The 121,896-nt window shown below is 39.6% G+C and overlaps 3 protein-coding genes across 7 annotated transcripts; 2 read left to right on the forward strand and 1 right to left on the reverse strand.

Moving 5' to 3' along the window:
- Nucleotides 1–36,171: 36,171 nt before the first annotated feature.
- Nucleotides 36,172–82,155, reverse strand: CDCA2 (cell division cycle associated 2). The gene is made up of 15 exons (XM_079139031.1): nt 81,740–82,155; nt 80,642–80,705; nt 80,373–80,546; nt 78,248–78,402; nt 68,391–68,541; nt 66,422–66,618; nt 64,843–64,927; nt 62,175–62,386; nt 59,653–59,737; nt 58,634–58,878; nt 56,809–56,884; nt 55,596–55,684; nt 54,108–54,245; nt 41,386–41,557; nt 36,172–39,362 (listed from the first exon to the last, which is right to left on the reverse strand). The coding sequence occupies exons 1-15, from the start codon at nt 81,740–81,742 to the stop codon at nt 38,137–38,139; spliced, it is 3,072 nt and encodes a 1,023-aa protein (XP_078995157.1). The 5' UTR covers nt 81,743–82,155; the 3' UTR covers nt 36,172–38,136.
- Nucleotides 82,156–82,395: 240 nt separating this feature from the next.
- On the forward strand, nt 82,396–112,453 carry KCTD9 (potassium channel tetramerization domain containing 9). Of its 5 annotated transcripts, none has more exons than XM_079139040.1 (12): nt 82,396–82,510; nt 92,330–92,451; nt 94,275–94,318; nt 97,825–97,921; nt 98,559–98,617; nt 98,823–98,951; nt 102,265–102,332; nt 102,420–102,515; nt 103,371–103,520; nt 107,566–107,671; nt 108,387–108,520; nt 110,353–112,452. In XM_079139040.1, exons 1-12 carry the CDS (start codon nt 82,463–82,465, stop codon nt 110,467–110,469), a joined length of 1,170 nt encoding a protein of 389 aa, XP_078995166.1. In that variant the 5' UTR covers nt 82,396–82,462; the 3' UTR covers nt 110,470–112,452. The 5 variants fall into 5 exon arrangements, with proteins under 5 accessions (XP_078995166.1, XP_078995169.1, XP_078995168.1 ...); XM_079139039.1 differs by lacking the exon at nt 82,396–82,510 and adding an exon at nt 82,771–82,931 and having other exon boundaries at nt 110,353–112,453; XM_079139043.1 differs by lacking the exons at nt 92,330–92,451; nt 94,275–94,318 and having other exon boundaries at nt 82,458–82,510; nt 110,353–112,447.
- A 4,081-nt stretch (nt 112,454–116,534) lies between these two features.
- Nucleotides 116,535–121,024, forward strand: GNRH1 (gonadotropin releasing hormone 1; the record flags this gene model as incomplete). Its single annotated transcript, XM_079141959.1, has 4 exons — nt 116,535–116,656; nt 117,008–117,157; nt 118,303–118,398; nt 120,947–121,024. Exons 2-4 carry the CDS (start codon nt 117,017–117,019, stop codon nt 121,022–121,024), a joined length of 315 nt encoding a protein of 104 aa, XP_078998085.1. The 5' UTR covers nt 116,535–116,656; nt 117,008–117,016.
- Between the last annotated feature and the right edge of the window lie 872 nt (nt 121,025–121,896).

A 121,896-nucleotide genomic window follows, 5' to 3' on the forward strand; every position in this document is an offset into this window, starting at 1 on the left:
CAACCCACCTGGAAGCCTTTCTTTGACATGGAAGCAGGGAAATCAAGATGCAGCGAGAGGAATTCAGAGGTGTGTGGCATCTCCCTCTCTCTCTTCTTACTGACCCCATCATACTCTTTTTGACGTTTTGAGACCCCTCTCCATTCAGCTCACCGAGCAACATGTTGCAAGTATCAACATTCAGATAGGAACCGTCAGCCCGAGGCCACTCTGGGATCTGAGAGGCATGGGCTCACAGTGGTCTGCCAACTGTGGTTCCGTGAAGGAGCAAAGGAACCTGTCCCAGGAGTTCCTAAGAGCAAGGACTGCCTTAAAAGTCACAGCCTCGGGAGCCTGCAGCAAGGAAGCCAGAGGGACAACTGTCAGAGGCACAAGACACAAAAGGAGGACTCCAACCGCCTTCCAGGACAATCCAACTCTGTGCCGAGTGGGTCCGTCCTTCCTCCTGGAGAGGAGCTTCAGGGTCTTGGGGCCTCCCTGGACCAGTGCCTTCCCACAGAACTCACCGCACCAATGCAAATGCTCAGCATCCGCCATGTCCCCATTGGAGCCCCTAACCATAGGCCACTGAGCACTGGAAAGGTCACTATTGTGCCCGAGGCCCGAGGTTTTTCATGACCTTCTATTTTAATTGTTTAAATTTAAATACCACATGTGGTTGGTGGCTATCACATGGGGCCGTGCAGACAGAGAACATGAGAAATCTTACCAAAGGACACAGGGTCCTAGGCAGGATAGAGTGAATCATGTGAAGCGGAAGGCAAGGGGGTTAAGGGCAATCCAATCCTGAATGACGGAATTTTAAGAAAAATGTGAAAAACAGGAGAAAGGACAGGTCTCATTCTTAGAGTTTCAGGCCTTCCTGATGCGTAGCGCCCTCCACAACCTTGTTGGACAGATGCACGGCCGCTGGTCGTTTTGGTGAGGCTCATTTGACGATACTAAAGAAGGGAGGCCCATTCACAGAAGCCTGATCAAATGAAGGAGGCCTTCCAAGAAGGCTCTTTCTTGTTTAGAGGGTAGGATGTTCTGCTCTCCAAAATCAGGAGCTAAATAGAGCTATAGCTCCCAGTGATGAGGCAGTCTTGGAATAAATTCCAACAATTCCAGACATTAAAAGAAAGTAAAGCTGGGTGCAGTGACACGTGTCTATAATTCCCAGTGGCTCGGGAGGCTGAGGCAGGAGGATTACAAGTTCAAAGCCAACCTCAGCAACAGCAAGGTGCTAAGCGACTCAGTGAGCCCTGTCTATAGATAAAATAAAAAATAGGGCTGGGGATGTGACTCAGTGGTCAAGTGCCCCTGAGTTCAATCCCAGGTACCAAAAGAAAAAGAAGAAGAAAGTAAAAATTCACACAATATCACCTGTAAAAGCTGCATAAGAGGGCTGGGGTTGTGGCTCAGTGGTAGAGCACTCACTAGCATGTGCAAGGCACTGGGTTCGATTCTCAGCACCACATAGAAATAAATAAAAATAAAGGTCCATCAACAGCTAAAAAAATATTTTTTAAAAAAAACTGCATAAGCTCTTTTCTGGGTTTTAGTCCAGAAAAGCAACAATGATAACCAAGAAAGAAAGAGGAATGGCTTTTTTTTTTTTTTTTTTTGGCACTGGGGGTTGAACCCTGGGCCACTCTAGTACTGAGCTGCATCCCCAGTCACCCCCACTTTCTTTTGAGAGGATGACTTTTAAAGGTGTACCAAGGGCAACAAGAAAGAAGTGGTTAGGGCCAAGACTGAATATTGATCATGGAAGTAGAGCTAGTCAGTTTCAGTTTATTTCCCTCCTTTTATCTTATCTTAAGGAGACTGACTGGGCTTCATGCTAGAAAAGATAACACAAATATCCTAAGAGAAAAGCCTAAATTAATTTCCATGACTCTCAGTGAGGTCAAGTCTCCAGGTCTAAACAAATCATCCATGAGGGTCTTGTGAAATGGCAAGAGCTGAAATGCTGTAGATGCTTTCTGAGCAACGAGGGAGGAGAAAGAAATCTCAGTAGGCTGAAGAGGATTAATTAAACATTTCCCAATTTTCAAGAAAGGGTAGAAAAACATTCTATAAACCAAAGATCTGGGCTTAATGATAATCTTTTGACCGATTTCTAAGGGGGCTTTATGGGAAATGTTGGTAGACCTACTTTGAAAGGAAGCCGTCTTCACCAAGAGTTGGAATGGGTTCACTAGGAAGAAAGCATGCCAGTCTAACCTCCGTTCTGATTTTGGCACAGAGAATTATAAGACATGCAATAAACTACATTTCAGCAAGGCATTCGGCAGTCCCACAGTAGATTCTTCTGCACGAGATTTGGAAACGTGAGCTAAGTGGTGGCGTTGTCAGATGGCTAGCAAGCGCTCAGAGGGCTATCCTCAGAGCTGTGATTAATAGGCGACTGTCAACCTGAAGGGAGGGGTTTGTATCGTGCCATGGAACTGTCCATCCTTGGCCCCTTCTGCTAAACATTTGCCGTGACTTAGATGAGGACAAAGATGGCGTGTTTATTAAATCAGCAGATGACAGGAGACTAAGAGGGATAGATAACAGATTTCAGGTCCCAAATCTGCTCATACAGTCGGAGACAAGGGGCCAACTCATAAATTTGCAACATGAGGATCTGCCCCCAGTCCACACGGACAAACTCCCCTCAGCGACTTGAAAGAGCAGATAGGGGAAGCCAGGAGAGCTTTCCCTGGGGGATTAAAGACCCAGCTCCCTCCATTTCCATGATCAGACCACCAGCAAAAAGTTGCTTTCTGCCACTTCTTGACCTGTTCTGTTTTGTGGTCAACATGACATGTACCTCTTATCTTATCCCTTGGCTCCTGTGAGGACTGACCCCCAAGACAACTCCTTGGTCCATTTTCTTCACACCCTGGCAGCGGGGAGTAAATTTCCAAATCTCAAACCACAGTTATAGCCCCTGGTACTTTGTTCCCCTTTCTGGAGAAGAACCTACAGGGCATTTCTTGCAATTTGCCTTGTAATGGGCCCAAAGAGAACTTCCATCTTCAGGGGCCTCTCTTCTTTGCTGTGGGAAAACATGCTGCCCTCTATTGGGCAGGCTCACCTTGATCTCTGATGTCATCTAAAGGTCTTAGCCCCTTAACACAGTGACTAAGATCCCTATGAGAGATGACAAAGCTGGTTGGGTTCAAAAGCCACTAATGCAGACACTGGAAGAACAAGAGCTCAGGTTGAGCTGATCTTGAACCCAAATCTAGCGAGACTGTATGCTCTGCCATCATTAGGGAAGTGAAGCCCTTGCTCCCTGGTGCCAATTAGACCATGTTGGGCACCATGTCACAAGACAGCACTAAGTTGAAACATCCTTGGACAAGAATGGCTAGCAAGTTAAGAGGTCTGGAACCAATGAAATAAAACAGACATTGACAAGTCTGAATTGTTAGCTTTGAAAAGATCATAACAGTTACCCAAAAATTCTAGGTCTAGTATGTGAAGGAGGATTGGAGTTATTCTGAGACAAAGCCAGAACCCATAGGTGAATGCTACAGGAAATCAGACTTCTTAGAATCTCTAGCAATTAGAACTGTCCAACTGGTTAGAACTACTTGGGACATTCTGAATTCCTGTTACTAGAAGTGCTCAGAAAGACACTGTTACCTGCTACCTGTGAGGTCACAGTTGGGATACAGGAGCCAGCATGTTCCTAACCAGAAAATTTTCAAGGCCTTTTAAATCCCAGATTTACTATGCTGGAACCATATATCTGATTCAACTGGAACTATTTGATTCTTAATTCTCCTCATCTACTATTCCGAGAATATATTGCAGAGAAGATATACGGCCTCATTTTAAGTTTGCAAGGTCAGACAGAGGAAAATCGGAGAAAACCAAGATTAATTCTTCTTTGAAGATACAGCTGGTAAGTATCTGCTGGGGTCTCCAAAATTTTCCTCATTATTTGTAACGATCCATGTCCCCACCCTTGCTCCCTTGGGTTCTGTGAAATATGACTTCGATCCTGTCCTGTTATCAGACTCTGGATAACAGATCAGGTTCTCTCCCAGGCCTTCCTCTTTACAGATGGGAGCATCTCCAAGACACTGACCAAGCCTAGTGGAGGGGGCCTTGCTTGCTCAAGCACCAAAGCCCACACCAATGACCTGTTGGCTCCATTTTCTCCTGGGATGGGGAACAGAGGCAGGAGGGGTAATGCGAAGGCTGTGAGGCGGGCGCATCCATTTTCTGGTGTCAGCTGTGGCAATTCTTCTACTGGGCTTCCTTCCATCCCTGGGCCCTTCGCTCTGGTCCAGCAACCTCAAAGTGACTCCCTGACTCTCTCCCACACCTCCGGGTCATTCTTCCCAGATAAACATCTCTGTCCAAAATTACACCTTTCACCTGGAGGAGGAAGATCTGGTTTAATCAATGGCCCTAGACAGAGAAGGTACACGTATTTTATTTACAATCATTATCATCCCTAAATCATTTCTAAAAACCTACTTAGTTTTAATGCTGGGAGGAACTTCCTTTAACAAATAAGAAAACAAGCCAAGATAAAGAATTTGAATATTCAGCTAGTCTCAGCACGTTTTGGAGAGAATCTAAAATACGTGATGGGAGGTAAAACCAGGTGACCTAAGAGATCCTTCCAAGTCTAGGTATTGACTATTTGAATTTTAGCATTTCAAAGTAGGTAATATGGCACAGGCCCCAGGATCTGAGACACAAGGTGAAAGTAGGTGAGGAAGTTCAGAGGAAATAGCTCTAAGCCAGAAAGTCACAATTCTCAGGGACAAGAGAATTTCCTCACTCAGCAGGAGCTGGTACTCAACAGCCACCTCGCCCCGCCTTGGTTGTTCTGGATTCTCAGCCCACAATAGATTGAATCTGAAGAGGAAAAGACATCAGAGAAGAAGACACAGTTTACAGAGATTAGATAATGGTTAAAAGCATAACTAATAAGAGTCAATGGACTGAGGTCATTTAGCACCAGAGCAAATAGCTCTTCCCAGCTCCATAGGTCCCGGGAACCCAGAACAAAGACTAATACACAGGACAAAGATGGCAAGGTATACTTTAAAAGTTAAATAAATGCCAATATTAGCTGTCAAAAGCAGAAAATTATCAAATACTTTTTAGAAATATTCTCAGATGTTTTAAATGTTCTGTTGTTGAGTTTTTCTGTTTAAAGTAGAATGCAGTCCATTGCCTGGAAGATTCACAGATACATTTTCTAATTATGTCTGGGAAGCCAGTGTACCAGACAGCTCCAGGATGCTCCAAGTTTTGCCACTTACGCTGCCACCTCTTGAGGGGAAGGAAATAAATCCCAAGAGGGCCTTATCCCCCTATATCCATTGCTTAGTCTTGTGTGTGTTTCCTCAGTTAAGTAAACCCACGTGGACCCAAGGACCAGAGACCAGCGCAAACCACAGAGACCATCATGTTGACTGATGGATGTGCACCTCTGAGGCAGATTGGGAGGTGAACGCTGCTCATTGAATGTGCTCTAAATGGAAAGGGGGCACCTGATCCAACCAAATCTCTCTGATAACAGAAGTAAATGTTATGAAATAACACAGGGGGGGCTAGTCAAGTTCAACTCCTGTTCCAAAGCCACCATTTCTCTATGTCACACCAGCTCTTTTAAAGGGGACTTCAACACTTAAAGCGATGGAAGTCTTCATCCCCAAGTGATGGTCCTCGAATGAGAGATCATCTTTAACGGGACCAGAAGCAGGCACCTGATCTAAAGTTGGCCAATCTATAGGCTGATCCCCAACCAGTAGGGTGATCTGGCGTGAATCATTCCAGCCACCTTGTAATTAACTAGGTCAGTCTTTCTCTCCCATCAGAATTTGAATAGAAAACTGTGGAGAGATGCTGGGGATCCATCTCAAATAAGAAATGCTCCCTGCCCGTGCAGCCTACAGAGGAGTGGTTTTGCAGGGAAGTAGATGCCATGGTCATGATTGTAAGAAGTCATGTGATAAATGTGAGGAGGTGCCAAAAAACCACAAATCTCGGCTTGAGTTTGGGAAAGGCTTCCAAGGGCCCAGCGTTTAAACTGAAACCTAGAACAGAAATAGAAGGATGAGAAAAGAGAAGATAAGAGAGAAAATCGGGTAGGGAGAAGCCAATGTCAGCGGAGGGCTGGTGAGTTAGACAAGGTAAACGTAGAGCAGAAGAGTGTAGGATGGGCGGGGGAACTGAGAAATGAGGTGAGAGAGACCCAAAAGGTCTTCTCCTCGGGTAGGGAGTCTCTCTATCCTGAGAGAAAAACCATTGAAGAGTTTTAGGTCAAAAGGGATATGATTTTAAATTATTTTTTTAAAGACTACTTAATGTTCAACATCTCTACAATTAGAGAAATGCAAATCAAAACTACACCGAGATTTTATCTCACTCCAGTCAGAATGGCAATTATTAAGAATACAAGTAAAGATAAATGCTGGCAAGGATGTGGGGGAAAAGGTACACTCATACATTGCTGGTGGGACTGCAAATTGGTACAATCACTCTGGAAAGCAGTATGGAGATTCCTCAGAAAACTTGGGATGGAACCACCATTTGACCCAGCTATCCCACTGCTTGGTTTATACCCCACGGACTTAAAATCAGCATATTACAGCGATGAAGCCACATCAATGTTTACAGCAGCTCAATTCACAATAGCTAAGCTATGTAACCAACCTAGGTGCCCTTCAACAGATGAATGGATAAAGAAAATGTGGTACATATACAATGGAATATTACTCAGCCTTAAGGAAGAATGAAATTATGGCATTTGACAGTAAATGGATGGACTATCATGCTAAGTGAAATAAGTCAGTCCCAAAAAACCAAAGGTAGAATGTTCTCTCTGATATGCGGATACTAATACACAATAGCAGGGAGGGAAGACTAGAAGTTCATTGGATTAGACAGAGGGGCATGAGGGAGGGGAAGGGGCTGGGAGTAGGAAAGACATTAGGATGAATCAGACATAGCTTTCCTATGTTCATACATGAATACACGACCAGAGTAAACTCACATCATGTTCAACCACAAGAATGGGATCCTAATTAGAATAAGTTAAACTCCCTATGCATATAATATGCCAAAATACACTCTACCATCATATATCTAGAAGGAACAAATAAAAAATGAATTATAGGGGCTGGGGTTGTGGCTCAGTGGCAGAGCGCTCGCCTAGCACGTGAGAGGCACTGGGTTTGATTCTCAGCACTGCATATAATAAACAAAATAAAGGTTCATTGCCAACTAAATATATATTTTTTAAAAAATTATAAAGAAAGAGACTAAGTTGCAGAACGAAGAAAAGATAGGAGAGAGGCAAACACACAGGATGCACAGCTGGAAAACCTGTGCAGCGAGGTGGAAGAGATGGCATGGTGTGGATTTGGTGGCAGGGGGCGTGGGGGAAAAGGAAGATGAGATGGCCTGAATTAGGAGCTGGATTCCAAAGGAGTTCATGTTTGGCTGGACTTTGGAATCAGCGAGGAGGAGGTTTCCAGATTTGGTAATTAGGTAGATCGTGAGCTATTCAATGAGATAAAGAGCAAGGTGGAGCAGGCTCAGATGGGCCTGGTTGATGGAAGGCCTGTGGGACACCCATGAGGAGCTGTCCAATGACCAAAGTCATCTGGTCTCAGACTGAGCAGGGAGTCTGAGCTGTGGCTGGAGAGATGCCCCTCTCCCTCACTCTCACTGATGTTCTGCAGTGACCTTCTAAGTATCGTCACAGCCTCCTGGCCAGCCTCCACAGTCCATTCTCCACCTAACAAATGTCAATCAAATTACATCACTCTGCTGCTTAGAACTTTTCTATAACTCCGTAAGTTTAAAGGAGAATCCACACATCTTTCTCTGGTCTTCAGGTTCTGGCCTCTACCTGTCCCTAGCCTGATCTCAGGCATCTTCTACACCCTGGTAGGTCATTGCTCAGATCCTAGGCCACTCCAAGCTCCTTCCCCCAGCACCCACACAGCCTGCTCCCTCTGCCAACAGGGCTCTTCCCACTTGTGACCCCATGGCTGGCTCCTTCTGCCATTCAGGTCTCAGACCCAGCACTGTACGGAATCATAGAGGAGCCTGAGGCAAAAGGAAAAACATGCCCCCCACATGCATTTGGGTGTTTCTTTGACATGGCTGATATTTTTCTAGAACATTCACATAGATGAAAAAATATTGAAAAATTGAAAAGTATTTTTAAAACTTACATAATTATTTTAGGTTTAAATATTTTATCTATTACCAAAACCAGAATTTATATTGTTATCTTGCTTTCCTGGCTTCAAAAGAAACAAACTCATCAATAATTTTTCATAATCGTCTTCTTTGCTTATCTCATTTTCAATTAGATGAATATTTGACAACATCTCCTAAGAGATGATCTTAAATTATTTTTAGTTAGCTTTACCTTACCTTTTTATTCAACCTTTTTAATGTTTTGGGCATTGATTTAAAAAAAAAAATCACATTGAAAGAGTATTTGATTACTGAGATTTTGGTGCCTCCTCAAGTTCTGCACTGGTGAAATTCACCTAGTCTCAACGCTGCTCACCTTGAAGGCCACATCCTCCAAGAGATTTTCTCTGACCCTCGTACCCAAAGTAGGCTTCTGGGCTGGGGTGTAGCTCAGTGGTACCACACTTGCCTAGCATGTGTGAAGCCCTGGGTTCAATCTTCAGTACTATTAAAAACAGCAACAAAAGTAGCCTTCTACACACCTGCCCAGTTACCTTCTCTTCCACTGAGTGAGTGTTGATGGCACTCCACTCTATTATTCTGAAGGATCTTAGCTTTTGAATTCTCTCTTCACTTCTGCCTTCACACCCCGACAGAAGCCCCAAGGCTGTGTCCACCTGATCCATTGCTGTAACCACAGCACCTAAAACAGTAGCTGGCACAGGTGCGATGGTGTGTAATCGACTTAGAGATGTTCTTGAACCCACCAGCTTCAAAGAATGTGTGGTATGAAAAGAGATGTAGATGAGGGAGAAATGACCACATTTCGGGACTAAAAAGAGAAATGTGAAGAGGTAGAGAAAGCACAGAGAAGCGGAGGTTGACGGGAAAGGTGGTTTCTATGGAAATCCAGAGGCTGACCCAGAGGGAGGACAAGGCCAGCATCCCTCCTGCTGCCAAGAGTTCACCCCAGAACTGAGGAATGCCCCTGAAGTTCACCAGGGACCACTCTGTACATTGGCACAGGCGGTTTTGGCTAAGAATCATGGGTGGAGGCCAGACGGCCATGGACTGAGCACGGGGTGGGTCCTACGCGGTGGAGATGGTGGGCATGACTCAAGACCTTGGCTGTGAGGCAGGAGCAGAGCAGAGGCTCTCAGAGGGGACGAGGGTCAAGAGAATGTTGTTGTTTTTAAGTTGGAGAGACTGGAACAAGTTTAAACACTGATGGGGGAACGCCAAGAAAAGAGAGAGATAAGGAATGATCATATAAAATGAGGATGATTTATATTTGATTATCTTGAACAAGTAGGTGTGGCAGAACCCAGCACCATGGGAGAGGAATTCACTTGGAGGCGGACAGAAAGTTCTTATTCTACTATGAAAGGGAAGAAGGAGAGAGAATAGTGAAAAGATGTAATGACAAAAAAATGAATGGCGTTCTTTCTGATGACTTCTGTGAATGAGAGACTGGAAATGAGATAATGCTGAGGATGAGGAGGGAGTTGACTGGGTAGGAAGTTCTGTTCATTCAAAAAACATTTATTGAGCAACTGCTACGTACCAGACTCTGATTTGATTAATGGTCAAAGCACACAAAGACCCCTGCTGCTGTGGAGTTCATATTCCAGTACAACCAGACAGATAATGTACAATGACTTTAACAAATAAGTTATAGAATAGTCTAACAAATTATATAGTATGACAAGCACATGAAAAAAGAGATCAGAGTAAGGGAGATGAAGAGTGGTGGGTAGGGAGGAGATAGAAGGCAGGCTGCCATTTCAAATAAAGAGGCCTCATATATGAGCAGCATTGGAGTTCTGTGAGGGAGTTAGCCAGTGGGTATCCAGGGAAAGAGAACTTAAAGAGGAAGCTGAGGCTAGTGCAAAATTCTAAGGCAGGAGCATGTGGGACATTTTAAATGTTTCCTATTGCTCCCATAACAAGTTATTATAAACTCTGTGCTTTAAAACAACACTATAGTTTATACTAAGTTCACAGGGTTAAAGTAAAAAACAAAAACATCTCAGATTCCGTCATCTAAAGCATCTAGATCTAGTAGAGATCAAGTGAGATTGTGAACATGATCAATCCTGGGACAAAATTCCTCTTCACAATGGACTATGAAACTAGGAAACAAGTCATCTGCTGTCCAAATACAAAGACTGGGAAGGCACAAGAGGCCAGCTGCAGACATTCCCATCCAAAAAGGGACATAAGAATCACTGGACCTGAACAATCATGAACTCCAGTAAGGCAACCTCCAGGAGTTCCAAAGCCTGAGTGATTTATGGCTGGGACCTCTCTGGAACCACAGTCTGCCTTCTGGTCATCATTCCTTTTTCACGAGGATAGTGTTTTAGTCCGATTTTTGCTGATGTGGCTTAAAGACCCAACCAGAACAATTGTAGAGGAGGAAAAATTTATTTGGGAACTCACAGTTTCAGAGGTTTCAGTCCTTGGACAGCAGGCTCCATTCCTTGGGGCTGGAGGTGAGGCAGGACATCATGGCCGAAGCGTGTGGCAGAGGGAAGCAGCTCACATGATGATCAGAAAGCAGAGAGAGAGAGAGAGAGACTCCACTCACCCGATACAAAATATAGACCCCGTAGCCACGCCCTCAATGAGCCACTTCCTCCAAACACACCCCACCTGCCTCCAGTTACCACTCAGTTAACCCCATCAGGGATTAATTCACTGATTATGTTAAGGCTGTAGCCCACTCATTTTCTCCTCCAAACCTTCTAGCATTGTCTCACACATGAGCTTCTGGGGACACCTCATACCCAAACCATAACAGGTAGTATGTGTTTGTGGCCAAGTAGTTTTACCAGCCTGTGTTTTGCTTGTAGAATTTTAGGAGTCCTGTGGCTTTCTTTCCTTTTTGTCCTCTCCTTCAATGTTCTCAGTTCAAGCTGGCAGTGTTTCTGCTGGCATAACAGTCTCAAAAACCTTGTGCATCTCCTATATGTGTCATGGAAATCCACTCCATTGAACCACAAATCTTTCCTGTAAAATTTTATCTCGATCTCTAGCTTTTACTGAGATGGCTAAGGGGATCTATGAGGAACTGGATGATGGGCTCATGAAGGCTGGCTAGGCAAATCCAAAATCAATAGGGCGGACCATCAGAAGGACAACTGAAACTACCAAGAATGAACAGACATTACGGTGCACAGGTAAGTTCTGAAGGCCTTTCAACTGATTGAATCAGGGCTCTAAGATTATCTACAATAATCTTTCTTACTTAAAGTCAGATGGTTATGGGATGTACTTACATCTACAGAATGCCTTCACAGCAATACCTAGATCAGTGTTTGGTTGAAAACTGGGACTATAGTTTATCATGTTGTCAAACTGATTCATCAAGGAGACCTGTGTGGCTGCACAGGTGTGAGAAAAATGGGAGCAGAAGGAAGTGAGGCCAGAGCAATACTGGAGGCCTGAAGTAGAGACCACCGAGAAGGAGGAGAGATCTGGATATCTTAACTCAGAACAGGAAGGCCCAGCTAAGATGGACAATTATGAATTTAGAGTCTACCAGTTGATGATAATGCTATTTTCCTTAGCAATACAGGAGTCCATGTTTAGGCAAAATGAAGACACTTAGTCCAGTCCAAGTGATTTAGGGTGGACATAACAAAAAAAAGAAAATGAGAGTAAGGAATTTAATTGGAGAGAAGAGAAATATGGAAACAATGAACCAAGAAGTCTAAGCTGAACTGGAAGGGGACAAGCTGAGTGAGCCTCAAGGGACTAAAGGACGGTAACAACAGCAGACCACATGGTTAAAGATCGTGCAAACTAGAGTGATTGCACGAGACAACTGAAGAATTAAGAGGTCGAGCAGATGGTGGGTTGTCTATGCTGTCCCAGGGCTGGATCGGTTATGGGTTATGATATGGCCCAGGTGGCTCTCTGGTGTCAGAGCCAATGAGGAGCAGAAATGAGCCGGTCTCGAGGTGAAAAGCAGGAGTAGAAGCCCAAGCAGGTGACTTCAGTGAACGAAGGACATTTGTTAGGATGGAGAGTGATTGTAACAGGAGGGAGAGACCGTCGCAAAAACTGGAATTGAGCAGAGGTTTTCTTCCCACCTTCAGGCATGTGTGGAGTTAGAAAATGAGGATTAACCATTTGCAACAACTACCAGAGGAAGCGGTGTCCTCAGGAGACAGCCTGGTTTGGGCAAAAGTATGGAAATGGAAACTTTAGTGAAAAGTTTGAGAATGCAGGAAATTTGTGTCCTACAGGACCAGTCGAAGGCCTGGGGAAAGATCTGTGAGGAGGTAGGTGAAGGCAGAGCAATTAGAGAGCTATATGAGAGAAGTTGAGGGATCTCGGATGGTGGCCAAGGGTAGAGGAGGCATGGTGGATCACTGATGATGAGTCTTCTAGAAGAGTAAGTCACACAGGTCTCAGACACTCAGGTCTTGGGATCCAGGGCCTGGATGGATTTCACTTGCAAAAGCCTAGTCTGCTGCATGAGTGGATACTGACCTCACCAGAAGAAGACACCAGTCAACACTGTGGACATGGGCTCTGGGACAGCACAATGCTGACTTGCAGTGGTGGAACTTAAGATGTGGAACCCATGTATATGACTGACTACTTGAAAATCATATTGTGAGAACCTCCAGGCAGAAGATCAATGGAAAGAAAGATCCATCAGATAATTAAACTTTGGGACAAAGAACCATAACTGTAAGTACAAATGCATATGTTTAGATCGCTCCTTGGGTGCTATTAATATTAGTGTAAAGATGAAGTTGAAGCTATGTCATGAAAATCAAAGGGAGATCAGTAGAGCAAGGGAACCAACTATAATGCACCAATAAAAATATTGGGGGGAAAAAGGAAGTTGAAACTATGAATGCAGAGGAAGAAAAGTGCTATCCATGGATACCATGTAGAAAATGATAACTGCAAACATTTATTGAGCCTTTCTTCCATGCTAGCCACTGCTGTGGCACTTGACATGCCATTAACTCAGTTAATCTAAACAATTCTGTGGACCAGGCATGGCGGTGCACAGCTGTAATCTCAGCGCTCAGGAGGCTGAGGCAGGAGGATCACAAATTCAAGGCCAGTCTCAGCAATATAGAGAGGCTCTAAGCAACTTAATGAGACCCTGTCTCAAAATGAAATTTTTTTAAAAAGATAAAATGGGCTGGAGATGCAGCTCAGTTGGCTGAGCATCCCTGGGTTCAGTCCCCAGTAATGCAAAATAGACAACCCATTCTATGAATAGGTACTCATATTTTTCCCATTCTGCAGATGGTATTGCAAAACTTATAGAAGATGGTGCTAGGATTCAAACCCAGAGCCCACTCCCTTAATCCCAATCTTAAACTACAAAAAAAAAAAAAAAAAAAAAAAAAAAAGAAAGAAAAAGAAGGAGAGAGAGCAAGAAGGGAAATGAAGGAATAGTCAATAATAATCAATAATAAAGAGTACACTGCAGATAAAATATAGAAAGTGTCTATGTTGGATATATAAAATCATCCTAAATATTTTAGCATACGTTACTCATTGCCTCTTGCTTTCCCACCTTTGAGTAGTTTATTTCTAAAAGCAAATGTGGGGGGAAAAAAGAGTTCCATGTAGTTGTGTTTCAATTAATGAAAGTTCTGTGGTATCTACTTAGTGGGTTAATAAAAGCAAGTCGAGCTCTGGGAAAATTTCCTCTGGTCTTTCTGCATTCCCACAAGAAATGTTTTATTTAAAAAATAATAATCACCATAATGATAATAGTTCTTCTTATTTTCTGCGGTGGAGTCCTCGGCCTGCACGGGCTGGAGCAATTGCAGAGGAAGGATCCGGGCTTGGCCTCAGTTCTCCTGGGTCCCGAACATGGATGAGGGACTTCAGAAAAACCTTCATCCAATCTTTTTCCAAATTAAATCAAGAGCATTGATAATTAGTTTCTATCAAAGACATCTAGAGGGAAATGAAAGAGACTGGAAAGCCATAAGCTGCTTTTACTTCTTCATTAATATTTGTTCCCAAATGCAGGTCAAATAAACCACACTTACGGTTTTAAATGAGTTGCTTTAAAGCTGATGAATTATTTTTCTCTTTGGATTTCTACCACCCGTGGTGGCTAATTATTCCCATGATGCTTCCATCTTTTACTTGAGGTTTTAGTGGAACAAAGAAAACAAAGTGTGGCTCCCTAGAAATTAAACTCCATTTTGCTTCAAAATGCTCGCCACATGTGCAGCCCCCCTGGGATACTCAGACAGGTGTCTTCCCCGCCAGAGCTCCTCCTGGCTCTGTGAGGCTTTGTGAGGGCACTGAGATTAAGGCTCTCGACCCCTGCAGGCCACAGCCTGCAGGAGCAGCAAGTGCAGGTACCAACGTGACCCTGGCCACGATGGTCTTCCTCAGCTGGTCACTCTGGTAGTCTGCCCTACCGGGCCTGCAAGCAGGTAAGAACACTGCGCAGAGACAGAGCTGGCCTCCAGCCATGCCTCCCCTCCCCTCCCTCGGGGTTCTGGGTGGGAAGTCACCATGCAGCCCAGAACTAGTGTCCTCACCTGCATCAGGTCTAGAGGAGCTGGCCGACTGGTTTCCAGCAACACAAAGGGAGAAGCATTGAGGCCCAGGTCCTGAGAGGGTGGGCGTGCGCTCCCCGGAGGCTATATGCGGTGACAGGAGGGAGACTTGTCCTCACGCATGAAACAACCAAAGCACCAGGCAGGGGAGAGGAAGCAAGTTTCTCAAGACACAGGACACCGGAAAGAAGGGGTGGTGGGCCACCTCTGGGTGAAGAGAAGCAAAGGGACAAGCCTGGAGAGAGGTCAGGCTTAGGGCCCAGACGAGGTCTCTGATCTGCAGCACAAGTGGACCAGGGAACCAGGAGGAGCCCTGCCATCCCCATTGTTGAGTCTAGGGAAGCCAAACAGCTGGGGTTCACGGGGAGAATTCCAGAGAGCAGAGGGCTGCACACACACAGAGCTCTGGGGACCCACAGAGTCCCCCGGAAGTGCTCAGTGGAATGCTGTAAGTAAGTGACTTGAGCCTGAAGAGAACCACACCAAAGGATTAGCAGGAAGGACGGACGCCCAGCACACCCAGGGCCATAAGTGGTGGCTGCTCCGAACGACGGAAGAGTCACAAGGTACCAGCGTGCTGAAGAGGCCCGGCCCCACTGCTGGAGGAAGGTTACTCTTAGAATAAACTGCGCTTGTCTCATCTACACAGGCTGAAAAGCAAGACCCGAAGGATCGAACGACTTTGAGCATCTGAACTGTGTCCCAGAATAGAGCTCAGCGCTATTTGCTGGAATACAAAAATATCTAGCACCGCAAAACATGAAATTCACCATGTCTGACGTTCAGTCAAAAATGACCAGGCGTGACATACACAATGCAGGTTGCAGGAAAAAAAGAAACAACAACAACAATTCAAACGGACCCGTAAAAGACACAGATGATAGCATCAGTGGAGAAGCAAATTAAGTTCTTATATCTGAGTTTCATACACGCAAGCGGCTAGAGGAAAGACAAGGTGAGCGAAATGGAGAGGCGGAAGCTATTTTTTAAACACCCATTGTGAAATACCCACAGAATGGATACAACAGAGCTAGTAGAACTGGCTAAGTTTCAGAATGAAAAATTAATACACAAAACTCAATTGTAGTTTCATTAGCAGCAATGAACACTAGGGACAAAATTAAAAAGCAACACAAAATATGAAATACTTGGGGATAATCCTGACAAAAGATGTTCAAGACTTGTCCCAAACAACTCTCAGAACACACTCTTGGACCAGCTCAGTCATCAGAAAGCATCTCTGCTGGACAAACTCACACGCTCTCTCTCTGTGTCTCCCTCTTTCAATGCCTCCAATACCCCCTAATCTAATTAGGCCTTTGCTCTCTGCCTAGCCTCCCTGCTGGCCCCAGTCTGAAGCCTGTCCCAAGGTCTCATTTCTTTTCAAGATCATCTCTGGCATTGACATCAGAAGGAGGTCCTCTCTGTGCCTGACCCGAGCCTCTACAGCATAATCACACCTTCAGTGCACTGCGAGGATCTGCCTCCTGCCTGTCTAGTGCATTGTGAGGACCTGCCTCCTGCCTCTCTAGGGCACTGTGAGGACCTGCCTCCCACCTGTCCAGGGCACTGTGAGGACCTGCCTCCCACCTGTCCAGGGCACTGTGAGGACCTGCCTCCTGCCTCTCTAGTATACTGTGAGAATCTGCCTCCGGCCTCTCTAGGGTACTGTGAGGCTACCTCCTGCCAATCTACTTATGTTGATCCGTGTGTCCATTTCTAGCTCAAGGCACAGGACCAATGTCTCCTCCCATTCCTTAGATTCAAGGCCTCCAGGAAGAGGGTGGATGAGAAGAGGAGGGAAACTCATCTTACCACAGCACAACGTTATGGTTTGGATATGAGGTGTCCCCCAAAAGCTCATGTGTGAGACAATGAAAGAAAGTTGAAAGGTGAAGCAAGCGGGTTGAGAGAGTTTTAACCTGACCAGTGCATTCATCCCCAGATAGGTATTAACTGGGTGGTACCTGTAGGCAGGTAGGGTGTGGCTGGGGGCAGTAGGCCACCGGGAGCATGCCGTTGGGGGTTATGTTTTGTTCTTGGTGAGCAGAGCTTTCTCTCTCTGCTTCCTGGCACCATGTCCTGAGGAGCTTTTCTGTGCCACAGCCTTCTGCTGGGATGTGCTGCCCCATCTTGGGCCCAGAGCAATGGAGCCACCATCTATGGACTGAGACCTCTGAGACCATGAGCCCCAAATAAACGTCTCCTCCTCTAAAATTATTCTTGTCAGATCTTTTGGTCACGGTAACGAAAAACCTGATTAAAACACATAATCATCTAAAATGCATGGGTAGTTGAATAATCCTCCTTAACACGTAGAAAGTACTTTAAGAATCAATTAAAATAAGAACATACCTTCATTCAGGGAAATAACTCCGCTCGTCATTGGATGCTGTGTACAGGCAGCATTCCGACCTTGATCTTCCAAAGCAGCACTTTCTATATTACTCCCCTTATTAAGAAGTTCTTCCTACTGCCCACGGGCATTTGAGAGAGTCCATTATCTGGACAGTCTCACTCCATTACTCCCCAAAATAACTCTTATCTGATGAGACTGATTCCCTTGCAGATCCTCCAGACATACCAGGTACTATGTCCTGTCCCTCAGTGGCTCCTGGGCTGGAAGCTTGATCCCCAGTGGGATAGTATTGAAACGGCAAAGCCTTTTAAGGAAGACAAGTAGGTCATGGAGCACCACCCTCAGAAGGGATAAATGTAGTTATCATAGGATGGGCTCATTCCCAAGAAAGCAGGTTATTGTAAAAGAATGAACCTGGTCCCTCCTGCTTCCCCTCTCATGGTATGACCTCTCCTGTGTGTGGTCCTACCGTATGAGGCCATCTACCATGTTATGACAGGGCCAGAAGGCCCTAACAAATTTCTAATCTTTGGGATTTTTGATCTCCAAAACCATGAACCAAAATAAACCTCTTACCAAAAAGAACCCAACCTCAGGTATTTTGTTATAGCAACAGAAAACAGACTAAAACACCAGGCCAATTCCCAATTCCCAACTGTCTATATTTAACTCACTTAACTCTATTGTCTGAAAATTTTATCCTCTCTCTCTCTCTCTCTGCTCAAATTCCCTAGATTTTTAAAAACCTTGGCTTGTCCACCTTCTCTCTCAATCTACCCTATCATTAACTGTTGGTACCACACATTCTACTGTTTATTCAAGAGATCCCACTTTATCATTATCTTATTGGGGAGGAAGACCACAATCTTTTGTGAATCAGAAGGACTGATTTTCATAACCCCAGTGCTTATCAAAATGCCTGGCATACAGTAGTTCTTAAAAAGATGCTAGTCAAATGAATGATTATCTAAACTTTTAAAAGGAAAATGTCTGGGGGAAAATATAGTGTGGAAGGAACAACTTGGGATCTAAACAGTTCTGTTGCAACCGCCAACAAATTATATGATTTCCCAAAGCTCAGTTGCCTCCCGGATAGAACAGGCATACGAACTGACTACTGCCTTTACTATGAATGACAACCCCAAAGCAACTCTATATTTTTGTGCAATAGAAGGTGAACTTGGGCTAGTAAGGTACACAGGGAAATAGCAGTGGAGGAAAGGAACAGAGTCCAAAAGGAGGACCGCATCTGGGGGAAAGGTTTCAACAGGCAGTTCTACATCAGGGAGTCTGCCTGTCAGTTCCATGGTGCAGGAAGCAGATGCCCAGGGAAAACTAGGAGCATCTGAGATGTATTCTAGCATTCCTGCTTCCAGGGAAATGCATGTCCTTAGTACCCCATCTCCTGAGCACCCCAATACCACTCACATCTTCTCTTACACTCTTAGATATGTGCCCTGCTGATTGATTGACAGTAAGGATTTTCACTCTCGGGGAAAATGCAGCCTCCTGGCTACGAGGTGTCTTAGCCTGAATCCCTCCTGCCACCTGCTCACTGGTGAGGTCTGGATTCTTCAACTTGGCCTAACCTCCCTGTGCTGTTCAGCTCTTCATTGCTATGACCAAAATACCTGACAAGAACAGCTGAGAGGAGGGAAGATTTATTTTGGCTCATGCTTTCAGAGCTTCAATCCACAGTCTCTGCAGGCTCTGAGGTAGAAGCATCCTGGGGAAAGGCAAGGTGGAGGAAAACCGCAGGAGGGCCTGGGAGATGATAAAAGATGGACCTTTCCAGGCATGCTCCCAGGGGCCCCACCCTCCACTAGGCCCACCGCCCCATAGTCCATCTGGCCTCCGGGGCATTCTGCCCATCCAATGGATTAATCCACGGGGAGGTCAATGTCCTGGTGATCCAAACATTTCCTAAAGGCCCCACGTGTGAACCTTGCTGAATTTGGGACCATGCTGTCAACACACGAGGTTTTGGGGGACATTCCAGATCCTAACCACAACAACTTCACAGGCTGAGTCTGGAGGGCCCAGTCTGATCGGACCCCACCCTCTCTCCACCAGCATTGTGGGAGGCGGGCTCCTCGTGGTCAACTGAGCAATGGCTTTAGCAAGAACCAGCAATCGGTTTTGGTGAAAGAACTGTTTAAATTCATATGTAGGAAAAAAAATATTAACTAAAAGAGAAAATCATCTGGGGAGATAACTTTGCCTACAAAGAGGACCACCTTTGCATTATTCTAAAGAACAGCTTGTCTACCGAGAGTCTCTGGTTTATTTGAAATAATTCTTTTCCAAAAACAGGATCCTTAAGTCTGTAAAATCAAGATTTCAGTGAGCAGATGTTTCCACAACCAAGAAATATTTGTCCTAAGATTCCTTCAAACCCCCATCTTTTAAATGAAAATTTCCCCAAATTCTGTAAGCCCCCAGGATCAAGTCTTGGTCAGAGCGTGAGTTTTCGCTCTTGGTGTTTGTCCTTTCTGGGCCAGCACCGCAGAAGACACGCAAGAGGGAAATATTCCTAACTCAGCAGCCTAAGATGGGAAGCTGACCACCCACAGCAAACCCCAGGGATCACAGCCTGTATCACATTATGTACATGACACACACGCACACATAGTGCAATATGACCTATATATATTATGGGTAATATATACTGTAGCACAGTACATATTTTGTTCCCTAACTTACAAATGGCCTCAATATTAACAGCCCAGTCCTTCACATGCACTCCATGTCTTCCTCTTCCCCTAAGACCACCCCCAGCTCCTCATGTGAGACAAGGGTCCCTCTAGCCAAGATTCATACTAGAAGAATTCATACTAGCAGATAAAATAGGACTCGAACAGGTATAGGAACAAGTGAACCTATACTGTTGAATTATCTATAAGTATATTAATACTAGAGGCATGAAATAATTGTCTGCATCCCACACTGCTAAATAGTTTCCAGGAAAATTCATTTTGTGTTCTAAATAAATAACTTTGAATGTGACCTTGAGTTCCTTTATATATGCTTATAATATACAATATTCTGCAACATTTAAAAAAATGTGTTTTCTCTCTATGCTTTTGAATGGCATAAATAGGAAACAGATTGCTAGCTCCATTTTGCAGGTGAAAATGTGGGGGTAGAAAGCAAGAGAACTAAATGAATTGTCCCGAGACCCAGAGAAGGTTTTCCTTCCACTAAGCAATACTGCCTCATCAGCATGAGCTCATCTCTCAGATAAATGAGCAAGGAAGTGTGTGTGTGTGTGTGTGTGTGTGTGTGTGTGTGTGTGTGTGTGTGTGGTGTGTGTGTGTGTGTGGAGAGAGAGAGAGAGAGAGAGAGAGAGAGAGAGAGAGAACAACAGCAAGAACAAGAGAAAGAGGAGGATGAAGAGGAGGAGAAGAGAAGAGAAGGAGGAAGAGGAGGAGGAGGAGAAGCGAAGGAGGGAGAAAAGGAAGGAGGAGGAGCAGGAGGAGGAGGAAGAGCAAACCTTGCCCCAAAGCAGGCATTCCACTGCCCCGTGCATCCCAGAAAGCCTAGGAGTCCTAACTTCCAGACCACCTCTGCTTTAGCCATTGTGACACTCACTTGTGTTGCAACACAGGAGTGAAAGAAACCCAAGTCCAAAGGGATGCTGGATCATGCAATGTGTCTGCCAATCTGCCAGGAACCTCCTAGCTGGAGAAGCATCCAAACCTCGATGTTCCTTCCTGGCTCCCACCCTGGCAGTCCTCTCTGGGTGTGCCCTCCAGCATCCCCTCACCGGCTGCCTTTAGGTAGAGCTCTAAAAGGAAGTGTTCCTCTCTCCCTGTTTCCCGCCCTGCTCTTCATACTGCAACCCAGGCACTGCGTTTCAGGCTAACATACGTGGCTGTGAGGGTTACTTCCAGGCCCAGCTATTACCAGCGAATGCGGTGACATTAATATGAGTAAATGCAGGAAGAGGGATGAAATAAAACATATCCTATTGAAGGAAATGAGAGCTTCTCAAGAAAGGCAAACACGCATAGGAAAGGACGTGGGCATATCAGGATACAAATGGGTCCCTGGGGCCCGGGATTCCACAGGCATGATGCTATTGAAGTATTTGATACTAGAGTAAGCACCTGCAGATATGAATTACATCCTTGTTCAGACCGCGAACGTCGGAGTACTGACATCTCAGGAAGCGCTCATGTTAGATTTCAAATCCCCCTGCCTGCTGCGTAAATATCCAATAAATCCATCAGCCATAAAGGACACCAGCTAAAAGGCTTAGAATGCTGAACGAGCCACCGCTCCCTCCTCAGAGGCTGCCACCCCTAATTTATTGGGGGTTTCCCTAGTCACTCACACCTCTGGCCATGGGACACAGGGAAGGGGAGGTGGGCTATTAACACCTTCAGTGCTGGACTGGGGAGCAGACAGCTGGGCTTTTGGAGATGTTTCCCCAACTCTGCTTTCATATTGAGACATAGTATTTGTACATTTTTATGGGGTGCATTTTGATAATTTGGTACATGTATACCATGTGTGATAATCAAGTCAGGGCACTAGGCACTTCCACCCTTTGGAATTCCTGGAAGTTGCTCAGACCCACCCTCCTCACACCCGACACCCTGAACTCAGTTGTCCCAGTTACAAAATGGAAGAGAGAGACGGAGTTGTGGGCCATGTTCACTTTTACTGTGTTGTAATAACGGGGTCTTTTAGGTATCAAGGCAGGCTTTCTAGCCATTGTTTTATAAGTGGCCAATCAGAGGCACAGTGAAAATCTTCTTGACTGTCCCAATAAGAAAGGAGACAACATGGAACTTCTGATCAAATAGAATGAGTGATTCAAAAACTGTGCTACATCAAAAAAGAAAAGAAAGAATAGGAGGAAATTGCCAAAATTTGAATAATGGTTATCTTTGGATGGCAGAATTTGTTTTGTCTTCTTTCCGTGTGTCCCAAATATTCTATAGCCCTAGTGCGATGGTAAATGTATATCCAACCTGAGTAGGTCATGTGTCAAGAAGTTTGGTGAAACATTATTCTGGGTGTGTCTGTGAGGGTGTTTTTGGTGAGACTGACATAGAAATAGATTGAAGGTAGAATAAATAGATGGAGTAAAGCAAATTGATGTCCCCACTGTGGCTGGGTCTCATCCAATCAGTTAAAAGTATGCTAGGATAAACGTCCTATGTAAGGGAATTTCTCTACCTGATCATCTTTGAGCTGGAACACTGGACTTCTTCTGCCTTTGACCTCATACTGAACGTGTGTCATTGATTCTTCTGGGTCTCTGGCTTGCTGAATGCAGATGTTGGAACTGCTTGGTTTCCATCAATTGCATAAACCTTGTAATAAATCTCTTCACATATGTGCGCGCGTGTGCGCGTGCACACACACACACACACACACACACACACACACACACCTCAATTCTGTTTCCCTGGAAGTCCCTGGTTAATCCAACTAGTTTTCCACATTCCCTATCTTCTCTGCTATTGTGTCTATAACTAGAATGCAATTTTTAAAAATTATCTATGCAAAGTTAAGAAGATCCATGTAAAGGAAAACTAGCAGAATGAATCTCACAGGAGCATCAGTATCTCGTCTCAGGTTTAATTTTGATATTTATTCTTTCCGCATAAATCCTATGGCACCTAGAGAGTATAAGCATCAATATTGTTTACATAGCACGGCTCCAAGCCTTTCCTAGTTCTGAAAACATGTGTTCCATGTTGAACTTTTATGCACTGGAAATGAAATCGGATTTGATTCTATCCCTACCCTCCTCTTCTTCAGTGATTTTTAAATCAACAAAAGCAAAAATCTTAGTTTTGTTCTGAAAGCAGATGGGTTTCAACAAAAGCTTGTTGGGTACTGCATGGTGCTGTCCCTGGGCAAAGCCCTGGTCGTGGTGAAATAATGCGTGTCTGTTTGAACCTCTTCCCTGCCGTATTCTTACATCTTGAGCATCCTCATAACCACCCCCCGTTCTGGGTGCCTCAGCCCACGTTTATGGTGGAGGAACTCAGCTGGCTGGGGATGGGGACCCTGACAGCCCTGAGGACCAGCAGGTAGCAGAGCCGGGACCCTCCTTCCAAGTGTCCAGCTCTTTCCTACCAAGTGAGACACTGGTCGCTTGAGGAGGGGCTGTCAAGCCCAGATGGATGCCCAGGAAGCCGACCCAAGAGCCTACGACGAAGCGTTAACTCTGAGTGGTATGTTCAACGACTTCCATCAGTTACAGCAAGTCTCATCCGACTTGTTCCATTTTAAAAACCGAAGTTCAAAGTTGGGAAATAATTCACCCACATAGTCAGTGGCAGCTCCAGAAAAGAGTCCTGGAGTGATGGCTTGTGTTCCTGATGAGGCATAAACAGGCGGAGCTGTGGCCTGAGAAGCCGGGCTTCCTGGAGGCCCAAGCGAAGGCGGGCCCCCTCCGCCCAGATGTTCAGGAACAAGCCGGTGTAATGATTCGGGGGGAGCAGCTTTGGTCTGATTGCTGACTTTTATTAAGCCTTTACGAAATCAGGGATTCTCTTGGGGGTCCGGAACGCCATTGATTTCTTGTAGTTCCAGTGAGTGCCAAGAACCGAATGTTCTTTCTTAGTGCTCATCCAGAGCAGGACCCAGGGAGCGAGGAGGGTGTGGGAAGGAAAAGGAAGAGAACAGAAAGGGCGGAGGGGGCGGAGAAGAGAGGGAAGAGCAGACGGGGAAATCAATTTGGCCTCATTCAGGTTTCTTGTTATAATTATCCACCTCTTTATGAGAATTCTCTAAGGACTAGGGTCTTTGCTTCCATGACTTGAGTCTCACAAAGACACAAACAAACTTGAAAGTAGAATTTGCTATCATTTTGGATAATGAATTTGGGATTGTCTTGCTTGGGGTCACACAGCTAAGGGGTGTAGCTGGGGTCCAAATCCAGGCAAGTCGAACCCCAGATCCTGAGGTCTGAGCTTCTATACAGAACAGTTTCCCTGTGTCCAAGCTCCACAGGCAAGGACCACAAAGTTCCCAGATGTTCTTTCTCAACTTGGCCAATCGATGGCCATGGGAGGTTCCCAAGCTACTCGGAATTCTTCTTTAAAATGCAAGGCCTGTGAATTATCAAGATGCTTTTCCCGTTGAATTTTAATGCAACTGATAGGACTGCTGATGTAAGCACAGGATTTTCTGCAAGCAGAATTAATACTAGTTCCAAAGGGTCCTGCCAGATTCCTCAGGACTAAAACTCCCTGCAGGACATATCGTCCCAATGAATTATGTTGCTTTAGTTGTTCTCGAAGTTTAAATGTAAGAGGATAGGGCCAGACCAGTCAGCTACACTTAGCTGGGAAACAAGAGGACAGATTGACAGCTCTCGTTGCTAGACTCTCTGAGCAGAGCCAGAGGCATGCCAAGGGATGATATCTCCAGGTCCTAAAGTGAAGCCTAACCACCCAAAATGCTAGCAATAGCGTCAGCATTCCCTGGGAAAATAAACCTTCATTTCAAAAAAATAAACTAGACTAAAGGTATTCGAAGATAAAAAGGTTGGTTTTTCAGCCAGCAACAAAACTGTGCAAAAGGATTTTAATTATTTTGAAATAAAGTTCTGGAGAGCTCATCAGCATGAGAACTGCGATAACAAAAGCCCTGCCACTGAGTCCCCAGAAGCTTGTGGCAGTGGCCTGGAGAAGGCCCACGCTAGCCAGGGGCCCCGGGAGTTGCTGCTCATTTTCTTTAAATAATCTTACTTTTATAATAGAACGTGATTGTCCTATTATTGGGCAACAGAGAGCAATGTCTGGAAGTGGAGCTCAGGGGCAGGCGCTTGCCCAGCATGCACGAGGCCCTGGGTTCCATCCCCAGCACCACAGAAAACAAACACAAAAGAGTACCATTTGCACTACAGTGTTGCTTTGAAAGAATACAGGAATTCAAGCCCTAAGAATTGGGGGTTCGAATCCCAGTGCTACCACTTAACTAAGGTCCTTTTGGCTTAGTACTTTCACGAGTCTTAATAACTATGATCTGAAAACGAGGCTAATAAATCTGCCTCACAATGCTGCTCAGAGAATTCAATGAGATATCTTTTCACAGCATCTCACATTATGCCTGGCACACACTATGTGCTCACTGAAAGCTCAATGGATCATGATCTAATTAGAGGAGCAAGTATTTAGGGTACTTCCACTATTCCCATTAAATAAGTTATTGCCTTAATAAGTCATCTCATATTTTTAGAAAATAAATATTCAAGTATTTTAGAGATAAAGAGGCATCCTGTCTGAAATTAAAGTGATTAAACACAGAGAGAGAGAGAGAGAGAGAGAGAGAGAGAGAGAGAGAGAGAGAGAGAGAGAGGAAACCTTGAGAAAGAAAGAAAGCAAAGTAAAACCCTAAAGTCAGGGAATCTTAGTGAAGATTATTTGTACTAACCCTGTAACTTTTAAGTATAAAAATGTCAAAATAAAAAGTAACTTGTCTTATCAAGTCCCTATCACTTGCCAAACACTAAACAAGGAACTTTACATACATTATCACTGCATAACTCAACCCTCACAGTAATTGTAAGAGAAAAATACTGTGACTGTTCATGGTGGAAACACTTTGGCAATACTGGAATGATTTAGAGACTCTGTACCCAGTGGCCCCACCCCCATGTTTGTCCCAAGGCTGCAAAGTGCACTTGGATTGCATGCTATGGAAACAAAGTGACAGCTCAGCTCCCTCTGCAGGTACATCTGCAGGGCGGTGGCAGCGTAGAACTTCACCCTCTCAACCAGCATTTATCACTGCGTCCTCTGTGCCCAGCAGGGAGCTGGTTGCTGGGCTGCTTCTGTTTCCAGTCAATAAAGTCAGGTGGGTGACAGCGTGTCATGGGTGGCACAAAAGCGTCATGGGGGGGTGGGCAATGCTCGGTGACCAGGAGACCTTAGAAGCTGTGTGACTGTTGGCAAGTTACCCCAACTCTCTGGACATCAGTTTGCACTGTATGAAGAGAAAAGTCTTGCAAAAAGATCCCCGAGTTTTTTCTTTTTCATCTTAATTACTCTGGTTGTATACACTTGTCAGGTATGTTGCGAGTTTTCCAGACTACAAGCACAAAATAATATATCCTAAAACTTCAAAACTGACATTGTATGTGGCAAGGTGCAGTGGCGCACGCCTGTAATCCCAGTGGCTCAGGAGGCTGAGGCAGGAGGATGGAGAGTTCAAAGCCAGCCTCAGCAACAGCAAGGTGCTAACCGACTCAGTGAGACCCTGTCTTTAAATAAAATACAAAATAGGGCTGGGGATGTGGCTCAGTGGCTGAGTGCCCCTGAGTTCAATCCTTGGTACCAAAAAAAAAAAAAAAAAAAAAAAAAAAAAAAAAATTGACATTGTTCTGTGACCCTGTCTGAGCAGAGAGAGATGTAGAGATGTTGTGGGGAAATGGGGTGATATTAAAGTGCAAGGTAGATTTTTAAAAGGATGAATTCCTAAATCCTAAATGCCCTTTGGAGAATCTGTTGGATGAAAGAGGGTAGTTTTCCCCAAATTTGCAGACTAATTCCCTTAGGAAGGAAGTCCCATTTTCTCCCCAAACTTCTTGGTAGGAGCTAGCAAAAGAGCTGGAGGGACCCCTTCACTTTAATAAGCCTCTCAGCCTAAGGCAGGCATGCCAACTAAAATGATGTTCCACTCACTGCCTGGCAATTAATTATCACTTAACAAACATTTATTTTGGCACTTGCTGTCCTAAGCCCTCAAACAGAACCTGCGCCAGCTTCCAGCCCAGTTCTGTGCCAGTTTCACCCCCTGGATCTCCCAACGGAAACGGGGGTACACAGCAGCATAAGGGGTGGCTATTCAACTCAAATTATCCCCACCACACACACTATCCTGAGGACAGGGCCAAAGCCCCTGGTGGAAACTGCCTTTGCCAAACTCTAGCAAGAACCTCCTGGCAATCTTCCTCTGCCCTTGGCTGACACGGCACATCTGACCCTCCTGCTAAACCGCAGGTGGACGGACACATTTTGGGTGGTGAAAAGATTCATGTATTTGATTTCCGTGGCTAGGAATAGAACAGAGCTCTTTTTCTAAGACAGGACAGAGTTTTGACTAGATGGTATAAAAGTCTAGCCAAAGCTGGTGTATTTCAAACAAGATTACACAATGAACTGGTTACATGTAACCTCCCCACCTTTTGATAAAGAAAACTCTCAGCAAGGTCCGAGGAGCGCAGTAGGCCGTGCAGCAGTCTGCTCACAGGACTGACTTCCTTTGGAGGAATGCAGGAAGAGCTGAGACTATGGACAGAGACTGGAAGCAGGGAGCACTGGCCACTGCATCGCGCGCAGCTCGTGGGGAAGAGGGCATTTCTGACTATGTTAGTGAGTCTGGCCCAGAGGAAAATCTCATTCCTTCTGCTTCTTTCACCATCCCCCAATTTTTGCCTCTCCCATTAGGGCATTTGCATCAAAGGAGAATGGGTCGGGCAGACCTAATTCCAGCCCTCCACTGCTCCACTGACCAGGGGTGAGTTACACCAGCTCTTTGACTCTCAGCTTCCTGATCTGTACCATGGGCCCAATAACGTGATCACATAAAACGAGAGCACATAGGAACACAGTTATAACCGGGGCACAGTGGATAACGAATTTCAGTGACCCTCTGTCCAAGGGGATGGTCACAAGATATAGATGAAGTAACAGATGAACAGACTTTGTTTCAAGTACTTTACTTTTTAACACTTTTTATTTTGTGAAATAATTATAAACATTCACAGGAAGTTGCAAAAATAGACGCTCCATGTGCCCCTCACCATTTCCACCATGGCTGTACCTTTCCTGACCGAGCTCCTACAGGGGCTTTGGCCAGTTCCTCAGGTGAATACCTCAGAGGCTCAGTCAGGCTTTCACTGGGATAAAGGAATGTACTGCGGTGCCCTGGGAGGCTCTGCTAATCTTCTGATTAGAGATTTACGAGACAATAATTGAGATTTGATGACATGCTCAGGAAAAGTAACTGGCTCTGTCCAACCCGTTTTCAGCAACCTTGCCAAGTCACTTCCTGGTCCTACGATCTGTTAACTAGGTTCTGGATGTGACATGCTTCCAGTGACCAGCTGGGCACAGGGCGATGAAAGGCTCTGGTCATTACCAGTCCCTTGGGTTCATCAGCCCTCCTGTCCACTCCACATCCAAGTCACCACTATCTGGGGCCAGTAGAGGTGCGTGGCCAATGCTCCCCTATCCTTTCTCCACTCCAACTTGTGAACTTGGACGGGAAGACAGCTCCCACATTTCTTGCTGCACTATTTGTTGGACAGGAGTTATTTCATCCATCAGTAACATCCTGCTCTGAGAACCGGTTCCCAAGAAGGAGGAAAGCTGATCCTCCTCTCGCTCGGTACCGCTCGCCAGTCACTCTCCATGTGACCACGGCACTGCCTCCTCCTCTGTTGGGCACGATGACCCAGGGGCCGAACACTCGCTGAGAAAGTCAGACCCATCAAGATCCACCTCCAGCCAGCCGCCCCCTTACCGTGCCAAGGCTCCTGGCGGGCAGGACTCCCTGGAATCTCACCTGTGGCAGGGTCTGGTGTGCTCTGCCCGTGGAGTCGAGGGAGTGTCGGCAGGGCAGACAGAGTACCTATACTCCTTACAAAAATGTCCCCACCCCCACTGAAACAAAAACTTTTACAGAAAAGAAGGTCCCTGCTCAGCTGCAATGAGGTGAAAGGTTAAATGTGGACAGAGGAGTAATATATAAGCAGTTCTCAAGTTTTCTGGGGGGAATACTTAACAACCTAAGTATGTTTTCCCAGGAGGTGATCTATTATATTTTGTCCAATTTCTTCCTCCAAGAACTGAATCAATTCATGATGTAATGCCCAGGGGAGAGCAATCTTTTGGAAACAGAGTATCTTTCTGGGGACAAGGTTGAAGAAAACATCTTAATATTGTTACAGCTTTTGGCCGAGTAGTAACAGCTCTCTGCTAGTGGATGGCAAAGCAGGAGGGAAGGCAGGAAAATGACCAAAGGACACTGACCGCCAGTGTTTGGGAGCTGCCTAGGACTGTTTTCTTTCCTGGGAGAAATACAGAATATAAATCCACTGGGGAATTTAAAGGCCAGCTGCGGGACACTGGGTACAGGTTCCAGGGACAAATCAAGAATGCTGTATTCAAGGTGCTGGCACCTGAAAGCAGCAGCCTGAGTCCTGGCTCAGAAGCAGAACTCTTTCTGGATTCTTCTCTGCTCCAGTTCCCTACAAGTATATTGGAAAAGAAATGGTGAATCAGAACTCAGTATTAATTTTAAGAAAACAGAAGCCACCTTTGATTACTTTTGAGAAATTCTGGACGACTCTGCTATTGATTTCAACGGCTCCTCCAACTAAACTTTTATGGCAATAGCGAGAAGTGCCCCCGTGGCCTGACTTCCTTAAGCACCAGGTGCTAGATGTTGGTGCAGCCGAGCAGAGGCCTCCCCCCTCCCCCCTGTGGCTCGTTGCCCCTTGCCGTGGACTTCCAGAGGAAGACAACCCCAGCACCTTAGAAGGGTATTGTGCACGTTTTACTCTAGTGCAGATTGCAAGAAAATTAAAAGCTAAAAAAGGAAGGACAAAGCCTCGATCAAGGGCTATAAGTGGGTGAACCTAGGTTATTTATTTAAAGGGAAGATGCATTATTTCTCCAAGGGGAAAGGAAACCACAGTGGGAATTGTCTAGGAGGTTCCAATTTGATTGGAGGTCAATTATTTTTAAATCCAAAAACAAGTTTACTTAGGTTTAAAGGGAACCCTTTGATTCTCAGAGGGTTTAAAAAATGAATTTGGATAAACCAGTGTTTAATATTCCTGTTACTCAAATGCAAAGGTTAATCTGTGTATCCACCACATTCAAGTTTGAATACCAACAACTTAAAAGTGACTTTGTAAAACAAAAAATTTGCTTTTTTTTTCTCCCCCAAGAAATTTCTAATGCCCTGTGCCCCTTCTTTTAAATCACATTTATGTTGGCCTCTTGACAGCCCAGGCACTGCGTGGGCCTCCACAATACCCACTTACCCACTCAGGGCAAATTGCAAAACCTAAACACTCACTCCTTAAAATGCCACTTAAGCTAGTTTACAGGATTATGTTGGGCTTTAAGCACCTGGGAAGGAGAAATCTTTCCATGTAAAGGCAATGCTTCTGACTGAAATACAAGACCAGGCCAGCGTTTCACCTGCAGTGTTGGTAAATGCTAAGTTAACAGCCACTGGAATTCTAGGACTATTTCCATTCTCACAGATGTCTGATATTATTCAGCAAAACATCTGATTGAAGAACTTTATATTTCAAAGGCGGGACCTGAAAAACAGGTTGAAGTCTTTGCTACCCTATGAGACTCAGATTACCTGACTTATAAATTTGTTGCCACTGTATCTTAAGACACAAACCACAAGAGCCTGTTGGTGGCAGGTAATCATAAATTCCAAGTTGTTATTGTGATTAATATATTTTGTGAGGGTCAGAAAGCACAATGTCCAAGACGGATTATCTTGATTGCACAGATTACTTTCTCCCCACAGAACCAAAGGGGGAATACTAACAACTGAAGCGGGGTTGGCAGGAGTCGGTGAACAATGCTGAAGGCTGCGCGACAAAGGGGCCATTGATGCTTCTTAGAATGGGTTCTTTTGGGGGCAGAGAAAGCTACTATCAAGGGGTTTCATGCATATTTGCTGGATCTGATATTCCTAAAATTCTTAGTGGTCTCTAAATGTTTAAACACTTAAATTCAAGCATTTATCACTCTTTGGGGACTTCTGTAGAACTTATTTACATTTGGAGTTACTATTATCAGAGCTCATTTTTTAAATATTAGCAAAAAAAGTAGTCTATTTAAAAGTATTACCACAAATGCAATTCCTTAAGACAAATCTCCAACTTTTAAGGAAAAAATGCCACCTGCAAGCTGTAAATATGTACATTAATTTTTCCCCATGGTATTTGCTTTGGCTGTGTCCTACCCTAATATTCAGTTGAACAAGGGCTAAAAATTGTCAAACTAAATTCTTGTTTGAGAGCTGAACTCTATTGCCAGTTTGAGAGAAACACACATCCAGGTTTAGGGAATATGTTTTGTTTGTCTTGGCTATGACACAGGGCAGAACAGTTTCCATCCCATTCGAATGCATTCAAGAGAGTCTGAAATATTGCACAATAAAAGTCATTCATTATATCTGTCTCCTTTCCCTTCCAAAAACAAAAATGGCTGCCCGGTTCCAAATCTACACAGGGGGCAGGAAGAAGGGAGGCAGAGGGTCACTGGAAATCACCCAAGACTAACACCAGGTTTTTCAGGTTTGAGTTAGGGAATATTTAAAAATCTTCATTCCCAATTTATACTTAAAACAAGAAAAGACAAAGATTGCTTGCTTTGGCTTATTGCTGTTATGAACAATTAAAAAGCAGACTCATCGTATTTGTTCAAATGTTAGGCATAAAATCTTACACTTTACATTCAAGTCCCTGGCATCTAGCCCATAAATGTAACTGAACCAAAATCCTCTTTTGCCCATTTTCTCTATAAACTTTCAACTGCCTGACATCAATTTTATACTGAAAATTATTCCACTGTTAAAAGCAGACATTTGGAAGAATCTATTTTTGCAAACACCTGATGCTATTTTGTGGTTATTTGATGTGCTTAAAACAGAGAAAAAAATTGACATTTATTTCCTTTTTTACCAACAGGCACCCAGAATAGCAGAACACTTGAAGTGCAGTTTGTTTTCAAATGGCAAAAACATAAATACCACTACCAAATCACTATATTTAAGATTGTGAAACATTACTAAAGTGGAACAATTTTTTTAAAGTAAAATTTAAGTGGGTGAATAAAGGTCATGAAAATAAAATTAGCTGTAGTAAATACATCTGGTAGTTACCTTTAAAATTTCAGAGCTTAAAAATTCGCATACATACACAAGGATTTGGAACTTGTTAAAGTTTATATAATTTAAATTTTCTTCGATCACATTCAAACCCAAGTGCCAGTTGTTTGCACCCCTGTGGACCAACTTTTAGCACACGATGTAAACAAATAATTTAGCCAATTTGTACACTTTGGATAAATGAGAAAAAAGCCTTAGACATTAGCCCTCCTACCAGCTGTTGGAAATTTTGTGATAAAATCTCAACCACTCCTTACAAAATGCAAGTTTGCATTTTTCCTTAACATGCCTGCTCATTTATTTTTCCCTGTTTGTACGTGATGGAATACTTAACAAAATATAAAAGCAGTTTCAGAAAATGTTTGAATCCTGACTTTACCCGAATCTCCAAAACCCCTTTTAATAAATCTTTAAGGTCATAACCAGGCTAAGTATGATCTTGGTTGAAGGTGCAAAACAAAATTATGTATGGGTTTCATGGCAGTGATTACTCATCTCATTTAAAGTCACTTTGCTATTTGTAGTCTGTATCCCAGTTTCCTAGAACTCAGGAAAGCACTGAACGATGTACAAAAATAAACACCAGAACATCAGACAGTTTGAAACTGTCAGGACATGGCCTGTTAACAATTGGTACATTGTAGGGCCAAATCAAGGCTATGTAGTGATTCCCAAATTTATGACCAAACCCTTGTTGGGTTTTTCTTTTTTTTTGTATGTACTATTATTTGTTAATTGAATTTAATCCCACTTCCACAGCTCAATCTAGGATTTCAAACCTAGAGGCAAATCCTTCACATGCACTACAGACAGACTTGGCCGAACAGAGAGATGCGTAAGCATGTGAGATTGCCTTAAAATTTCGTTATGTACAATTTGCTGCCTGCAGTCTAATTTCAAATGCATGCTTCATCCAGATGTATTGACAGTAAGAATATAAAGGAAGCAAAGAAGACTTAAGAACTCACATGAGATGAAGCCAGCCTGTAATTATAGCCCAGCCTCAGTGAGTGATAACTAAGGGGCTTTTGGAACATAAGTGCCTTTTGGCTCTTCCACTCGTGGCTCTGAGACGCCTCACCAGTGGACTGACTGGTTCAAGCACCACTTCTTCCAGAAACAAACTTGCCTGATCTGAGGCTGGTGCCACCTGAAGGGCTGACAGGTCTGGGACACTTCTTTATAACCATGCCCTATCCTGTTGTTCTGCTTCCTTGAGGAAAACTGAGCATCAGAAGACAATGATCATATTTAGAAATCTATGTCTGGCACAGAGTTGTCAAAAATATGCCTGACACAGGTATTAATAAATCTATAATCTGTTCACCTGAAATGACTTGGTATGGGAAATTTTTTCCACGTGACAAAATAATTCTCAAATGCTAAATTCACTTGTAGTGTGGAGAGTGACAGTTTTTATACTAAACCAAACTATACCAAAAACCAACTTATGAACATAAATGAACATTTTTATAATTTAACTTTTTGAAATATTTTAATTAACCTTTACTTTCTTCTATCCAAAGTTCAGTATCCAAAATGAGAATTGCTTCTGGACAACTGACTTACAGTGATTCTGGGTCACAACTTTAAATCATGAACTGTAGTAAATTAGCTTACAGAAGACTACTAGGCTGAATGCAGACATGCCAGGGAAACTTTCCTTACTTTACTGCTGAGAGCTTTTTATTACTTACTGACTTGGCTTCTTGTCCCCCAAAGGTAGTATATGCAGGTCTGGGTATGGTGAAGGTCCCAGAAACAACTGGTTAACCTTTTGCTTCTACTGCCCCCCCCCCCCAACGAACTTTAAACATAAACTATGCTAAAAATTCATAGTAAAGGAGAAAAACAACCCAAAACATGAAGGCTTCAAGACGGTCTAACACTGGTGCAAGAACAGACATATAGATGAGTGGAGTAAAGTCCAGAAACAGACCACACATATAAGGCCAAATGATTTCAACAAAAGACCCAACATAATTCAATGAGGAATGGATAAGCTTTGCAACAAATGGCTCTGGATGACTTCCATTAAAAACACACACAAAACACTCCACCCTTGCCTTACACAATGTAACAAAATTAACTCAAAGGAGATCTAAGGCTTAAGTGAGAAATAAAACTATAACATTTCTAGAAGAAAACAAAATCTTTGTGCCTTCATTAGGCAGAGATTTCTCAGGATACAAAAAGCAACCATTAAAAATTTTTTTTGATAAATTAAGCTTCAATAAAATAAAAACCTGTTGCTCAAAACACTACTATGAAAATAAAAGATAAGCCACAGACTGGGGGAAAATATTTTTAAGAAAAATAGGCAAGGTGGAGAATGATCAGGACTGATACCAAATTATATTGCTATGCTGGGTGCCTGTACTAATATGTAACAACAAATTCCACCATTATTCACAACTGTAATGTACCACAATAAAAAAATTTGGACAAAAAAAAAAAAAAAAAAAGGAAAAAAATACCCAGTAAAAGCACTTGTACCCAAATACACAGAACTCTTTCAACTCGGTAACTGACAATAACAGGTAACATGGGCAAGAGGTTTTGAATGGACAACAAAGAAGATTTAAGGATCACAAAGAGGCAAAGGGAAAGACGTTCAACATGAGCAGTCACCAGAAAACGTAATTAAAAAGCAACAGTGAGACACTGCAGGCCCACCAGGAGGGCTAACATGAGAACAACCGACAATGCCACCACCAGCTGAGGTGGGGCAAAATGGTCCAGCCATCGAGGAAAAGGGCACCAGTTTCTTAGGAAGGTGGACTCCTTCAATCATCTGACCCAGGAGCCCCATCTCTTAGGTATTTATCTATGATAAATGAAACTAGGTCTATAAAAAAGAACCATACGTACACATTTATAGCAGCTTTATTCATAATAGCCAAAAACCACAATCCAACTTTCCAGGGTGGTGGTACATCTATAAACTGGAATACTACTCAGCAACAAACAGGTATCGACTACATGCAGCATAAATGAACCTCAAAAGCACTATGTTGTTAAAAAAGCAGACATCAAAAGGTATATACAGTATGATCCCACTTTTACGACATTCTGGAAAAAGAGAACTCTAAGGACGGGAATCAGCAGGGAAGGCCTGGGTTCGGGGGAGGGGATGGACCGGGGTGGCGAAATGTTCTATCACTGACTACTGCACTGGCCAGACTAAATTTGCCAAAATTCAAACCATGCTCAAAAAGAGTAACTTTAAATTATTTGACCTCAATAGACTAGACTTTAAAAAATAGCTCTTTCATTCTACAGCATGAACCAGGCATGGTCAATGGCCGCCTTCTCAATTCTGGCACCCCTTTGAAAGCGGGGCAGTGAGAGAAAAGAGTGGCGTCAAGCGGCAGGAGAAAAAGAGAAAGAAGGCGAGGCTGTGAAAGTGGAACGGGTTGCCAGTCCAGAGCCACGATGAGAACTTCATAACCGTTTTAACTTTAATTTTGAGGAATTCCTTTTCTATTTCCACACAAGTCCAGTGTGCCACAATTTTCAGTGGCAAAAGTTGGAGACAACCCTCCTCCATTACTAAGGAGATGCCTATCAGAATGACAAAAATACGCACTCCTAGGACAGGCTTGATCGAAAGGACTGCCACCAGCTAGACTGCAGGACTCTCACGGAATTTGCTTGAGCAAAAAAGTCAGGTTGCAGAATGGCACATCACGATCCTGTTAGTAAACAAAATTGCACTCCCATGCAGAGAAGAAAGGTCTAGAAGACCACACAGAAAGGTGTGGCAGGGAAGGTGAAGCTACACTGCTGTCTGGGTGGCGGGAAGACAGTTGTCAATACTTCTACTTCAAAATTTTGTACAGTTCTCTCCCTTTTTCAATATACACCTATTATTTTTGTGATTAAAAATAATTAGCAAAAATAAGGGGAAGTACGGGCAACAGCAGGCAGGAGTTGCCCTGACTTGTAAGGTTCAGAGAGAGAGGTGAAAACTTCAGATATCATGCTGCCATCTCCTGGAACATACAGGAATCTGCAGGAACAGAGGCAGATGATCCCAAGGAAACAGTTGGTCCAAACATCAAGGGTTAGTTCCTGCCAGCAAAAAAAGGGCAAGGCAGGAAAAAACTATTTTGAAGCCAATTTTTGATTTAACCACCAATGAAAAGAAACAGTTAAAAAAAATAAAGGATGCAAGATCTAATTCAGAAATCATTAATTTTTTACAAATCTGACACAGAGGAGACTTTAGGTAAACTACTCTGAGTTCAGAACTGTTCTTTTAAGGAAAACTGCCTATTTGCTATTCATAAATATCAGCAAAATATTTATAAATGAAACATTTTGAAACCAATAGAACTTGTAAAAATGTGTTTATATTTTTAACTGTAGGTGCTAGAAAGTGAGAACAGCTTACATTAGAAAAACTCAAGCCGAAATCACAGATCAAACACTTTCCCATCCTCACTGGTACTTTCTGAGAAATTCAAAATCAAAATGTAAAATTTTAAAAATTCAAATATGGTTGAGTTGATATAATAAAGTAGAACCAGGGGCAAGTAATGATCAATAGCTTTTAACCTTCATATTAAACAAGAGGAAATACAAAAGTTATTTTTAAAACCCAAAGTCCTCTAACACTTAGGTGTCTGAAAGGATTATTTTCTTTCTTTCTTTTCTTTTTTTTTAATTACCAAAATCAAAAAGCTTCACATGAAGTTAATTAGTTTTTGTTGTTCTTCCTTCTTTGGTTGTTTTCAGAGGAACTGATTTGGTAAGGATACCAAACCATAAATGGGAAGGGAAAAGTCCATAAATAATTTACATGTAAAGATAAAAGAAATTTTTAAACAATCCACCCTTGAGCAGAAGAAATTGGGGATCACTTGAGCGTTAATGTAAAATACATTCGCCTTTAGCAGCAGGAGTTCCAGACCTGCCGGTGCCATGGAGGTAACAAATAGTCTCCATCTACTAGGGGGAAATGGGCCGCTCAGCGGGAGCTTTCTTCCCTGTTGTGTTATTTATAGGGAGCCCTATTTGTTAACATGTCTGTGCTATTATGGCAAGGGAGAGTTTAATGATTTAAAGGATTTCAGAGACAATTGTTTAATGATACAATGATTTATGTACATTCACAAATTCCAGATATACAGCAATTTAGATTTTCAAACTGCTGTCACCAAAACAGCTACAGGAAATATTGTAAAAGGTTACCTAAAGAAACTGAGACAAGTGGTAGTATCGGAAATTATGAAATAAAAGAACTGCTGGAAAATGCTATGTCAAAAGAAATCAGTGACCTACCACCATGTTTTATGTTAGTAAACTAATTTTCTACAGCCCCTTCATTAATTTTGTGCTTTTCAAAAACATTTTTACGGCAAACCATGAATTAAATGCCAAATTACCTGTGACTCATTCAAATCATCTGGGAGTTCAGTCTTTAAAAGAGCAATCTTGTTTGAAGAAAAGAATGTTTTTATATTGAAGTTATTTTTAAATTATGTACTCATTTATAAAGATGGATTTATAAAATTCTGGCTATCGAACGAATTGTCTACAAATTCACATTTAGGATTTGATTTTAATTTAACTATTAAAGTAAAAATTTCATTTGAGACAGATAAAGCAAGTCTTCAAAGCTTCTCTTAAATTGAACCCAAAGTGAAAACAAGTTTCAAAATTTCCATTTTCCTAATTGTTAAAATATTGACGTACTTTTGCCATATCATAAAACACTTATCACCTCACTTTAAGTTTTCATTACCTTCATCTTCATAAAGTTCCACATGTCTATACATTTGCCTTGCAGAAAACAAACGGTGATACAGGAGCCAATCCTAAAGGATGCTTCTGACAACAGAGTCTACATCTTCAATGGTAAATAAGTACTCACAGAAAATTAAAATCCAGAGACGTACTGTTGGGTCTAAAAACAACCCTTTTAGCAAAATACTAATGACAGCATTTACCATTTAGGGGGAGAATATATTCAACAATTTTTTTGAGTAATGAAGAAATTCACTTATTTCTACTTAAAAGTCAGTTCGATTCAAGTGATTTTATTGATTTGAAACTTGTGAGGCACTGAAGTTGAACAAAGAATGGAACTGGAAGGGAAGGCGCTCCTGAGCAGGGCAGCCACCTCCTCTCCTGCCAGATGCTGCTGGGGAAGCGCTGGGTCCTGCTTTACTTTGCCTCTGTGTCCACCGGTAGGGAGGTTGCTGTGAGGCTTTCTCCCCTCTTGGGAAAGGCTCTTTTCCTGCAGCGGTTGGGCTCAGTGGCACTGTGCGTGCTGGTGGCTGTGGGTGCACAGAAGCTCCTTCTCCTCCTCTGCCCGGGTAACCGTGAACACTCAGCAGCCAGGCCCTGGCTGCTCTCTTCACCTGAGACAGAGGCTACCACGCCAGGGTTTTGTCTGGAGGACAGAGCTTCTTTTACAGGGGATAAATTTTCCAATCCTCTGCGGTCAAATGTACATATTGTTCTCCTTCTGGATTTTTGGGAAGTGGAAAGACATGGAAGTGACATCCACACAAGCCCTTCATTTTCTGAATCTTTTTGGAGCCTTGTGCTACGTCGCACTTTGGTTTTACCATTTGCTTTCTGAAAGGTTTGTTCTATGGCGTCAGATAAATCTTTACACAGTTCAGAATTTTCTAAACTAATTTCTACAGAGCTTCCCACACTGTAGGAAGGTTCGTGATTCCCGTTTTGTTCCAAATGTAAACTCTGACCATCAGAATAATACATAGAGCGTCTTCTATGTTTCTTTTCTCTGCAACTCATTAGGCTGCTTATTTCTGCAGCTTTTCTTCCCACGTTATCACTGTGGCACTCAGCTTCCTTTGCCTTTCCAATCAGGACATCTTCTAAACAATTAAATTCTTTGTGTGACTCCTGCATGAAAGGGCGGCACTGAGGTTTCCCCCTTGCAGCAACTACTAAGTCTTCTTGTTTCTCACACCTAACATCTTCGGAAATTTTCAAGACTTGACAGAGCTTTCCTGCATTATGACCAGCAGCAGCAGATTCCTGGCACTGCAGGACAAAACCGGGTTTCAGGTGGTCTAATACAATGTGTTCTCCAGTCACAGACGCACAAGAAGGGTGACTGTTCTCGGTCTCAGTCCCACTTTTTGATTCATTTTCACTTTCCCACTTATTTTCTGCTCTTGGAATGTTTCCACGGTCTTCAGTGTCCACAGTATTTGTACTGAGCTCTTCATCAGGAGTAGCACAGCTGGGCCCTGTGGAGGATTTTACGTAAGAGTGGCCGAGTTCACACACGACAGGTTCACCAAGGCCTTGCTGCTGGTGCAGATCTTCTGGGTTCTGAGGCCCAAGACTGTTTCTTTTAACTCGAATTTCACGAGGCCTCACTTCTTCCAGTTTACCATTTGAGCTGCAACCATCTAGGGGCACATAAATATGTTTAAGGCGAATTAAAAAGTAACTGGAAATAGCCAACCTCGTTTATTAAATAGGCTCTCTATAGTATGACTGTGTCAAAAGTTTTCAAAAATTACAAGACCTACCAATGCCACACTATACTTGTTCCCATCTGTCGTTCTCCTCCTTTCTTAGTTGTCCCCCAGTCCTCAGGTTAAGAAAACTGGTATTTGACACATGAATTAACAAAGCTCACGACCTCCAACCACAAAAACGAGCGGTCCTTAAATTGCTTCCTCTATTCTAACACGCTCCCCACACTACAAGGTCCATTGGCAGGAAGCAACCACATTTCCCATTTTCCCGAAAATGAATTACTAAAAATGGGCAACATTATGTTTCTAAAACTTTTCTGTTTCCTGAAACACAGGAGAGAAAATTTGGAATTCTGGGGAATTTGAGGACTTAATAACTAAAAAGACAAATAGCTCTATATCCTTTGCTAAAAAAGTTGTTCAAAGTGCCCAGGACTCTCAGAACCAGGTGTGCTCTACTTTCTAAACATCCACCCTTCGTTCCTCTACCTTCTCCTCAACTTCTCCCTGCAGAGGGTGGCCTTCTCGGGCTTCAGGCACTTCACAGGTGAAGAAAGTCCTGGTAAAGGTTTTCAAGACTGGAAAGTAACATAGCCTGAATAAACTCAGGCTAAGCTCAGTTCTGAATCTCAGCACTATTTGTAGTGTTATCTCAGAAAACAGTGTTTTCAACTGGCTAGTCAAATGAGTATAAAAAAAATTTAAACAAAATAAAAATTGAAAATATATAAAACTAAAAAACAATGTTTCAATCTGAAAATATATCCATGAGTAGGGTATTTAAAACCCTGTTATGTAAAATTAGAGATTAACACAGGTCAGGGTCCACTCAATGCCAATCAGTGAATGTCAGTTGGGCTCTTTTTTTTTTTTTATAGCTTTAAAAATTGATATTTATTAGGCCACATTAGGAAGAGGCGGGTGACCGGCCTCCACATGAAAAGGCAGGGGCAGAAGTGACTGGGTTTGTTAGTTTAAAATCTTGCTCTATTCTCAGGCTGAGAAGTACATAGAAACCAAGAGTCTATGGTGGCACACACTTCATTCATCCTCAAATCACAGGAATTATAAATCCTATAATTAGGATTTATTTATTTAGGAATTATAAATCCTATAGTATACCACAAATAGGTATACTATAGTATAGTATGATTGGCAAAGGCAGCTATTTTAAAAATGATTGTTAAAGACAATCATTTTTAGTATACCTATACTGTAGGTATACTATAGTACTATTCTACACTATAGTATGATTGGCAAAGGCAGCTATTTTAAAAATGATTCTATTAAAAAAAAATCACATCAAATGGACACACATCATATTCAGCATGATTTAGCTGATTTAAAACTCAAACATTAAAAATCAGAAGTAACTTCAATCTATTTTTTAATCTAACCAGGATATTAAATGATTTGATCTTCACTTACAAACAAAAGTCTTTAAGGTACTCAAGCTCTGTTTATAAAAGGTATTTCTAGAAGATACTTAATAGTGCCAATTCTAATGAAACTTCATGGGGCAAGATTTTTTGTTGTTTTCGAAGTTTTTATTTCAACTCATATACAATATATCTCTTACTGAGTCATCAGCTTAAGTGATAGGCCACAAAACCAAAGGAATTCATTTTAACAAAATGCTTTAATAAGCAAAATGTTGAATAGCAATTATTTCACCTGAAATTATATGCACAATATTGTCAGAATTTTCTACAGATAGAACACAGAGCTCCCATCAGATTCTGAGACTAGCCTAAGCCACCTCAAACTACAAACTTCCTACAAACCACAGCTTCCTTTACTTAAAATTCTCGTAGTAATGAGGAAATACTACTTTTATTTAGGTGCTCTTTACATATTGAATGGGAAATAGGGAAGAAAGGGTGAAATAGCAACAAAAAGGGTAAAGAGAAGAGATGGAATATAAAGAACTGAAAGGATAAAGCAGGGATACCTGAGTACATTCTCCGGTCGCTTGGAAACAAAGGTGTCATCTCGCAGAACTCAGGCAGCTCGGGAATAGGACTTAGGAGGGGCTTCTTAGATGCCATGTCTCTCTCCCCATATAAAGACTTTGGAACACTTTTCTTTCCTTTCCCTTTTTTCTTTCTGCAACTTTTTGAAACCTAAAAAGAAATTTTAAAAATACTATAATTCAGAAAGATGTAACATAATGTACAATTTTGATCTTCTAAAACATGTCTAATTATCATTCATACAGTGACTCTTTTTCCCCCCAGTGCTGGGGATTGAATCCAGGGCCGCATGCATGCTAAGCAAGGGCTCTACAATTGAAGTATACACCCACCGTCCTACAATGATTTTTCCCCCCAGGAAACAGGTTTTATTTAAATAAGGGTATAAAACATAACATTAAAACCTAAAGGGAAAAGGAAAACCAAAAACCAGTGTGTCACTTCATGTGGCACTAAGCAGCTGTTCTAGTAGGCTGTATTTGACCCTTTGTCAAAAGTTTAACTGCTATTAGGCCGGCATCACATTCCATTGTTTTGGACATCCCTTAGCTAGAATATATCTAGCTAAAAAGACCTTGGTGGCAAGCCTGATGTCCTATCGCCTCACTGGAGGGAAGGTGGCCTCTGAGTTCTGCCCACTTGGCAGGCTTGGGACCCCAGGGGCTCTTTTTACTACCAAAGGCTCCCTCTAGTGGTAAAGCTGCCATTGCTGCTTACCCCATCCCTCCGGATTCACCAGGGTTGTTCAGGTCATGACATTCTCTTAGAGCAAGGACTCTATTAAGGGAGAACAGAGGAGTGTCTGGCTATCTGATCTTGGACCGCTGGGCTTTGCAGAAACATCACATTATTGTTTTGTTTCAGGCTGGACACTGCCAGGTACCTACTGCTTGACCTGTTTAAATGACGAACTTCAAGAGCAGACAGACAGCGTGGTTCTTTTCAGTTTATTGCGTGAAGAAGTTACACAAGTCCAAGTTAAAAGTGGACCCCAAATGGTTACATTACACAAGCTGTTAAGATTTTAAACTTGTGACAAGGGACAGAAGGTAATTCTACTCATTTCAAGAAAATCCTCACTCAAGTTTCTGTGAGCCACAGCACTTAAGTCCATGAATCTTCAGCTGATCATCCTTGGTCGCACAGTCTCTACCAGGAACTGGCACATGTTCTGTGCTGGTCACCCTGCAGCTGAATTATGTCTCCACATTCTGGGTGCTCGACTGCAGTACCACTGCAGGCAAGTTTATTCTTAAACGCCTTCACTAGTTTCCTTTTATCATAATCAACAATCCCCTGGGCAGCAGTAAGGGTCTTCCCGCCATTTCTCGGGTCAACTCCTATGCATATCCTCAGGGCCAGCAGGAAGCAGGTCATCACCCTTGCATCAGCAAAGGGGTCCAAAGAATGGAGATTCTGGATTGTAGACAGGTTACAATTCATTTTCCTCAGTGGTATGGCCTGTGGAAGGCAGCTGCAGGAGGAGCAGGTGAGGGGGCTCAAAGGGGAGGCTGCCGAGTTCTTGCTGGTGGCTCAGTGACTGGGGCCTACAGTGATTTTTTTTAAAGATAATTTTTACAGAAAAACTTATGATCAGTTATTCCATTTAAAATTTTAGGAGTAAGTCATGGGTAGGCAGAAAGGTAACTTAAGCAAAGTCAGATGTAATATGATGTAGCACTCAACATACAAACTGTACTGTAACTTCCTCTATTTCTACAAAGCATTTGCCAAAATAAGTGCTGAATAAGTGAGAAAACAGACTAGATGATACAGAGTTGGACAGACCTAAGACATGAGATATTTATAACTAGGATGTAGTCATGATGACAACCCATTTTGTTCCATTGTCCCAGAAGCAGAACACATATAAAAACTTAAATATATAATTATATAACACACTTATATTGTAAGAACTGTAACAATTATACTTCGCTAATACTATAACTACATAATATATATTTTATTTAGTATTATATTTTATTGCCAACCTATTTTAATGCATCTGTGTCAATTTCAATGTAATAGTAACAGATTTGAAAACTCGGGACTTAGATGGGGAAAAAGATTAGGCAAGAAGTGATTTTTTTTAAACATTGAGTTTCATAAAAATTAAAAACCACTTTAATAATTTATGGACTACAGAATTACATCCAATTCTGAATGTCCTCTCAGCAACTGAGAAACGGCATAAAGAGGGACTCAAAGTGAGGTGGCAGAGCAGACCTGGGGCTGCACCTAGCAGTACGTGGTCAGGGCATCTGCACAGGAGGAGCAGAAGTCAACACAGCAAAGGGTCCTCGCATGCAACGAATCAAACCAAATCAAGGAGGGCTTCCTGCACAGTGCTTTGGGTTATCAAGAAAAATCATTTGGGTGACAGTATAGATGATTTAGGTGACATTAATGGTATGAACAAGTGGGTGAGACTCAAGAGTACCAAAATAGCACAGAATTGTGTTCCTTGAGACACCTATAGATATCTTATGCTGGCTTAGTGGGTGTGGAAGCCTCAAGAAAAATCTCAAGGTGAGGGTCACCAAGGAGCTACCTGAGACAACTGGCCTCTGGTGCAAGATACACTGGGTTCATATCCTGATTCTGTCACTTAACTGCTTTATAATCTCAGGCAAGAAAACTCAACTCTGCAACTGCCTCCTCCTGTGCAGAATGGGAATCACAACAGCACACACCACACTACGCTGTAGCAAGTGTTCCGTGGGTGAACAGGTGAAATGGTTAACATGAGCTTGGTCCGTACCGAGGGCTGTTAGCTATTCTTGTTCTCAATTCTTTCCCGTTACTTTGAAAACTGGTAAGGGGAAAAATACTTTAAAACATATTTTGACTGCCAGGCCCAGGAGTAGCATGCCTGCAATCTCAGTGGCCCAGGAGGCTGAGGCAAGAGGACCACAAGTTCAAAGCCAGCCTCAGTAACTTAGGGAGGCCCTGAGCAACTTAGTGAGACCCTGCTTCAACATAAAAAATAAAAAAGGGATGTGGCTCAGTGGTTGAATGCACCTGGCTTCAATCCCCAGTACCAAAAACACATTTTTTATAGACAAATTATACATATTTATGATGTACATAGTGTACATGTGGAATGGTTAAATCAAGCTAATCATCTTATCTACTACCTCACACACTTTCTAGTATCCAAGTATGCTATTAGTATATTGCAGGGCATAGGCCCTACATAGGTCAGTTAATACACTATAGTCAATGTCACCATGTTATAAACGCTAGAAGAACTTCTGATTTATAGAATCCAGTCTGGAGATGTGGCTCAGTGGTAGAGAATTTGTCTAGCATGTGCAAGGACCTAGGTGAAATACCCAGCACTGCAGGGGAAAAAAAATCCCCTTTTAGCATAATTTTAGAGGAATCTTTGTTTATGTTAGATTGATTATACACTACAACAGTGTCTTGCACCTCAGGTCTGTCTGTCCTGAAAATATTTCCAGCACTGCTGATCTTACCCATGAATAGACTTCATCATTCATTAGCAAAGGTTAGAAGCTGATCAAAAGTGAATTTACTCTGTTTTACTCATAATGTGATCAACAAAAGAAGCCACACCAGATTGGAACTCTCTGGAAGTCACGCGATCCAGAAACAGGATGGTTATTGGGTGCAGACAAAGGACCACTGAAGGTATTGCCCACAAAGCAGTTCCATTTTCCCCCAGATCAGATTCTTCTCATATAGCAAAGGAGGTCATGAAGCAGAAGTATGTTTATTGCTTTATTTGCATAATTAAGACAAAATAATTTTCAAAATTATGCTTTATTTGTATAAATAGGACTTAAAATAATTTAAAAACTATTAAAATTTTAAAATCCTAGGCATGGCTGTAATCCCAGCACTTGGGAAGTTAAGAGGGTTACTTGAGCCCTGGAGATGGAGGTTAGCATGGGTAACAGCAAGATACTACCTCAAAAAATTTTTTAAAAATATTTCAGGTACACAGTAACCAATCAAATTGTACAGAAAAGCTTAGAGACACAAAGTACACACTTTCCTACCTGTGGTGTTCACTATTCACTGGTTCCATTTTTAGTTTTTGTGGCAAGCCTCCTCTCAACAAATAAGGAGCTCACGCTATATTTATCACTCTTTAAAATACAAAATCTCAAACACCCCAAATGTAGTAAAGAGAATAGTATACTGAATCCTATGTACTCATCAACTAATTTCAACCATTACTAATACAAAAATCACCGTTCATTTATAGTCTCCTTCATCCAGAGTATTTTAAAGCAAATCATTTCTTGAAATAACAAAATTACAGAAATGAAGATGAGATTGGTTACTGGGGTTGGGGCAGAGTTATGGGGGCAGGGGGAGGATATAGCTACAAAAAAAGCAAGACAGATCTTTACAGTGATAGAAATGTCCTGTATCTTGACATGTTAATGTCCTGGATGTGATATTTTACTATGGTTTTGTAGGACGTCACCATTATGAGAAACTGGGTAAAGGATCCTTGCAATCTCTGCATTTTTCTAAAATGATATCAAAATAAAAAAATTAATTATAACACAAAAACCGTAGGGAAAGCAGTTTTCCCTAACATCTCCTCAATTTTCCCTAACATCTCTGACTGTCCCACAAATGCCTTCTTATAATTAAACAACTCAGGATCCCAGTAAGGTCTCTACACATTTCTATTTGGTTGAATAGCTCTTAAGTCTCTTACTCTAATTCCTTTTCTCCTTGTTGTTTATTTGGTAAGTAAACTGAGGCATCAGTACTACAGAATTAGCTATGCTGTGGATTTGCCTGACTGTAATCATGGTGTATCATTATGCTCCTTTATCCCGCCTGTACTATAAACTGGGAATTTGATCTAGATGCTTGATTAGATTCAGTTTTGACAAATCAAAGTATAACTTGTATAACTGACAAAAATCACATGCACACATTTTACAAACATCAGATCATGCTATTAACACATCATTCATTTCATATGTGTATATGTGTGGGGGAGTGAGAATATTTAGGTTGTAATCTCTTAGCAATTTTCAGGAAAACACTATTTACTATAGTCACCACATTGTTCAATCCCCGCAACCCACCAGCCCCTTGACAGCCGCCATTCTACTCTCTGCTTAAGTGAGTATGACTTTTCTAGATCCCACATGCAATTGAGATAATGCAGTTGCTTTTTGTGTCAAACTAATTTCACTTAGCATAATGCCCTCCAGGTCCATCTATGACATTGCAAATGACAGGATTTCACCTTTTTAATAACTGATTAGCATTCCACTATGTACTGCATTTTCTTCATCCATTTACCCTTCAATGGACATGTAGTTCCACAGCTTGGCCATTGTGAAAAACACTTCAGTGAACATGGGAATACACATCTCTCTTTGACATACATTTCCTTTCCTTTGGCTCTAGCCCGAGGTGGGACTGCTGGATCATATGGTAGTTCCTTTGTTTTTTAGAGACCTCCAGTTTATGTAATGGTCGTACTAATCTTAGATTCTCACCAGCAGTGCACAAGGGTTCCTTTCTCTACATCCTCACCAGCACTTGTTACCTTTTTTATAATTACTATTTCCAATAAGTCTAAAGAGATATCTCGTTCTGGTTTTGATTTTCCATCTTCCTGATGATTAGTGATGCTAAACTTTTTTTCATCTATCTGTTGACTATTTTTAATTTTTTGAGAAATGTCCTTTCAGGTCCTTTATCTGTTGTTTATCTGGCTTTTCTTACTATTGAGCTGAGCTCTTTATCATAGGTTACCTCTGTACTTTGTTGAATGTTTCCTCTGCTGCCTCATCAATCTTTTACCAAATGATTTCAGCAGTTGGGATGAACATTTCTTTTTTATTAGCTGAAAATTCTCTACGAAGAACGTTTCCCTTATCAACTACACACCCCCCAAAAAACCTCAAGCTCTATTTTCATTTTCAGAAAAAAAGTGAGCTGGTATCCCAGCAAGCTTCGAAGGTGGACATTTATCTTTTAAAATATTATTGTGAACTTAATTTTGTCATGTTTGTATTTCAATAAGTTGTAACCACTGATCACTGGAAGCACCTTCAAAATGTTTTTGTGTCCTTTAATGTGACCCCAGTGGTTTTTAAGCTTCCTTCCTTCCACTCTGGTACATACCAGGTTTACTTTCTTCATTTGTTGTTGTAAATCTGAAAGTCATCCTTTCACCTGTAGGCCTTACTATCTTTTAACTAGTATTTAGCAAAGACAATACAGTGACCAGGGATGCCCATTCATTCCAAGTCTTACCAGTGGGACAGAGCTCAGAAATTCTTTTAAATAGAAAAAGATACAATGAATTCATACTGGTATTTCCATTTCAAATTTAGTCTTACATTTAGTTTGAATTCTAACTTTTGTCTCAGAGTATAGTCTAGGTCAAAAGGCAAATAAATATAAGTTTGGGCAGATGCCACCAAATTTCCCTCTGTAGAGGTTTGTTACCAGAAATGTCCAAGTATGCCTATTTGTCTAGTCTCACCAGCAGAATATGTGGTCGACATCTAAATTATTCTAATCTAAAAGGTGAGAAATGGCATCTCAAATGCATGTTAGAATTGAGGTTCTGTTATAATGAGCAAATATGAATGTTTTTTATGTTTAAGGCTCATTTTCATTTCAATTTTGTGATTTGTTTTTGTATCTAAGATTTTTCTGTAAGTTGTCAGTGAACAGATTCTCAATAACTTAGAAGATCTTTAGATATTAACAAAATTAATCCTTTGTCCTTCAACTTTTCTTGTAAAGGTTTTCTTCTCCCCATTCAGGTTCCATGTTATTTGGTTCAAAAGAAGTCCCACTTACCAATCTTTACTCTCAATATATCTGATTTCTAAGTCATATTTTGGAAAATTCTCCATTTCTAGGTTGTAAAGGAATTCACTCTTTGATTCTAAGGCTACTTCTAATTTAATGATTTTAGGTACCTGTTGACTTCCTGTATTGAAAGATAAGGATTTTTTCCTATGTTAGTTAGTTTTGGTTCTTCTATTGGTTAAATTTGAACAACTGTCTTTCACTATTTTTAACATATTATCCTGAATTTGTAAGATGATAATTCTAATACCCACAGTGCTTACCATGGCCTCACATTCTGGCACACACCTTGTTGACATTGACAAGCTTCTAAGAATGTGCATTCACCACCACCACTTTACAAACCCGAGTCAAGAATCTTGCCTCACAGTCCATTGGTAGGTGTGGTGAAGCCAGGCCTAAGAACCAGGGCTCCAGCTGCAGAGCCTGCCCTATCACTCACTGGACTGTCAGTGCTAAAATCTCTGCTTCGATCTTCCTCCTCATCATAATCTGATTAAAGTTTATATTGTACTGTGCAACAACCAAGTTGTTCAAGCTTTATCCTGAGTAGAAAGGACTCACCTACACAGTTACAGACTATAAGCACTTGCCACTGCTCTGCCCATGTTCTTTTTTCCTGGACCCTTGTGAGATGGTTCCTGGCACTATACAATTTACCTTTCCTTATTCTCCATTATTGCTTGAAATCTCACTAACTACTTAGCTTCACATCTGCTCCAAATTTTTGTCACAGACTTTTATTTGAAATGGCATATAATTATCATTTCTTCATTGGGCAACATTCCTTTCATTTCTCAACCACAGGTTCTTTTGTTTTTCCATTCAGAGACCTTTCCCTGGAGTAACTCTTTATTCCTGCTCACATTTGGTCTGGCTGCTCTTCTGGGCTGGCTGAACAATCAGTGATTTCCTTTGAGCTGCTCTCCTGTCTTGCTCCAGTCACGGTGTCCTGATTTCTCAAGCTTGCTTCCTCAATTTGCTAGAGTATCTCCTCCAGTAATATCCAAAAGAAGGAGAATAATTTTCAGAGTCCTTGAATGTCTCAATGTCTTTTTCTTTCACGCTTCATTGAAAGTCAGCCTGGCAACAGAACACTGAGCTGAAATGAAGTTTCCTCCAAGCTTTAAATGTTCTGTCGAGTGACCTTCCAGCACTCTGGCTTCTGCTAAACTTGATGCCATTCAAATTTTCATTTCTCTGTAGGAAAACTTCACTTTTCTCATTAGTCTTTATTATTAAGATTTACTGGGCTCTTTGTTTAATTGGACCTGGCATTCAGTGAGCTCTTTCAGTTTGAAAACTCCTTTTCCAGTTCTGTTAGATCTTTTATTTTGGCTGATTTCTTCCACTCTATTTTCTCCCGTCTGTTTGAGATCCTTTGAAGTCTCCTAGATTCCTTTTCCTTGTCTCTTATGATTATCTAGGCTGTCTTTTGCTCTTCCTTCTGGGAGACTTAACTTTTTCTCTAGCTGCCTATTAAATTTTATATCTGAATCATTCAATGCTTTTATTTTTATTCAGTTATCAGGCAAACAGTAGAATTAACACAATATCAAGTAACTTCAAACTGAATTCTGAAATGAAGAGTGATCAATTTAACAGAAATAGGTGCAAGAATTCCTGACAGCCTGTCACCCAGTGTTGCTACCTTTCTAGATGGCCTGGCCTCACCAGCAAAGTCATTCTCCCTGTTGCTTTTTCTAGAATTGCTCTTTAAAGAAGGCAGAGCAGAAAGCACCATGATGGGGTTTATCTGAGACACAGCCTCTGGTCATGTTGGTGGGAACACCACTACAAACATGTCTTACAAGATGCCACTGGGCAATTCTGGTCTCAGGATCACAAAGGCAGAGGTAATGAATCCTTGTCTCTTTTTCAAATCTCTCAAAGGTTACCTGTTACCTTGCTATATTCCTTTTGATCTGGTCTTTTTACCCAGATATTTTCTTCTTTATTTTCTAGGTTGCTATTCTTTTTTTTTTTTTTTTTAAGTTGCAGATGAACACAATACCTTTATATTTTTAGTTTTGTGGTGCTGGTGGAACCTTTATATTTTTAGTTTTGTGGTATCTTGCATATGCTCTGCCACTGAGCTACAACCCCAGCCCTTAGGTTGCTATTTTTACATTAGCAATATGATGACCCTAATAGTACCAAATATCCCCCATGTGGAATTCAAATGTGGAACGTGACTATCTAAAATTAGAAAGTTCAGACAGCAGGAAAAGTTACTCTAAAGTACTATCTGATAGCGCTGTCTCATATCTGCAAACAGGAGACTGAAAGGAGAAATGTGCACATATCACTGAACTTGAGGATACCACATGGGGCTTCTGGACTATTTAAATCTCTGGGTTTCTCCTGCTTCCTGGACAATTGCTCTAACATGCTGTCACCCTGGTAACATTTGCTGGCCACTGGGGACCCCAGCTCCAACTTTTCTACAAAAAGCAGCTACCGTGAATTCACCATGGTGGTCTCTAGATCAATTGCTGTCCTGCTGTGAACCTGTCAGGTACAGCAGTAGAACCCTGTGCAATTAGTGGGCACAGAGCCCACATAACCTGAGAGGACAATGTTGACCATGAGGAAATGGTGGTAGTCTCTGCATTTCAGATCCTTCCTGCTGGGAGCATTTAGATCTGTCGGGACCAAGTAGAGTTTACCTGAATCAACACCCTCACACACAGTGCTGCTGGCTCTGCTCTTAAACTGGGTGGATGTCAGCCATTTGCCAGCTCATCCATCTCTGCCTCAGCACAGGTGACCTACAGGAGATGCTGTGACCACTTCTGCAGGTGCAAGGGCCTAGACCCTTATTGAGGGCCACTGGCTCAGAGGGGCTGAGTGGGATATTCAGCAGTGGAGCCACTGGACAGATGCAGGCTGGCAGCACTGTCTTAGAGCCATCCTCAACCTCCAAAATTTTCTATTTTTACAATTATTTTTTCTCTGTTCCTTTTTCATAGAATCCTTTTCTTAGTTTTACACAGATTTTTCTTTCCTTTGAAATCCGTATAACAGAATATATATGTTTTAGTCAGATCTTTACTGCTGTGACCATAATACCTGTCAAGAACAACTTAGAGAGGAAAAGTTTATTTGGGGCTCGTGGTTTCAGAGATTTAGTCCACAGATGGCTGACTCCATTGCTCTGGGCTCAAGGTTAAGCAGTACATCATAGAAGAGCCCAGCAGAGGAAACTATTCAGTTCATGGTAGGTTCAGAAAGCAGAGAGAGGGAGAGCGGAAAGGGGCTGCAGGGAATATGCGCCTTACCAGGGCACGCCCCCAATAACACACTTCCTCCAGCCATGCCCTGCCTGCCTGCAGGTATCACCCAGGCAGTCCATTCAAACTAGGATGGATCAATTAGGTTACGGCTCTCTCGTGAGCTAATTATTTTACCTCTGAAAATTCCTACGTTAACAATAACCTTGGGGGTACACCCCACATCCAGGCTGGCAGCACTATCTTGGAGCTATCCCCAACCTCCAAAATTTTCTATTTTCACAATTACTTTTCTGTTCCTTTTAAAAAGCATCCCTATCTTAGTTTTATACAGATTTTTTTCTCTGAAATCCAAGTATAAAATAATCTATTTGTTGATTCATCTGTATTTCTTTCATTCCCTCAATAACCTGTATCTCTGGGGTCAGAGAAGCTCCCTAGTATGGATCTTGTCTCTTTCATGTTATTGGTTCCACTCAATAATCTGATTCTTATTTAAGAAAAGAATGGGTAAATGAGTGTGGGTTTCCACACTTTCTAGCTTAGTCCCTTTCCTACATGGAAACTACCTAGGAACTCTGTGTGGGCTAAGGGGCAAGGCAGTATAGGGGTATCAATTATCAGGCTTTGCTTTAGGGTAAGAGCTGGCTGTCAAGATTGTAGGACTTTTCAAATGCCATAACCTAGACGACAACATCTGTTCTGAGCATCAGGGTGGAAGCGGGGTGGCATACCAACTGGTGCAAACTATTCCACAGATAGGACTTCAACTAATCTTTTTTTTTTTTTTTTTTTTTTTTTTTTTTTTTAATAATACCACTTCTCATTCTCACCATCCATTATACCTGCCAATTCTGGGCCCAGAGTCTCTTGGGATTCCCATAAGCGGGCTGGTTCCCACATCTCTCTAGTTCTCTCCTAGCACATTCTGAGCTGCAAATATTTCCACCTCTTCTATCTGTCAACATGTTCCCATCTGCTTTGTCTTCTAGAAATTCATTGAAGGCTGTCATCTGTTGCTTAATACCCTTTCTCATGCCTTTCCTCTTCTCATTACTATTCTAAGTGTATTATTTTTATTACATAGATTAATTCAACAGGGTCTTGAAAAGGGTTGGTGCAACCTCATGCACAATCCTTGAACCTCCTGGCCATTGATTTGATATGAGGAAATGCACAGATTTTGAAACTGTTAAAGTGTAGATATGAAGAAAATCAATTTCTAATGCAGTAAGTTATATGCATGTTTTTTGATTTCTGTGTATTTTTTTCAGCAAAAGGATCTTTAAACAGTTTATTAAAAGCTTGACCTAAAAAAGGAAACAAACCTGGAAAACTTACAATTTCTACTGGATTCTATGATTCACAAGTATCTGTGCCATTCAACTGAGAATGGCGGAGGAGGGAAATTTACGGTTTTGTGTGTGGATGTGTGTGAGTGTGTATGTGTGGGGTGTATGAAACTGATGAGTTTGTTTTTGGAAATGTTGATTATAAATGCTTTTAAGATAGTTTGAGAAGATATGTTTAGAAGGTAATCGAACATGTTTATGGACCAGGCAATTTGGTCTTAAAATGTGATTATTAACCATGCTACATACAGAACCACCCAGCTAGAAAATAAACAATTTATAAGGGCAAAGAGAATTCTAAGGAATATAGTTAAGGATGGATTCGGAAAAAATTTACCTCTAATAGAGTGTCTAATTATATCAAGTGAGAAAAGGACTAAAAAGCATGTATGAATTTTAGTAAATCACTAAATACCTTGGAAAAATAATTAAGTTTAAAAGGTAATTTGCTGCCACTTCACCAATGTGACTGTGCCATTTCAGACAACAGATGAAATCCTGATTTGTAGTAGTACCTGCCCCCAACACCTGTAGTAGTACCTGTTCCATCTCTAGAGGGTATAATTAATCCAGAGCTGAAATTTTGCTAGACTAATAAAGTGAAATGAAAAAGACACAGAATTGAGATGAATGACAAGAACTGTTGAAAACAGTTCAAGAAGTTCAGAAAGGAGAGAGAAATGTGAAATCACGGGTATCTAAAAGCTGGAGAGTAAAGAGGGGTCAGATGATGATTAGTAAAACAGACACATAAGAAAGGGAAAGAGGAGGGCTGGGGCTGGGGCTGGGGCTTAGGGGCAGTGCACTTGCCTAGCACGCACAAGGTACTGGGTTCCATCCTCAGCACCACATACAGAAATAAGCAAATAAAATAAAGGATGCTGTCCATCTACAACAAGGACCAAAAAAGAAAGAAAGGAAGGAAGGAAGGGGAATGGACAGGAGGCTGGCATCAGAGAAGGAGCTATGCAAGTGCGTATTTACAGAAACAGGAACATGTAAGGTAGTAACAAGCTGCAGGTGCGGCAGAGGGAGTGAGTGACTTCAGAGAAGTGCAGTCCAGATCCTCCAAGTGGAGAGGATAAAGGACTGAGATAGAGGAGTTAGAGCAGCCATGCACACAGATAGCGAAGGCATCTGGGATGACTGGAAGTACTAAGGAAGACTGAGACCAAGTGACCCTGTGCCTAGAAAAGAGGTCCAACAAATAGCAGATGGTGCACTCTTCCCTGTCTGAGAAATAAGAAATACAGTCCTCCCTATTATGTCTTTAAAAATTACACTTACCTGATTCTTTTTAGGAAGCACTCTGTTCCTGCACTTCGTTTGTTGAGACTTCCTCCTATTAATTTTCTTTTCCTTACAAGACTGAGGTTCTGCATTATATAAGTTGCAAACATTCTCTTCTGCAAAACTGATCAATTGCTGCAAGAAAAATTTAAAGAAAGGATCCCAAAGAGGACAATCAGTTATATTTTGAACGTAAAGCTCTCACTATTATTCCTTTTCCCATGATGTTCCCACCATTTTACATCCCATTTCTTCTTAATTCACAAATTCCATTAGGGAAATTTTAACTAAAATTCAAATAAGGAAAATGATGATTTATTCATTCAAATATTTATAGAGAACCTACAATTTAGCACCTAAATATTGTTGGGTTACGGGAAATAAAACTGAACTGTAAGGTTATCTATGTTTGAATTATGGGCTTATATTATCAGCTAAAAGTTCTATGACATTAAAGCAAATGTTTATACACTATCATGTGATAGACAAAAATCCAATTTAATGTAATTTAAAATGACAGAAAAAGGCTTGCATTCAATGAGTTATGCTTATAATTTTCAGTTGAAACTAAGTGTCAAATTGAAGTGCAGTTTAAGAAGTGTGGTACTTATGTCATTTTCCAGCTGTTAATTACAGGCTAATCTCCACATTCATCTCAATAAAATTCATAAAATTATACAGATCTTAAAAATTTCAAAGGGATTCCCCTTCACTTTAACAATTTTGAAAGCACGTGTTTTAGTGGATTTTTCTTCTAACAGAATTAATTAAAATAAAGTTAGTAAACATTATTACGCTGGATTACATGCTGGGTAAAATAAGGCTTAATTTTTTTCAGTATAAAAATATTGGTTTTATTTCTATGTACTAGCATTAAGAAGACCAAAAATGAAATTATGAAAACAATTTCATTCGTTATGGCATCAAAAGCATAAAATTGTAAAAATAAATTTAACATGTCATTTAATACCCTGGAAGATATGAAGCATTGCTCAAAGGAAATAAAGAACATTAAACAAATGGAGAAATGTTCCATGTATTGTTAAAATGAAAAAAATTTTCCAAAGTGTATTTTAAGATTTGATACAATCCCTGTCAAAATTCCAGCACAAATATTTACAGTAGCATTATTCATCATAGAAAAAAAGTAAAAGCAGCCTAAATACCTATCAACTGATGAATGGATAAAGAAAATGTAGTCTAGTCATACAATAGGATATTATTCATCCATAAAAACAAATGAAGTACCAATATATGCTACAAGACGGATGAACTGCCAGCCACACCAGACTAAATCTAGACGACTGGATTTACAATAAATATCCAGAACTGGTAAATCCTTCAGGATAGAAAAATGAGTGGCTGTTTAAGGTAGTAACTTAATGGATGCCATTAATTTTTAATGACACAATTAAGCTTTTACCCAATATCATTTGATATGAAAATAGAAAAAACTATATTGTAAGATTTAATATAAACACTTACACTTCTCCTGTCAGAAGTCCGTGTTAGTCTACCAATCCTATGGGAGGATACTTTCTCATGGTTATCTGAAGAACTAAAGGTATCAGTGCCTGATAAGCAAGACACAAACAAAATCAAGTGGCTACCACAAAATAACGTGAACCAAATTTTGGAAAAACTGAAGTCTTTAAGATAACACTCACGTACATAATTTAATAATAATTAAATAATTAAATTAATAATTTAGATGTACATAATTACCAAGAATAATTTTTGAGATCTAAAAATTCAGAATACTTTAAGCTTCTGAATATAACCACTTTCTGTGGTGACTGCTTAACATATGCTAACAGACAAAATTATACCACAATAAATATATATATACATATGATAAATGCATGTTATTTACATAGATATCCATTTATTCCAAACTATATTTCGTAGAAGGAAACTGTAATAGCATTAAGATAACCATGAATATATTTTACTTAATTTATTTTACTTAATTTTAAGAGGGTTAGGAAAACTTTGATATGATTGATTTTATAGTATAAATAAAAAAGTAGTTAATGAATTCAAGAGCACAGACTTGGGAAAGTGATAAGACTACAGCTCAAATTTTAGTGCTAACTTAATAATATATGGCTTGGATTCTGTGCTCATGAGCTGGTTGGTGTCAACAAGAAGTCATTAAAGGATTGCAACCAGGGAAGTAAAGGTTGAGTAAAGGTTCCCATTCCATAGCATTTACTAAGTAAGTCCTGGTTTATGAGAAGAGCTAGGAGCAATCTCTGTCTGCTGCCTTATCATGATTATAAAAGATAAAAGTCCTTGGAAGTACATGTGCCAAAAACACCATGCTAATATTGATGAGTATGGATCTTTAAGAACACTTATCTTACAATTCAAATCATTCCAGTTGCACAAAACATGACAGGAGCTTACTGTTGACACTTAAGAGTGGAGAGTCCAATAGAATTGGAAAATAGGATGTTCAAGACTTTATTTCCACCTCAGAAAGTTAAATATGGGTGATTAGAGGACTTGGAAAGGGATAGATAAGCAACTTTCCATAAACTTTTTTAAACTATAGTGGTAGTTTTTTTTGTTGTTGTTGTTTTGTTTTGTTTAACCAGGCGTACATTGCTGTAACAAATACAAAAATTTTAAAAGAAAACAGAGATTACATTTCACCTATTGAAAACAGTGTGATTATAAGATAAACTAGTCATACCTGGGAGACTCTCAGAAACTGAAGATTTACTAGGACTCAGAACGGCAAATGATACCTGAAATGGTTCTATGTTTTCCTAAACAAAGGAGGGGAAAGGGAAGAACAGAAATTAAATATCTTTAAATTCAGTTAATATATAAATAATGTGCCTAAAAGAAAAAGTGACTTATTTGGGTAAGAGGAATTGCAAAGATGACAAATAAGATTAAAGAGAAGTTGAAGTAAAACAAAAATATCATATTTAAAAATACATGTACTTTATAATACTGAACAATCACCTTTATAATGAACCATGTTCAGTAATTATAATCCACCAAAATAAACCAAAATTTTCATTAAAAAGTGAAAGTTTCCTAATGATTTAATGATGCTACTTTTTGGTTTATTTAAAATCTCACATCATGCTAGGCATAGTGACACCCTCCTGTAATTCCAGCTACTCAGGAGGGTGAGGCAGGAGATCACAAATTTGAGGCCAGTTTGGGAAACTTACAAAGACCCAATCTCAAAAAAAATTTTTAAAAGGGCTGAGGAGGTAGCTTACTGGCAAAGCACTAATCTTGCATGTGTGAGGCCCTGGGTTCAATATCTACTACCATCAAAAAACAAACTCACAAAAACCTTTGTCTCAAGTCTGCAAAGTAAGAAAGAAAATCTATTAATAAATAGAATCTAACATCACAATATTATTCATGGAACTTCAGGATAAAGTGGCAACACGAACATAGCAAATCCTTCCCACATTAATTGCCGTGGTGTTCGGACCATGCACTTCATAGATAAAACTGAAGAAATATCTATCCTTTTGTTATCAGCTTGCTACAATTCTTTTTTTTTTTTCTTCCAGAAATGGATGCTGGATTTTGTCAAATGTTTTTTCCACATCTACTGAGATGATCATAGGTTTTTCTCAGTCTGTTAACAAAATATTTTCTGTTTTAGTCAGCTTTTTCATTGTTGTGACCAAAGACCTGACAAGAACAATTTCAGAGGAGGAAAAAGTTTATTTGGAGTTCAGTTTCAGAGGTCTTAGTCCACAGATGGCAGACTCCATTGTTTTAGGCCTGAGGTGAGGCAGACCATCAAGGAGGAAAGGTGCAGGGGAGGAAAGTAGCTCAGACATGGCAAGAGGAAGTAGGGAGAGCTCTGCTTACCAGGGACAAATACATGCCCCAAAGGCTCGCACCCAGAGCCCTGCCTCCTCCAGCCACAGCCTACTACCAGCCTAGTTTACGGCGCTCATAACCCAATCATTTTACCTCTAAACTTACTTGCATTGTCTCATACCTCATATCCAAACCATAATAATTCCATTATTACCCCTTAATATTTGTCAAGATATAGAGCTGTGTCACTTCTTTCCTTCCTAATATGGACAATTTTTCTTCCTTTTTCCTCATTAGTGTGATAAAGGTTTACTAATTATTTTGCATGTGTTCAATTTTAAAAATTCAGGAATTTTTGCAGTATTTCAATTCTAAGATGGTTTTCTTTCATATTTCAGTCCTACGAAATCTTAGTACATCTTACAATTCATGGTGTTTTTAATTTTCAGCACTTTCTTTTAGTGAGATATAAAGCAATGGTACATCTTACAATCGATTGCAGTGAAGTCCCCATGAGATATGCTATGTACAAGGTATCATGAACGTATTGTTTATAAGAAGGAAAAATAGGGAAAAAACTACATAGAAACTAGATTAATGAGAAACATGACTCCTCGTTCAGTCTACCTCATGACTTCAAAGCATAACTACTGCTCATACAAAACAGGTACGACCTGAAGAAAATACAAACAAGCTCATTCCATGCTTGTCACACTTACAAGATTTTCTCCCTTGTCATCAAAATTTGGTTGAGGCAATTGCTCAGGAACTGGTGACTGCTCAAGTAGCAGGGGACTGCCACTGCTCAAATTCTTTTGTCGGACAGGCGTTCCTCCTTTACGCAGGGGAGTATTTGCTGGCAAAGATTCATCAAACACTTCTGGGCTTAGATCCTCTCCAAAAGTAACTCTCTTCCTCTTCCTCACACTTAGAAAGGCTGGTGTTTTAAAATTTTCTTGATCTTCTACAAATAATAGTAATATGTTAAAAAATTAAGCCATGTTTCTTTTATTGTTTTCATAACAAAAAAGATGGTTCGCAGAGCAAACCCAAAATGGCAAAGAGAATATGGCACAGATTTTAAAGTGTAATTTTGCATAAATACCTTGAAAATTTATAAAATTAAATATAAAGTTTTGGCAGGGCACGGTGGTACGGCCTGTAATCCCAGTGGTTCAGGAAGTTGAGACAGGAGGATTGCGAGTTCAAAGCCAGCCTCAGCAACGGTGAGGTGCTAAGCAACTCGGTGAGACCCTGTCTCTAAATAAAATACAAAATAGGGTTGCAGATGTGGCTCAGTAGTCAAGTGTCCCTGAATTCAATCCCTGGTACCCCCCCCCGATTTTATATATATATATATATATATATATACACACACACACACACACACACACACACACACACATACATACACACATATATAAAGTACTTTATAATTCCACCATTATATAAAATGGATATAGGTGAAATAGACAGATAAAAAAAATTTTCTTTTTTGCAGTGCTGGGGATAGAACCTAGGGCCCCAACCATGCTGGGTCAGCTACCACTGAGCTACACACCCAGCCTCAGACGAATTCTGAAGCTCTCCAAGACATTTGACCCTCCCAAACATCTTTTGTTCCTATGTAATTTTAGGAGCATCAAAGCATTAGTGGATCACAGAAAATCTGATACATTAGATTTTGTTAATAAGAAAATGATGCCCTCAGGCTTAAAAATAAATATGAATTTCTTACCTGCTTTTCGTTCTTTGCAACAGTTTGAAAGATCTGAGATTAAGCTTGGGTGAATCAAATCATCACAGAGGTTGTCATGGTGTTCCTAAACAAAGTGATAACCAATGAGTAATTCTCTATGAAGAAATGTATACAGTTATTAAAAATGGAAATTTTGATATGTGAACGAGTCATTGTAAAATTGACATAAAAACATGAAATAGATGAGAATAAATTTAATTCAACATGGATAAGAACTGTACCCTGAAAATGACATAAAATTGCTAAGGAAATTAATATATATGTTAAAAAAGAAAAGAATGCAATTTTGAAGTTTTTCTGTCAAGGGCAGACAGTATAGTACTGAAAATGATCATGATATCAGGCACAAAGGAAAAATGGGTTCTCTACACATTACTTTGCATACATTATTTTAAGCCAAAATTAAAGAACAGAAATCCCAAAGTGTGGGTTAAATTCAATCATTCCATCTCTAATCTAGCAAACGAAATTAAGGAAAATGTGAATGGCTAGAATTATAGTTATAGCTGGTGTAGAACGAGGCAGACTACACAAGTAGTCTGAAGTATAAGAACTGCATTAAAACAAGAAAAAAAAACGAAACAGATAAATGAGTTAACAGGGTGTTTATCTTTTAAACATGAGAATTGCACCTTAAAGTGCTCAAATTTCCTGTCTTCATCACAGGAAAGAAGCCAGCTTTTGTCCATGTTTATCCAAATGAAAAGAAGAGAGAGGCAAGTTAGAAAGGAGGAAGACTATAAGCCCTGTAGAAAGGCCAAGTGAACACAGGGCTGCTGGAGCTTTCCAAGCCAGACAGGCCTGTGGTCTGGATCAAAGTCCCCTCTGAATCACCACCTACTTGTATAGCCTCAACCCACTCATTTTTCTTGAGTGTTTCCTTTTCTCCATTATACCCATCCCAAGAGCAGCATGTGCTAAAAATAGTTCTGCCCCAGACCAACCTCCTTAACCTGCTGTGTCTCAAGTCAGTTCTCTTTCCCAACCAGGAAAATGTACATACCAAAACTGAAGCAAGTTAACATACACACAAAATTCACTGTTACCTTTGGATTTATTTTTAATTAAAGCAACCATGAAAGTTAGCAAATAACTTGAATTTTGTAAGCCAAGCAACATGGGCCAGCTTAATAAACAGACCGTCAGTTGTATATGCCTTCCTTTCAATCTAGTGGCAGGACCCGATGTTTGTTGTATAATACTTTTAATAACAATTTTACGTATCATTAAGATGTTATCTCTCTGAGAAGTTAAACAAAAGATACAAATAAATAGTGCAGTATTAGAGATCCAAATGAGTTCTTTAACCAAAAAAGCTGATAAAACATTTAAAACAGCAACTGACTATGTAGACAGAAGGTAATTACTTCATTTTGACTTTAGAAATAGGTCTACTGGCATAACTGTATGTTAAAACGCACATGGATTGAAAAAATATTTGTATTTCTGATGTACCAGACACTGGTGCTAATTTCATATTGTCATCCTATTGAATGCTCAAATTACCTGGTAAGGGAGTTACTAATAATGTCCTTCCATAGGTAAGGAAACATGGGCAAGAAAAGGTTAAATAATTTGCTCAGTTATTACATTTTTGAGTCAGAATCTGACAATAGGCACTGACTCCTGAACCTCCTCTATCAACCTAACATCACTCTTACCTGGGTTCACTGAACAACCTCCAAGGCTAACATACACGCCCAATGGGGTTAATCCTGTCCTGGAGCATACTGCTGTACAGATATCAGAACTGTCCAGAGATACTACTCAATGATTACCACCTACTTCCCACCAGCTTCCTCTTTTCTCATATTAGCTAAGCTTAGAGAAACAAGTTTGGCTTTACAATGCCCATCAATCACCCGGGTTTCTTGAGTAGACAAAGGTTCTAATGCTTACTCTTGAGTAGGGCCTGAGAGGCTGCATTTCCACAAGCTCCAAGATGACAATGAAAGGATCTGGTTTCTAGAAATTATCACAAAAATACTATGGGAATGTGTATAGAAACATTCACTGCAATACTATTTGTAATAAATACTGAACCAAAGAAAAAAGGAAAAAGTTTGGTTGTAAGACTTTTTTTGGGGGTGGGGGGCGCAGAGGGTCATTTACCAGGGATTGAACTCAGGGGCAATTAGCCACTGAGCCACATTCCCAGCCCTATTTTCTATTTTATTTAGAGACAGGGTCTCACTGAGTTGCTTAGCACCTCACTTTTGCTGGGGTTGGCTTTGAACACTCGATCCTCCTGTCTCAGCCTCCCGAGTAGCTGGGATTACAGGAGTGTGCCACTGTGCCCAGAGGTTGTAAGACTTATTTTTAAGACCAAATATTTTGGATAGACAGGTAACAGACTGACACACTAATTACGATTAACTGATTGATGAAATGTAAGACACATTTCCTTTTACACTAGTATGACACATGACATTTCAGAGGTATGCTTTGAAGAAAAATTAATTTTTACTCATTTGCTTTAGGAAATATGACTCTCTTCTTACCTGTAAGTTCTCTGCAAACAGCTTGCCAGAAGGTTTCTTCAATACAGAACGAAGTACAAAGGTCTCAGTGGATGGAATGTCCCTTCTGCTCACAGTGGTAGTTGGTGACTTGACCTCGAGGACTGTGTTTGAGCTTGCTTCTGCTGTCAGTGTATCAGGTGAAACAGCATTGTTCGATCCCGTGCCCTCTACCCAGTCAGAAACCTTGCATCCTAAGATGAACACGTGACTGAGATGGGGGAAGATGTCCAAATCTACTTGTTTTAGACCAAAAATATTTGATGTATTGCAAAGACAATAACGTGCTATGAAGAAATTCAACCCTTTATGCATCCTCCTCAGGGAGTAACATCTGGATTTAATTTGGACATATAAAAAGCGTAGACAGAGAAGTGGCATCAGTATTGTAATTCAAAACTGACTACTAAAGGTAAAAAGCAAGTAAGAGGTGTTGGCTACCATAGAAATTCAGTTCAGAGATGGAGAAAGGCACACTGGATGAGCCAAACACTGCTAGCTTACCTTTGCTCATGATACTATCACTGTACTGTAAAACTAACCTGAGCAAACCACTGAGTACTGAGCAATTTTACTGTTGAAAATCAGAGGCACTGCAATATGCAAGGGAGGTGGAAAGGAGAAGCAGGTAAGATTATCAAACCAAACCAAAGTCAATCTGTCACACCTGTGGATTCTGCATTGGTAAATGCAAGAACCCAGTTAAATCTGAATTTTATTCTAGTTATTTATGCATAAGGAATTCCGACTATAAAGGAAAAATTCTGAGACATTTAAATAAAAATTTATTCTTGTTTATGAGAAATAAATTATAAAGTAAAAAAAAAAAAAAAGGCAGCAAGGGAAAGCCTAGGAAGCATGAAGGAACAAAGAAGTAAGAGTGTGAAGTGACCAACAGCAGGGTCAGACGAGCAGTGCCGAGACACACAGGAGGTTACCAGCAGCCCGACTGTTCCACATTCCTGCAGCAGTACAGAGGAGGCAGAGACTGATCGCCTTGGATTTCCAGATAAGTGGTTAAAATGGAGGAAGTCGCGAGGATAAGACAGAGATTGGAGGTATCATGCAGGCCTCCTGTCCAGGTGCCCCCTTAACAAAGGGCTTTCTATCTCATTTTACAAGATTGTTTTACTCTTCTTTGGAGGCACACTGTCTGAAACATGACATCTTGGGAAGAACCAAACAGCCAGAGAGTATAAAACGTGAGTCGGCATTAGCCTCCAGTAACAGGCCCCACTGCCACAGCAGACCGTCTTTTCCTGCCTCACTGCAGAACTTTTGGGTAGCTTAATAGGATGCTCAAATGGAATTTTGACCTTTATTATGATATGACCACTTCAGATAGATGGTAAAGTAAGGTGACTGGTAAAATGACAATTTTTATTAGCTACACTTCAAACTACTTATAGACTATGTCACTCCTAAGCAAAGTCATATGACAGTAAAGCAAACAGAACTGGTAAGGAGGCAAGAGGGGCTTATGTCATCATGGAGACAAGCTCATAAGCTGGCTGTCCTTAGCCACAAGGCAGGCATCCTTTTTAGGATTAAAAATTTAAAAGTCAGAGCAGACACTCACTACAAAAAATGCTAAAGAAGTTCCTTTTCAGGGTAAGGGAAAATTCCAGAGGGAAACTTGATCTTTAGAAAAGGATGAAGAAGAGCAGAAATGGTATCCACTAGGCAGATATAGAAGGCGAGCTCCCCTCTTAAATATTTAAAACAAAAATTTGTAACAGCTACAGGATTACAGTAAAGTAAATATATTATATGACACCTACAGTACAAGAACTAAAAAGTCATGGTGAGGGGTAGGAATGGAGCTATAAAATTGGTAAATTTCTATATTCTGTATGAACTTGTATAATACTAATTGTAAAAGACTATGAGAAGCAAAGAATGTATGTTGTAGTCCCAGAGCAACAATAAAAAAGGATGTAACCTATGTAAAAGTCAATAAATTCAAATGGAATTCTAAAAAGTCATATTCAAATAAATCCAAAGATGGCCAGAACAGAGAAGAACAAAAAACTGGAAGATGTATGATAAAATTGTGGATGTAAATCAAACCATATCAATAATTACTTGAAACTTTACTGAGCTAATAAACACTGCAACTAAAAAATTATTAGAATGAATAAAAAAGCAATATACAACTATGTCCCACCAGAGTTTTATTAAAAAAAAAAAAAAAAAAAAAAAAAAAAAAAAAAAACAACCAGGCAGGATAAAAGCAAACCTGAAACCTTGGTAGCAACTTTCAATACAAACAAACTGATTTGGGGAAAGGACAAATAACTTCTACATCCTATTAAGACTCTTTCGGTATCCTTAAAAAGAGAAATAAGTAGCACAATTTATATATGGTTCTTCTCTAAAAAAATAAACTTGTTAATATATTTGTAGGCCCTACTCTTTGTATTATATTCTATTAGCTTGGAAATACTTCACCAATTAAGATGGAAGTTCAAAAAATAAATCGCTCACATTCCAATAATTCCAAAACATCCCTACTAGTAATTTGAGAGTTCGTAAAAAAAAGTAGTGGATGATGTTAGCGTTCCCAAGTTTTAGTGTGTAAGTACACAAATCAAAAATGTCTATGGAATGGGGCAACCAGCAAAAATACTAAAGAAAATTCTCTACTTACCACTTGAGGCCTCTGGGAGCACTACACAGCAAAAAGATTCTTTCACTACACATCCAGGCTGGCTTGAACCAAGTTCAGATGATTTCTTAGAGAAAACAGTTAAAAAGTAAAGAAACATATTTTATTATATACGGTATAACTGAAACCTGATGCAGATTTTAGTAGGCATTATGGATTACCTGAAAATTTGGTGTTCAATCACCTTTATTATCTAACAAACTCAAAGTGTACAGGAAACTAACAGAGGAGTATTCAACTTAACTGTATCATAATCATCTCACGAAAACAATTTTCAATCCCCTAGAAAAAGTGTGAAGGATATATTTTTGTTGCCTTTTGAAGCTGCTACCTTTAAAGAGGAACTTCTCAAAATAAAGTGTTAATAATCAAACACCAAAAGATATCAATAGCTAGAGTAAAAGAAAATTAATGGCTAGGATAGAATACACATTCATACTAATTTAGAAACCATTTCTATACTTTGGTACTTGTCCAATGAATCAAAGTTCTGATAAGAAAAAATTACTATGGTTTCTATCATATCATGTAATATTGACCAGAATAATGCAGAGTAAGCCGAGATTATAGACAACTCTGGAACAAAAATAAAACCTATTAGACCTTGAAGAATCTCTAGTGAGTATCAAAGATATATTATGCCAGTCACATACAGATCTAAGTGAGAGAGAAGGTGCAGAAGAAACTTCCAGCTATCACAGTGTTAGGTGACACTCTCACAAAGCAAACGAGAACCTACTGTATTACACCAGAACAAGGAACATGAAGCAAGAGAAGCTCCTACTTTAGTAAAATTCATGTTAGTTACTGCCCTTACAGAATTTTGACAGCTTTAGGTAGTTAAAAGCCACAAAAGTCCCTGATGTACTTGAAACAAGTGAGCAGAGCAAGGAGGCATTGCAAAGGGCACCCAGATTCCCAGCCAGTGTTAAACCAGACAGGATCAACAAGTGCAAGACCCCACACCTGAGCAACACCTCCCAGAGATCTTTTTACTTGTAACTGATGTTTAAATAATCTGTCTATTCAGATTCTACCTTCCCCAACAGACAATATGCTTCTTGCAAGAAAGAGTATCAAACCATGACTGTCTAGAACAATATATCATGCAGATGACCCAAAACTTAGGTTTCTCATAAAGTCCTTTGTGAAAGATCAACATATCTATCAAAACTATTTCTAGCCAGGTCTTGGTGGTACATGCCTGTAATCCTAGCAACTCAGGAGGCTAAGGCAGAAGGATCACAGATTCAAGGCCAGCCTCAGTAACTCAGTGAGGCCCTAAGCAACTTAGACTGACCCTGCATCAAAATAAAAAATAAATAGGGCTGGGAATGTAGCTCAGAAGTAGAGTAACCCTGGGTTCAATGCCCAATACCAAAACCAAAAGAAAACAAACCCAATAAATCTGTATCTAGTAAATGCTAAACCACAAAACACAACTTAAAACCCTAGCATCTATATGTCACCAAGAAAGCACTAACACTGAAATAAGGCCTGGATAGTCTTAGACTGCCTATGCAGGAAACCAGAGCTCCATCTGTGTGTTTAAATGAGTCACCTCAGGAAGATGTGCAGAAGCCTCAGCAGCACACATTCTGTCCACATCCACGCTGAGGATCTGGAGATCCATCACTCTTCTTTCTCCGTTGCTGAGTTTGTCATCAGAGCTGCTCTGCAAGGATATTCTCCTACGTTTGCATGATAACTTTTCAGAGAACCCAGACTGCTGACATTCACCAAGACCTTCCATGTTGGCTACACATACAAAACAACATAGGAATAAACATTTTTTTGTACAATACTATTTTAAAATTGTATACATTGTAAAAATTTTAGGAAAATTCAGTGTCTAAATTATCTTTTTTTTTCTTTTTGTGGTACTGGGGATTGAACCCAGGGCCAAACCCCTGGAGATACCAGCTGAGCTATCTCCCCAGCCTGTGTCTAAATTATCAATGAATCTTTTTTTTTTTTTTAACACATTTAACCTTTTTTACTCAAAAAGGAGTTCAAGTTGATAGGCAAGAGAATGACTACTAAAAAGACAATAATGAATTTGATTATTAGAAGACCTAAAACAGAATGATATACCAAAATAGATTTGCATTTCTTTTATTTATCTTTTAATTTTTCTAAACTTACCATGAAGCCTTTTATTTTGAACATTTTGAAGGATGTGGTTATATTCTAATACTGTTGTTTTTATTGTGTGACTTTTGTGAAAAAATATAACTGTAATGTGCCTCAGTTCTTTCTTGCTACACACAAAACAACCCTAATCCTAAACCTTGAAAATTTAATGTCAGCAGAATTAGAACAATGATGTAAATAAAATTAATTTTAAAACTAGGTAACTTAGAAATCACAAATACAAATTAGGACATCTGAATGGGTTGTGTACTGTAGAAGTGAATGAATCAGACCTGTCTTGGGTTAACAGCATACTGCACACAAAGTGTTGAAATGTACCTGAAGATGCTTTAAGAAGTTCTATGGTCTGGACGTGAGGTGTCCGCCAGAAGCTCATTGTAGGAGAATGCAAGAAGGTTCAGAGGAGAAATGATTGTTATGAATGCCTTAAGCCAATCAGTGAATTAATCTCCTGATGGGAATCACTGAGTGGGGTAACTAAAGGTAGGGTGTAGCTGGAGGTGGAAATTGGGTTGTGGCTTTGGGGTATATATTTTGTTATATGGTGACTGGAGTCTCACTCATAATGTTAACTGCTTCCCTCAACCACACTCTTCTGCCAGGATGGTGAGCCTCACCTCAAGCCTAAGGAATGGAGTTGGCTGTCTATGGACCGAGACCTCTGAAACTGTGAACCACCAAATAAACTTTTCCTCCTCTAAAATTGTTCTTGTCAGGTCTTTTAGTCACAGCAACAAAAAAGCTGACTCAAAACAAAAAGTCAAAAGAGAATCATCTGAAACCTAAGCATGTGAAGTGCCAAAGGAAGAGTTATACTGATTGTAGTAAGTCCAAGATTTTGTTGAGCTTTGTAATTGGAAAAATCAGAAATGACTAAAAATTAACCAAATGAATTATAATTTAAGAGGTACAGCAAAGAATACAGCAGACCATTAAGATATCAGATTGGATATATCTGGTTAACCTCAGGGTTGGGTATTTGGTATTCACATAAATGTTTGCCAAACTAAAAGAATCATTCTGTTAAAAAAAAAAAAAAAAAAAAAAAATCAAGGTTTATAAACTCAAATTTGCTACATAACCTATTCTAAAGTTGACATGAGTTAATTAGCTCCGACTTTTTAGAACTTGGAACTTAATTGCAATGATGTGGAAATGAAGGTTCAGGAACACTTGATCAGATTTTTTTCAAGAGAAACCAGAAATCTGGATTTTTGTGTGACATGTCCTAAATTTTAAACATTAGGCTCCATCTAAAAATATAACTGGACTCTGCAAAGACTGTTTTCACACAGTGAAACTAAATATTCTTTATATCTTAGAAGATTGTCCTTATAAACAGAGGTCAGAATAGAGAGTGAATTCTTGCTACCCACTCAGGCCTGCAGTCTCAGATCCTCCTTCCACTTCTGAGAATTCTGGACAGTCAGTCATTTTCTCATTTTCCTTTATGGAGTGAAAAGCTGACTGGAAAGCGGATATCCGCTCTTTTAATGAGTTAACATTTCGATATAGTCCAGGGCTGCCCTGTTATAGAACAAAAACACAGAGTATTATCAATCAAATACAGTTTCTATATTCTAGGCCGATAACCACTGACTCCAAAACTAAACAAAGACCTTTTGAAGACCAGAGGTAATGAATCGGTGTAGCAGAGCCTCTTCTCCCTGGAACCCTGCATTATCTGTCTGAATAAGTGGTATACTATAACCATTTTAGTCTCCCCTCTGCTCTTCCCAGTTTTTAGCAAAGAGGAATAGCTAAGTGGTATGGATAGATGCAAAGCTATATGCTGGCTAATAGTGACTAATGAGCCCATGAATCATACTAAGAGAAGCCTGGAATAGATGGAAAATGCTACAGAAAGGAATTTAGGTAAAAAGTATACCCAGTAATCTGGGATTAACAGTTCTTCAAAGGATTCCGAGGCCCTTAAGTGCTTTCTTTCATACCTTGACATCCATTACCTGAAAAAGTTAAGTTTTGACAAGGAAAGTAATTTAGTACAAAAATGTATGAGAGAAGACAGCTCAGGAGATTATATGGAGGGAACAAAAATAAACAACAGAAAAATACCACACTGAATCCCAGAGGTGTGGCAAGGGAGGAGGGGCAAGAGGATCCTGCTTATTTAGAAATTTATCAAAGGTTGTGCTACACGTATCTATTGCAAGTCATCTGTGACGCCTTTGTCACCTGTTACGTCTCAGCATACCTTCAATCCAAGTTGGTCTCTTTACTCATCCTTAGTCCACAAAAGTCCCCTGCCTGGGGAGGTCAGAACAAGCACAGAAGTTCCTATTGGCTCTTGACATCCCTTCTCACATTGCCTTTGGCTCTCCCTGGCTAACTTTTCCTGATTTTATGGGACTTAGGACTGCAAGTCAGCCATTCACTTAACAAACTCAGATGGTGTATGCCCAGGAGCTCTCTGGAAAACCTTCTGACAGGGCTCCAAGCAAATACTGATAGAATGAATTTACATTAGCAGGTACAGACATGCCAGATCATGACAAGTAATATAAAATTTAAGAGTTCTGTCCATATAAATAATAAGTTACTAATAAGTTCTCTCTGCAGGATTTTTGGTGTTTTTGTTTTTCCTTTCTTTATTACTTGGACTAACATATTTTCACTGACAGGAGCTTGTGGCAGTTCAAAAATTCACATCAAAACGCAAAAGTAAAGCAAGACATTACCTTCCCTTAAGATATCATATGGAGGGGAAAAAAACAGTTAAAATCTTGAAGTCATGTTGGATGATCTGTTTATATATTTGATTCGATTCCTAGTACACTCATAAAGAAACTCTATTACATAACAGCAGAACGTTTTAAATTCAAATACATTTGATGATGTAAACCTTTATGACATAAAGGACACATACCACTCAAAACGTCTGTGGGTCACTCATCTCTGTGAGTGATGGGTCAAGATTATCTCAGTGGCATATGAATTACCTTGAAAGAGCTTTTTGACACTCTCATTTGAACATGGTAGGGTTGGTTTAATGTTCTAGCAGCTTGGAGCACTTTGAAATGCTGCTTAATACAAACTACAAGTTTTCCTAATGAAACCTTTCTTTTCTGCTAAAGGAAGAGAACAAGGTTCACATACTAAGTAAATGAAACAGTCAAAACACACAGATTTTTTCCCGTTTTTGTCTTCTCAATCATGTCAGTCAGCCAACATTCCTTTCTGTGTACTAGAAACTGTTCCAGGAGCTCAAGATGTGGGAGGAATTACATTCCAGAGTGAGATTCTGAGAACATATTAAGGTAAGTTTGGGAACAAGAGATGTTATGGAGAAGATAAAACATAAAATGTGGCCAAGTCACTAAAGTACTGCCTTGCCTCAGCACAGAATGAACTGCGGGAACATCTGCGTTAAAGCCATAATAATGGGAAAGTTGTTTAAGGGAAGAAGGTCTACAAAGACCAGGAGAATCGAGCAGAGGCCCTTGGTGGAAACAGGATGGAGCAAGAGAGCCCACTGACTGGAAGCAAACAAGACAAACCAGACCAAGGAAAAGGACCAGAAGGCTTCAGGATTTAAATCAAGGCATAACAGAAAGCCATGACAAAGTTTTAAGCAGCAGAGCCCATGATCTTATTAATACTTTAAACACACCTCTTTGATCTGTGGAACAAAAGGTGGATTAGGGAAAGAGGGAAGTATGGAGCCCAGTCAGGAGGAAGCTGTTGGTGACCCTGGCAAGAATCACATTAGAGTTGTAGCTGTGAGAATGTGAAGAATTACAAATAAGTTTTTGAAATGTAGTCAAAGGTAGCCATAAATATGGAGATTAGGACTAAGGAAGACAGGAACCAAGAAAGATTAAAAGGCACATGACCCAAGCAACTAGATGATGACAGGTTTCCCTGGAATGGGAACAGCTAAAGGATCTGCTGTAGGGTGGGGTTCTACAGTTCAGGTTTGGCTAGGTTATGCTGGAAGTGTTTATCAAAAACCCAAGGGAGCGCTGCAGTTGTAGCTCAGTGGTAGAGCACTTGCCTAGCATGTGTGAGGCACTGGGTTTAATCCTCAGCACCACATATAAATAAATAAATAAGATAAAGGTATTATGGTCATCTACAACTAAAATAATTAAAACAACAACAAGGGAGCAACTGAATAGGCTGCTATTATCCAGGAGTTTTGAGATAAAGACAGACATTTCAGACTAGTCTGTGTATAGATGATTCTCAAATCACAGAGAAGGGGATGAAGACGAGCCCTGGGCACATCAGCACTTCTGCAGGAAGAAATGGAAGGGCAGGAATCAGCAAATGAAACACTAAACTGACCAGTGATACTGTAGAAAATCAGGCTAGGTGGTTTTCACAAACCCAGTGCTGACAAGAGTCCTTTCAAGAGAGGGAGTCGCTGGCAGGATCAGAGAATAGCAGGAAGGAATGAATCTAGCCAGAGCTGCAAGTTGGTCAAGGAGTTCTGCTGTGATGGGGACATTAAAAGGAGACAGGAGCTAGGTCTGGGAAGTGGCCCAAAGGAGAGGAGACAGTAATTACAGAAGAAAACCCAGCTCAGAATAATATACATGGTCAAGATGTAAACACGAGAATATTGACATAACCCATACTGAGAAGCTGGAGAGGATGGGAAGTATGTGATAAAAGGTATTAGGAAGAAGAGAGCTGTATTCATGATCCATTGAGACATCAGTAGCAAATGTCTAACAGGGAGAAAGTAGTAGCAGAATAACCACATTATTAAGAGAGATGGAAGCAAATGCCAACAAGATCAGCTACAAAAGCTGAAAGCCTTGGAAAAGGAGAAAAGGGGTGAGGGGAGGCAGCTATAAATGGCTCCTATAAAAATAAATAATCCAAGCAGCTTGGGAGGCTGAGGCAAGAGGAATAACAAGGTCAAAGTCAGCCTAAGTAATGCCAAGGAGCTAAGCTACTCAGTGAGACCCTGTCTCTAAATAAAATAGGGCTGGGGATGTGGCTAAGTGGTTGAATGCCCTTGAGTTCAATCTCCTGTTCCTAAAACAAACAAAAAACCAAAAAACTCTATAGCACTAATTGATTCTTTAAAGTATGTGCGTGAATATTCAATTTTATACTCTTTACCATGGCATTCAAACTTGGTAAGGAATAAGAGGACATAAAGTGGGTATAGAAAGGGGATATGTGGTGAGACCAATAGCTGGAAGTTTCAATGCAATGAAGTACTACTGAGGTGAACTGGAAGGATGCAATATCAGTAAAGAATGAGATAGCTGATGGACAGGCTTTGAAGATGATACCAGGAAGTGGCCACAGAGAAGGACTGATGAGGTAAAACAGAAAAGAGATCCTTGGATCTGTAAAAGTAAAAAAACCTAAGACAGTCAGAACGTTGAATGTATCATCCATGTGATTATTGGAAATTCCAGAAAAACAGCAGAGGGAGAAAGATAGAGAGTACTGCCCCTCAACTTCTCCTTTGAAGTTTTTTTTTTTTTTTTTTTTTTTTTTCTAAAATGGGGCAGAGGTGAAGAAATAAGGGATGAATTCTTTAAGCACATAGGCCTATAGACTTTATAAGAAAACAAATTCTACTAGTGTATTACAGAACATTATGGTAAGTTAGAACATGTGATTTTTTTAAAGTTATTTTACTCATTAATTCAACAAATGTCTTGGGCAAGGAAGGAACAGAGGATGAAAAGAACTGACAAAAGTGCTACTGAGGATATTTACAACAGAGACAAGGTCAGAGACATCACTGATTTGTTCAGAAAACCGTTCAGGTTAAAGGACCTTAGCTTAGGTAAGTGTAGCTTACTGGTCGAACACTAGCCTAGCATGAGTGAGGTCCTGAGTTCAGGTCCAGCACTGCAAAACAGAAACAAAAATCTCCAACCAGCTTGCTGTGGCTGGGGTGCAGTGCAATGTTAGAGCGCTTGCCCAGCACGTGTGACACCCTGGGTTCAATCCCGTGCAACACACACACAGAGTTAAAGAAAAAATATTCTTTTTCATACTAAAAAGTCTTTACTCCAAATCTAAGAGGTATAAAATATTATTTAGGAATAAGAATTATCAAAAATTTAAAAACTACCACTCTTAAAAAGATTTCTGGGGGGTTGAGGTAGTAACTCAGTGGTAGAGCGCTTGCCTCATACATGGGAGGCCCTGGGTTCGATCCTCAGCACAACATAAAAATAAAGCAAAGGTATTGTGTCCATCCACAACTTAAAAAAAAAAAAAAATATTATGGTTTACTTTTCTAAAAACTACTTTTACCAGTACTTTTACCAAAAAAAGCCTGTAGGCTGGGGATGTAGCTCAATGTACAGCATGTGTTCAGCATTTGCAAAGCCCTGGGTTTATCCCTCAGCCTGCACATGTGCATGTATACCCCACCAAAACCACAACAACAACAACAAAAAAACTTTTAACAATGCCGTATAAAACCCATACTCAAGTAATTTTTTAAATGAGCACACAATCACATGATATGTGTTTGGAGAGGTATTTATGATTATACATATAAGTACATGCATATGAATACCCCTAAGGAAAAGGAGAGAAAAAGCAATAGCAGACAAATGAAAACAGGCTCAGACCAGACAAAGCAAGTAACCAATCAACCTGCTACAGTTTGGAGCATCAGGTGCTTACCAAACAAGGGCCATAGGTGGACTTAAAACTGGAGGAATGTTAAAACTACATCAGGAGCACCTGAACCCAGAGATCTCTCCACAAATGAGTGGGCCATTGTGTCCCTGAGGGAACATGGACACACAGGACTCGAACTCCAATAGCAGCTGAGGAGAGGGCACAGGTCTGTACTGAAAACAGAGCTGTCCAAGGCTCCTCCATGAATAGTGAGATTCCCACATTTCCTTTAGAGCTCTAGGACTCAGGTTTATACCACCAGGGATTCTTCTCAGGAAAGCAGATAAAGTAGAGAAAAAGATTCATAAGTTATATTTAGTTTCCCAGTAAAAAAGTGGTCCGGTTGTTCTACATAGAAATTCACCAGTCAACAAGCCCTGTCTATGCACCGTGAGGTCCCAAGCAGTTTTTCAAAGTGCCTTAGTCTTAAATACAAAGAGCTGAGGATCAACAGACATTTAAAGCACTGAGAATGAGACAATCTAAAACACAGGCCACAAAAAAGGGAACCTGATGAAAAAGACATTTTGCAAGACAAGGAAGAAATCCTCAAAAAAAACAATCCACAACAAAAGACATTCCATCATAAAAAAGCAAGAAATGTGAAAAGTCAGCAATCAAAATATTTGTTGAATGAATGAATGATCAGGGCTCTTCAACTCTGTAAGCTAAAATATAATAGAGCAATGCTTTCAAATTTTTGATGGGAAATATTTCAACCTAGATTCCTATACCAAGAAAAACAATGCAATGTGTTGGTTGAATAAATTTATCAAATATGTGGCAACTCCAGAAAAATGAGGTAGTAAATTAAGAAAGTGGAGGTGAAAGAAATGGGATCTAAATGGGAGAAGAAAGAGTAATTACTAGGGATGGTGAAAGAAGTCACAAAATGATATCTGCCCAGCAAGCCTAGATGGTAACCAAGTCAGACAAGAAAAGGTCAAGAGGACTCCAAGAAAAAGAAGACTGACTGTTAAGGTTTACATTCTTGTCAAGGAGATGAGATATACAGTAAACCAAAAGAAAAAAAAAAAAAGTTAACTACTGGATAAACAAGTTGTGTAAGAAGGAAAACATAATGATAGCTTAGGACACAACAGTTTGTGAAAAATGTCTACATGGTTAAAAAATGCACACCAAACCCTAATTTAAACAAAAATTGGACTCGATGGCATTGGAAGGGGAAAGGGGAACATGTTAGATTAGGCATGGGCAGGACAGGGGAGAGAACGAAATACTCATTTTTCAGTGATAATGACTATAGCAAAATTAAAACACCCCATGCATATTCTAGGAACTGCTGTAAGCACAGCACGTTTATTAATCCTCGAAAAGCCCTTGCTAATATTATTGCCTGATTTAAACTTGGGAAAACTGAGACAGAGAATTTAAGTAATCTGCTGAAAGTCACAACTAATTAGGAACAAAGCCAGGAATCAAACCCAAGCAATAAAGCTCCAGACTCCTCGCTCTTATCTACAACAGGAGACCTCGACACTTCTTTCTACTCTTAAAAATTGAGTACTCTAAGCAATGTACGTTGGTTACATCTATTAGAAGTATTTTAAAAGCCTTTCCAGAATTGTCGATATTCTTTAATTTACTAAATAAAACTCAAAGATTTGTTAATAGTTACAATGTGACACACAAAATTCTATCAATTAATGTTTCATATTCTGTTATGTTAAAATCCAATCTACTTTGCAATATGAGGGTATTTTTTACCCATTCAAGATTTTTTAAAAAATTTTTATTTTTTTATTCATCCTAATTAGTTATACATGACAGCAGAATGCACTTTTAAAAAATATTTTTAATTGTGGATGGACACATTTTATTTATTTTTATGTGGTACTGAGAATCGAACCCAGTGCCTCATCTACGCTAGGCAAGCACTCTACCACTGAGTCACAACCCCAGCCCCTAGGATGCACTTTGATACATCATACATAAATGAAGTATTACTTCTCATTCTTCTGGATGTATGTGATGTAGAATGATATAGAATCATACCAGTAGTGTAGTCATATATGCACATAGGGTAATAATGTCTGATTCATTCTACTATCCTTCCTAACCCCATTCCCCTCCCCTCCCTCCACTCCCTTCTGCTTAATCCAAAGTAATTCTACTCTTACCTACCCACCTCCTTTTACTGTGAATTAGCATCCACATATCAGAGAGAACATTTGGCCTTTGGTTATTTTGGAATTTGGGGATTGGCTTATTTCACTGAACATAATATTCTCCAGCTCCATCCATTATCTGACAAATGTAATCATTTCATTCTTCATTTAGGTTGAGTAATATTCCCTGTATATATATATATATATATATATATATATATATATATACCATTTTCTTTTTTTCATCTGTTGAAGGACACCTAAGTTGGTTCCATAGTTTAGCTACTGTGAGTTGAGCTGCCACATCATTATAGTATGCTGATTTTAAGTCCTTTGTGTATAAACCTAGGAGTGGGATAGCAGGGTTAAATGGTGGTTCCATTTCAAGTTTTCTGAGGAATCTGCTTCTAAAGTGGTTGCACCAATTTGCAGTCCTACCAAAGAAATGCAAATCAAAACTAAGATTTCACCTCACTCCAGTCAGAATGGCAATGATCAAGAATACAAGCAATAATAAGTGTTGGCGAGGACGTGGGGAAAAAGGTGCACCCATGCGAGATTTAACAGCATGCACCAGTCATTTGGAAAGTACTGGTTCACTATACTATCTTCCAAATACTGGCACATTTTATTAGGCAATAGTAAAATACTTCATAAATATTCCTACTGATCAAATGAAATATATCAAAAAATTGTCAAGCTTATAGCAGATCCATGGTTTCTAAAATTTGAATTTCTGAAAATGCAAATTTTCTCATTGGTAAGAATAATTTCCATTTTTGAGGCAGATTCATAGTTCATTTATAAGACAATATCAGCCACAACCCCAAGTCTGACTAACCATGGTTTCTCAAGTAAAAATGATGCTCTATGGAAAAAAAGCACTAGTTTGGCCCATAGCTTAATTACACAGGTTTCTAGAAACACCCAGCATACTTTTGCATGTGCTTCCAAAGTGCTTGATGCAGACCTTCCATTTCATCATCACATTAATATTCAAGAGTTGGGATTCAGTAAAATCAGTCTTCAGTGATTTAAGGAGATAGATGTAGGGAAACTGGTATTATTTACTGTGAATACCTACCAACGAACACAACCACAACCACTGTCTTGGCCCATGCTAAAGGACCAGAAACTTTACTACCACTGGTTTTGCATCACAAGTGCAAGTATCAACAGGGTAAAAAGTAGCAAATAACATTTCACTGAAATCATAAAATAGTTTTGATTTCATGGACCCTCTTGGAAAGGGATTCAGTGACCTTTTTTTGTTTTTGTTGCCTAACAAATTTTAAGAACCATTGTCTCATGTATAGATCATGTCTAAAACTAAAAAATGAAGTGGCAATAAAAGCAAATTATTTAAAAACAGAAGTCCAAAACCAAAAATTATTGTCCTTTAAGACAAGCCAGGTGCATATCATCTTTCATAATAAGCCTTCTATCACTATTTGACATTTTAGGGTCACATATTACTTTGATAAAAATTTGAAAAAAATAGCTAAACAGATTTTCATCAGGAGACAAGTGATTTGGTCATTTTCACAAGGTGTCCTAAACACTTTCTGTAATGAAAGACCCTCATAGCCCTACAAAACATATACTTGTCATTAAATATTAGAAACACAGAGATAATCCACTAAAAAGGTTGCTACATCAATGTTTAAAGCAGCTCAATTCACAATAGCTAAGTTATGGAACCAACCTAGGTGCCCTTCAACAGATGAATGGATATAGAAAATGTGGTGTATATACATATGGAATACTACTCAGTCTTAAAGAAGAATGAAATTATGGCACTAGCTGGTAAACGGAAGGAACTGGAGACCATCATGCTAAGTGAAATAAGCCAATCCCAAAAAACCAAAGGCTGAATGTTCTATTATACGTGGAAGCTAACACACAATGGGGGGGAGTGAGTGGGGGAAGAACAGGTCACTGGATTAGACAAAGAGGAATGAAGGGAGGGGCAATGGGAATGGGAATGGGAAATACAGTAGAATGAATGGACATAACTTTCCTGTGCTCATATACGAACACACGACAGTGTAACTCCACATCATGTTCAACCACAAGAATGGGAAGTTACATTCCATGTATGCATAATATGTCAAAATACTTTCTACCATCATGCATAACTAAAAAGAACAAATAAAATTTTCAAAAAGATTTAAAAAAAAGAAAAGAAAAAGGTTGGAAAACTGCCTCATCTCATTCTAGAAAAACAGACATAAACTGAAAAATATTTGTAAAATAAAGAGAAAGCTCCTCTAAAAAGAAAACCATTTAAATCCAAGGCTGCCTCCTACCCATGTTTAACATCATTTATGTTAACTGCAAACTCTCTGTAAGACACAGAAAACTCTCCAGATCCAAAACAGATGAGATGTTCATCTCATAATAAACCAATTATTTCATAATAAACCAAAACATTTAATAAACCAGAACTCATGAAAGAATATAAAAGAAAATCATACCTGAAAGGGAGAATCATGTGAGAAAGGAGATCTCTTAGCATTCTTTAGATTCCTCTGCTGAGCAATGAAACGAATCAGGTGATTTGTTTCAGGAGAGCCCCGGGTGCCAACTGCAGAACGTCGTCGAGACTTTTTAAGGTAAGATGATGACTTTTCTGTAATGAAATTCTCTTATAAATTGGAATGAAACATGGCAATCATTAGTAATCAAGCCCAAAGAGGGTGACGTACCAGCCTAAGAGAGAAAACATGATAAACACATGCTGTACAATACCAAGTATAGATAACTGGCAAAGTTGTTCATACATGATCAGCTGAATAGGAATCTGTTTGGTCCAATGATTTAGTCCACGCTCCTAAAACAGTGCCTATCACATAGAAGGCATCTATGAAAGTTGTTGAACAATATGATAACACATTTCAACCAGTAGTTTTATTTTTGTTCCTTACTTCCTGTATATAGAGGTGGGTAATGGCTTTCTTTCAACTAAGAAATCTTCCTTTTATAAATTCATTTTATCTACAATGACGGAAAGATCTCCACCTAAGCACCTGTATAGCAGTCCCCCCTTATCCACAGTTTCAGTTACTTGCAGTCACCCAGTCTGAAAATACTAAATGGAAAATCCCAGAAATAAACAATTCATACATTTTAAATTGCATTAAGTAACATGATAAAATCTTGTGCTGTCCAGCTCCATTCTGTCTAGGATACAGAACATCCTTTTATCAGGCATGTCCAGCACATCCACACATTAAGTTACTTAGTAGCCATGTGGGCTATTAGATGACTGTCTTGGTCTGATAGTACCTGTGTTCAAGTAAATGTTATTTTACTCAATGATAGCCTTAAGCTCAAGAGTAGTGATCTTGGTAATTCAAACACAACAAAAAGAAGCTGAAAAGGGCTTCCTTTAAAGAGTACAATAAGGTGTTTAGAGAAACAGAACACTTCATATAAATTATTATAGTAGTTATAATTATTCTATATTGTTATTAATAGTTAAGCTTTTACCGTGCCTAATTTATAAACTTTCCCACTGGTATGTATGTATAGGGGGAAAAAAAACCGAGTACATACAGGGTCCAGTACTATCCTCAGTTTCAGAAATCCTCTGGGGGTCTTTGAATACATCTCTGTGGATGACGGCAGCAGGGTGTTGGGGTAGGGTAGGGGCCACTACTATGCTCTCTTGCTCTTAATTTTTCAAGAGTTTTGTTTTCTGAGATACATACTTACCTTCAGCACACTACCCTGAATTTTGCCCATGTGCCTAAGCACAAAAAAGATCTAGCACTTACAATTCTAAGAGTGATGCTCTTAAGGAATACAGAACAAGTGCCACATTAGCCTTGTCTCATTCATGTCTCCTACTGCATGGTGCCACTGACCTCTCCAGTCTTGTTTTCCTCCATTTCTAAATGTCATTCTCTAATCCAATTCTATTCCCGTATTTCTTTTTTGTCCATTGAAGTCAGACTTCACGGGTGAATTGCATTTCCACTGCTTGAAGACCAGCCCAAGTCAATTTTCTGTTTGTGATTTTTAAAAGAGGCACACGCTGATCTGTCAATGTTATATTTTCTTCAACGTCCACGTATTTTTTTCCATACATGAACATGAAATGTAGGGCTATTCATATTATACACCCTCTTAGATCCCACTGGTAAGGTCAAAAAATGCTTCCCACAGTTTTCCAAGATGGGCATGGAGCACACCTGACTTAGGAACCTCATCAAGCTGGGTGCTCTGAGACCTTATTGCTCCCATCTGCCACGCTAGATGAGTTGGGCATGTGCACTGAAGTCATCCTGTCCATGGTGCAAACCTATAATCCCAGAAACCCAGAAGGCTGAGGGAAGAGGATTTTGAGACCAGCCTCAAACTTAGACATTGTCTCAAAAAAAATTTAAAAAGCTGGGGACAAGCACAGTTGCAAAGAGTTCCTAAGTTTAATCCTCAGTACAACAGCAACAACAAAATCACCTGAACAAGCAAGTTTGCAGAGTCAATCAACTTAAGACACCTATAGTAATAAGATGGTGAGTAGAAACAGATAAAACTGAATTATATTGTTATTTTTATACCTGAAAAGTAGTAGAACAGAATGACAAGTTCTCTTACCTGAAGGGCTCTTAACAAAGCTTTCAGGTGTAATTCCCAACTGCTGTATGGTTACTGTGGAAAAGTTCAAAGGTGATTTAAAAGTATCCGGTGTGTGAACATAAGGAGTCATTCCTGCTGCATGCTTCTGGGGAGTCACAAGCTTTCCAGTTCCCAAAATGAAAGAGGCATTTTCTGAAATGGAGAAGATGTTGTAGGGCATAAACATCATTATCAAGACAAACATCTAAACCTTAAATTTCATGAAGAAGCAACAGATCACCACATACCAGCATCATTAATAGCAGACTCTTTGATTTCAGAAGGCTCCTTGTCTTTTGGATTAGTATCCATCTAAAAGACGAAATTAAAAGAGAGAAACGAAAAGTAACACACCACCAAAATTAATGTTAGACTAAAAACCTTATTCAAGATTGACTTCCAATACAATTTACATCAACATAAAATAGAATTTTTGAGGTGTAATGGCACAATGCCCTTAAAACCACCGCCAATCTTCACACAATAATTTTCGTACTTTGTGTCTGGGCTAGCAGCATCTTGCACTGGTGACATTCCTACAGTACATAAGCATCTTGTCCAAGGATGAATGTTTAAAGCAGGGTAATCCAGCAATCGCTTATACAAAAACAGACACTGTAATGTTTTCTTCTTGGATCATTTTTGCTGCATAGTAAATTGCAATTACACGTCATATGTCACTGATTTTTAGAATACACTTTTCAACTGGGAGGTATGGCAACTTCCTATGTGAGGGAGCCCGGGAAAACTCATTTTAAAAGAGCACCCCGCGTGATCCAGGGCAAGTCGCAAGAGGGTCACCCTCCCCGTCCCCGTGAGGCGTGCCGAGTCCCGGGTCTAGAAACACCCGGGAGAAAGGACACTGCCAAACCATCCGGAAGCCGGAACCCAGACGCGGGCCTACCCCTCACGCCCACCTCGACGCGCCCGGCTCCGAGAGCACCGCAGTGGCCGAGAGTCGCGGCGGTCTCGCTTCCTGGACCCTGGCTCCTCCGGGGCTGCTCCCCGACGTCCGTGCACAGCGCAGCGCCCCGCGTCCCCGCGTCCCACACCCCACCTGGCGGCCCTCGGCCTGCCCACCGCTCCCCAGTCGCCCGCCGCCAGATTCAAACTGCGGCCCCGCCCCCTCGGCGCCGGCGCGGCTGCGCGGATCTCTACGCCGCGGCGCCGGCACGTGCCAACGCGCAGCCCCACTGCCCAGGCCCCTCTCTCGCCGTCAGGCCCGGGTGAGGGCCCCTGGGATCGGAGAGTGGCCACCGCTAGCTACAGGCAACCCCCTGACGAAACCGAGCGACGGCTACCCTGAGTCCCGGGGACTACTTTCGGTGAGGAGCTCGCGGACTAACCATTTATCCGTTTAGCTCTGCCCCCAACCTTTCGATTGGATGCTGCAAACTTCGAAATGAATCATTGGACCAATCCTGACAGAACGACGGACTGGGCTCTTTTACCCAATCAGCCAATCCCGACAGCAGCCGTTTCCTCTGTGGGCGGGGAGAATGGGAGGAGTTCAAGTAGGAGGAGGCACTGACTGGTGCGCGGGTCTCTTCTAGCGCTCCACCTTCTTCCTCCAACCCCGCCTCCGCATGCAGATAAGGGCTAAGTAGAATTGAGCGTGCGCCTGCTCAGTAACGCGTAGAACCGCCGTTTGGCTGTAGTTTCGGCTCTGATTGGCTGATATCCCTTTCAGTCTACTAGCATTCAGCCTCTCTTCCCTTCCTCCGCCCCGACTGGGTTAGTCTGAGCCCACCCAGTGCCGGGCTCTGATTGGCTGAGGGCTGGAGGGCGCCGCGATTTGATTGGCGAAGCTCAGTGTCCGTCTCGGAGCCGTGGGGGAAGGGCCGCAGGCAGGCAGAGGCGCCTAGGGGCGGGGTGGGAAGGAGGACCGGCCAACCCTGGGGTGTGGGACTGAGAGTGCGTGTGTGTGGTGTGTCCGCAAGAGAAGGAAGGTGGCGAAGGGAGGAGAGCCCGAGTGGGTGGAGGGAGGGGAAGGGCGGGAGGAGAAGAAGGTGGGCGGAGGGCCAGGTGGGAGGGTGGCGGCTCACTCAGGACCCGGCGGGGGCAGCGCGATGAGGCGGGTGACCCTGTTCCTTAACGGCAGCCCCAAGAACGGAAAGGTAAGGGGTCGGGAGGAGGCGCGGCCGGCCGGCCGCGGGGGCGAGGCGCCGAGTGCGCGCCGGGCGCAGGCAGGGCTGAAGTTGGGCGAGGGCTGGGAGCGGGAGGTGGGCGTGCGCCGGGGCGCGTCGGGTCCCCGCGGCCTCCGCCGACCCCGGGCTGCGAGCCCGAGCTCGCCCCGCGCCTCGCTGCCCGGGACCAGCGCCGAGCCGGCTGCCCCTCCGCGGTCCTGGAGTCCAGGGTAGGGGTCCGGGCGAAGGGGGAACGCGGGGCGCGCCCAAGGCCGAGGTCCTCTCCCGCCTCGTCCCCTGAGACCCCGCAGCCCCCTCGCCTGGCCAGAGAAGGCGCCTCTGTCCACCTGGGTGCTGAGTAATGCTGCCCGGGAAAGTGGCAGTGCCAACAAAGGCGTGTCAGCCTGGCCAGGTAAAAAGGATCAAACTACCGGTGAAGGGGACCCTGACACCCAGGGCGGGTAGAGGGCTGCAGAACAGGGACGTTTCCCGGTGGTTTTCCTCTGGCTCTGGTAGTGCCCGATCCTCCCAGCCCCGCCGCGGTACAAACTTCTGTACACGTTTGGTTATTTCGCCTGATTTTGATTCCTCGGAAAACTGTGACAGCAGACCGACAAGAGTTGATTTGACAGCCCGGGCTGTGTTGGGCCTTTGTTGAGGGTGTGGTGCTAAATGTTTTTCCAACGCTGGAGCAAGCCAGAATGCGTCCTGTTCCTTCTCTGCCTCCTGCCCCACCCATGAAAGTTGTTCAGCTTCTTTGGAAAATTTTGACTGTTCGAGTAAGGCTTTTATTGTGTTGGCTGAGTGTTACCCAGAAATCACTTAAGTCTTTAGACTCGAGGAAAAAGTAAATTTTCCCACTCTATTAATTGCCAGTGTACTTTGATTCCCGAGCATTCTAGAAACAAATTTTTTAAGTGACAAAACTGGCCAAGCGCACAAAAAATGGTTTTCCACCTACTCTGCAGTTTTGAGTAAACACGCTCTGAAAATCTGAACCACACTGTGGGGTTTATTGACTGATTTTGCGTTCTGGTCTTGGAGATTTACTACTCAAAGAAAACAGCATTGGCATAAAGTCAGTTCTTTGAATTCCCTCACCTTAAAAATGTGCTTCACAAACTTCACATTGTTCAAACCTGTTTTGTAGAGAGGTAGCATTTCTAATCTGAAATGTGTGTTGTTATTGGAAGATAGAGCCAAAATTACATTTGTAAAGCACCCCAGAAGCAAACCTTCCTGTTTTATCCAGCATCTCTGCTGTTAATCCACGAAAGACAGTGTTTAAACTGAGTCTTAAATATTTAGCTAAGTTCTAAATCTCCTCTGAATCCACTGAATTTTTTGGTTATCAAGATGGAATTGATCTTTTTATATTATAAATTATAATTATATTATTTTTTAATAGGCTTTTTTAAAGCTGTCCTGGTTTTGACTAGCATAGATTTTGGGGTTTAATTTTATTTCCTTTAACAATATTTTATTGAAGAATGTCAATATTGGAAGAGGGGCATCTCAAAAAAAACCACAGATAAATGTTTGTTACAAAGGTCATAAAAATCCAAATAGGAAACTACTAATATGATTTAAGTAGTATGATTTTAAAATCTAAATAGAATACTAGTTTGATTTAATATTAAAATGAAACAGTTCTTACAGTCCTTATTACTGAACTGGAGAACATATTCTCCAGAGTTAGGTTTCTTCTTCCTTCAGCTGATTAATAACAACAAAATACTGTTATGACTCTTATTTGAAAAACAGAATAATGCATAACAACCAGCACGTTTTTGTGTGTGTTTGTGTAGTAACTGTTTCATCAGATTGTCATGATCATGACACAAATCTTCATTTAGAACATGCTAAAACCAAGTGCTACTCTGAAATAGAGTTTTCCATCCACCAGTAGAAATATCTGTCTCACTTACATGTCCTTATTTACCTAGTTTTTATTTTTTTTATTTCCTGGTCTTAAGAATAATCTTTTTTTTTTTCAAATAAGTTTTTCTCTTAAAGCTTGTATAGCAGTTGTGAGGCTGTGGGCCATGGAGCCAGGGATATGCAGGCACAGAGTTCTTTACAAGGTAGTACACCACAGGCTCACCACAGATTTTGTGTATAAATAAATGTAAGGGTAACTGGTGAATATTTCTGATGTTGAAGGCTGGTTCCCAGAGTGGGGTGGTATACCACAGGGCGTGCAAGATGATCCATTGGAGTTTAGGAAGAAATACACCAATTATATTTTTTTACTTGATTTAAAAAAAAAAAAAAAAACAAAAACGTTTTTCTAATCTGGAAAACACAGATGCCTCCAGACACTTAGCACATCACCCGATTTCAACTTTTCTGCAAGAAGTGAGGCCTTCCCGTGTGGAAAAGACTGTAGCTAGCCACATCTTCACTAATGGGTTTTCTCTGACATATGTGACAAGATTATGAATACCATTTATATCATGTGGTCTTAAAATCCATTGAATCTCACCAAATTGCCAAGTGACTTTAAAAGATTCCTCCAAAGAAATTGCAGATTAAAGGCAATATTAATTATGCAGGCACAAGTAAACAAGAAGAAAATGGCAGAGCTACTGCTTCTAGCATAGTTCTCTTTGGCTCTCAGAAGTCAAAAAGGGCCAAGTTTTAAAGAAGACTATTGGAAGTCTGGTTTAATAATTGCTATTAACAGTCAACCTCTCTCTGTGTATTTTTTTTTTTTTTTTTAATATTAGCCAGTGATAGTGTGAGGTCATTCTAATTAGCAAGACATTTAAAAATATTTTCCATCACATGAAGACAAGTGGCCTCAGGGTTGGTTTTTTTTTGCTTAAATGTTTAATGTCAATCTTGTATTTAGTAGACTCTCACTTTAATGATAAATATTTCAGGGATTCTTAGTGACTAATAAAAGTCCTCAATATTATTTGGGAAAACATGTCCTTCTGACAATAGTATGTAGTTTGTAAATAAATACACAAATGTTAGAGCACATGTACGAAACATGTACAACAGTGGATTGCACAGTCAAAAAATGTTTCAAAAAAGTGGAATCTTGAAATTATGTGGGTTCTGTTGTTTTTAAGTCACTTTGAAAGTCAGTTATATTTGCACCTTTCATCTTTTCTCAATGCGCTTTAGAATTCCCACTGTTCTCCTTAATAGTCCCCATAAGAGTTGCCATTAAACTGACATGAAATTTCAGACATCTGAATGTAGTGTGTAACTTCTGATGAAACTGATGTCAGTGCTACATCCCTGCACATACTGAACACAAAATGCTTTTTTTAAAAGTTTTTTAAATTTCAGAATATGTGAAGATGGCTCTGCAAATCATGATCCTTTGGTCTACTGGAGTCCCTCATTCTTTCAGATGACACTAGAGTACATTCTGAGTGCCACAGTGCCAAACATGAAGACATAGCGGGCACAGGAAACATCTTCATTCTTTTCTGATGTTTACATCGTCAGTCCAGGAAGTAACTTTTCTTCTGGATTTGGTACTAGGTCAAAATATATTGATGGTATTATAGATCCAGATTTGATTGTTTGTTTGTTTTTTGCGGTGCTGGGGATCGAACCCAGGGCCTTGTGCTTGCAAGGCAAGCACTCTACCGACTGAGCTATCTCCCCAGCCCTAGATCCAGATTTGAGAACCCTTTATACTGTTAGAGCTGAGGAAAGGTGAAAATATATGGAAACCTTTGCCTCTCAAAATCTAAACATTAATAAGGATCCTGTAAGGGTTCACTCTTAAACATTTCATAATATATTGATACATGCAAGGGATGCAATAAAGAATACACACAAAGTTAAAAGGAAAATAATATAACAAATATTCATTAACCTGCCATACAACTTAACTGGTGTATGACCAACAGCTTAATGTGCTCATCTTCTTCCTGATTAGCCTGCCTTACCCATAAAGGCAGACATTTTCATGAATTTTGTATTTCTCTTGGCTGTTTATTTCTTTGTAAATCAATAGTTTTTGCCACATATATACCGAAACTACATATTTTTTGTTGTCAGCTTTTAGACGTATTTCCAGTTGATATCTTTATGAAGTCTTTTGGAACTGGATTTTTCAATATATTTCTGACAGTCTATATGTAATGTTCCATGAGTGATAGTATATTCATTTCCACTGCTTTCTAAAAATTCATTATATTTTTTAAAACTATCATAATTTTTTCATTCTCCCATCAATGGTCATTTGGTTGTTGATCCTTATGTTTTACTCTTAACAATGGCTGCCACGAGTTTCCTGTATATATATTCTGGCACACATGGGCAAGCATTTTCTAGGACAGTAGTGCTGTGCATCAGAATCTCCAGGAGGGCATGAGAAAACACATTGCTGGACTCCATCTCCAGAAGATCTGGGGTGGGGTTAAGTATTTGTTTCATCAAATTTCCAGATGTTTCTAACACTACAGATGTCTGGACCATGCCTCTGAGAACCAGTACTCAAATGCTATAGTGTATATGTGAAGTTGTAATTATCAGGTATTAGGGCATATAAATGTTCAGTTTTACAAAACAACACCACATTGTTTTTCAGCGTCATTGTGGCCATTTATGTTCCTAGCAGTAATGCATACACTACCGTTGATTTACATCCACTCCAACACTTGGTATTATCAGAATTTTCAATTTTTAATATTTCCCTTCTTGATCTTAGATGTCATGTTTTAAGAACAAAATCATTTTAATTTTTTAACTGTATAAAGTGTAGGTAGAGTAAATTGAGTTCTTTATTTTAGTTATAATTGGTGCTTTGGGAGAATCATGCCTAAATTTAATGATTAATTGTGTATTATGTATTATTACATTGTGGGGGGGTACAAGAAAAAAAAACTTTAAACATGCAGGTTTTGATTTTTAAATTTAAGTAAAATAGGTTACAGTTTGAAAGTGGTTTTTAAAGGAAAATTAAAACTGGCCAGGCCAGCTAGGCATGGTATACCTTTTACTTTCCCAACTGGCAGATAACTTTCACTTGTCATGGGACCTGAAATTTAGAAAGGATTAAGTCTGAATACTAGTATAATATGGTCATCCTAAACTTGAATAAACATGCTTCTCAATTTACTCTGTTTCACAAGAATGATTCTTAGTACCTAAAATATTAAAGGACTCATTAGTGACATGGAAACTTCAGGTTCACAATGAAGAATATTATATTATTGTACTCTCAAAGTAAATAATCCTTGTCAGCATGATCATTTTATAAATACTTGGCCTCTGTTTGGCTCAGTATGAATACTGTTATACAAATTGAGCATTCCTAATATTAACTTTGAAACATTTCAGGTTTCACATTTCATAGTAGTGATGCTTGATCTTTAAAGTCTATGCAAATATTTCAAAATCCAAAAAAGTAAAACATTTTGGATAAAGAATATTCAGCCTATATATATCTGTTAGCAATGAAATCTTTTTTTTTTTTTTTTTTCAGGAATGAGAGTTGTACTGGGGATTGAACTCACACACTCGACCACTGAGCCACATCCCCCAGCCCTATTTTGCATTTTATTTAGACACAGAATCTCACCTAGTTGCTTAGCACCTCGCTGTGTTGCTGAAGCTGGCTTTGAACTCTCGATCCTCCTGTCTCAGCCTTCTGGGCCGCTGAGATTACAGGCGTGCGCCACTGAGCTTGGGAGCAGTTACAACCTTGATACACAAGATCTCCATTTCTGCTTTTTCCTAACACAGTTCTTACATAAAGAAGTGTACAGGGGCTGGGGCTGTGGCTCAGTGGTAGAGTACTTGGCCTAGCTTGTGTGAGGCACTGGGATCGATCCTCAGCACCACATAAAAATAAATAAGTCAAAAAAGGTATTGTGTTAAAAAAAAAGAAAGAAAAGAAACGTACATGTTCCAATCTGTTTAATCTCTAGTAACTTAAAAATCTCATCCTTATATATCACTTATGTTTGTTGATATGTTTAAAAATTCAATTTCCTATTAGCTTTAATGATAGATTTTTAATTTTTAATATTTTTAATATTATATTTCCTTTCTATTTGGAATGCATGCAGTTTACCATTGATTCACATCTACTCCAACAGAATTTTCAATTTTTAATATTTCTCTTCTTAATCTTAGAGTTAGGTATGTCATCTAACTCTTGTGTCACTATTATGCCTGAATGATTCTAGTTGAAAAACAAATGCCAAGAATGACCCTCCAAAGTGAAAAGCAAGTAAGATAGCCCAGGTTATGGAAAAGTTTACAATTTATAGAACTGCAAGATTTTTCATATTTATTTTGTTTCCTCTAATTGACAACTCTGGTTATTCTACTTAAAATAAGTTGTCAATTGACAGATTGTCAACTACTAAAATCATCTTATTTGTAAAACTAGTTTCTGGAGCAGTAGAGAAAGAGAAATAAATTAAAACCTTTTCCCCTTCTGTATAAATGACACAGGTTCATTGTAACAAATTTGGAAAACAAAAAATCTCACCAAAATAAGCCAAAATTTCATTATTCAAAGGTAGCTGCCTTTAATAGTTTTATGAATGTCTCTCTAAAATTGCATTTATACTGTGTTTTGTTTTCCAACTTAATGCCTCTAGAAGAAAAATAACTGACACATACAAAAGAGGTGTATCCTACTTCAACACTTTGGATAGCAATGGAATTTCACTCAACATTCAGGAAACACTTACCAGAGACCGACCTTAAACCAAAATGGCAGCACTTGGATTTCAGAGATTTGAGTTGCTGTGGGGATAGACTCCTTTAACACTGCTCATCCCCTTTACCAGCTGACCGTTGGTTGCCTGTATTCACAAGATTAATAGCAACTTTTTTACAAATTAAAACTTCATTGAAACTTTATATAGAAAGTCAGAATATAATTGATGAAAACCTATGTTTAATTCTGTTTTAGAATTGATTTATGTGATAAAAGTTAAACTCAGTGTATACCTTGACTTCCAGTGTGCAAGGGGGTAAAAACCCATGGAGCTTTAATTGCCTTGAGACTGGTCCTTGCCAAACAGTATGCGTGGATTTTTCTATCACACAGTCAGATTTGACTTTATGGGGAAGAAACAAAAGATAGCAACACACCACCCCTCAGTTTGTTACTGTGGTTGCTATTTCATGAGAAAACCTAATAGAATAGATGAAAAAATAAATAAATAAAACAGATGTTACTTTATTTTATTCTGTTCTTTAGCACTGTCCAGTAGAACCTCTGTGATGATGGAAATATTTCATACTGTCATGCTTAACATGGTGACACTAGCCAGTATAGTAGTGGAGCACTTGAAATATGCTTAGGAACGAATGAACTGCATTTTTAGATTTTAATTCACCTTAATGAATTAACATTTAAATACTCCCTTTTAGCCTATGGCTTTCACATTAAAAGGTGCAGCATTAGATCGTGGCAGATGACCTTTATTTTCATTAGAATCAGAAAGCTCACAGGAAGCTCACATGGACAACAATTTAATTTGGTGTATTTTAAAAAATAATGCCATATAATCTTCAGTTCTAATACTGAAGTACAGGTGCTTAAAACAGACAGATGTATTAATCTTGCATCCATTTATGGTATGACCAAGAGATGCCAAGAGAGGAAGTTGACATTCGGGCAAGGGGGGAGTTTCAGGCAAAAGAAAGCTATGTTCAAATATATAAAATGCAGAAATAAAAGGAAAAGAAAGATTTGGAAAATTCTTAGTATTTAGTAACCATGAGCAGAATGTTGGATGTTGGAGAGAAACCTCTTACCCTCTCCTCATAACATCTTGGTAGGAAAATCATTGTTCATCTGCTTTGGCAATCTCTTGTCCCTGGGCATTTTTGCTTTGTTCTTTCTCTTCTCTCTCTTCATGTTCTTTACCATTAACAAAACTGGATTTGCTGTACATAATGCCAAATGTACTATATTCGCTTCCTTTTCTCCCAGGAATATGCAATAACAGGCTCTGTTGCAGAGGGGGAAAGTGATAGGAAATATGGCAGACATATTTTATTTAGGGTTCCATTATTTATAACATGCCTACTGTTTGCAAGATACTCTACCAAGGGCTTTGCATTTTTTCCATCATGGTAAATACACATCAGAGTTTACATGTTAAACATTTTTAAGTATGTAAGTATTGGCATTGAGTAAGTAACATTCACAGTGTGTGACCCATCACTTTTTATTTCCTGAACTTTTTCATTATCCCAGGCAGAAATTGGGCATATCAGTAATTCTCCATTCCCATTTCCACTTTGGTAACTTCTGTTCTACTTTTGTTCCTGTGAATTTGCCTGCTGTACCTTTATATAAGTGGCATCATATTTGTCCTTTTATGTATCTGGCTTATTTCATAGAATAATGTTTTCAGGGCTCATTCTTGCTGTGGCACGCATCAGAATTTCAATTTTTTTTAGATGAATAATATTCCATTGTATGTGTACACCAAATTTTGGTTACTCAGTCATCTCTTTATGGACATTTGGGTTATGCATTATTTTTTATAATTGCCTCATTCCCTTTCAGTTGTGCTTGTCTTCAGCCCTTTCCCAGATACTCACCTTGCAGCTCTCTTCTGGCCCATATCCAGGTTCGAGAGAGAAGAGTTGGAGCCTGCATGCTCTGCTTTTTCAAGATTGCATGCTGCTCTGTTAGGAAGCACCTCCCTCCATGCCCTGCTATTCATGTATTTAACTAAACTTGTCCACTCCAGCCTCTAGTGGACACGAACAGCACCGGTCCTCATTTCATGTGGCATTTTTACATTCGTGTACATTCATGGAAAGCCAGTCAGGTGTTCCTGTTTTGTGTGCAGTTCCTCACCTGCTTTTCATTCATAACCTTCGAAGGTCCTGACTGGTAACACAACCATGCAGCTCAGTGATTGGGAACCCAGAGTTATAACGACCAGAGCACAGAATTCACTTACATGTAGGGACTCCCAGTCCCCTGCTTCAGCAGTGGCAGGTGTCTTGTTCAAAGATAGTAGTTGTTACCTTTCTGTTGTATTTAGCATGTTAGATGCAAAGATGTGGCTTTTACAAAGCAATGAATATAGTAACTGAAGAGCTTATGAGGTGAGAAATTGTTACCTTTTTTATGGTAATTGATATTTTTAAATATTTTTTTGGTTATAGATAGACACAAAACCTTTATTTTTATTTGGTGCTGAGTATCGAAGCCAGTGCCTCACATGTGATAAGCAAGCACTGTACCACTGAGCTACAACCCCAGCCCGGTAATTGATATATTAAAGGACATAATAAATAGTACTAAGTTATTTCTATTCTGAAAAGGAATCATTCCTATAAAAGAATGATGTAAGAACAACATTAGAAGGATTCAAGGTACACAGTCACAGGCGCAGAGGTCTCTGACACTTTGCTGACCCTTATTCATGAACTCATTTCAGTCTCAACCTTCTGAAATGTTACTGTTTTTTTTTTTTTTTTTTTTTTTTATTATCAGTCAAAGCAACAGAAATGTAGAGTTGTTTGTCTCAAGGTGACAGCTAGATAATGTTAGAACCTAGATTTAAGTGCAATTCTATCTTTGGAACTGGAACATCATTTATCGTATTTAAGATTGTAGATTGTTTTTGGTCAGTGTCGATTCCTGTATTCTCTAGTTTTGGTTTTCTACAGTGTGAGGCACTGAGTCAACACATGAGTCATAGAAGAAAAAGAGACGTTATTAAGAACCTCTTGAAATCGCCTCTTATATGATAATCTGATTTTTTTAGTCCTGTTTATAGTGTGATGGTTTGTAATTTGTGGGTAATGAAAATCATTGTATAAGTTGTTCAAATTAATCTGGTGTGTTTACAGGTGGTTGCTGTATATGGAACTTTATCTGATTTGCTTTCTGTGGCCAGCAGTAAACTCGGCATAAAAGCCACCAGTGTGTATAATGGGAAAGGTGGACTGATTGATGATATTGCTTTGATCAGGTAACCTTCACCTTTTCATAATCTGTCAACATGGGTCCTCAGCTTCTTGGTGCTATGCTGTTTCCCTTAAGCTGTAATCTCATCACTGTTCAGAAGACAGGATTTGGCAGGTGATTGACTAGAATTGACTATTTGGAATTTAAATCATTTGGACTTTAGGTGTATTGATAAGATGATGAATCCTTAGTATATTTCAGCATATTGATAGTCTTCCTGCATAGTTCATAAATGACTATAAGGATGTCTTCTTCATGGTACTTGAAATAAAACCAAAAAGACATGCAGTTTTTAGTTTTAAAAATTGAATTGATCTTTTTACTTTTATATGCAACTGCTTATTGCTAAATTTATTTCCTAAGAATGCTTTGAATTTTATAAACATCACAGACCTAATTTTGTAAAACTTTCTAAATATGATAGAATTCTAGGTAGAGATAGCATCAGAGACCCCCCACAGTAGTACTTTCCTGGCTTGTTTTTTGTTTTCCAAATATCCCAAGCAAATTATCTCTTACAAATGAGTGTAAAGTTCACTGCATTCCTTCTTCAAAAGGTCAGAGAATTTGGGGAGAGGAAGAGATTTAACAAAACAAACAAAAGTAAAAGGGACACAAATTAAGTACTGAATATGCTAGTTATGTTGTAGTTGTCTTGCCTGAGTTATTCCATTTAGTTGGCAAAGCATGAATTTTTTTTAATTGATGTGAAGATGATGATGTTCTCAATTATAGTTGTATATAAACTTCAATCTCCATTTTAATCCAAGTCAGAATGACCTTTCAATGTAGTGTTCTGCCTTTAAAGTTAATCAGTTCTAGTTCGTTTGTTTAATAACAAGGAAACTAAGTTTCTGGGAAGCTAAGTGCTTTATCCAGATCATAGAGTTTAGTAGTTGCTTTTGATTAATGAAAACAAACTTTCAATTAATCTAAAAAGGTTAACTGACTTCATGTACAAGTAGTATAAGCTACAATATACAAGTAAATTAGGAGAATTTCTTAGTTTTTCGATACTTACCTCCCAGCCTATCTTTCATTTTTGTAGATGATTGAGGATATCATTGAATATGGACTGCATCAGTCTAACTTTCAAATGAATTCTGATTCTAAGAAAAAATGAATTTGTTTCTGTGATGTCCTGTAACTTCTGCAATTCAAAGAATATTACTGAAGCTTTCAGAGCTACCTGACATGTATTGATTTACTGGTTTCTGGTTCATAGTAGGGCCTCTGATCGTTTATTTATACTAATGGTGGGATGGATGGCAGGAGAGGAGGATATACACTGAATCTACAATTTTAGGTTATATATGATCATTTACATTTGGGTGCGTAGTGCATGAGCAGTTACGGGAGTTACTTCAAATGTATTTTTCCTGGATTTAATTTGAAAGTGTATTTTCATTTACAAAGCACACAACAGCTAATGATTTGGGAGATAATTCCAGTAATTTATTCAGGGGTAAAGAATTAATGTTAAAAAAGAAGAAATTGACTATGGCTTTAATCATATCCTTTGAGCATAACATTCTTCAGTTAATAAGAAAGCCAGACTCACATAACTTGTATAATAACAGGTTTAGTTTTTGTTTGTTTTTTTAATTTCAAAAAACTTCCATGTACAGGATATCATTTGAATTTAAAACCAGAGACGGTTAAGTTAGGGAATTAAACAAAACACTCAAAACTTAGCTTTTTTTGCAGGGTAGATTGGTAGCAAAATCTCTCTTTGATAGCATTTCAAGGAATAGTTCCTGTAGTCAACAGATAATTAATGTTATTTCCAGATTTTGATGGTAGCTTTTTAAATTTTGATTTCCCCAGGGATGATGATGTTTTGTTTGTGTGTGAAGGAGAGCCATTTATTGGTAAGTGACTTCCTTAAAAGCCAGTTTTGTCTGCAAAAACAGATGAAATGGTAAATATTTTACCTAGAACTTAAAGCTTGACATTAAGAAGGATGTTTTGGCTATACTCCGATCTTCACATTCTTTGATTCTGCTTTTGGTTATGTAATGCATGTTAATGCACATCCTTAATTTGAATTATATGATCATATTTTAGTATGGATACTTGATCATTTACCTGCCTTTAAGATGCTCTGGACTTGTACGTATTTGGTAACTGTGACATACTAGAGTAATTTCAATTTTAGAAATTACAAATGTTTTATTTTAAAATTTTCCTTTTCATAGTAGTTGTCAAAATTTCTCAGTGTTATGTCACATCTTTGTCAGCATATATTACTTGCATATAGTGTTTGACAGTCCTTCACTACTGATTAAATCAAATCAGTCGAAATGTGACATCGGCCACACACAGAGGCACATACACTTACCTACCTTTTGATTTGGAAGACAATATACATAGCTGAATACCTCAAAATAAAAAGCCTCAAGCTCAAGTAAAGGAAATATTGCTTACAATCACACCCTGAGTGCTTGTTTAGTTTTTTAAAAAAATTTTAAAGCATCATAATCATTGTATTTGATGAGTGAAGATAGTTCTGAGGATCTTTGCTCGGTTGCCAACTTGCAAGTAAGTGCATCCTCTCTCTACTTAAAACTTTGAGCAAAACCTTTTCCTCACCTTTCTTTAAATTTTTATTTATTTTTTAGTTGTAGAGAGACACTTGAATTTTTTTTTACTTATTTTTATGCGGTGCTGAGGCTCGAACCCAGTGTGTGCTAGGCAAGCACTCTACCACTGAACCACAACCCAGCCCTCCTCACCTCCTTTGTCCATTGACCTGAGGGTTGGCAGACAGTGGTTCTATAATTGGTTTATAGCATACACAGAAACAATGAGATGTGATTTATTAAATTATAGTCAAGATGGGGGCATAGCTCAGTGGAAAAATGTGAGCTGAGCATGCGTAAGGCCCTGCGTTCAGTTCCAGCACCAAAAGCAAAAGAATAAAAAGTCAATTAGGGTTTTTTTTTTTTAATTGCTGTGAATTCTTAGATTTAAAGGTATTTGGTATGTTTTCATCCTCACATTTTTTGATATTCATGATTGTCTTACCATTGGCCTTTAGAAACCTCTTTAAGTCTTTTTAACACAACCTCCTAATTTTTTATAATTTCCTTACTCTCTGAAATAATGGGATGTTCATTTTATCCTTTTTTGTCCCATACCTGGAACAATGGTTTTTCCAAGACTTAATGTCTTGATTTAAAGACAGCCTGGGCAGTACAGTAGCTGTTTGCTATTGGCTTTCTAGTTGTTACTAAGCCTCTTTGATGATTAGAACAGGAAGTGCATAGGTAGCTAGAGATCAGATTTATGTAGGTTATATGATATAGGATGTAAATAAAGCTTATATGTCACATATAGCACGAGATACAGATAAAGTATCATAGGCTCATACTAATACCTTAAGTATATATTTAGGATTATAGGGATTTTACTTAACCGCTTCTGTTTTGCATCTGGGTCTCCTTTCTTCCATATTTACAATCCTGATTTTCAGGAATATAGGGAATGATAGAATTATAATGTTACATTATTACTCATTTACTTCATCCCAAACAAAAGCCACATAAACATATCAGAGTAACAGTTGTAATGCTTTCATACCAATATGATTACTAAAAACAATTAAACATTTTTCCGTATACTCACTCTTCTCTTATTAAAAATTATATTTCTGCATTGTCATAATATATAGCCACTATTTACTACACTCCCATCCTTAAAGTAATCTATTTACTCCTTCAAGTGTATTTAATGCTTACCTCCAATACTTATGTCAGTGTTGCAGTGATTATCTGTTTAAACTGTATTCCTCACAAAGAGTCTATGAAGACAACGTTCTCTTACATCTTGAACATTTTGTTTGTGGCTTCTGAATTTGAAAGTAAGATGTAGAGTCATATCAGAGTTTATCAAGTTATAAACTTCAAATATCTGTAGTTTCTTTTGTGTCATTTGATCTTCGTGAAGCTATTGAAAAGTCTTTGCTTCACATCTTTGAGTACCTAATATGTTACTCAATTTTGTTCTGTCATAAAGTTTTGGCATCAAACAAACCTATCTTCCTTAGTAATTATTCTTCCTAGAGCACCCAAAGGATTTTTCCTTCTTTACAGTATTTTATGTATTTCATGAGCTTCTGGGTGGTTCTGGGTTGTTTTCTCAGGTATGTAGTCCTTTCACTATGTGGTGTCAGATATGTATAGTTTTTAATTTGAGGAAAATATTCTTGAATTTTATGCATTTTGTCTTCTTGCTTTAATTTTTCTTCCTTCAGGACTTCTATTGTGTGTACATCTTTATACTTACATTTTGTATTTGACGCTATTATAAATTCTTTCGTCTGTCTTCTTATTATTTTTAAACTTTTTCTTTTTCACCTTTTATTTCCCTAAAGACATTATCTGTGGTGTTTATTCACTTTTGTCTTTCTTAGTCTTAGTTTCTTTAGTCTTCTTTTCTGACAGGGTTTTTCTTTTATTTCTAATTCACTCCTGAGTTCCTTCCTCATTTCTGAATGTTATAATTCTGTTGTTATTTCACACTTTTCTTTCTTTCTTTAACATGTTTTAGAATATTAATATCAGGTTAGAATTTTTGTCTATCATAGGCCTTTCTTTCTAGCATGTTTCATCTTTAAGGATGAGAGTCTTTCTTACTCTTTAATACTCTTGTTTGGATTTGATCTCAGTCCTTTCCTATTGCTCCTTTTTTACATGAAATCAGTTTTCCTTAACATGAGAAGGAAGAGCTGACCTAGCAAACTTTTTCTAATTATGTGGCTCTAAACTTCCCTTTTTTTTTTTTTGAGAAGTGTTAAAAAATATGGGATTTATTTTCTAGATATTTTGTGTTCTGGTCTATTAGGCCTTCTTAACTTTTTAGTGGACTTCTCTTTCTTTGGTCTCTGATGTCTTTGTTTATTCAGCTTAAGTTCTTCCCCTTCATCTTGTCGTCATGTGAGTCTGTGTCCTTACAAGGGAGCTTGGGTCTTGAGATATAATTCCTGTCCCTTTCTGGTCTTGCTGCAAACTACTTGCATCACCCCTTTGAGGTGGGCCTGCCTGTCCCACTTTCAGTCTGCTGTTCTCAGATAGACTTGTGAGCTATGAAGCCAGCACCTAGGTTTTTAAGTCTTGGGTTCATAGTGTACTTTCTCTCTGCATTTTCCTTCACAGACACTGATAACATGCTGCTCTTAGAGCTGTGGGTGCTGGTTGGAATACCTCATCCCCTACTTTTGTTTTAGGTGCTGCCTATGGCTTAGGGTTTTACTGTCCTAGTAGCTCTGGTATATGTTTATGGTGGATTTAATTTCAAAAGTTATACCATGATCATCATCCCAAAATCCCCAGTCTTAATATTATTATTATTATTATTTTCTACATGTCCTCTCTAGATCCTCAGACAGATTCTAAACCACCTGAAGGATTATTAGGATCCCACACAGACTGGCTAACATTAAATGTTGGAGGGCGGTACTTTACAACTACACGGTAGGTGGTGTGTGTGTGTGTGTGTGTGTGTGTGTGTGTGTGTGCAATTGAGAGAGTTAAAGGGACTGTATGTACTGTTTGTTCTTTCCTTCAATTTGCTGATTCCCTTAAAAGATAATCTAATGCTGCTTAAATATGCTATTAGAAATGGAACCCTTTTTTAGAACTTTTTTTGAAGATAAAAGAACATAGTTCATATATCATTCCAGAGAAAGCATAAAAAGCATGAATTCAGTGATTTAGAACATGCTTTTTAGATATCAGTAACACACAGGCAACATAAGTCAAAATTAATAGTATTAAAATCTGTAGGACTATAAATACTTATATTGAAGGGATCAGAAAACTCTAAGTTTAGAAGATCTAGAATATTGTGATATAATATCTTGCTAGAAGGTTAGATTAGCATGTAAATTGAAACAAACTAAAAACATATTTAAATCAAAGGAAGTGCCAGATTGGAAGGGATTTGGATAAATGGCAACTTATTGCACGTTTTTGTTTCCCAGCATTACTCCTCCCAGGTTATAGCATGCATCTTTTTGGGAGAACAGCTGAAATCAAGTATGCTCTTGACTTAAATATGTTTGTTTATAAAGACACATGGAGAAACCAATTTTTTTCCCTGAATTCTTAGGAGCACTTTAGTGAATAAAGAACCTGACAGTATGCTGGCCCACATGTTCAAGGACAAAGGTGAGTATAGCACATTGTTTTCACATTTTGTGTGATGTTTTCGTATCTGTGTTGACCTTATAACTGCTGGCCTTCTGTACTTTTAGTGGTAGCAACAATTTTTATAGGAGTAAAACTTGCTGGTATATTATATAGTTTTTCTTCCATGAATTTTAACTTTATTGTTTGCTTTTGGGGGGCTTTATTCATTATAATGATAACACAGGTGTCTGGGGAAATAAGCAAGATCATAGAGGAGCTTTCTTAATCGACCGGAGTCCTGAGTACTTTGAACCCATTTTGAACTACTTGCGTCATGGACAGCTTATTGTAAATGATGGCATTAACTTATTGGGTGAGTATTCAATATAATTCCTCACATTCTTTTAAGTTTGCAATTTTTATTTTGTTTCCACTTAGTAAGGTCTATTTTCATAGAGTGAAATATATCTTTTTCACATTTTCAACTATAAGTTATAGAAATAGATACTGGCACAGGTCATCTTTCACTACAGATCTGTAGTGTTTATTTATATGAATATGTCTAATCCATATATTTTAATTTTAGGTTCTAAAATTAATTTGGGGAAAGTCTCATTCCCTTTTGAAAAATGAGTATTAAAATTCTCTTATCCTTACCTACCTCACAAAAATTTTGTGAAGATTCATGGAGATGATATAGACAAAAACCCTTTTAAAGTAGTGATTGCACATTTGAAAGCTTATAGGCCTTTGTATCAGTAAGCTTTGTATTACTGTAACAAAATACCTGAGGTATCTGATAACTTAGGAAAAGTTTATTTAGCTCACATTTTTGGAGATTCAAAGTCCAAGATCAGGTGGGCCACATTGGTTTGGTCTCTGGAAGACTGGGGTGGTGTCCCACAATCCCCTTTGAGGATAGGCCACCACAGACCTAAGGCCCTCTCATAAGGCTTCACCTCTTAAAGGTCCACAGAAACCCCAATTCTGCCACCTTTGGGACCAAGCCTTTACATATACAAGTTTAGGGTCATTAACATCTAAATCATAGCACCCTCCAAGTGACTGAATTTGATCTGATGTTAGTACTTATGAAGTATGGTGATTAAGGTTTAGCAAATTTTTACCTTACGGGAATGTGGACTTAGGTTTCCCGAGCCTTGATTTTTAAAGAATGCTGGCATAAAATCTGAAGTCTTATGTCAAATTTTCTGATTTTGAAATGCTACTTGCTTAGTGCATCAGAATCAGCTTGCAGACTATTGGCTTATAATCTTTGTAGTGTAATACCAAACACTCATTTACTTTCAATGTTTTTGTATTAAACTTGATATTCCTTTCAAATGAACCCATTGCAACAAAATAATATACTGGACACTCTCAGGTAGGGCCATAACTGTTCTGAAAATTCTTGTTACTTTAAAAAAATTTTTTTTATGGGGTGTGATGCACACCTATAATCCCAGCAATTTGGGAGGCTGAATTAGGAAGATTACACGTTCAAGGTCAGCCTCAGCAACTCAGTGTGAGACACTGTCTCAAAATCAAAAGGCCTGGGGATATAGTAGCTCAGTGGTAGAGTGCCTCTGGTTCAAAACAATAATAATAATAAATTATCAACTGTTGCTTTAAATATTTTCCAGCTTGATTTTTTTTTTTGTTATAGTCATTCTGCAGAAATTATTATATGTATAGCTAATGATCCATGTTACACAAGTGTTTTTCTTTTCAGTACCTGCATTACTGCAGCTTTTCACTATGCTGGCTACTCCCTGGGTTCATTTTAAGCTTCAACTTCAGCTTTCCTGTGGGCTCTCTTATTCTTCCCATTTTAATTTTTCTTTTTATCATTGATTGATAGCATTTTGTATTCTCCCAGATTAGTAAATAGCTTTCTATCTCAGATTCTTGCAATCTTAAGATATTACCCAGATTTGCTTGTTTTTCCTTTCTCATATTTTTCAACTATTTCTTTTATTTATTTAGTTGTTCAGCAAACAGCGCTCAACTAAATTCATTTTATAAAGTGTTCTTTTTAATTAGCATAGTTTCCATCCAAACTTTTTTTTAATCTTAGTAAAATAATATGTGGTATTAAAAATTTTTTTTCATTATCTTTTTTTTGACAGGGATAAATATTTAAAAAAATCTTTTTCATACACGTATATATCTGACTCATTCTACCATCCTTCCTGTTTCCACTACTCCACCCCTCCCCTCAGTCCCCTTTGCACAATCCAAAGTCCCTTCATTCTTCCCTACCCACCCCCCACTGTGGGTCAGCATCTGCTTATCAGAGAAAACATTCGGCCTTTGGTTTTTGGGCTCTGGCTTATTTCACTTAGCATGATATTCTCCAGTTCCAACCATCTACCTACAAATGCCCCATACAACTTTTTAACATTGCCTTCAGGTTCTCCTAAGTAATTATTGCTTTAAAAATAATCTGTAGTAATTTTCTTAAAACCAAAAGTAATGAGTGGTAGAGCTGGGATTCAAATCCAAGTCTAACTGGTACTAATAGAAAATACAATGAAAATCACTTCCTTCTCTCAACTACACATCTGGGTTTTATATTTATAAGGCTTTACTGGAAGTTTTTAAGGGTAATCCTAAATGTAAAATTAGAAGAACATACATACCACATTCCCCGAGACGTTCTGATTTACCCAGAAGATCTTGGCAAGCTGATAACAAGACCCCCTAGAACTTCTTTATGGTGAGCTTCTCCCAGGGGCGGATACCCTATTGCCCTGCAGGAGGACCTGTAGAGTGAGCCACCTGGCATGGACAGGCGAGCCCCCTGACTGGTATGCTGGCCATCAGTGACCTTCGTTATGCAACTGGATTACTGGAGATGGAATTTGGTTTCAACAAAAAAGATCATTTTCTTTTCCCAAATAACTGCTTGTTTTTTCTTATGAGTTTAGAATTGTTTGAGGGGAAGGATTATATCTCTTACTTTCTTTGTCATTTCTGAGTTAACAAGTGACTCAGCCAACTGAATCACTGAATCTTTACTTGAAAGAAAGTGAATCCCAGATTTCCTCCTGCATACTCTGATGAGAGACAGGAAGCATACCAAGGCTCCTACAGGATGTGTGAATAGATTTTTTTAAACTAAGTTAATTAAAGCAAGTGATAGATGAAATCCCTTTTACCAGTTAGAAATATCTTTAAAATTTTTATTTCGGTGTAAGAAAATTTTCTGAATTATACTTTTGACTTTCATTGTGAAGCTGATTTAAACTTCTGTTTCATTTTCTGATTAAATTAAATATATTTATTGAAACCAGATTTACTCCAGTAAAAAGGAAAAATTAAATGTTAAGATTAAGTGAATTGATCATTTTGTATTATATTCAAGTGAAATCACTAAATCAGCAAGGAATATGTAAAATGTCAACATTTCTTGCTTGTGTCCCACTTAAAGTATTTATGAGAATTAACTTTGAAATATGGAAGGCTTTGTTGTGATTTATTAGTTTTCTATTTTTTCTTTCACAGAAAATTTTGTTTTAGAAATATTTTTCAATATTCTATGTATTTATTCTAAACATTAGTTACTTGTCTATTTTGACTAATACTCATTGAATTTCAGTCTCATCATGCAAATTTAACATAAAGAATTCTATAAATATCAAGATGAATCATGGTCTGTAAAAGTCGTATCTTTTGTTCTTTAGGTGTATTAGAAGAAGCCAGATTTTTTGGTATTGACTCACTGATTGAACACCTAGAAGTGGCTATAAAGGTGAGGTTCTTTTTACCATGGCTAGTATTACATTTATTATAAGTATTGCCCAGAAGGCCCTACTAATTTTTTAATACCTATTTCAAGAATTCCCAACCACCAGAGGATCATTCACCAATATCCCGAAAGGAATTTGTTCGATTTCTGCTAGCAACTCCAACCAAGTCAGAATTACGTTGCCAGGTAATCAGAGTAGATTTTAATATGACCTATTTTAACATGACTTATTTGTATTATCAAGTCTGTGAATTAAGTTTTACATTTTTCCATGGTTCATTTTTGGTTCGTTTTGCCTATTTTCCTTTTCTATGCAAGATACAACACAATTATGGGCCATAGCATGGATTTAATTTTAAAATGGTTAGCAGAAAAGAGATGCAGCAGACTTCTTTTTAAAAAAATTTTTTTAGATGTTGTTGGAGTTTTATTCATTTATTTATATGTGGTGCTGAGAATCAAACCCAGTTCCCCACATGTGCTAGGCAAGGGCTTTACCACTGAGCCTTAGCCCCTGCAGTATTCTTATTGTCTAATTATGCCTTATGTAGTAGTTCTTCAGTAAACATGGAAAACAGTGGTTTTTAACAAGTCATTGGCCCAATTGCTATGTATGGCTGATCTGTGGCAGACACTTTCATTTTTGTGTATTATAGCATTTCAGATTTTGAAAAATCACAATATCCATTTTTTCTTAATAAAACTGTTTTGAATTCTTGAATTAATAATTTAGTTATAATAATAATCAAGTTGAACTAAAGTAGCATCAACAGATGTATAACTAAGAAGGATGTCCGGCACATAAAGGAAGTAAGGTCAGGCCATATCATAATTCACATATAAGTAAAACTTCTTTTACGAGGAATCCATTAAAGACATATACTTCATGTATCTAAGTTCTATTTGTTCATGTTTTGTAATAAATTCCAAGTGACTGAACTGCCAATTGCTTCTAAAAGACTTGGTGGTTAGCTCTAGTAATTACATTCAATACAAACAGATGGTTTAAACATTATGACAGTTTTTTCTTTTTAATTTCAGGGTTTAAACTTCAGTGGTGCTGATCTTTCTCGTTTGGACCTTCGATACATTAACTTCAAAATGGCCAACTTAAGTCGCTGCAACCTTGCACATGCAAATCTCTGCTGTGCAAATCTTGAACGAGCTGATCTTTCTGGATCAGTTCTTGATGTAAGAATCATTTGTGGTTATGAGGAAAATTAAAATTTCAGGCTACTCAGCAGTCTCAAAGAACAGGAATCATATCTGTCTCTTATTGGAGCTTTTACTAGTAGACAGATCATTTATATGTTAATGATAAAACTAAAGGCTAGGAAAGTGGAATGGGTTTGTTTTATAACTTTGATATCCTTTATGTACATAGATCTGAAAGGTTTAGCAAACAATAAAAATGGACTCTTGAAATTAAGTCCTGATCTCAATATAGTATATAGTAAATTTATCAAAACTAATATTTTGGCCAGGTGTGGTGGCTCAGGACTATAACCCCAGCAACTCAAGTGGCTGGGGCAGAAGGAGCACAAATTCAAGGCCAGCCCCAACAATTTAGCAAGGTTGTCAGCAACTTAGTGAGACCCTGTCTCAAAATTAAAAAAAAAAAATCTGGTATTTTCTGTGAATTATAAGTGTAAAACTAAAAGAACCTTTGAAATCTCTTCAACTTCTTTCTTGGAATGAGAGGATGTGATTGATCTCAAAGCACTTGGCAGAGATGTTTTGAATAAACGTGGTGCGCATCAGTTTGTAATTAGTATGGTCCTCTTATCTTCATATAAGTGGGCATGGGTGTATATGTGCTTATATGTACAGGTATGTGTATATATGTATGTGTGTATATGTCTACATGTTTGTGGTTATAGAACAATTATCTGTGTTAATCTGGAGTTAGAGGATATAAGAAGAAACATTGACAACTTTCAGTTCCTTCACACCTAGGCAAGGCTATCTGTCTTTTGAATTAACTCCACCTAGTATAGCATCTTACTTTTAATGGTTATTGATGGAATTTTTTAAATTTTTGTTTTATTCCTAAGTCACAGCTTATTTTCCATGAAACTTTATAACAGAGCTAGTAAAAACTCTGATAACACACATTTTAAGTACTGTCACTTTTACTCCATCCTATGAGGAAGCAAGGGTCAGGTCAGTAGCAAACTAGGCAAAAGACTGACAGCACAAAGAAAAAGTTGGAAGAACGTAGTCAGGAGTGAAATGCTGAAAGACGTCTTGGTGTTTGTTAAGTACAATAAAAGACAGGCTGGACCATTCAGTGCAACTTGGTTTTAATTGTTTGTAGTATTACCAGCTGTGAGCCTGAGCCATCATTTTCTTCTCTGTAAACTAGGACCCAATATTTGTTCTGTCCAGGTCGTATAGCTGACGTGAAGGCTGACACACACACACACACACACACATATATATAATTAATTGATAAACTGAGTGTTGTAGGAGTGGAAGGTTAATTGTTAATGATAAAAAATGGCTCATATTGGAGAGTTGTTAAGTCATGAGAGTCAAAACTAATTTCTCACTGTCCTTGGCATTTGAAGATGGCTGCTCATCGATAGCCTTATGTACTGCAGTGTCCACAAAATGTGATGTACACTAAGCATCCTGCCCCATAGGATTCCCTGAACTGTTGCTCAGTTTATAGTTTTGCTTCTTTCCCTGGTGGCCTATGAAACCTTCATGTGGGAATCCTCTCCTTCTGCTGTAAACCAAGATGGTGTCTGTTGCTACCACTGTTCCGTGGCCCATGCCTGTGCTGCACTGTATTCTATCAGCAGGCCTGAAAGGGATTCTATTCTACATACTCCCCCTGCCATCAGTGGTGGCCTGCTGTGTAGACGCTGGTGTGGTAGTTTAGCTGTTACCTCTCCCCGCATATTCCCAAACCAAGATGTGTGGAACGTAAGAGCTTATACAATGGTAAGAACTGAAGTGGTTATTGGGCATGACGTTATTTTACAGACTGACAAACTGTAATCTAGAGACTTGCCAAGGCCCAAATCCTAGGTTTTAGTAGGGTTGGAACTAGAATTAAAGTGTGTGTTTTCTTTTCCATTTTTGAAAGGAGTTTGCATGTGGAAAGTGCTTAACATTTACAAAAATAGAAAAATACAGTAAGTCTCCCTCATACCTCCATTATTTACCTTCAACAAATATCAGCACATAACCAGTTTTATTGGTACCTCACTATAAATTATTTTAAAGCAGCTCATTATTTCACCATAAATATTTTTATCTCTTTAAGACAAGGACCATTATAAAAATTATTGTTATGAAACTTTAAAAATAACAGTAATAGCCCACCTGCTTTTGTCAGAATACATTGCCTGTATTGATAAAGAGTACAGTTCTTGTAACTGCAATCCTGGCTTTGTTAGCTGAGTTCTGAAATCATAGCATTGGTGAGCTGCTTTACCATTTGATGAATAGAGGGTGAAATGCTTTATGTGACTGAAGCTAGAAAACTTAACTCCTGGATGAGTGGTGACTCAGGAGGCTGAGGCTGGAGGATAGCAAGTTGGAGGCCAGCCTCAGCAACTTAGAGAGACCCCGTCTCAAAATAAAAAATATTTAAAAGGACTAGGGATATAACTCAATGGCAAAGCACCCCTGGGTTCAATCCTCAGTACTGAAAAGAAAAGAAATTTTTACTCAAATATTCTCATATGTGTGCTTCTTTATAAGATTCCATAGTATAGCCTTGAGTATATTAGGAAGGTACTCACATAATTGCCTTGGGAACTTTTGATAATATTTACAGTGTATTTTACTTAGGAGCATTTACATAGAGAATCAGAATCATTTGCATAGATCAGTTTCCTGTCTTGTTCTGTTTTAAAGTTTATAAGACCCGGTTGTCTTTTATTATGGTGGTCCTTTCAGGTGCTGGTTACCTTCCCTGTCTAGGCAGAGCTGCGCTGTCCTGTCAGGGCAGCAGCACAGATGGGAACGAGCCAGTGTTTATCGGTGATCTGTGGTTGTGTGTGGTCTCTGTCTCCTCTCCTGTTTATTGTAGACTGAATAAAATTTTATCCATGAAACAAGGATTTTTCTCAAAAAGTATGTTATAACATAACTTGATCAGCTTTAAGATCTTTTCTTGGGGTTGAGGGGGTACCAGGGATTGAACCCCAGGGTACTTAACAACTGAGCCACATCCCCAGCCAGTTTGTTTTGTTTTGGTTTGTTTCTGTTTGTTTGTTTGAGACAGGGTCTCCCTGTATTGCTTAGGGCCTTAGGATTTTTTTTTTTTTTTTATGGGCCTTAGGATTTTAAATAAAATTATTCATATTGTGCTTTCTAGTATTTCTTGTTTGGAGGGGTGGTTTTGATGTGAGGGTCTCACTATGTTGCCCAGGCTGGCCTTCAACTTGTGATGTCCCATCTCAGAGTCCCAAGTAACTGGTATGATAGGCACGCACCACTGCACCCAACTTGGCCTTACAGTTTTTAAAACATTTTCACATTCAGCTTCCACTTTGATCATTACAGTTGTCTGATGTTAACATCATTTTGGGATAGCTTCGTGGCTTATCTAGTAGTTCCTAGAGTTCAGATCTGATGGCATGAACTCTTTGAGGCGAATTTACGATTTAAAACGCTCATGTGTATTTTTTAACTTTTTACTCTCTGCACTGCATTGTGCCTTGTGGTGTGGGTGACAGGGTTAGCAGTGTCCTGTGGCCATAATTGGTACAGAAAGACCAGATAGATGAATTGTTAGCATGTCGTTGCTAATTAATTGGTGACATTTGTATTCTGACCTTTGAAATAAAAGTGGTAGTAGCCTCTTGGACAATCAAGAAGTTCATTTGTTGATTCCTATAGTGGTAGGAGAAAATCTCTACCCCTCCTAAGTTTCTGCCTTCTTACCCATACATGCCACATGGTCATGCTCAATGCTGTTTATACAAATAGGATAGAGTGTTACAGTTCTGACTCCCTGGGTTCTTTATTTAAACCCATTTCATGTGAAGTGGGCATGCTGTTGTTTATTTGGTATAAAACAAGTCTTCTAAAAGAAATATTTCTTTAAACATCCTCAGTTCTTACTGGGTTTCAGTAAAGAGTCTTCATAGTAAACAAATGATTGCAAATGTGTTGAATTGAGTATTTTTTCCCCTTTCCTATTTTTTTCTTTTACCGTTTAAACCAGTTGGAACAAAAATCATGAACCTTAAAAACCAGGACTTTTTTTTCTTTGCAGTGTGCAAATCTCCAGGGAGTCAAGATGCTTTGTTCTAATGCAGAAGGTGCATCCCTGAAACTGTGTAATTTTGAGGATCCTTCTGGTCTTAAAGCCAATTTAGAAGGTGAGATCCTATCTGCAAATACCTGTTCCAGGGTGAAAGCAGACCAAGAAGCAAAAAGCCCAGTGGAATCATTGTCAAGGGTAAAACAGAGTGGCTGGAGGGGATAGGTTTCATCTACTATTGTATTTGGAGAATTTACAAAGGGTCAGCTGCTTCCTTGTTTTAGTCATACGCTAATCAAACTGGAGGACGTGGAGATAAAGTCTCAAATATTTAATGAGGCTTCAAGTTGGACAAGTAAATATCAGTATCTTAACTCTCAAGTAGAATTAAATACTCTTCTACTGACCAAAAGGAAGCGTTTCAGTTTGCACAGAGCCAGATGTTTTTGGTCATTTTTTAATAATTCATTATTGCTTTGTTGGGTTTGTGAATTGGGCATTTTGTTTGTATTTTTAGGAGACAGTGATTATCTCCCATGTCAGGAACTCGCTTATGGAGGCATATTATAAAAGTGCTAATCACCTAAGATAAAATTGATTTCTCCCCTCAAAAATACTGACGAAACATTCCTAATTCATGCCATAAGCAGACAAAAGGCCAACATCGAACTCTTCACATGTGTAAGCCAGTTGAGAGGCTGAAACTTCAGGTTCATTTCCAAAAGTACAGGAGACATTCCTCATTCACCCTCCAGTCATCTTGCAGTTTGTTGAAGGCAGATAATCAGACATACATTTAAAGTTAAACTGCTCTCAAAATCTGCTCACTGTAGGTGCTAATCTGAAAGGTGTGGATATGGAAGGAAGTCAGATGACAGGAATCAACCTCAGAGTCGCTACCTTGAAAAATGCAAAGTTGAAGAACTGCAACCTCAGAGGGGCAACTCTGGCAGGAACTGATTTAGAGGTGAGTCCTCTGACGCCTGGAGTCTCAGTGATCTTGATCCTCAGTATCTTAGGTAAGATTTAGTATCAGGAAAGCAGGTGACTGGTCACGGGCCCAGGAATGTGCCAGTGCAGTTTGAGGGAGATTTTCCTTTCAGTGGCTTATTCAAACAGATTTCAGTTTCAGAGCACCATCCACCACCTTATTCGTAGATTCTAGTTCCAGATGTGAAGACTCATCTGACATTCAGTCTCTGTTGATTTCATTTGTTTTCCTTGGGTCAGTAAGTTCAGTAGTCTTTTATTAATCTAATTAATTGTTTTCATTGACTTTAATTCCAAACACATTAATAGGCCAGATTATTCTTGAATGACTTGGGAAATTTAAATGATATCCAGGTTTGAGAATTTTTTTTATATTTTTATTTTATTTATTAATTTTTATATGTTGCTGGAGATTGAACCCAGAGCCTTGTGCTTACAAGGCACTCTACCAACTGAGTTATATCCCCAGCCCCTGGAAAAGCCTACTTTAAATTGGCATCTTACTCTTTTTGAATCTCAGCTAAAGATTTTAATCTTACCCAGTTATCTTTTTGATAAGAATTATATTCTATTTGTGATTTGCAAACTTAGCAGTAGACTTGATGGCTGTTGATACATCTGCGGCAGTGCTGTCTGATCACACTCTGCATGAGGTTATGTTCCATATCTGTGCTGTTCAGGACAGTAGCCAAATAGACACCTAGCTGTTGAGCACTGCAGCTATTCTCAACCTAGAAACTGATTTTCAAATTTTACTTAATTTTAACTCATTTAAATTTAAATATCCCTCAGTAACTGGGGGCTACCATATTAAACAATGTAGTTTTATAAAAGAAAATCTGGTACAGATAGGATTGTAGAAGACAGTATGTGAAAATTTAGCTTGCTGCTGATTTTGTAAAGGAGGTTTTTGCCTTTGATCTCTTGATAACTCTCAGGAACAGAGATCCATTTAAATTTAAAGAAGAACCAGCCTCGGGTGACAGTATAAACTTATTATGAGCACTGTTATTTGTTACTGTCACTTAAGGTCATAGGTTTTTCTTTGGTTTTGGCAGTCACATAGTCAGTGTGGTTTAACCACAGAAGCCTTCCTCCACCCAGCCGCTTGCAGAGACTGATCCAGTTGACCATGGAGGGGCAGCTGCAGACATGTGGCCTCCTAAGAGGCTCTGTGTAGTCACCCTTCTCCCTAACCATGGTCTCTCACCATCTCCAGGGACTTTATCAGAACCTGTCGTATCTTTCCCTTATCTTGAAAATTAACCAACAGTTCCCAGTTGTGGCAGTTATGCCACTGTATATATCTACCCAAACTCATTGAATTATACACATATGTTTAGAGTTTAAAAAAAGGTGGTTCCCTGCTATAAAAACATTAGAACTACAGAATGGAAAAATCTACTATACAATTTAATTATTAAGTAAAATCTCAATTGTTTTTTTTAAAATAGTCTTCCCCCATCTCATGCCTTTCCTTTATTATTGTTATTTTGGGATTGTGGTAAAAATATTTAGATAATAGTTATTATATGAGAATTCATTCTGTATTTCAGTTACCTGCTTCTAAAGTCTGTGAACAGAACCTTTAACCTTGATTATACATACTTGTGGTGGTCAGCCTGAGCATCAACCAGGGATAACAAATGCAGATGGAAGATCTGACTTTAAGATACATGGTCAGGAGTGTTCCAGAAACTGTTCTGTTATGTAGGAACATTATCCTAATATGCCTAGAAATCATTGTGAAGGAAACAGCGAAGGCCCTAAAACCGATATGTGTTACATGACTCTTGTTTTGTCTTACAGAACTGTGATCTGTCTGGGTGTGACCTTCAGGAAGCCAACTTGAGAGGTTCCAATGTGAAGGGGGCTATATTTGAAGAGATGCTGACACCACTACACATGTCCCAGAGTGTCAGATGAGAATTTCAGGGGCTGGAGGAAGACGTCCGAGATGAAAAATGTTCCCTAATCATTTTCTTTCTCCACCCACTCAGTTATCTAGAAAAAGTAACACTGTAAAGGGATTGGAAAAAAAAAAAAAAGTTTAGAGGATTATGTTTGTTCTCAGCAGTGCGTAAGGGGGAAAGATTGAATTTCTTCCATATTCTGATTTTAACAGAAAAGCACTCATTTAATAAATGTAGGGAAGCTTAGATTATATTGCTGCCTTTTGAATGGGGTAGGGAGATTTGCCTGGTTTTATGACCAGGAATATAGTATCTATTTTATTTGCTTTTAAATAGGCATGACATGGAAATCCATCTTGGATTAAGATGCATTTGAAGAAATTTAATTTATGAAAAGCACAACATATGCAATTATATTTATTGAATACCTAGATGCAGTATAGATATTTAAATTGTTAAACTTTATGAAAAGTTTGGAAAGGTTCAGGTTTATAAATAGCTTTAGCGATGCCTCCCCTCTTGATGTACCTGTCACACTGTATGAATATGGTGAGGTCATACTCCCTAAGGCTCTCTTTTCAGGTTTATTTTTATAATGTTTACTTTTAGAACAAAAGAGTAGCTAAATTAAAGAAATATCCTGTTGTTACTATTGAGGCAGAGAGGAAGGGAAGACATCATTGTTCATCTTCATCATACTGAAGGTTCATTGGAACTCTCCAGATGAAGGACGAATTTGCCTGTAGTCACGATTTTAGATGAGCATTCCTCAGAAGTTCATTCTAGGCAGGTTCCACTCAGCATCAGGCCAGGAAGTTCTGTCTATTTACACTACTAATCTACTTTTCTCAGATATGGTCAACACAAGCATAGGATGATGCTTCAAAACCAAAAAACCAAGGTGCAACATTGATAGTCATTTAATTAAAATGTCAAATGGTTTAAATTGGGCCAAAACTGCTGCAGTTAAGAGTATAAAATACAAATAAAAAGGGCAAAGTCACCTTTTAGAAGGCGACGAAATTGCAGCTAAAATCTTACAGTGGGAAATGAGGTTGTTTAAACTGGCTGTTTGATTTACCATTAAAAGAAAATAACAAAAACAAAGGCATTTGGCTGGCCTAAGATACTAATCAGTCAGCACCTGTGGTTCTTTTACTTATATTTTCTGTTGTGTACCTTTGGTTTTCTATTCAAATTGTAACCCAATTTTCCTGAGTCATTTTATTTCTGCAGCAGCAGAAATAGGGCCTTTACTTCCCTCCCAATATCCCAGTGTCCTTATATCTGCCCCTGAGCAGGGATATAAGCTGTGTCCAAATGGGTTCTGAATCCTGCATACTCATCAGTTTGAGGTAACGAATCATTAAAAACCACTCTGTCTCCTTCGGGAGCAGGACGTGTTTCAGAGTTTCCGTAGCTTACTCTTCTATATCTACATATGCACAGCTTTCCTAACGGTAAAGGGCGCATATGCACAGAGGGAGGGGATCAGACCTTTACAGGTGAAGGAAAGCAACTTTAGAAATGAATTATTTTCTTTGCTTTATTATTTTTACCTAGACAGAGAAGTATTGTATTGAGAGATATCTATTTTCATAATCAATATGTGCCTAAATATTTAAATCATTTCACTCTGTACTATATTTTCAATAATTATAGAATGTGTTGTTCATTCACTTAAGGGTACCTCTGTAGACAAACCTAAAACTGCAGGTTTTGAAAGAACTGAACACGGTGTTCTCAGAAACTGCAGGCTTGGGATCTAATGTATACTGCATTAATAAATGATATAAAACAATGAAAAGGTGTTTCTTCTCTGCTTTGGAAAATCGGCACCTCTGTTTATTTTTGTCTTCAATATGGGTTGGCAACCAGCCCTGAGGGTCTAGATGAAAAAGAAAATACAACAGAATACTTCCTGTAGGGTAGTCTCTTTGAAAGTGCCATTAAATTCATTTTTTTAAACCTATTTATGATTCACCCTTCAAAAGCCACCATGCTAATAACAATGTGGAAAAAACTATTAGTTGTGAACAAAAGAAAAAACTGCCTTCCAGTGATTGATTCAGTTTGTGTTATCGTTAGCTGGTGATCATTATCAATTAGCTTTATTAAGTAAATAATATGCCTCCAATCATTTTTGCCCTACAAGAAGAGCATTCCAAAGAGGGAGAAAGTTTCAAAATAGTAAAACTTCCATTAGCTTTAGTGATGAAACATGTCTGTACACATAGTTGACAACAGTATTGGGGGAGGCCTCGGGCAAGGTTTTAAACGCAAATTGGTAAGACTATATTGATAAAACTCGGTGCTCTAAAGTTAGATTAGCTACATTTATAAAATTCAGTTCTCTATGGTTAGATTAGCTACATTGAAAAAATTCTCTTTTTGAGTATTTGCCTAAAGCAATACATGTTATGCTCTGATGTAATCTAGTCTAGTTCCTTCAAGTAGTTTCAAGGAAATTTTAGTAGGAAATATTATCAGGAAGATTTCCTTTATAAATCAGTACTTAACTTTTCTCCAGTTATATGAATCTGTTGTTTGTACTGTAAATCTGCCCGCAAGTCAACTCTAAATGGTCTTTTAATATGTGAAAAAAGCCTATAATTTTATTAAATCCACAGTAAGATAGTATATTTAAAATTAAAAGGTTCACCAGTGCAAGGGAGATTGGTTATGTTATTTCAGTAGAAAACACTATCTGAGGATTAATTCTCTGCGAGCCTTTCCGAACTGGATTAGACATGTCAGCCAGAGTTAACCTTGAGTTCTTCCTGCTGAGATTTTACATTAGGGCAGAAAAGATTTTTTTTCATCTTTCATTCGGCAAGATTATGAAATCATTATTATAATAATTTTAATGTTGAAAATGAAGCAGTTTCCCCTCTAAAGCCATTCTTTCAAATTTAGGACAGAAGCTTGACAACCACAAATTCCAATTATTTAAATCTAACTTATTAAACTCTACTTGGTAAATTGGGCTAACCATGACATCAAAAACTCATTAATTGTACTGTGGTTTCATAGCCTGCTTGGTGCTGTTGAAAGTAAGAAGATGAATTTGGCTTTTGCCCTTGAGATCTATTAGACCTAAGATGAGACCAATGCTGACTTAGCACACTGAATAACTTCATAGACCATATGGCTGTATTCATCTTAAACATCTTAAAGCATATTTCCAAAAATTTCATACCAATTGGTAGAAATAACCTACAAGCAACCCAGTGATGCTCAGAGGTGAGCACTTCACCTGACAATAGGGCTCACAAGTCTTCACTTCCATCTCCTTAGACCTAATCAAGACCTAATCAAAGACCTTGCTTTTTGCTTCAATAACACGGAAGCACGTCTCAGCAAGTAAGAAATCAACTGGGCAATTTCAATCAGCATTGTTCAAACAACAATTCTCATTGAAAAACAGTTGCTCCTTACCTTTAGTACAGTGGGACAAAATTCTACTCTTCATGTTAAAATGGTGTGTTAGGATATCTAAATGAAATTGTTAAGATAATCTAGAGCCAAACACTGATGTTTTATTTTAAAAATTTTCTTTGCAGTTATACTTTAAAGTTGATCCCCTTCTCCACCTTGGGTCCACAGAGAACTGGGCAAACCAAGCAGACTTACTGGGCAAAACACCATTTCTCTTCACTTGAAATCCTTACAGATGAAATTACTCCAGAGGACACTGGGTATACATAACTGATGGGTCTGGCATCCTACCCAAAAAGCTGCCAATGCCAGCTCAAAAATGAACAAGTACCTAGTTGTTTTACCCTCTCACAGCTTAGATAATTTAATAGGCTTTATAGCCTATTATACATAAAAGTTTAATTCTATATCAGATAACACATCTTTGAAGTAAAAAAGGAAGCATTAGGCCTAATCTAGTTAAAAGGTTCCTGCTTTCATTCATTCATTGATTGCATTCGTTCATTCATTCAAATGTATAGCCAGTACTGCCTAGAAGCCAAGGGGTCACTAACAGATGATTAAATAAGACAGAATCCTTGACTCTCATGAATTGTAGACCAGAGGTAAATTAGGGGAAGGCAATCATGTATTTAAAGGAATGTAATAAAGAACAATGGTTCTATTTTTTAAATGCTTATGTGAATAACATATCCGAGGTCATGCCACTTGGGTGAAAATTTGGATGATGTAGCTAGACAGTGGCACTTGTCTGTAATCCCAGCCTCAGGAGGCCAAGGAGGAAGGATTACTTGAACTCAGGAGTTTCAGACCAGCCTAGGCAACATAGTAAGACATGTTTCAAAAAGAAAAAAAAAAGTGGATGATGTTCTCCACATTACAGTGAGTGACCTTGGTCTTATTTACACACCATGCAACCGTTATTTCTCATGTTTGCTCTCACTGCTCTTAGCACAGTGATTTTGACCGTAGAAACATCTTTTGAAGATGTTTGCTCTGTCCACGTAAATCTGCCCAACATGGACTTGCTCTTAATGTGTCCTAACTATTAGAGTTTTTCTTACTTTTTTGATGTTTTGAAAGGCTTTCAAGAATAGTCAAGGAAGGCTGGGCATGGTGGTTTACACTTGTAATCCCAGTGGCTCAGGAGACTGAGGCAGAAGGATTGCAAGTTGGAGATCAACCTCAACAACTTAGTGAGGCCCTAAGCAACTTAGTGAGATTCTGTCTCAAAAAATCAAAAGAGCTGGGGATGTGGCTTAGTGGTTAAGTGTCCTTGGGTTCAATCTCTAGTACCAAAATAATAATAATAATAATAATAATAATAATAATAATAAATAGTCAAGGAGGGAACCTGGTGGGCAGAAGGCTGGAGAATTTCACATATCATCTTTAGAATCCTATATGGACTTGGCATAGTGCCAATAACCACTTATTAATAAATCATTTTTAAAACTCAAAACCAATGATTTCTCTGATAAGTGGATGATGATACATAATGAGGGGGGTAAGGGAGGAATGGAGGAAGGATGGATTGTGTAGAGGGAAATGAGGGGTGGGGAGGGGGCAAACATCATTGCACTATGTACATGTATGATTACACAAACAGTGTGACTCTACTTCGTGTACAACCAGAGAAATGAAAGTTGTACCCCATTTATGTACAATGAATCAAAAAAAAATTTTTGTTTAAATTTTTAAGACACTTAAAGCGATTCTACAATTATGTGGTTTAAACTCTTCCTTTTACAAATAAGGACTCTAAAAGCTGAGGCTATCCCCGACCCAACCTGACTCAACTGTCTATATTTACTGTGCAGCTAGCTCCTTTGTGGAAGTTTCTGTGTGTGCACTTGGCTTAGCTTACTCTAAGACATCTGTTTTCCTTGAACCCTGGATAGGCTGGTAGTTCCCTCAAGGGACTCAAGCCCAGTTGGATTTTAATCTCTGAATGGTGACTCAGCTATAAAAGTTTTAGATGAGGTTTTAATGGCCAGACTTAAATAAATTTAACGGATACACCAGTGGGTGTTCCAATTACATACACCATTAAAGGACTTTATGTGAGGATTAAAAAAATTACTATTAATAAAACTAAAATCCACAGGCAGCACAATTTACCAGTGGGAAGTTTTTGATGTCCTGGAAAAGTTTCATATAAAAAGGAAGCTAGGTGAATAGAAAAGTCACAGAACTCAACACATCCCAAAGGCAGCTTGGGATCCTTTGGGTACTTTGCCTCCACACAGGTAAAATGCTTCTTACCTCTAACACTAGTGGTTTGTTGTGTTTGGTTTGGGCTTGCATGTTATCATGTGTCCACAGGGCATTTTATACCCAAAAGCTTAGTCCAGGCGAGGTGGTGTGGCAAGTAGCCTTGTCCTTCACTGACACTGGCACCCCCCAGCTGGTCTTCAGGGAACCCAAGAGCCCACTGACCCGCGTGTCACTTGGACTTTAGCCTCTTCCCTATCAAACGAAAGTTAGTTTGGAGACACATTTTATCAGCTAATTAGAGACTTCCTTGGCAAGGGAGGCCTCTGCTCTGGGACTCCCCATCTGGAAGGGGGATGAGCCCTCTTTCACTCTCACGGCTGATCCCACAGCTAGTAATGCTTGAAAGACTAGACAGAGAGAAGAGTCAGCAAAATGCCAGCAGCACCATAGTGTAGCCATTAGAGTCGAGCAACCTCAGCCAGAGGCACCCAGCAGGGGCTCTACAGCAGAGCAGAGCGTTTGGAGAAGCAGCCCTCTCATCTCAGGTACGGAAGAGTTGGAAAGCAACCGGCAAGGGAGAGTGGGAAGGTGAAAAGGGAAATGTGACCAAGGAGGAGCCTTGGGTTTTGGATAACCAAACAAGGAATAAAAATATTCCTGACTGCTTTGGCACAAAAAGTACTGAATGTGACCTTAACATACTGATTTTTGTCCCCAGTGGCTAGGAACGTGAAAACAAGCAAAGGTCTGTGTTTCATGTCTGTGTGTGAAAATCAGGAGTGTAACTCACGTTTCCTCAGATGAATGCTGTAGATGGGGGTCTTTTCATCAAGAGTTCTTCACGGTGGATTTTCAGGGAGAGTTCAGTTTGGGTCTGTTCTGATTGTGCTTTGAAGTTCCCGAGAATGGAGCCCATCCCCCAGCTCCTGGCTGGACTCCTCCTGCTGACTGTGTGTGCGCAGGGCTGCTCCTGCCAGCACTGGTCCTATGGATTGCGCCCTGGAGGAAAGAGGAACGTGGAAAGTTTGTTCGATTCTTTGCAAGAGGTAAGTTTCTCCCAGCTTTGAAATAAGACTTAGCTGATTTGGTTCCATTTAACTAAATAAAAGATCCAGTCTGGCACGAGGCTGTGCCCCACGCTGGCTAGGCCGGGGGAAAAGACTCTTCCAAAGGTCCAGTCCTACTTCTACTTCCAATTCAGTCAGGGGCTAAGGAAACCGAGACCAGAACAAACTCCAGGAGAAGACAACTGCAGGTGCACAGTAGTACGTCATGCGCTCCACGTGTGGAATTGCCACGGGAATTGGAAATAACCCCGGGGAAGCCCAGGGTCTCTAGCAGGTGATTCTTTGGCTTTGGGAAAGATAATCTTAAAATTTCTGTTTATGGTCTTTTCTTATTCCATCTAAGTCTACCATATTAGATCAATAGTACATTTCAAAGTTTGTAAGTAGGTTTCCTTATGGAGGATGTATGCTCCAGATTTCTTTTCATGAATAGATGCATTTAAGCAAAGAAGTGGGAGTTAGCAAATTTAAGATAAGACAGTGGGGTAGAAAACCTGCTGGATTTAATGTTGTACAGCTTAGATTACACTACTAGCACCAGCATTACCATGCATTCTTGTTTATTTGTTTGTTCATTCATAAAATGTGACTTCTTGGGGTGGGTGAGGATTATATAATAGGAGACATTTAGGTTAGCTCATTAACCCCCAAAATAACATAGGGCTATGAATGGGAAATGGAACTGGAAAAACTCAAAACCATTCAGTTTTCATTGAAAAGAAAGACCATTTTTTAGAGAAATAACAAAGATAAAGAAACCCCAGGATCTGAGGCCTCTTCTCCACAGATTTTCTGTGAGGCAAATCTCATTAAACTTACATATTAAACACTAGAAGATAAAAACCATTCCGGTTCACAATTATAAACTCTTGAACTGTTTCTTCAAGGTCCACAGTGATTCAGCCTCATCGTCTCGAAGGAGAGAACGTGGTCTTACCTGCACTGTCTCTAAGCCTCCACACCATCTCTAAAGATGCCTCACGGTGGATCCAGGCCATTCAAGTCCCCATCCTAACCTGCATTTTTCCCAGCCTCCCACACAGCCACTAGAACTCGCTCTCCATGGAGAATGCCATTTTGTTTTCCTCATCTCCATCCCCATGAATCACATTTTTTTCCTTCAGATAGTCAAAGAGGTTGATCAGCTGGTGGAACCTCAACCCTTGGAATGCACCAGCCACCAGCCACGTTCCCCCGTCAGGAACCTGAGAGGAATTCTGGTGAGTGACAGTGATCTTAACATGGAGCTTCCAAGAGGGAAATGCGCTTGGGTACCATTTATGACCACACCTCCTGCCTTCTGTGGGGCTTAGCTCCTGTCAGGACCCATCTATGTCAGGGACCATCATTACTTCTTGACATTCTCTTCAGTAATTAGACTCATGGCTGGACCTTCCCCCACTCCTTCAGTTGAATTTAAATCTCTCTATAAGCTTTATCTCTAGTCCTGGCTCCAGCCTTTGGGGTGACCCACAGGAAATTTCTTCCCACTGCCATACTTTAGTTCTCTAAGTATAGCCATCAATCCCACTCAACTCTTCTTCTCTGTGCTGACCTATACCACACCACTTGATTCAGCAATTGTTCTATGACATGGTTTTCCAGGGCCCTGGGAAATGTGGACACTCAAAATGGTGCTGTAGGTTTAATTCCTTCTTTGAATTAAAATAATTCCAAACTTGAAAACTTACCATTCAGAGTCACAGGTTTGATTTCCAGTTCTCTGTGAGGACTAAAGTTCCACCCAAAATGGCGGTCTCCTAACCACCTAGGTAACATAGGTTTTTGATGAAAAAAAGTGTAAAACAAATTAAATGCAGAAATCAAAATTTGAATTCAATGTGAGTATTCTCCACTTATTTGCAGCAGTCAGAAAACATTTGGTTGATTTTCAATTATAGCCTGGGGAAAGTCCAAAAAGATCATAAATGAAGATAAACTGTATTTTCAATTTTCTCCAGTGACTTCAACTTCCATACCCACAGGACAGAGGAAAGAGTGGGTAGACATTTTTATTTTCTTTCTTTCTTTTCTTTCTCTTTCTTTCTTTCTTTTTCTTTCTTTCCTTCTTTCTCTCTTTCTCTCTCTCTCTCTCTCTCTCTCTCTCTCTCTCTCTCTCTCTCTCTCTCTCTCTCTCTTTCTTTCTTTCATCACGCTTATTGCTAAACAAAACAAAACAAAAGACCAAGCTGGGAAATTTCCCAGACATGACATTATGAAGGAATAAGCAAAAGCTTGTTTAATAGCAAACTGATTTATGAGAACTTTCTTTCATCTTCTTCCACACATCTAACCCTTAACCTATTATTAGATTGTTTACCAAGCAGCTTAAAAAGATTCAATCTATCATATCTATCTAGCACTTTCTAGTACATGATGTCGAATGGACCTTTCCTCCTTAACTCTAAAAGTTGTCAAAAACGTAAGGACACCACCCTCTGTACGTGTGTGATGGCATGAATGGTGGGACATTGCATTGTGTACACAGAAATGAGAAGCTGTACTCCATTTGTGCACAATGAGTTGAAATGCATTCTGCTGTCCTGTAAAACTAATAAGAACAAATAAAAAAGAAAAATTTAATGAACAAAAGTTTTAAAAGGCAACCAATAGGCCAGCAATAAACACTATTCGAAAGAAACAAACAAAAAAAATGTAATGAAATTCGGTGACTCAGCTTGACCTTGATCTATTTGGTATTCACATTTTTCAGGAAGATCTGATTGAAGAGGAAACTGGGAGGAAGAAGATTTAAATCTACTAGGCCAGAAGCATGGACAAGACTTAAGTGTAACACTGACAAATTGAAATTTGTGACCCATTAAATATCTGTAAATTGTGTGTATTTCAGAAATTCTTACACCAAACTGCACATATTTCATAATAAAGTGTTGTGTCGTGAATAAAGGGCAGTCTTTCCCTAACTCTGAGCTCGGGTAGGGAGGGACTTTGCACCTTCCGAAGGGGTCCCTCCACGTGTGTACGGTGGCAGATGGGGAAGGAGATGATATAGTGTCTATTGTTGACAAAGGGATCTTCTGGATGGTTCACATCTGTCCCAGCCCTGCATTCACGAGGAGAATGGCTGCATATTGGCCAGGACAGAAAAAGCTGATTCAGATATTATAGGATTTTCACCTTTGACCATTCTCGACAGAAGTTAAGATAGAGCCATGGCCAAGGCTTCCTGCCACTTGGAAAGAAGCTCCCTCCCTAGATTGTACCCACCTCCTCTGAAAGCCAGCTGGAACTTGAGTGAGGCCTGAGGAAAGAGGGACCCTCACAGGACTCTTGGTCCAGTGCTCCTGCGGCTCCGTATGATCTGTCCAAGCAGTGCACATTGAGGGTTGGGAATCTTAGTTTGTCTTCTGTTGCTATAACAAAATAACAGAGACTGGGTGCTTCTTAAAGAACAGAGGATTATTTTGGCTCAGTCTTGAAGGCTGATTAGTCCAAGCTCTGGAGGCCTCCTCTGAGGGCTTCACCTGTTGCAAAGAGAGGTGGGTGGAAGAGGCCAGATGTGGGGTGACCTCACCTGATGCCAACCCACTCTCGTGGCGACTACTTCAGTCCCACAAGATCTGACCCACTTTTGTGAAGCAGGCGTTAATTCCCTCTGAGGGCTGAGCTACCTCAATACCCCGACCTTGGGGACCAAGCTTCCAGCACACAGACCTTTGGGGACTCACCACGTCCCAACCACAGGAGGAACTAACGCCTACACATTAGTGTTCACTGCTTGATCCTTTTTGGTATGTCACTCAACAGGGCATCCTGGTGCTCCTGTCCTGGGCCACACATCACCACCATTCACTGCGCAAAGACCGAAGGCAGGCTGTGTGCTAGACACGCGCACAACATTTTCACTAACACTCAGTGGTAAATGCTCACTACAGGCTTCACTGTAAAATGAGGAAGCCAAGGTTCGGAGAGCTGCTTGGTTCCACACTCACAGCTTCTGTGCCGCACGGTGACCAGTGGCCAGTGAAACGGAGTCCGTGGATGCTGGGTATTTTGCGTTTGGAGCTGAAACGGGCCCTGGAGCTCCCGAGTCAGCTTACTTTCATGGCAGCTAGTTCTCCAGGGGACAGTGTGACACCAAGATGTTTATTTATCGTCCTAACTTCCTGATGGCTACGAGACCATCTGAAAAACTCAATTTTCAGATACTGTCTAAGCAACAAATGAACATGGGAAAGTTCTAGACCCTTTTTCCTCTTTTAATCAGACAAATGAAATCTTTCTGCTCCCTAACGTCTTGTCCCTCCACCTCCAAAAAGGGGGACATCTGTGCTAAGAAATTTAACAAGGGTCAGAAGCATCCCACCGGGGAGCAAACCATCCCCCTCCCCTTTATTAAAATTTTTTTCGTTGTATGTGGCCATAATATCTTTATTTAATTTTATGTGGTGCTGAGGATCAAACCCAGTGCCTCACACGTGCGAAGCAAGCACCCCACTGAGCTACAGTTACAGCCCCATCCCTTTTTAATATAAATATTTGCAACGGCACAATGCCAGATTTCCCAAGAGCCTCCATTTGAAGAATCTCTAAAACTTAAAGAACTTCTTCATTCCCACTTCAATTAAATTCGACAATGATGTGTCCACAATCTCCTTTATGGAACAAAAGCAAAACTGCATTATTTTATTATCAATAGATACAAGTCAGGATGACAGGCTTCCATTTGCCAATCACTCAGTAACTGCTTTTATAAA

This window comes from Sciurus vulgaris (genome assembly GCF_902686455.1).
Source record: "Sciurus vulgaris genome assembly, chromosome: 5".
Lineage (NCBI taxonomy): Eukaryota > Metazoa > Chordata > Mammalia > Rodentia > Sciuridae > Sciurus > Sciurus vulgaris.

Excerpts from the sequence above, each read along its gene's own strand:
- CDCA2 (XM_079139031.1), bottom strand. Across the intron at positions 66,619-68,390 it reads ATCTGAGACTGCAGGCCTGA|CCAACATGGAAGGTCTTGGT; the intron begins GTGGGTAGCAAG and ends TTGTATGTGTAG. Across the intron at positions 64,928-66,421 it reads CTTCTGCACATCTTCCTGAG|AAATCATCTGAACTTGGTTC; the intron begins GTGACTCATTTA and ends GTTTTCTCTAAG.
- KCTD9 (XM_079139039.1), top strand. The coding sequence starts at position 82,881 with ATGCTGCCCGGGAAAGTGGCAGTGCCAACAAAGGCGTGTCAGCCTGGC. Across the intron at positions 92,452-94,274 it reads GATGATATTGCTTTGATCAG|GGATGATGATGTTTTGTTTG; the intron begins GTAACCTTCACC and ends TGATTTCCCCAG. Across the intron at positions 108,521-110,352 it reads TGGCAGGAACTGATTTAGAG|AACTGTGATCTGTCTGGGTG; the intron begins GTGAGTCCTCTG and ends TTTGTCTTACAG.